General features: G+C 36.7%; 1 protein-coding gene and 2 pseudogenes across 4 annotated transcripts; 1 reads left to right on the forward strand and 2 right to left on the reverse strand.

The window, feature by feature from the left end:
- Nucleotides 1-15,893: 15,893 nt before the first annotated feature.
- TANK (TRAF family member associated NFKB activator) lies at nucleotides 15,894-106,537 on the reverse strand. 4 transcript variants are annotated; one of them, XM_036023397.1, is made up of 8 exons: nucleotides 106,348-106,537; nucleotides 63,583-63,730; nucleotides 49,472-49,583; nucleotides 48,387-48,505; nucleotides 26,117-26,193; nucleotides 24,801-24,916; nucleotides 20,104-20,684; nucleotides 15,894-16,716 (listed from the first exon to the last, which is right to left on the reverse strand). In XM_036023397.1, the coding sequence occupies exons 2-8, from the start codon at nucleotides 63,679-63,681 to the stop codon at nucleotides 16,540-16,542; spliced, it is 1,281 nt and encodes a 426-aa protein (XP_035879290.1). In that variant the 5' UTR covers nucleotides 63,682-63,730; nucleotides 106,348-106,537; the 3' UTR covers nucleotides 15,894-16,539. The 4 variants fall into 4 exon arrangements, with proteins under 4 accessions (XP_035879290.1, XP_028365077.1, XP_028365076.1 ...); XM_028509276.2 differs by lacking the exon at nucleotides 106,348-106,537 and adding an exon at nucleotides 85,237-85,396 and having other exon boundaries at nucleotides 49,472-49,580; XM_028509275.2 differs by lacking the exon at nucleotides 106,348-106,537 and adding an exon at nucleotides 85,237-85,396.
- On the forward strand, nucleotides 101,018-102,863 carry LOC114494847 (annotated as a pseudogene).
- A 14,146-nt stretch (nucleotides 106,538-120,683) lies between the features above and the next one.
- LOC114494848 lies at nucleotides 120,684-121,398 on the reverse strand (annotated as a pseudogene).
- Nucleotides 121,399-144,179: the final 22,781 nt, after the last annotated feature.

The raw sequence follows: 144,179 nt of genomic DNA on the forward strand, positions 1-144,179 counted from the left end.
TGTTGCATAGAAAATATGTTATGTAGATATACTCTAAAATGTTAATAGTAGATGTCTTTAATTGGTTATGGGTGATTTTTATTATATTCTTTCCATAATTTCCACAACAAACACATTAGTTTTATAATAAAAAATAATCTTAGAAAGAAATATTTTAAACAAATGTTTATAATGCAGACATTGACATTTATGGTTTTTTCTTCAAGTGTCTGGTTGCTTTGGGTTCCTTTGTGTTGTTTAGTCATAATTCCAGGTCAGCTTCTAGTCATTTCATTAAAGAAATCAAATAAATGATTAGAACAAAATTGATTTTGTTATAAATAGCAATCTTTTGCTAGAAAAAAATACAGAGCTAAAAATGTATTTTTATTTTTTAAAATGAAACAAATGACTACTATGATTTAAAAATTCAATTAGCGTTATATACATTTAAATAAAAATGAAATCCCTCCCCCACAAATTATATTGGGTAATACAGCTTCACTTTTTAATTCATGCAAACACCAAAAAGTATAATTTTGTAAAAGATTTTATTTATTTATTTTTAGAGAGAGAAGGGAGGGAGGAAGAGGGGGAGAAATATCATTGTGTAAGAGAAACATTGATCAGTTGCCTCTCACACACGTGCTTACCTGGAATTGAACCGGCAACCTTTAGGATTGCAGGTTGACAACCAACCCACTGAGCTACATCAGTCAGAGCCAAAAAATATAACTGTATAATTTAATACTCAGCAATAATTATTTTTAATAAAAACTTTCTAATTATTTTTTCATAAAGTCTCCCTAGGGAATAAGACATACCATAAAATATAGCAAACAATGTCTAGAAAAAAATCTTGATTTGTTCTTTCTAGAAAATATTAACTTGCTGATTTGGTGGCAAACATAGGTACATATACTTTATCGAAAATAAAGTTAGCCCTGGCTGGTGTGGCTCAGTGGCTGAGTGCCAGCCTGCAAATCAAAGGGTCACCAGTTGGATTCCCAGTCAGGACACATGCCTGGGTTGCCTGGGTACCCAGAGCGGGGCGTGGGAGAGGTAACCACACAGATATGTTTCTCTCCCTCTCTTTCCCTCTCTAAAAAATAAAGTAAATAAAATTTCTAAAAAAAAGAAAAAGAAAAGAAAGTTAATGTAAACTTAATGAAATATTGAAATTTTGAAGGGCAAAGAAGCTGGTTAAAAACTACCCTTCTTGTGCATTTTTCTTTCATTTGCTATTTATATTAGTAAAACAAACTTTGCATAATCCTCAAATGGTTAATTAATATAAAACTTTAAAAGACTCTCAAGTAACAAATATTGTACATGATCTTCTTGGAGGATTGATTTTAGGTATGTAACTAATTTGACTGGCAGTATGACAAGCAACAAGCTGCATGACATGTAAACAGAACAGGGTAAGCTCCAAGCACAGCCCGAATGAGACCAGCGACTAATTTTCCCTAACCAGTAGATGCCTGTTTAACACATCCACACATTCTCCATCCAAAGCCAGGTGCTGTTCCCAAAGGGTAAAACACTGCCCTCCAGTGGTCTTGTTTGGAGAAATGGAAACAGTTTCAGGTACCATGATTTCAGCATCTATATAAAACATCATGTGTCTGTCTAGTCTCATTTCTGGCTGTATTTCTTAAACTGGAACCCATGTCTACAACCAAGCATAAGGACAAAACTACCAAAGTAGATTCTCATGTATGGACAATTACCCCAGTTCAAGAGAAATATTAGCTAAGAGGAATGCTCATGGCTTTCTGAGCCCAAAAGCTGACCACTTATTTGACTGTCACAATTGGATTATGCTAGTTACCTATAGCTTCTCACTTCCCAGATAAGGAATAAGAAATTTCATCTCTATGTTTCCCTTGTTGGCCAATTTTTTAGCTAAAAGACATTTAAAATTGTACAGCAGGCAGAACCCCAGGGGACCAAACGGTGTTCCAACATCCTTACAGGCTTCCCATCACTTGAAAAACCAAATTCTTCCTCCTGTTTCTTAAACTAACCAAAGTAGGCAAAAGCAATTTTAAAAAGTCTTTGTGTCTAGCATTGGAACTTTCTCATATTTCACACCATTATATAAATGTCACTCTAACCTATATGTATCACAAATGCTACGCTAAATTAGGGCCAAATTTGCAACCTAGTTTAACTGGGTTTCCTCTCTTTGCGAATGCAGTTTTTGTGTCTTCATTTAGCAATGCATACAAAACTGTCCGGGTAAGCTAACTGCTTCGAATTGCTAAAATTGAGGATGGATGTGGAGATTGCCTGAGTCTTTATGCCTGTGCCAAAACAATCCTGTTTCCAGTCATACAAAGACGTCCTAATCAAAGGGACCTCAGTTACACTGCTCAAGACTTGGGCTACTTTATTGACTCCTTTTGCCTTAGTGAAGGAAAAATGGAGTTCTAAGACGGGAGGGATGGTTTTCTAACCTCCTCATGCCTCCATCCTTCAAACACCAGAATGGAAATGCCTCACTTGGTGAGAGTGAGGATGTTCATGTCCACAGCCATAGGGGCTCATCCATTACTAGCCATGTGACCCAAGCTTAGCCTCATTCACCTCTTCAGTAAAATAAAGATATAATGCTGGCCTCATAAGGTAGTTATCATGACTTAATGAAAGAATATGTGTGAGGTGTCTAGCACAGAGAAAGAACTTAACCAAGAAATATTATTATTCTATCACCATCACTTCTTAGACTGTTCATCTAATGGCCAAATGAATTTCCTAGAAGCATGATTTTCTAAAAATATTACCCTTTGTCATCTTAACTAAAGGCTCCCCACTCAGTTTACTATGTAGAAAAGGTCCTGAGTTCTCCATATAAATTCTTCAAAACAAATGCCCTGTGCTAAGATAAAATATTTTAACATCATATTGCTCAAATATAGCACCTTAAAATATGAATTAATTTTTTCTTCTTTTCACTCCCACAGAATGTCGTATCTATTATGTATTCATTTGGATTCACAAAGCACTTTAGAATAAAAAATGACAAATATAAAAATTATAATTTGAAAGTGGTAGAGGTATTAGACATATTTTCATATATTGTAGTGAATTTTAAAGCTTCTGGGCTTGAGGGTACAGAGTTCCACAACCACACCTGTTCTTAGAAAATGCATCTTCAGCAAGAAATATCATATTGATTCCTTTAGGAGATTTTGCACTCTCCTTTCAGATGAAGAAAAAACTGCAAATACATTTTAATGAGACATAGAGTTTCCCCTCTTCACTAGCTGTGGTAGTAAATTTTTCCTGGGCCATGATGGTCCCACATCTTCATTTCATGCCACTGTGCTCACCTGCAGCATTATAAAACAGGGCGTGTATCTGGAGAAGTTAATTCAGTGTTACCTTCACTATCTGTGACATCTCACCAGTCATCACATTATGACACTTCGTGTCTACAACATAGGATCTTTGATTAATCAAAAATAGTTCTTATAAAGCAAACTCTTTATGGTTTAAAACAGTAGGACACATTGAACTAGGATTACAACAATGATCTGATAAATATCCTATATTTATCACACTCTTAGAAAATTTTGAGATGAAGTTTCAGGTGAAGATGGAACAAAATTAGGTCCAGCTAGAGATTGCAATGGTGTTTATGTGTCACACTTAAGTTTGTGCATAACATTATCTATGCATCAATAAATGCAAGGAAAATGAACTTTGGTTATAACAGTTATAGCTAATCTAAATTAATCTCAGAATTGGACAATGAAACATGAGTTTGTGACAAACATTCTGAAATTTTTAAAATGCATATTTGTAACTACCAAGATAATCTAAAGTCAGAACACTTTTTCTGTGTATAATTATATTACTATAATTCTCTACCTTGACAGATGACAATTTTAGAAAACTCTAAATACAATTTCTAGTATATGCACTAAAATAAAATGTAACAGATAGAAACCCACCATAGTATAAGTAACACATTCAGATTTAGTTATTTGTTTTCCAGGTGGAAACCAGGCTTCTTGGAAGACTTCAAACTCTGCCAAATGGCATGATTTTACCATAGAGGTAGGCACTAAAGGACTAAATATACTTTTGTGTAATCTTTGTTAACTACATTTTACATGCAAATGTCTATAAACCATGTTAATGAAGTTATAGAGAAGGAAAGAAAGTTGGCATTCCCATTGTTCTGTTTTATTCAAAAGCAACTTTTCAATTGACTTGCTACATCATTTTAAACTACTCTTTATTTAGTCACAAGAAAAAAGAAAAATCTAACAATGTATTCAAATTCACTCACAAGTCAAGAAAAATAATACTTAAGGATAAAATTTAGGCTTGGCAATTTTTCTCCCATACTTTATAATCTTCAGAACATAAGATACTACTATTTAATCAGACAGAAAGAAGTTCTGTCAGTAATGAATATTTAGAAAAGTACAATCTACTGACCCAGAGTTAGCCATTTAGAGGAAGAGATTTTTGTCCTCCCATGCAGGAACTCAGAGTTTTCTGTACTACAAATAAGATTGGATGCTTAATTGGCAGTTATTCAAAATCTTTTTTCCCAAGAAATATAAATAAATGTATTTAAATTCCATGTGGGTGAAATTCCTATTGAAGATTTGGTATCCAAGCTTCAAAACCTATATTGGCAGTGAAAGTGTATGGTATCCTTTTGACTAGAGTGTTAATAATCCAAAACTTGTCTGGGATTATAAGTGTCCCTAGGGCATAAGAAAAGAATGTTTTTAAACTAAAGGCATGTTTGAATTTTAATAAACCTGAAAGTAATAATGCCAGAAGTATAGATGATAAAAAGTAAAAGGCAAAAAAAAGTGGTTTCAACTCAGCATTTATGGTACACTACAGACAGAATTGATACAATTTCACTCCCAGAACATCCAAAAATAAAGCAAAATAAACCTCTTTCACCCTTACATATTGAGGAGAATTAGAACCCTAACCCAAATCTCAAACCCCCAACACCTACATTTCTGAAACCTGCCCCATTCCAGAAAGAGGCAGATCTTCAACCATGCAGCTATGACTATTAAGAATTCACAGGTTCTCTGAAACATTTGTTAATCACCCCACCCCTGTGCTAGAGGGAGAGGAAGACTCAGAGCATTAGGGAGAGCCTGCTGTGAAAATGCCAGGCCCTTTTGGGGGTTTAGGTTGTCAATCTAACCCCAGACACAACCATTGTATGACTGTATCAGGGAAACAGTGTACTTGTGTGTGAGATTGGGATGGGATGGGGGGACTAAAATGTTAAGATATTTAACAAATTCATATGACTTTTGTCTTTAAAGATTTTGGGAGTGTTGTGTTTATCCATGCTGGGCAACAGAACCCATACATCTTGCTGGGTTTCTGCAAACTGCTGCGTGAAGCCACCAGCAGCATTCCTGGCCATGGGAGGACGAGACAGACAAATCAAGACAGAGACAGGCAGCTCCCCCAGGACGGGAAGCTGCGTCCTGCTGCATGCTGCAGTGCAAGGAGATGACGACGTCCAGAACAAAATGTCTTTCTCGTGAGGATGCTAAAGCTCTTGCTTTGTGATTTCTGTGTATGGAAAGGATGATCAATAGAAAGAACTGAATTTCCCTGTTTTTTGAAATAAAAATGTAGAAGCTTTTAATTATTTTAAAACTTCTTCCTGTAGTGTCCATTGTTGTGTTCCATGAAACAAACAAAACTCAGCAAGACAACAAAGACTTGATCTGCAGGGGAGAAGGTAATACAGAGCAAGTCCTCTGCAGAGGGTAATTAATCCTTAGTCATCCATCCTAGAAGTCCCAGTTACAGTTAAGGTTAATGTTCAGGTAGCTTCTTTCTATTTTCTTTAAAAAAATTTTAAGTGTTTTTTTCCAGAATGTTATACTATTAATTGCCAATTTGCATATGTGTGCAGCTGCTGTTTTGGCTCTGAACTCCATCCGATAAGCTTGCTGGAGGTATCGCAGAGCACTTGGCAGCTTTCCTATTTGAAAAGAAAGCCTCTCCCCACCACGGAACAGCTGATCGTCTATCAGCGATAGACCCTGATGGCGTGAATTACAATTACACTACTTTTCACACTAAATCTGGGTGATAGCTACTTGGAAAGAAGTTTCATCATTTTTTACCACAAACTGGAAAAAGAATTACATGGTCATGCTGTGCTTTTAAAGGCAGTTTGGTTCACTTTTGTCTATTTAACACCTAATTCCAAGAAGTCCATAGGCATCCAGAGATCTGAATGGCGGGTAATGAATTCACTGTTTAGGTTGAAGATTTTAAAAATCTACCTCAAATTACATTTATTTACAAGGCGACCAGGAAGTGTTAAAGTTGTTAGACACTTCATTTATTAAATAATTTGTGGGTATTTTCAGTTGTCATATCTAGAGTCATGGGGTTTGCTTATTTTTTTAATTAGCAATCCAAAACAATGCTACCACAATTTAACAATTCATCACATAATCTTGGGCTCTTCAGTTCAGCTGTGAATGTTAGATAATTCAGATTGTTATTCTGATGTGTTTATAAAATAATTTGGGTCGCATTGTGCTGTGAAAACTGCAGCCACAGAGGCAGAAGATGTTTCTCATCTTCCTTGCATTGCTCAGGAGAGCTTAGAGGACTTCCAAAAATACATTTCGGGAGTTTAGCATCTAACAAGAGCAGAGAAGTGATTGGGGCAGGGGACACTAATAAAACTTGATTTGTAATCATTACTTAGTCAACTTTCTTATTAATGTATTGTACATTTTCTGCCTGCTTGGAAAACTAAGGACCTCTTCGCCAAAGTGCATTTTATTAGAATCCTCCCTCACACTCTCATTTTCTGGGACGGTAGAAAGTACCTTCTTTCTTCTTCTTGCAAGAACTCATCAGTCACTAGAAAATGTAAGAGGCCACTAAACAGGCTTCCTTCTTCTCACTCTTCCCTCCCTTCTTGACATTTAAATTCATTTGTTAAAAAAGGGGAAAAAACAAAACAAGAGTTAAACCCACCTCAAGCAGAAGTGGAACACATTCACCCTGCCGTAGTTAACCTAAGAGGAAAAATAGGTTTTGTTTTCCTTTTTTAGTAGCTAGCTTTATTAGATTTCTCACTCTCACAGATTATCCGAAGACTACCCATTGATTGATCGCCCGAAGAGCTGCATTTGGTGTAAAGAAAAAAACTCACAGCTTTATTGGCTCCCAGGAGACAAAACAAACAGAACAAGATATTCATATTAATGCAAACAATGCAACAAATGAGGGGAAAATTGCCCGGTTGAATAGAGGTGATGCGAGATGCAGCGCAGCCGGGGTCGGGAAGGGCCTGGGCGCTTGCCCCGGAGCGGAGGTTTCTCGGCCTCACGACCCCGGGCGCCAGAAGCAATCGGTGCCCCGCGCTCCTTGCTGGACAGAGGAGCCCCAGCTCTCCCGCCTTCGGGGGCCCCAGCGGGAGAGCAGGACCTCAGACCGAACAGGAAGGCGCCGGCACCGGGAAGAGGCCTCCAGTCCAGGCCTCAAGCCCTCATCGCTCCGCAGGGCACGTCTGGAAAGGGCCTAAAAGGCCACCTTGCTTTCTTCCTTCCCCTTCCGTGCAGCTTCCGGGGGCCCAGTCCCTGAGTCTCAGTTTCCCTTTACATCCAGTACACAGGCGCAGTGAAGAATCCCCAGTTGTACCTCCTGACCCTCCAGAGGCAGCCTGGAAGGAGAGCAAGGAAGGCGCAGGGAACCCTGTGGAAGAGAGGAAGAGATGTGATAAGCATTCTCGCTTTGAAAAGCTCACGTTATTTTGGAGATTATATAAACACACATTTAAACACAACACAAAACACTGTATAATCAAAAGCGAGGGGGTAGTTTGTACAGCAAATGCTGAGAGATATTTAAGAGGACCTGAGACTCCCTGCAGAATGAGAAAAGAAGAAAGAAAATTCCAGGCACAAAAAAGGTTATTGGTTCCACACTTAATCCCACTCCCTGGCCCTCCTCAAACCCACAAAAAGATTAAAAAAAAAAAAAAAAGGCTCGCCAAATATTGCATAGGGTAAAAAGTTATTTGTTGTTTATTTGAAATTCAGATGTATCTGGGCATCCTGTATTTGTATTTGTTAAATTTGGCTATCACAACTTAAAAAAATACTTTATTGAAGAAAGCATAAAGAAATCATACAAGAAGACAGGCTCATTCTCTTGATGTGTATCAATCAGGATACGCAGGGCATTTTTATTGGGACTTGGCCTTGGAAAGGAAATGAATCACCCTGGGAGCATGCTTTTCCAAGCATGGTGGAGGAGGAAGAAATGACTGAAATGCTTGGAAATGTCCTTATTTTTTGGAGGAAGTGGCAGTGTCATTGTGGGCTGGAAAATGGACAGGTTCCTTCCTGAGGCTGGCCCCTCTCCAGGCCAGTAGAGGGACCACCACATGCCTAGAAGCAGAGTGGCAGTTATTACAGTACTCCCATGTCAGGATTATACATTTTTTCTAAACTTCTGCTACAGAACCACATTACTCATTGTTATTTATTGTAAAAAAACAAAACTGGGACTTGAAAATTTCAAAGGCAGAAAGGTAAAGCAAAATCTGCTTTGAAATTCATCAAGCACTTTAACCTACAAATCTCACCCAGGCCTTGTAGATGCTGAAAGAAAAGACTTTCACAATGCCAGTGATAAAACCTCTGGAAAGGTCAAACAAAACAATGCACTGTGGCATATTGGAGCACCACATTTGTGTGGGGGGGGGGAGGGGGGGGAGAGAGGAAGCTGCTTAAGAGAGGAAGTCTGCTGCTTGCGTTTCTTCCTCAGTCTGGGTTAGAGAAGGTGTTCCAAGGAAGTTTTATCACCCTTACTGATCCTTTGGATTCCCAGTGAGCTTGCCTTCCTTTTAAGCCAACTACTTGTAGTTGCATAATACCCCTTTCTCACTGGCGATTAGTGCTGTTTAACAACTTTAAAAAGGAGAAACTATCTAATGAGAGCTGTTTTCAGAGCTGATTCGCCAACCGTTGAAAAGATAATATAGTGCTAAGACCCCCTCATGGGCCTCAGGACTATCTCTAGACCAACTCTTGACCCAAATGAAATATTTGTTTGGTTTAGAAATTCTTTTAGTTCCGGTTTAGTAGCTTGGAAAATACAGAGGCTCACTCCCAGTTCATACTGGTTTACTTTTTTCTTTCTTTCCCATATAACCTTTGGTTTGGAATTTGGACTGTTAAGAAGTTAACATTGTGGTTTGGGTGTTACGGTGAGGCTTAACTCCAAGCTTTAGATGTACAAATCCTTACCTTCTCTCCTACCTTAGTCTGTATCTCAAGCTTGAAAAATACATTCCAACACTTGCTGTTCCCTCTGTGGGGCAGGCATGAGAAATGCTCTACACTCAGTGTGTTTCTTCCTCCCAGCAGAAATATTCTGGGCCTGTGGTAGGGCGGTGATAAATTGATAATCCCTAAAAATACACCCCACCCACTTGTCAGGTAGTGTCAGGCTTCCTAATGTCTCCGTGGTGAAGAAAAATGGGTAATGGTTAGTTTCTTTGTGTACAAAAGACTTCTGACACAGCAATTTAAGCTTCCTATGAAGCCAAGTACAAAGCCAGTGAAAAAGTGTATCTTTTTTGAGGTACATTTTTTTTTGAGATTATCATGAAAAAAATAGTGGACTGAATGGCTGGAGAGCATGAGTCAGGTTCTAGGTATTTGAATGGGATTTAAGGACTCATTCCTCCCCTGTAGACAGTTTTGTTTTGTCCCCATACACAAAAAGTTGTATTATATAGTCTTTAAGATTCTGTTATTTCTAGAGCAATTATTCCTTGAATTAATAAGCAATAACTCATATTTTTACATTGCTTCCAAAGAATATAAGCATGATATTTAAAAATGTATTCATGACATAGCCCTAAACAACAAAGGAAGCACAGGCTCACTTGGGTTCTCCAGGCATTCCAGATTCCAAGGAGATATTTAAATGAGGGAGACCAGTTCACCATCAAGGGGTTCAACAATCAGGTGCAAATAATCTGGGAAAGGGTGAGTGGCCTAAAGGCAAACAACCCTGTGCAGACAGGACAAGGGAATGACATGTTTGAGAACTTACACTTCTGTCCTATTTGGGGACTGGGACCTCAGAAGGAAGAGGGACTGCAATAAAGTGAAAGCTAAGGTTATGTAGTAAATATGAGTGCATCATCACTCTGAATAGTGTAGTGTTTTTTGCACATTAAATCTTCGAATTCATCCATGAAGAGCTCTGAGGCTGGAGAAAGTTAGTAATCTAGTTGAAAATGGTTCTAGAACTGACCTAAGAAAACTGCTTCCTTGTAGTCTATCAGTGTTGTAAGGTGATGTGTCTTTTAATTTGAGGTCCTCCTTGAACTGTAAGCTCCAACAAGCTTTCATTAAACAGACTTCATTCACATTCTGAATCTGGTTTTTGTCTCACACATATTAAATTTTACAAAACAGAAAGAAACAATAGAGCTTATTAGGAAAAACTTGTTTTGAATAGTAAATTAAGCTTAACGGAAATAGGCACATGTTGTATCACGGTTCCCCCCACCCCCCCCTTTTTTTTTTACCAATTGAACATTTACATCTTTTTCAATGTGCTGTGATTTTCCCCTTAAGTCTTAAGCTGGCACCACATACTTTCAATAAATGAAACTTACATGACTTGTATTACCGAGGAAAATCATTGTAATATTGTGGATTCCAAATGCATAGCTTTCTAAAAAGAGATTTAAGCAATCACCCCTAAATTGTATTAATCAAATCATTGTGGCAGTCTAAGAATCCTCAGAATCACCTAATTTCAAAGACAGTGTAAATCAACTGTCAGTTCTGACTGGTTTGAAATTATGCCCTGTTCTGGGAGATTGGAAACTTGTACATTCAGAGGTACACCTGACTAGATGGTTTGTTATTGAGAGATATGCCCCAGGTGGAGGCATCTTCAAAGCCAATATCTTTTCTTTATAGCTGATGTCAAATTGATGTATATATTAAAAAATCTTGGAAATGATCTCAAAAAGGAAGTAACAGCCCAATGAGCCATATGTTCAGGGAACCTAACAGGTTTCCATTGGGACCAAATTTCACTTCACCTTTTTGTCCTTATGTGCAAATAAAAACTTATCTGTAAATACACCATTAAAACAATCTTGCAAATTTGTGAAGTCTAAAGACTGAGAAGATAATTACACTATATCCATAATAATCAAATTGTTGGAAGGTAACAAACTTGATTAGCTATTAGAAATACATAACATGGAATTAAACTAAATTTATTTGAACTTCTATAGGCTCATTGCTTCAGAGAGATACTTTGCTTCTTAGCATTGGTTAATGAAGAAAAAGCTGATTAGAACAGTTAATAAATTGCTTAATTTTGATGCTGATGAGGCATCTGAGCCTCCAAGTTTACATTAATAAATATGTAAAATTAATTTCTTTCTTGTTAGATAGGTTGCTATTTTAACAGATTCAGATGCCAGGGAGTTTTCCAAATGCCAGATAATCTTCCAGCACTGAAAAGCTTGTGATGCACTAAGGGCAGAGAGGCCTGCTTAGTGGTTCTCCAAGGAGTGGAAACAAAAAGGAATTAACGTCTATTTACACACAATTCTTTGTTTCAGTCTTTTAAGAATTCTCAATTTAAAAACTGTTAAGCATTCTGTATTATTTCAGTTGACCCTAATATTTTACATTCAGCTATTGTATTGGGGTGCTGGGGAATGTTCTAAAAGAAAAATGATTGCTGTGAGCTTGTGTGTTTTTTTATGTGACTAGATCAATAATGATATAAAATACCCAAATGTACTCGATTTTTATTTTATTTTTGTTGTACTTTTATTGTGCAACATTACATATTGAAGGGGAGAGAGAATAATATCAATGACACCCCTATGTATGTATGACAGCTTTATCAGATCTTCACATTTTAAATTGATTTGGAAGAACAATTGTGTGTGTGTAAAGTTATGCAATGATAAAGGTCAGCAGGGAAAAAAATTACACAGCAGGGATTAATTTTCATCTGCTTTCCTGTTCCATCTATGGCTTGGGGGAAGGAAGTTTTATGTTAATTTCAACACCTGGTTAGCTAAATAACAGGGAACCCATTAGAAGGAATTGCATTCTCAGTCTATATCCTACCATTTCTTGTAGCCCTTCTCTTTGACCAACTTAAACCACAAGAACGTTAATGTGTCAATGTTTTTTAACATCTAAGGGTAGTTTATATAAATCTGTAATAGTAAAAATGTAGAAATAAAAGCAAAAGCTTTAAGCTCAACAATCAGCTTTTAAGCTCGAAAAGTAGGAGGAAATTGTATTCAAAACCTGAGGTCCTGGGCCAGCCTCAACAGGTATAGATCTTTTTCAGCAGAGACTCGGGTTCTGCTGGACTCTCTGTCCAGAGGAAGCCACGGCCCTGAAGTTTTGACCGTCTTTTAGGTCAGAGCTCTGAGCCAGCAACCCTGACCCCCTCAGGCCTCCAAGTCTCCGCCGAAGTAGAGGGTGGGTGGCCGGTTTCTTAAAGTCTTTATTTAGCTGACCCGGGACAGTTCAATGGTGTTTCTCTGAGGGGTCCAGAAGCCCTTTAGTTTAGTCTTGGGTCAGGAAGCTAAGCCTTGGAAACAAAGCTAATGCTAAGGCTCTTTATTTGTCTTCCTCCTGTGCTTACTAAATCGTGTAATAGTATAGTTCTCTCCTGGAGGGTGTGGGTAGGGGAAGGTGTTTGGGGTCTTCCGGGATCAAAGAGCGAGAGAGACAGTGCTGGCGTTAGCTTCCCCGCGCGCTGGAGGAGGCGGAAAGCCTTGGAGTGCCAACCGCTCTGGGGCCAGATCCCGGGATCCGCCGGCCGTGCAGGGGCCCTCTTTCCCGTTCTGGCCCTGACTCACTTCCCCTGGCTCCCCGTCGCCCTTCCTGAGTTCGCTTAGGTTCCCGCTGCCAGCTCAACGCGTGCAATCCATCAGCAGAATGCGCAAGAATACAGGTTCCCCGGCCTCTACTCCAAGACTTGGAACCGAGAACGCGAGTGTTCGGTCAGGCCGGGCTCCAGGCGCACCAGCACGGGTGGCGCTCCGCAGCGGAGCGCGCGCGCGCGGCCAGGGCCCGCCAACGGTGCCCGCGGGGGGTGCAAGGGGGCCCCGGTCCGCGAGGGACGCGGTGTCAGCGGCTGGGTTCCACTTGCCAGCCGCGGGAAGGACGCGCGGGAAAGCGAGGGAGCAGGACGCGGGTGGCGGCGGCGGCTGAGGGGCCCGCTGAAAAGGAGGGAGCGCCACAGGCGGGAGGAGGGAGCGCGGAGGAGGGAGGCCGGGAGGAAGGAGGGAGCGCGGCAGGCAGGCGGAGGGAGGGCTGATTAGCATGCAGCAGCGCTCGCGCGCCCGGCTCCATTGTTTTAACACCTCCCTTCTCCTCCGCGCCAATCTGTCACCGTTCAGCAGGCGAACGCTGCTGCCTCAAATGCTGCTCTTCTCAAATGAGACGGATAATTAGTTGCCCCGCACGAATGCCGCACTCTTCTCACCCCTGATTGCTATCACCTTCTTGCTCCTGGCAGTTTTGACACCTCGTAATCAGCCTGCTGCTTTTCTCTTTTCTTCCCGACTCTGTTTCCCTCCCCCCTTTCCTTCTCAGTGTATTTATTTATTAATTATTATTATTATTATTATTTTTAAATGCAATCCTGGTTCCTCTTTGGACGACGCCTCCACGGAGTTAACCTTACGCGTATACATATATGCGTCTATATGTAGATATAAAATAGGGTGTACGTGCGTGAATCCGGGGAGGGGGGCTTGCAGTTTTGCGGGAAACACTGCTTCCACGCGGAGAGAATTCTCTTCTCCTGAAGATATTTTTGGGAAAGGAGGAGTTGGGGAGAGGGACGGGAGGGGAGAGTTGGGGAGACCTCAATTAATGCTTTAAAGATCTCTTAGAAATTAACAAACTGGGGAGTCTCGGAATCTGCTGTCAGAAGCGTGTTTTCCCCACTCTCTTCTAACAAGCACTGACAGTCTAATTACTGTAGCTACGAGCAGCTGTCGAGGCAGCAGCCCGAGAGAGAAGCCTCCACAGGCCGGGCGCACCCGGCCAGCCCCGCGGCCCCGCGGCCTCGCCGCCAGAACCCGGCCCGACCCCTGGGAGGATGGAGAGAAAGGCAAGGCCCCGCAACCGAGAGCCCGGCGAGCAGAAGGCCGGCCTAGGAGCCGGCGGACACGCTCATCGTTCATATTTATAAAGTCTTTATCTTGAAGGTTAAAAGATGTGAAAGGAAAAGGAGGGGACGTGGAGGAGTGGGAAGAACATCTCCTGAGCTTCCATCCATCCCCTTTCTACCTCCTCGAGTTCTCCCTACCCCCGTGTTGGTAAAATAACCACGCAACCCGGGCTGAGGGGGCGGGGTGAGCCAGGCGGGAGTGTAAGAAAGCAGATGTCCCCGCTGGCAGCAGCCTCAGCCTCCGGGGAAAGCTGCACCGGGGGGCCCTCCTGAGGACATTCACCTCCCACTTCTCAGGCATCCCGCTCACAACTGCCTCGCCTCGGCGGGGGTGGTTTTTTCAGACTCAGCGTTTCGCGTGTGCAGCTTTTTTACCTGGGAGCTGTTCTTACCCGGCCACGCTTAGCAGATGCCAAGATGCAGCCTCTGCACGACTCAGTAATAAGAGACAGAGGGAGAGACCTGGCGGGTGCCCACTCCACCTTTCAAGCTGCAGCCGGTGCCACCTCTGCAGTGCGGAACAGGAGCCAGTTCTCCGGCTCCCTCCTCTGCGGTCCAAGAGGGCCTTTGTCCCTCGGATGTTGGTAGCACTAGAACCCAAAATAAAACAAGAATCTGCGCTCCCCCCCCCCCCCCCGCCCCCGCCTTTACTCCAGTGTTGGAGGTGGAAAACAGTTGACTGGAGAAGAGGGGTCAGTAATACACTTTTGAGTCACTTTCTGGGCTGTGATTTCCTTTGATTGTCAGTAGCCTACTAGATGTCAAGTGTGTAAGAGGGACTTTTCCAGAAAAAGAGAAAGAAAAAGAATCCCCTTGCACGATAGGTACAGTGGTATATTCTGGCTGGTAATGCAGGGCATTTTTTATTTTTAATTTTGTGCCTGTGTGTGGTAGGGGTGGCACGGAGTAGAAGGGAGGCTGGGTGGGTGGAAGGTAGTGGGGGAAGGGTAGAGGCTTGGATAATTGTCTAGGCATTTCCATTCAGCTGCCCTAGTGACAATGAAAGAAAGATGTACATGCCTTGGAACCCTTCACAGTGAATACCTAATAATCACCATGTCACCTTGGTGAGGAAGATGTCAATGTGATGTGCTTGGCACCCTGAGAAGTTGAGGCACCACTCTCATTCTTCCTCAAGTTAAGGCTCTTTGCTGTGGCACAGGGGCCTGCCCCAATTCCCTCATCCGAAACCCTCCAGCTTTTCAAAACACACGCTCCAAGAAAGGCTTAAATTTGTTTTGAGAGTTGTAAATCAATGTTTACTTCATGAAACGGAAGTCATGCCTCAAACATTTAAAAAAATTGGGGGAGGGGTAGGAGGGAAGAGTAACCTAAGAGACAAGAATCACAGGGAAGAAAGTAAAAGGGAAGTGTCATTCTAAACAAAATTCTGCAGCCTTCTGAATTTGGTATCCTCTCTTAAATGCCTTCCAGTGGCCATCAATCAGAATGCTAACAATGAGTAACAAATTTCTCAACAAGAATGTGAATATTACTAATATAAATTAATACATATGGATGTAGTCCTTACAGGTTTTTAGATTTGCTCCCATTAAATACAAATGTTTCTTTAGTAAGTTTAGTTTGAAAAATAATTTAAAAATTCAAAGTGATCTACTAGTTGTAATGAAATATCACGAGACCTGGTGTTGCCCTTGTGTCAATTACTGGAAAGAAAACATGCATACTGTAAACGTCCCCAAAATGTGATTTATTTCCTTTCTATTTTTTTTACTCAGGAACAAAGCACACATTAATGATCACAATATAAGTAACCCTTTTAATAGTTCATTCATCCTGTACCTACACAGTAGAAATTAAAACTATGTATATTATTTTTTAAAAATATAAAGTGTTTAGTTATCCCAGTTATTTTGTCACTGAGCATCAAATGTCTTAGGTTTTGTATTTACTTAAATGTTTATGTTGTCTGCTATTCTTTACTATAGGTTTATTAAAAAAATCACTTAGAGCATAATTTAAATTTTTTAATAAAAAAGACCCTATAAACATTTGACATCATCAAATTCAACAGATCTAGCTAGGAATCCAAGCAATAAGCTTAGACAGTTGAAGCAAACTTCCGTTATGGTCACACAAGTCCGTAAGTACACACATAACTTTGAATTATGGTAATAAGCACTGTAAACATGAATGCAATGAATTACAGTTTGATCTTTAATAAAAGACAATTACAATATAAGTTTAGAAAAAATTCAAACAGCTGTGATTTTTTAACAAATGATCCTGAAGTAAGTTTGCAAGCAAAGTATTTATAGTATTACAAACTCAAAATCATCACATAGAACTCGATATGTCTTTTTCAAATGTGTCTTAAGTCTCCCCATTAAAGTGTGAATTAAGATGCCGGAGGAAATCCACCCTGGATGTAATGGAGGGTGGGAAAACTGCTTGACAGAATTCACATACTCGAGGTATATGCAGTTCTGAGCCTGTGCCACTTTGTACCGATAAGTCACCGTCTTGACTAGGAAAAGGCTTCCAAATTGGCTGCAGGGAACAAACAAACAAAAACATCTCTTGTTATTTATATTTAAAATCAACTTGCACTGAATTTCAAATTCAAATTTTTTGAATGGGTTTTGTACATATATATATGTGAAATTCCCTAATATGAAAGTAAATTACCTTTCCAAAGAGTTAGTGTGAGACATGCCTTTATTCTTTTTCCTAAGAGGTGTTACAACAAAACTTTAGAATAACTTGAAACACATATCCATGCATTTTATCTTCACATATTTAAAAAATTTTCCAACTTTTAACACCAGCATATTTTAATACCCTTAACACAAAGGCAGTAGTTTTGGAACAACAATAATTGAGACTTTAAAAATTAAAGGTTTTACAATAGAAACCTTAAGTTGTAGGGCCTTTATTAATACACAGTACACTCACTAGACATGATATGTATGTACATACATTGTGATGAACAGCAATTCAAATTTCACCAGAAGCAAATACACGAATGTTGTTTTGATTTTTGAAAATAAGTGTTTTTCATTCCATTGATCAGTTTTTGAAATCTCAAATATGTATTTTAATATTAATAATTAATATTAATATATATTAAACATTCAACAAAATCTAACACGGGATTCATTCTTTGATTTCATGTTTTGCTCCTGTTAGTGTATGGATTGGCTTTCTTTATTCCTTTTTGTGGCTTAATAAAGTGAAACCTATTAATAGTTACTTAAAGAATTACAGAACACCATAATTCAATAAAACTATCTCCATTTATAAGCAGCACATAGATACCCTTAAGTAACTGAATTTATTCTTAAAAAAACAAACAAACTAGAAGGGCGAGGAAAAGCATTTAGTTCCACAGTAGGTGCTCAATAAATACTTGTTGATTGGAATATCTTATTTTCCTAAAGTGTTGCAAACCAAATTATTTTTAAAATTTGCTTTTTACCTTGCATAGATAAATTACCTTGACATAGCTAAATTCTGATAGTTGGAGGAAAATCACCTCAAAAAGTCAACTTAAAGAGACCCCTGTGTGCTCCTATTCCCAAAATGTTTTTAAAGTAACAAACTTTAGTCCAACACCTAATACAGTATTAGCTTTCATTTCCTCAACCAGTCTCTTTCATTCTAGTTAACTGATGATTTGAAAAAGCACACGTATTACTAATTGAAGTATCTGGATTTCATGACATCATTATCTTCTTATACACATTTCACTGGACAGCTGTGCACAATTGGTGTAAATACACAGAGTCTGTCTAAGCACTGAGATACATTCAAATATCAGTACAGAGAGTTTATAGTAACACTGACACAATTCCTTTTGTGAGAAGTGGTAATTTTATTACATAAAATAGTAACACTTGAAATATACACTTTGAAATTTGGAGTAAAAAAAATAATTTTTGGGAAAATCTTTCTTCCATGATAAAAGCAGTAATAATTTTGAGTAAGCAAATATCTAGTTAACTAGATTTAAATTTTACTGTTTGCAGTTTTTAAAAAAAGTACAACTGATTAATGTGTACCACTCTAATGGGAAATTGATAAGGATATAAATAAAAAGTTATGTTAAAGTAATTCTTATTAAGTTCTATAAAATAAAGAGAAGCAGACTTAGATGGAATTTAGCTTTTAAATTTTGTGAGCCTATCTTCTACTGCCAATTTAACTTCAAAGTCCATACTTATCCTTCTCTGTTAGAAACTATTAATTCAGATTTGATTTTTTCATATACTTCAGTTGGGGCCCCTATGACTGACTCAGCAAAAGCAGGAAAAAAAGAGTCACAAAGAGCAAAAATAAGCAGATATATTTTAGATTTTATAATGATAGCTGAATGTATTAAAACAGTGTTCAGTAATAATGATTGATAAAAAGTAAAAAATGATATATTTAACCATAACTTCACTGCTCTTTGTTATTTCAACTCAAAAATTTTATATTTATCATACTAGCTTCACTGATACAAATAAAATAGCAAAATATTTTTAAAAACCCATTTTAAGAAATATTCTTTCAATCTTAAAAATGTAACACAGCCTTCCAAACAAACTAATTTTGCCTTTTCTGCCAAAATATCAATTATCTAACCTTATGCCCCATGTCTTGTGACAGCTCAACACCAATTCTCCTGCATTTTTTAAGCTGAATACTTTTCTATCAAGTTGTAATCACATACCAGCTGTTTCCCTAGCTCTAGCACAGAAAGCAAATGCACAATGCAGGGTGCCATCTACTGAAACATGAATGCACAGACTAACTAGTAAAAGAACAAGCAAGAGATATATAATGGAGAAAAAAGTAACAGGCATTAGAACTGATGCACTTCACAGCTCCACAGGCATTCTACTTGCAATAAATGAAATTGTTTAATTTGCTTCATTTAGTAGTAACTATAAGACTATGATGTGAAATAAGGTAAAATGTAGAACGTAAGTGACTTTATAATTAAAGTTCATTGTCAGAAATGCCTCATTTTCCTCACTGCTAAAATATACCACAGCTTGGCTATTGCGTCCTTTGCATCCTAATTTAAAAGTCTATAGCCTATTAGAGTATTTATAAAGCCAAGGGGTATTCATCAAGTTGTTTAAGACAAGGAAAAATCAAACAAATGTTTGTAAGTTATATAGACATTTATACCAATCTGTATTTTCATGAGTTTTTATTTATTTTAACAATTATATATTTTCATTTGCCTTCAGGCATTAAATTAAAAAAAAACACAACAAACTAAACTAGAAGAATCATCCCATTGAGTACCCAAATGAAAAAGATGGTAGGAGTGGATTGTGGGGCTTTAAGTAGTCTGTGAGCTTTAGGAACATTAAAGTATTCGATTAAAATAATACAAATGAAGACACTATTAATAAATATATTAAGCTGCATGTTCAGTGGCAGATTAGGAACCAAAACTAAACCCTACAGATGTACGTACTGTATAACTGATATTAGTTGAAAGACGGATTACTTATTTTGATGAATAGGAATATGCAATACAATTATGAAAAATCATGAATCCTTATAAAGATGAATACATCTACACAAACTTCTTAATAGAAAAATACCATTTGTTTCACAGTATGAAATTTAACAAAGAATCCTGTTACAACAATGATGCTGAGTAAAAGAGGTTTGAAAAAAGGACTAAAAAAGTGACACACACTAGATATGGAGAAGGCTTACATGTATTTTAAAATGTGCCATAAATTTTAAGGTGCTTTATAATAGAACTTTACCATATAATTTCATGTAATTTATTATAGAGGTTGGATCTTTTATTGAGAGCTTACATTTGGCTAGTCATTAGTTTAAAAGTCCGATAACCTGAAAGAGATAGATACCTGTGCTTGTATGGCAGTGTGTTCATGCATAATATATTTGCTAATGCAAAACAGTTACCTGCTGTGGTCCTCGGACAGGTTTTCCTGGTGAATCAAGTGAAGGAAAAGGAGCATCAGACAGGTCCTGAAGAGGGAATGTTTTTACATATAATGCATTATGGTCTCCAGGCGGTAAACATGGAGCTCTATCCAGAGTTGTCCTGATACAAGTGTTTATAAGATTTGAGGATTTTATATTGTCAGTTGTTTTAAGGTTTTGTATAGCTGAGGCTATGGGGTCAATTCCCTGAATTTCAAATAAAGTTTCTTCTGTTTTAACAAAGTTTCCTGGGTTGTCTATGATTTCCATTTTGAATTTATCCTCACACACAGCCTCAGATGTGGCAGGACCAAGGACATTGGGTCTTTCTGGAGTACTATGTAAGAAAGTAGAGTCATTGTCCACAGGTGGAAACTTGATATTGAACTTAGAAAGAGATTCAAAAGAGGTGTCTTCCTCATCTCGGCCCAGTCCTCTTGGTGTGACAGATGTGATGCAGGGTGCACCTCTATTTATATCATCTTTAGTCTGATGCTTAAACAGGGCTTCTTGTTTATCTGTTTTATCGGTACACTGTACAGGCACCGAGCACTGTGTCTCTGCAGGGAAAAGAACATGAAAGCAAATGTCATATTCCAATCATTCTTAACAATCTGAATGTACAATTAGCTTTGGACAGATGAGTATTTTTTTTCTATTGGTATTTATAGCAACAGAAAACAACTGTGATTTTTTACATTTGCTACCATCTTACACAAAAATATTAGCAGTCTCCAGTGGGTGAACTGGAACATAGCTTATTAGCCATGGTTTAACTGCTTTGTCTTTTCCCAGGTCTTTAAGCTTTGCATCTTGTTCACAGTTCTACTGCTTTACAGTTAAAAAAAAAAACAACCTTGCTTATAGTGTATACATTTAAACATTTTGTCAGGGAAAGAAGCTAAAACTGTGAGCTTGCTTATTAGAAAAATAAATTATTAAAAAGGAAACTCCTTATTATATATATATATATATATATATATATATATTTTACAGGTTAAGAATCAGTATGAATTAGGTCATTTATTTCCCCTAATATCACTGTGTGACAAAGTATATAACCAATCAATTTAGCTACCGTCTACTGTCAGTAATCCATGTGAGGGAGTGATGTGTTGGTAGTGGTGGGGATGGGGGAAAGAAGACAGTGGAGGCAAAAGAATAAAATTTTGCAATGGATGATCAGCAAATTACAAGTGAATACATAATTTTCCCATGGATTAAAAAAAAGGCCCCTGAAGATAACAGGCAGATAGCAGGAAGATACCAGGGACTGTGTAGCTCCATTAGCTAGACGTCACTTATCCAACAAATTCAGCTCCCTAGGACATAGGCAAAGCTAACAAGTAAGTGAATTGAACTTCTCAAGAGTCAGAATGAGAGCCACATCTTCCACAGATATATGAATTTTGCTCTTATTCCCATTTTAGATTTATTCTAATAGGTTTGATGATGTTTCCCTAGCTCATAGCTGGTTAGAAGCAGCAAATTAAAAGGTTATGGATATGAGTTGCTGAATGCAGATATACATATCAACAAGAGCTCAAGGCAGAAGTGGAGACAAGAAAAACAAAAAAAGCAGACAGAACAATTCAGAAAACACCACAGTCTTGTTTACATCCAACAAAGGCTGCATTTCTCAATGAAAAACAACCCACCCAAATCAAAACAAAAAGCAAAAAACAATGATCAAAGCACTTTCCACGTTGATGATCCTGAGACATTAGAAAAAGCTCAGTTACACTCTACATGTTACTGCGTGAAGGCTGTGAGGTTGGAGGTTGGTAATGTGTGTATTTTCATTAAGTGGGCAAATGGTAAGAACTAACAACAATTATCACTTTAATAAGGTAATCATCAATGAAGTTGTATAATCACAAATTGAAAACTGACCAATGATGCCAGTTTAAGAACCTTGCACAGTGTCTGTCCTGCTTAGTTGCCACTTAACAAATGTCAATTCCTTTCCCTTCCTCTGGGTCTTGGCAGTTTCATGCCACATCACATTCCAAAACAGTGCTTTCTGTTTGGACATGACTGTAGTATACTGCAACCAACTTCTTTGGTTCCTTCTATTCTACACCTTCTCCCTTTCTTTAGTACACACATCTTCTCTGCTGGATTATTACAACAGACTTTGAACTGCTTCCTGCCTCTAAGTTTATCCCATATTCTTCATTTTCTACATTGCATCACCCCCTAGTTGTTTTGGTAAAGTACAAATTTGGTCTTGTTATCTTCCTGATGAAACTTTTTCATGGCTCTCCAACATCCTCAGCTGCAAGTCACCTCTCCATTCTCTCATCTTTCAACAATACCTGCCTTAGTCCTTACTCCAGCTATAACAGACTTAGGGAGAGTTCTTCATAATAGACATGCTCTCTTGTTTTTGGGTCTTTGCATGTGCTGTGCAGACTGCCTAGTGTCCCCTCCCACTACTGTTTGCCTAACCCTTATTTGTTCGTCATTCCTTGACTTAAACATTGATATATCTGGATGGTTCTTCTGGCTTCCCAAAACTGGTTTAGGCATGTCTCTTGGGTGCTCTGTGGACTAAACACTCAATGAGTGTCAATGAAAAGGAAAAGAAAGTAATACAGAAATGTACAATTCTACTAACAGCAATTTTCACAGATTATACCTATTTATTTAAAAGTAAAAATAAAATTTTAACAAAAGAAACACAGGGATAATATTAAATATACTTTTTCCAGATGTATTATGAAAATCACATTTGAAGTAGTTCCTTTATACTTTTTTCCTTATATCTTATTTATTTATGAGAGAAAGAGAGGGAGGGAGAAGCAGAGGGAGGGAGGGAAAAAGGGAGAGAGGGAGAGAAACATGGATCTGTTGTTCCACTTATTTATGAATTCATTGGTTGTTTCTTGCATGTGCCCTGACTAGGGAAGGAACTACTATCTTGGCCTGGGGACAATGCTCTACCAGCTGAGCTACCCAGCCAGGGCTCCTTTATACTTTTTTCAATGTAGTGTTTTATCCATACAAAAACCTAAAAAGGTATCTTTTTCCAAAATATCTCTTTTTTCTATCCCCTTTACTGCTGTCAGCAGCATAGTATTTGATATTTTGGTTTCTTTTCGGATCCAGAAAAACTTCACTGGAATCTGTAGCACAGTAGTTCTAAAACATTTCAAGAATAATATTATATTTATTGTTTGTGACAGTTAATATAAAGTATAAGAATAATGTTAGGAAGCAGGTTTAGTGGGGAAGAAATTGAAGTTAAACACTCAGTGTTCTAGTTGACAGATACATACTAGATTTAGATCTGTGCAATTTAAAAATGGTCAAGGTATTAAGCCACTGATAATGGGGTAAAGCCAATGAATATATCACTGTTGCAATGTTTTGATAAGATGTTGATGTTCAAAAAAGTATGTTTATGAATTCTAGGTACTACATCTCTATAGTTAGTATCTTTTAAGTAAAATAATTCTATCACTTCAGAAGTACTTAGTGTTTTTAGTTGGCACAGATTATCAATCTATGATGAAAATAACAAAAATTAAGATGGAAGAATTAAAGTTCTTTTTTGGAGAGGTAGGAAGAAGGGTGGGGAAGCAATAAATTGTATCTATCCATGAAGACTGTTTTGTTTTTCCAATACAACATGGTGTACCTTTTCTGAAAATAAAATGGCAGAAAAAGCAAAAAGTGAATTTACACTATAGAATGACTTCTAAATAGCCCAGATATAAAAGCTATAGAAAATGGAAAGTGATCTTTAATTAAAGGGGTGTTAGCACTGGTGCAACATCTTTCAGAGTGAAAACTCTAAATCACACCTCCTGGGAATTTTCGAATATTTCAAATCACAAGGGTAAAGGAGAATTTATCATAAGTGATCATTTTACTTTCTTACTTTCCTTTTGTTTACAGAAGTGCTTGGTAGCCAGGTTCAATCCCCAGTATGCTGCTATTCATATGAACTACTGATGCAAACACCAGGAAGCCAATCTGAGGTTTTAAGAAAGGGTAGAGCTTTTAAAAACACACTGAAATATATGTGTAAGACAGATGCTGTTTTTAAGTAATTTTTAACACTAAATTTGTATTTTGTGCCTCCAAAAGAACTGGCCTCATAAAACGTACAATGTTTGGTTCTCAACCAAATTACAAGAATGTATCTATAGTGTTAATTAACTTTCAGACGGTATTTAAAACAAGCCTGATGTTATAGTTTACCTCAGCTCATATACAGTTTAGCTCAGCTCATATATTTAAAAACAAGCCTGATGTTATAGTTTAACTCAGCTCATATATGGTGATACATTTCAAGGTTGCTTACTGACATAAGAATTAACGTTTTATAAGATCCCTAAAGAACAACTGAAAACTTTGGGATATACTTTATATTTATTTTATATTTTTTCCACAGTGAAACTTTTCATTATGATGATTAGTAATAGTGTCATTCCATTTAATCTAATATTTACCAAACACAAGAGAGAGGGAAAAAAAGCCAGTAAATTATATAATGTAATACATTACAAAACTTCAATAGCACTTACCCATTATAACTGGTGTGAGGCCTAAGTTAAAGATAATTTGGTACTTAAACATTTAGAACTATCTCCATAATCAACAAGAAATTCCAACCAATAAAATTAATATTATCAATAAGATTAATATTACATTACATTGAACCTTACCAGTTGCAGTGATTGGGACATTAAGTTTGCTTAAGTGGTCTTTTTGAGCTTTTGCTAGCATGCATATTCTATGAAATTCTTCTTTCAGATCCCAGAAAGTTTTCTCTATATAACTCCTAAAAATAAATCAATATTTAAAAATATAAGGCTATTTCTTCAAATATTCTTTAATCATAATTAAACTAACATAGCATGTTAGTATGTACCAAAAAATAATTATTGACAGGTTAAAGTTAAAAAAATGTTTTCAACTCCTAGAAATGTTCTCTAAAACAATTCTAATGTTTGGAGGGCCAGGTACAAAGTATCAAAAAATTAAGACTTCTAATACATAAACATAGGGCAGACTAGCATATCTGCTTATTCATATATCACACTTATGCTGGCTATCACATTCTCACATTAGAAATTTCAATGCTTTGACTTTTGTTCTCTGTAAGCCTGTTAAGCAAAGGAAAATTAAATATTCCTCACTCTGATAAGGTTCATATTAAGAGTCATCTGTATAAAACAGTGTGGCCATAATACTGGGTTGGATAAAGAGTCCATTTGGTTTTATCTATAAAATAAAAGACATATTTTTCATTTTTACCAATAACTTTACTGACTTGCATATTCTGAGTATATGGCTATCTCCCATGCGGTATAATGTTGATTGTTCTCAATGTCTTGATTTGATTGCTATCAACTTCAACTGGTCTACCCAACCATGGAGCATTGTCCAGTGTGAAATCTCCAGGATAAAACTTCGCAAACCACTTTTGACACATTTGATCAGTCACAGCACCTTCTCCATACACTACACAAATCTTTTTTTGTGTTCTTAGTTGCATTTTTCCCATTCTTGAAATATACTAATAAAGCATAATATGCTGAAAACATTATATATTTTCTTCCATCTTCCATATTAAAATGTCTACACAAAAATTCACCGATTTTGATGTTTTTTTTTAAAAAAATGCCTGCTGATATGACAGCTGTCATAACAATCTAACAAAATTATTTCAAATAAAGTTAGACAACTGAGCATTACTAGACTCATCTTATAGATAAAAACCAAATGAACTTTTTGGCCAACTCAATACTTGGTCTATTGAAATACTAGCACTTTAGAGAATTCAGTTTTTAGATTAACCTCTGGTATTAATTGTGTAACTCATTTAGGTCATTTTCACATGGAGGAGCCTTGGGTTGGTCTTGTCTAGCTCTAAGCTGCTGCTATTTTCTTCAATTGCTAAAATTTAAAAATATGTAAATAAGAATATATTTCAACATTTATCATTTTTAGAGTTGGCAGAAAAAGGATATAGACCTACCTTTCATGGAATAAAGGAATGCCAAGACTCCTTGGTGAAGTTTCTTTTCTAGGAGAAGAAACCTCTTGTCTTCTTTCCTTAAAGATACAAAATGATTACCACTATAAATTGCTTCTAAACTCAAGTGAGAATAGGTTAACAGAAAACAATGAAAAATTTATATTCTTCATTGTAAAATAAGTTTAAGTAGTCTACAGATATGTATACACACATATATGCATATATCTGTATATGGTATATGTATACACACATACACATATATGTATATGTACATATATAGACACACGATAGATTTTTTTCCTTTAAATGAGAATAAGGGAAAAAGGAAAACAAAGGGAGAAAAATAGGATGAAGATATAAAGTATTTCTGTCTGGTACTATTTTCAATACTGATAATTCAAGAAATTTCCTCAGATCCACCTAACTAATCAAAATTGCTACTCTGATCACCAGTAGCACCTGAAATGACCAAAAAGTTTAGGGAAAAAATATGCGTGTTTGTTTACTTCTTTTCTAGTATTGGTGTATACATTTAAATCAATGTCTTTGTATTTTGTTAGAGATTCTTTGCTGAGGAATGCGGCTGTATTGAGGAAGAAAACCAAGCAACGGCTCCTTAGCATTTAACAAACATTTTAAAGATAGTACAATTATGTATTTAAGCTACTTTAACACAAGTTCTTGCCTTTCACTCCCACCCTGTGGCTTACACTGGTATTACATTTACTCTGACATTTAAAAAGTCAATACTGAAAAACATGATATAATCTACAATATGGTTTGGATTTTTTAAAAAAAATTTAACCATACCTAGAAAACTCTGTGTACCTTATAAAGCTATAAAATGGAAAATTCAGAGATCTGAAGTCCTAATATTATACAATCATCAATTATACTTCAGCCAAAATAATTTTGGTCTTAAAAGTTCAAATTCAAATAAGTGGACATTTATATTTAGTGACTTTTACGATTTTATTCAATTAAGGTCATCGTATCTTTTATTAAAACGAGTGATTTAGTGTCCCAGGTTCGATTCCCAGCCAGGGTACATTCCTGGGTTGCAGGCCATAACCCCCAGCAACCGTACATTGATGTGTGTCTGTCTGTCTCTGTCTCTCTCTGTCTCTGTCTCTGTCTCTCTCCCTCCCTCCCTCCCCTCTCTAAAAATAAATAAATAAAGTCTTTAAAAAAAATTTTAAAAAATGAGTGATTTTGCCTCATTGTTTCTTATCATCTGAGTACATCTCCCTTTAATCTTGTTTTCTGAAATTTTCTTAGGAGTTTCTTTCAATTTCTTAGGAGTCTCATTTCTTCTTTAAGAAAAAGACTTGATTTTTCTTTGGTTTCCTTAACATCTTCTCCAGTTTATTTGAGTTTATAGCTCTGTTGCAGCTTCTTATAATATACCTTTTCCAGATCTTCTACTATATATTCTAATACAGTATTTCCTAAATATCAGTGTTTCCTTAACATTTCCAAAATAGAGTACCACTTTACTTTTGTAATTATGTAGTCAAAGTGAGGTAAAATAAAGATCATTTACTGCTGCGTATTTTTTGTCTGACCAACAATTAGGCCATGCTTTCCTCTGGATTAAAACTGCTTTGCTAAGCTTATAAAGCGGTCACATCAGCAAACATTTTCACAGTCACAGTTTGTTTTTAAAAGTGGTAGACAAAGTTTTTCTTTAGTGTTATGTGCAATTAGAACACACAATGGCTTTTAGTGTGGACTAGGAAGAATGGTGGCATTTGAAAGCTACCCAACCATTCAGGATGCTACATGTATGAAAATAAACTTTTAGAAGATATTATTAGCCCCTGGCTGGCATAGCTCAGTGGTTTGAGCGCAGGCTGCTAACCAAAGCATCGCAGGTTCGATTCCCAGTCGGGGCACATGCCTGGGTTGCAGGCCATGGCCCCCAGCAACCACACATTGATGTTTCTCTCTCTCTCTCTTTCTCCCTCCCTTCCCTCTCTGAAAATAAATAAAATCTTAAAAAAAAAGATTATATTCAATCTTTATCAACAAAATCAGAAGTGATATTTGAGAACAGAAACACCTGATATTATGTTAAATCAAAATAAGTAAAGTAAATGGAATTAATCTCTTTTTAAAATTTGCTACTAGAAATTGCCAATATAAAAAAAATGATTTTACTAGGAACTAGAAAGAACCAAAAAGAGGTACTCTGTAATTTTAGCCTGAAAATGAAGACAGTTACAGAAAGTGATAAAGACTATCCCAGTTGTCAAAGTACTGATGATTTTACCCTATACTAGGAATGACTGCTTCTAACGCTTAAGAATCTTTAAAAGATAAGGTGGTAAAGGTTGGGGAGGAGATGGAGGAAAAGGTAGGAAAAGAATCACACATCTTTGGCTTTACAAATAACTGTCAACTTCTGTGATGTTTAGATTTGATTACTGGTGTGGGTAAAATTTATGTGGGAGATTGTTTGGGTTTACTGGCAGGACGTAAAGGGAAGACTCACTCTTTGAGGTATTTCTTTTAAGTATTTAAGGTCTTCACCTTCTTTGGGGTTAGAAATACAGCTCTGCTTACTATTATTTTTATTATTATTAAAGAAAAGTATTACTGATTATTGATATATTTCAAATAAAAATCTTAAATCCTCAGCATCCCTAGGAAAAATTTCACAAAGGAAGCTTTTAACACATTACTTAGAAAAAGGACAAGTAGGATTTATCTTCAATGAATGTAGCATGTTAATGTTATATTCTTTAAAAAAACCCATTTATTTAGTTTTAGACAGAGGGGAAGGGAGGGAGGAAAAGAGTGAGAGAAACACCAATGTGTGGTTGCCTCTCATGCCGCAACACAGGAATGTGCCCTCACTGGGAATTGAACCTGTGATCCCTTGGTTTGCAGGCTGGTGCTCAATCCACTGAGCCACACTAGCCAGGGCATGTTATTTTCCACTGCAGCAATTTGACACAACTTTCTGAAAATGCTCATTATTTTTTCAAAGGATTTGGGATTAGTATAGTGCACTTCCAGAAACTCAGACTTTCTTTTCAATGCTAATTTATCTTAATAAATTTTTTCAGTTTGTTGAGCATCTCAGAGTGTACATAAACATTAGAAGAGATAATTTGTATTTTTCTTTCTACTCTCAAATATTATCCAGATGGACCCTGCACTACAGGAAGTTAAGTTATTGCAACTTCAAATAAGAAAGCAAGGGATCTTTGAACATTACGTTTTAGGAGATTTTAAACATTAAATCATTCAACAAATGAATTTATCTTGAGGTACTAAAACTTAAAATACTTAACATTATAAACTGTTCCAAGTACTAGTTTGGAAATGCTGAACTTGTGGAATGAATACTGAAATGAGAGTTTTACACATCGTACTTTTCACTTACACTTCCAGTATGGCGTTGGATAATCATTCAACTAAATCATTAAGACAAACCCATTTGAAACAGTTGGAAGATACTGTGAAATGATTCCTTAAATTCCTTGTTATGTGAATTGGGAGAATTTTGTTTTAGTATATATAAATCAGTTTCTTAGTATATGTAAATCAATTTACCCATCTCAGAGATGGATATTATATAAAAATATATGTTCAAGGGCTATTTGAATAAGCAGTAATATTTAAGAAGGTTAAAAAAAACCCTCAGATGGCCAGTATTTCATTAGGACAAAGCCAGGTTTATTGTTTATGCAAAGGTAATAAAAACTATTGTTGTTGGGAGTCCAGGTTTTGTTAGATATCAACATCTCAAAGATAGAAATGTGTATTTTTCCTAATGCCTAACTTTTAAAATATTTGGTAGCAAAAGTGAAAGTATTTTATTCCTTTTATAAACCAATTTGAATAACACAGAAATGATTCACAAAAGGCAAGGTATGGATTCAAACTAAGTGTCTACTGGTAGATGAGTGGATAAAGAAAATCTGATATATATATACATATATAGTAGGATATTATACCCATATATAGAGAATATTTTAAGGCTGAATATATCAACTTTAAAAAAGAAAAAAACCCTCATTTGAGACAACATAGATGAGCCTAAAGGATATTATGCTATGAGAAATAAGCCAGGAACAGAAAGACAAATACTGCATGATCTCACTTGTATGTGGAATTAAAAAAACTCAAGTTCATGGAAGTAGACTATAACAGAATGGTGGTTGCCAGGGTTGTGGACTGGGGAAATGGGGATATGTTGGTCAAAGAGGACAAAGTTTCACTTATATGGAATAAAAAAATTCTGAAGATCTAAGTATAACATGGTGACTACAGTTAATCAATACTATTATACTGCACACTTGAATTTACTGAGAGTATATCTTAAATGTTTTCACTACAATAAAAAAGAAAGATAACTATGTGAAGTGGTGAATATATTAATAAGAGTGTGATACTGCACAATGTGTGTATATATATAAATCAAAACATCATCTACAATGTAAAGGTATACAATTTTTATTTGTTAATTATACCTCCATAAAGGTGGAGGAAAAAAATGCAAAGAAAAATTTAAACTCAGAATCATGTTTTTTTTAAATACAACTAAAGTTAGCAAAATTAAATTGAGTTCTGAAATCTCTGAGGATAATCATAAACTTACAATGTAATGTCTATTCTTTCATATGGAAGGAATTGAAACTTTAAAAGCTAATATTGAATATAGGTGGTAAGTTTTCAATGATACATATTTGGACTATAGTGATGATTATCACTTTTATTCCAGTGTTCATATCAAAGATTGCCTCTGAACTTTAGTTGAGATTTCTGCATGCAAAAGGAATATTCATTTTTACATGGTCAGGCACCAAGTGTAGTCAGCATTTGATTTTTTTTCTGGAGGAGGCTTAATAGAGTTATGTTTAAAAAAATAAAATTATGCTTTTAAAACTATGCTCTTATTTGGAACAATGTACACTAAGAAATAAGCTGAAGTGAGATGGGATGGACTAGCAGAGGGAATATAAACTGGAATAAAGAGGAGCCTGATAAAATTTTCTACAGAGAAAGGAAAAATGAACAGTTGAAAAAGAAATAGAAAATAAGAATTCACTTATCACTCAGATTTTTGAAACTAAGAGTGAAATGATAAAGAAGAAACTGACGTAGAATACAGGGTGGGGCAAAATTAGGTTTACAGATGTTCATATGGAAAATAATACAATAATTAATAATACAAGAATAAACTCTGGTGCACTAACAACTGTAACCCTACTTTTACACCCTGTGGCTACTTACCAGTTTTAGATACACTGAGACAAGGATGCTGTGGTTAAAGTCAAGCACTAACTACTGCTGAACTAGTGAGAAAAGGGATGACAGCGAAAGGATTAAAGTAGAAAATAGGAACAGAAAAAATACAAAAACAAAAAAGAGATTCGATAAGAATAAATATAGAAGCATAATAAAAGGAAGTTTGACAAAAGGCAAATTTATAAAATACAAGGAAACTGTATTTATAATAAGGTTTTATGGCTATGTAAAACCTTCATTTCTCTTACCCTCATTAACATTACTGAAAATCTAGCAAGACACAAATCCTAGGAGCCTTGCCTGAGCTGCATGATGCAGTGTGCTAGGCAAACCCACTGCCAGTTTGGGAACAATTCCAGGGCAAAATGGGATCCATCCCAGAGTTCTGAAGGAAGTGGCAAGAAAATAAACAATATAAAAAATAAAATTAAATACCCCAATTACTTCCAAGTTCTTTACAAGGTTCTGTTTTAATATAAATCCCAAAAAAGCTCTACCAATTCAATGCTATAATAAAACATACTTTTAAAAAAAAAGTTAAAATCCTTTATCAGTATTGCCACAATTAGTATAATTTCAATCCTATGAAGTTAATTTGAAGCAGAGTGAGATTAATACTTTTCCACTGTGTATTAGGTTCTCCTTGTGGATGTCTTATTTTTCTCAATGGGAAGAAGTATCCAATTGCAAGAATGCCTTCTAATGCAAAATAGACAATAAATAATTTAAATGACCAATTTAAAAAAGTAAGGTTTTCCATGATCACCCTAACCTCTTTTCCAAACACTAGATTTTAAAATGAACTGATTTAGGAAAATCCTTTCCATTAACCACAAATTTTATGATATACTATTATCATGAAGAACAGAAAATATGTTCATGAAAATGGATATTTAAACAACTTGCATGTATTTTTTAACTTAATGTACATAATCTTGTGAATTAAGTACTTTATTTTGATTTTCAAGTTTACTGTAGTAAATAAGGCTTTGGAGAGCTCAAATAATTTGTCTACAGTTCCAGTAAGTGAAGTAGCTGCAATTGGAGCCTAGGCTCTTAACTTCTGGCACAGGGCTTGGCTATTAGAGAAGTGAAGTTATCTAGCATGGGGAGGTAGATATAGAATGGGAACAGGTACACGTTGCACTGATACAAAATAATTTTAAGCTTCTAAAACCTGTCATGAAACAAATATATTTCTCACTCGAGAGTGGTTCTAAGCCAAAACTGTTTAAATATTGCCTGCGGGGCAGGAGGTTTTGGTATGGCCTTTGAGTGTCTGTGTGTGTGTGTGTGCATGTACTCAAGAATGTCAAGTAGAAATTTACAACCCAAGATAACCTAGATAAGTATCTCAGGTTTTGCCAAACCAGTTCATTTGTTGACAGGGATAATTTGGCAATAATTTCTTAACCAAAATTTCATTGTCTAATTATTTCTCAAACTTACTATTATAAGTTAACTGTTTGACAACATGACAATGGAGTACCTTACAGTTAAATCTATCCTCTCAAAACCTTAACAACCTTCCTTGTCTTCCCCATCTCCTAATAGAAGATTGCGCTTATTTATAGTAGCTGATTTGAAATCCTTGTCTGATAATTTCAATATCTGGATCATTTTGTGGTTGGTATCTGTTCCCTTGAAAATGAGTCACATTATCTTTACTCTCCATATGTTGAATAATTTTGGGCTGTACCCTGAACATTGTGAATACTATGTTGTAGAGACACTGTGTTACGATACCAGAGGGTGCGGATGTTTCTGTTTCTCCAGGCAATTAAGTTGGTTAGGCTCAGACTCCAAACTGCCACTCCTTTGAAGAGCAGCAGCTCATATCTCAGTTCAGTACTTTAAGTCTGAGCTGCAGACTAGTTTCAGGATGCCCCCACAAATACATGGGTTCAAGGAGTAGCCAGTGACTTGGGCTGAGTTTAAACACTGAACTTAGAGTTCTCTGCTGGCTCTCTCCTCTCTGGGGGTTCTTCCCTCACTCTATGGTGACCATGTTTTTTTCTGGGCTCATTCTGCCTCCTGGTTCTGCTAGCCACAATAATGGTGGGCTTTTTATTGGAATTTCAGCCACTAAAACTTTGGCTACCCTTAGGATAAAAGCACAGGAAACTGGGAATTGATGCTGAGCCATTACTTGCTCCACATTTTGACTCCCTATCAGAATGTGCAGAGTTCAGTCTCTGAAGTCTTCAGGTAGTTGATTTTTCGTATGTTGTCCAGAGTTATTACTCTTGATTTGTAGAGGATTGGTTTGTTTGGTACTCACTTTTTCATAACAGAAATTGAACTCCCAAACTTAGTTTTTGTTTATTCAAATCCCTCCATTCTTCTGAAATTTCATCAAAATTTTCCAGAGATGATTTAATCACCAATCCAATAGCTTTTCCCAAAGCTCTTACTTTGTTTAATGCTCATTTGATAGTAGTTCACACTACTAAGCAGCTCCTCCTTGAAGCTTATTTTGTTTATTTGGTTACCAGTGGACTATTTATGTTTTCATCTAAGGTTTTAGTATTTTCATTGGTCCTTTCTAGAACATAAATGTGGGTATTCTCTAAGGTTCAGACATGAGTATACTGTTCTCCCCTCATCATATACCCTTCTTATCATTCATTCTCACATCAAGGCTATTGAGTACTCATCCCTAAAGTCTGTGTGTTCAAGCTCACCCTCTCTCTTGACAGCCATTCTCAATTCCCTTTTGATCTAATACATGCTCACTTAGAGTTCAGTAGACCACCATGTGCACAGTAGACCACCACACATTAAAACACAATATACTCATAATCACCTTTTCCTCAAATCCTGTTCAAACTTCAAATCTTCATTTCCCTTTTTTTAGCATCAAAGAATCTTAAGGAAAGATAAAACTTTAAAGATACTGAGATAAGGCCCTTCTAGAATAGTAAAATCCAAAACAAGGCTATGGGTGTGACAAAGGGCTACCAACTTTTAATTTTGCCAAGAAAGAAGTTAGTAAAAACAACAAACTATCAATATCTATCTTCTTATCAAAAAGGAATAGACATTTATCAGAAAGACAGGAGGAAATTTTAGATTCAGCTTTATAAAAATTCTCATCAGAAGGTGAGAGGCAAGAGCTAGGGACAGGAATGGGGATTCAGAGGCTACAGCATGGGAAAGAGGAAGAGACAATGTTCCATTGGCAGTGGCAAGAAGGAAAGGAAGATTTACTGTGACCATCTGGCCATCCAGCAGGAATACGTTCCAGATGATACTTTAAGGGAATATGAAGAAGTCAGTGACCCCTTGTCCCATTAGTACAGGGAAACATGCTGCCCTTAATGTTAATAGTGGAGAGCAATTAGAAGTAAAAATAAGAGTGTGTAAACCCTTCAATATGGAATTACTTAGATGAAAACTGAGTTGGAATATAAAAAATCATACCACTATTCGTAAACACAATGGGAGAAAGAAAACAAAGGATATCCATCTTGAAATTATTTAGCTTTCCAAAAGGGACTTATCAGGGAAAAAAAAAATCACAGGTTAATGACACACAGAATGCCTGGGATATACTTTATAATAGCTAATTTTATTAGAATTGTAGGATATATTTATATTTATACCTTAGAGCAAAACATCAAGTGTATGGAAAGATGTCCATCAACAACAACAACAAAAAACCTTTCAGGGAAAAAGTTGGCTTTCATAACAGCAAGACTACTTAAGCAAGCAACTAAGAGCATTAATATCAGGTGTAAATGAAAATTTAGATGAGACTTCCCTTCCACTCCCCTGCCAAATTCTAGCAATAGCTTAGAGGGGACTATAAATCTAAAACAAACTGTTAAATAAATACTGGGAAAAGTGCTAGCTAGGGATTCTTTGGTTAAAGGAAGCTAAGTGGTTTTCTTACTGTGATTTTAGATCCTATAATACACTCTTGTGCCATTAAAATGACCACAGAGTACATAGTATGCAGCATTTCACAAGTGTAGGGTTTTGTGGAACACCTCTGGAAATGCATCAGGTCCTACAATATCTTTTAACAGAATAGAGTCAAAATTCAGAGTTGCTCTAGATTTAATGTAGTAGGTATAGCTAAGTAAACAGGATTAATTACAGGTATCATGATTTAAAGTATAGAGACATAAAGTACTTATTTATCCAACGAATGTGAAAAGAACGGATGAGCAAGCAATATGACCTCCATGCATAAAGAGTTCCTGAAGAGATGCTAGAGTATTCTTGGAGCATGACAATTTTTTTTTCTGTAGGATGAAGAGCAAACAACTTAGTGAGAAAAAAAGACAACATGGTTTTTATAACAGGAAATTATAATCTTATAAAATTATACCACATTTTGAGAATAGTGGTTCTCAAAATACGGTCTAGGATCCCTCGGGAGGATCCCAGGGAATCCTAAGATCCTTTTAAGAGATCCAGTGTTGGCAAGAGAGAATCTGCATGGGCCCTGGGTGCCCCTGCATATTTTTGCTTGCATATCAAGAATACAAGGCCTGGGACATTTCTCAGAGTTGCATTCGTAGAGGGAAAACTTGCTTTACTGCTTGCTATAAAATGCTGTGATTGTCAAACTCAATGTCCCTGTCCTTTAACATCCCATCACCCATCCAAGTCAACCACATCACCCCCAGGTGGTACCAATGCAAATATAATGCTCTTGCAGGTTGCTGTGCTATGAATAATAAAGATGTTTTCCTCTGAACAAGGAGTCTTGTATCTTCTTCCATCATTCATGAAGCAATAACTGTCTAACTTATTAGCTTGTAAGTAGGGTAAAATCTAATCCAAACTCTGAAATCCCTGGGGTCAACTACTGTCACAATACTATTAGATGTTATTTGCCTTTTTTTTTTTTTTTACTGTGTTGGCATTTACACTGATGATGCAAAAGTGATGGGTGAGTAAAACTGCTGGTGCATGAGTATGACTAAGACCATGGTACCAAATTGTAGTCACTATATTCTTCAATGCCACATTGCCAGTTTAAAAAGAAGAGTCAGTTTTAACCAAGAATGTCCTTGGTGAGGCTGTAAAGATTTATTGAATTTATTCCCAAGTTAAGATCTAACATTCTGTATGACAAAATGGGAAATATACATAAAGGGTCTCTGTTTCATACTGAAGTATAAGGTTGTCTTGGGGAAAAGCACCTAGTGTAACATTTTGAGTTACAAGATGAACTAATCACTTTTTAAAAATGGAATGCTATTTTTACTTGATAGAATGACTGATGAGCAGGCATTTTCTCAAAAGCAAATGAAGTTAACTTCTGACTTTAAAAAAACCCAACTGACAAGGTTTGTTTTCCATGAAAAAAATTTAAGTTTTCAAGTGAAAATTAAAATTTTGGAAAACTTGTACCCATTACAGTAAGCTTGACAGCTATCTAATACTGAAAAAACTTTTCTCATAAGATCAGTGATCCTATTACTTATGATTTTTAAATATATCATAAAATAAGTCAGAATTTGGAAGATCTGCATAGTTTAATGAACCAATGACTAAATTCATGATGCTACGTAGTCATGCATATGGAGGAAATACATTAAAAATATAAGACAGGCCAATGGCTTTTAATGTAGTAGAAAAGTCCATTAGTTTCAGCTTTTATACTGCAACTAACACTTGCGAAACTACTATTTATCGAGTTTTGGGTTAGTATCAGAGAACATCCATAATTTCTAAAAAGGTTACTAAAATACTCTTCCCTTTCCCAACTACATATCTGTGAGGATAGATTTTCTTCATGAAATCTAACCAAAAAATGAAACAAAACCAAAAACCCCACAAAATATTATAACAGATTAATGCAGAAACATTTCATAACAATGAAAAAGAAACATCTTCAAAACAAATTTTGAGAATTCATAGGATAACAGATTATGACATGTTAATAAGAGCAACTACATTGTTTGGGGAGGGGCTAGTCCTAATCTACTAAGGTTGAAAGAACAGCCTTTCATGCCTTTGTCAAGAGAAATGAGGGCTGAATAAAATATACAAGCTGTTTTGTGGGCTCTGGAACACAGAGAAAAAATAAAAATGGGAAATGTTAGAAAGGGGATAATTGGGGAAAATAAGAGGAGAAAAGACACACTAGAGACACTCAAATTTGCTTAAAAACCAGAGAAGAGATTTTAAAAAGGGATATACCACTTCTCATTTTCTTATCTCCTCAAAAACCCTAAAATGATGTATTGAATTGAAAAACAGGAAAGGGTTAGGATGAATTAATAATCAATCTCTGAAAACAATTTTTGCCAAAGAAACTTCAATGTAGATATTAAAATACCTTGGTATTTTTTCTTCTTGTGATATATTTATTGTGACAAATTGGAACAAACTTTGAACTTTAGTGAATGAACTGATTAAAGCTAATTATTTTTCTAATTGTTATTCTACCAGAGAGTCAATAAACAAAGACAAGTCTCCAAAGAGGAATAATTTAGAAGTGTTATATGTATATAAAAAAAGAAGGTATATTCGTCCCAGTCTCTAGAAACAAAACAGGGACAATGGGACATCTGCTCTGACAGAGAAGGTGAAGTACTACACATGGGTGCACATGTGCGTTTTTCCAGCTTTCTGTAAGCCTAGGCTAGGTTAACATGTGCCACTGTATAGTGGGCACAATCACTGTTTCTACTGAGTAAAAGATGATGAAAAGAAAGAATCAAACATAAAGCACTATAAGGCATTTTGTTTTACAGAGTTGTGTAATAAACATAAGTAGTCAAATTTATTCCAAGTTCCTCTCTTAAGAAATGTACCACATGTTCAGATGACATAATTAGACTTGCCTTTTCCACAGAAATCACTTGGTAATTACATATTTGACAAATGGTCTAATTTCTAACTTTTGTTTAAATGACAAAAAACATTATTTATCATATACCTGTATATAGCACTCTATTTTAAAACTTTTACAATATATATAAAACCAGGTACTTGGAAAATATACAACAATTTTACAAACCAATAAACATAGTCTAAGAGACATGCAATAGAGAAAGTATCTAGAGTGTTGAGCAACGTTATGGGGGACTAAAGTTCAGATGTAACTCACTAATTGGGAGCTGCACTTGAAATCCACTGTATATGATATGAACAGTTCAAGGGTGGGAATCCCATCCAAGACCTAGACCAGTGAGGCTAGTATTTTATAAGCTACAGAGGCCAGAAAGCAGAAGAGTTCCTACACTGCCTGCTGAAACTGTCATATATAACAGCTGGAGTAACATAGCACAAGTAAAAGCCTCTCACTGAAGAGCTGTCTATAATAAAAAGGTAGGGAGCACTCTACTCTGAGCCATTAAATGGCTCGAACTAGCAACCCCTTGGTTCACAGGCAGGTGCTCAATCCACTGAGCCACACCAGCCAGGGCTAGAATTATTTTTTCATTTAAATCTTGGAGACAATTTAAGTTTATGTACCTATCCACACATTACCAAGATATAAGCAACAAGGGAGAAACAGCTAGTAACATACAAGGGAACTACTAATAAAAAGCAAAGGCCTGTCCTGGCTGGTGTGGCTCAGTGGACTGAGTGCCAGCCTGCGAACCAAAGGGTTGCTGGTTTGATTCCTAGTCAGGGCACATGCCTGGGTTGTAGGCCAGGTTCCCAGTGGGGAGCGTGTGAGAGGCAACCACCAATTGATGTTTCCCTCTTTCTCCTTCCCTTCCCCTCTTTCTAAAAAATAAATAAAATCTAAAAAAGAAAAGCAAAGACTACTCTACCCAGCAAGGCTCTCAATTAAAATGGAAGGCAAAATACAGTGTTTCCCAGACAAAAGAAGGCTAAAAGAATACACCTCCATCAAACCAGTATAGCAAGAGATGCTAAAGGGACTGCTTTAAGAAGATGAAAAGAGAGAGAGAAACACAAGAACAAAGGGGGTTAAATGGCAATGAATAAGAACCTATCAATAACCTTAAATATAAATGGATTAAATGCTCCAATCAAACATAGTATAGCTGAATGGAAAAGATAACAGGACTCACATATATGCTGTCTACAAGAGACCCACCTCAGAACAACAGACCTACACAGAATGAAAGTGAAGGGATGGAAAAAAATATTCCAAGGACATGAAAAAAAAGCTGGGGTAGCAATACTTATATCAGACAAAATTGATTTCAAAACAATGGCAATAAAGAGAGATTAAATCTCTTAAGGGAATATACTCATAACATGTAAGGGAATAATCCATCAAGAAGATATAACCTTTGTAAACATAGAGGCACCCAACATAGGAGCACCCAAGTATGTAAGGGGAATCTTGGAGGTTTTCTAGAAAGATATCAACAGGAACACACTCTTAGTAGGAGATTTTAACACCACTGTCAACAATGGATAGATCTTTCAAAGAATCAGCAAGGAAATTGAGACACCGAACTACACTCTAGATCAAATGGACTTAATTGACACACACAGAACCTTTTACCTTAAAAAACCAAAATATACTTTATTTTCAAACACACATGGAATATTTTCAAAGACAGACCACATGATAGGACACAAAACAAGCCTCAACAAATTCAAGAAAACTGAAATCATATCAAGCAACTTCTCGGATCACAATGGCTTGAAACTGGAAACCAACCTCAAGGAAAAAACTCAAACACATTCAAATACATGGAGACTGAATAACAGGCTATTGAATAATTAATGGGTTAACAATGAGATCAAGGAAGAAATCAAAAAGTATCTGGAAACAAATGAAACACACAACCCAAAACCATAGCAAATGAAGGCAATCCTGAGAGGGAAGTTCATAGCATTGCAGGCCCACCTGAAGAAGATAGAAAAATCTCAAATAAACAACCTAACCCTACATCTACAAAAACTTGAGGAACAACAACAAAGCCCAGAGCGAGTAGAAGGAAAGAAAAAAAATCAAGATCAGAGCATAATTAAGTGACACAGAAACTACAAAATAATTCAAAAGATCAATGAATTCAGGAGCTGGTTCTTTGAAAAGATAAACAAAACAGACAAACCTTTAACCAGATTCATCAAGAAAAAAAGGGTACCCAAATAAATAAAAACAGAAAAGTCAGGGCACATGCCTGGGTTGCAGGCCACGGCCCCCACCAACTGCACATTGATGTTTTTCTCTCTCTCTCTCCCTCCCTTCCCTCTCTAAAAATAAATAAATAAATAAAATCTTAAAAAAAAAAACCCAGAAATGAGAGAAGTTACAACTGATACCACAGAAACACAAAGGATTATAAGAAATTACCATGAACATTTGTATGCTAAGAAATTGGGACAATCTGGGCAAAATGGACAAATTTCTACAAACATACAATCTTTCAAAACTGAATCGAGAAGCAGAAAGCCTGAACAGACCAAAACAACTCACTAGTTGAAGCAGTAATCAAAAAACTTCTGGCACACAAAAGCCCTGGACTGGATGGCTTCACAGGTGAATTTTACCAAACATTTAAAGGATTTGCTATCCTCAAATTATTCCAAAAAATTCAAGAAGAGGGAAGACTCCTAAAATCTTTTTATGAGGTCAGTATTATCCTAATTCCAAAACTACATAAGGACACAATAAACAAAGAAAACTACAGGGCAATATCACTGATGAACACAGATGCTAAAATCCTCAATAAATTACTGGCCATACATTAAAAAGAGCATACACCATGATCAAATGGGATCATCCCAGGGATGCAAGGATGGTACAATATTCACAAATCAATACACATAATACATCACATAAACAAAGAAAAGAAAACAATGAAAGAAAAATCACATGATCATATCAATTGATGCTGAAAAAATATTTGATAAAATCCAGCACCCATTTATGATAAAAACACTCAACAAAGTGGGAATAGAGGCAGCACAACTCAACATAATAAAGGTCATATTTGAGAAACCTATAGCAAACATCATACTCAATGGTAAAAAACAAAAAGCATACCCCTCAATATCAGGAACAAGACAAGAATACTGGCTTTCACTACTCTTATTCAACATAGTACTGGAAGTTCTAGCCACAAAAATCAGACAAGAAGAAGAAATAACAGGCATCCAAATTGGAAAAAAGGAAGGAAACTGTCATTATTTGGGGACAACATGATAGTGTACATAGAAAACCCTACTGTCTCCACCAAAAAACTATTCAACCTAATAAGTGAATTTGGCAAAACAGTGGGATATAAAGTCAATATTCAGAAATCGAGGGCATTTCTGTACACCAGCAATGAACTATCAGAAACAGAAACTAGAGGAAAAAAAACCCATTTACTATAGCAACAAGAAAAATAATGTACCTAGCAATAAACTTAACCAAGGAGGTAGAAGAACTGTACTTGGAAAATTACAGAACACTAAAGAAAGAAATTAAGGAAGATACAAATAAATGGAAGCATATACCATGTTCATGTATTAGAAAAATTAATATCATTAAAAGGTCCATACCACCCAAAGCAATCTACAGATTCAATGTAATGCCTATTAAAATACCAATGGCATATTTCACAGATCTAGAACAAAGACTCTAAAAATTTATATGGAACCAAAAAAGACCCTGTAGAGACTCAGCAATCTTAAGAAGAACAAAGTAGAAGGATCAAAATACCTGATATCAAACTATACCACAAGACCACTGTAATCAGAACAGTCTGGTAGTGGCATAAGAATAGACACATATATCAGTGGAAAAGAACAGAGAACCCAGAAATAAACCCATGTCTCTATGGTCATTTAATATTTCACAAAGCGGGCAGGAGCATACAATGGAGTAAAAATATCCTCTTCAACAAATGGTGTTGGGAAAACTGGACTGGTACATGCCAAAAAAAAAAAAAAAAAAAGAAAAAAGAAAAAGAAAAAGAAACTAGATAACCAACTTACGCCATACACCAGAATAAACTGAAAATGGATAAAAGACTTATTATTATAAGTGGTGACACCATAAAAGTCCTGGAGTAAAATATAGGCAGAACAATTTCAGATATCCCACATGGCAATATTTTTACTGACGTATCTCCTAGGGCAAGGGAAATAAAGGAAAAATAAATAAATGGGACTACATCAAATTAAAAAGCTTCTGCAGAGCTAAAAAAATCATCAAAATGAAAAGGGAACCAACTATATGGGAGAACATATTTGCCAATGATACATCAGACAACGGTTTGATCTCCAAAATATATTAAGAACTTATATGACTCAACACCAGGAAGTCAAACAATCGAATTAAAAATGGGCAAAGGATCTGAATAGACACATACAGAGGGCCCATAGACATGTGAAAGGATGCTCAACATCACGAGCCATCAGAGAGATGCAAATTACAACCACAATGAGATACCACTTCACCTCAGTTAGAATGGCCATCATTAATAAATCAACAAATAACAAGTGCTGGCAAAGATGCAGAGAAAAGGGAACCCTAGTGCACTATTGGTGGGCTGCAGATGGATGCAGCCACTGTGGAAAACAGAATGGAATTTCCTTAAAAGACTAAAAGAAAAAAAGTGGGACAGTCTTTTGGCCCACCCATTCCACTGCTGGGATTATACCCTAAGAATTCTAAAACACCAATTTAAAAGAATTTATGCACCCCAATGTTCATAGAAGTGCTATTCACAATACCCAAATACTGGAAACAGCCTAAGTATCCATCAGTAGATGAGTGGATCAAAAAACTATGGTACATTTACACAATGGAATACTACACAGCAGAAAGAAAGAACTCCTGCCTTTCACGACAGTATGGATGGAACTGGAGAGTATTATGCTAAGTGAAATAAGCCAGGTGGTGAAAGACAAATACCATATGATCTCAGCTATAAAAGGAACCTAATGAACAAAATAAACTAATGAGGAATATAGAACTAGAGGTATGGAAACAAGGAACAGAAAGTGACCCGAGGGAAGTGGAGAGGGGGATAAAGGTGGAGAAAAGGGGAAGGAATAGTCAAGGACATGTATGAATGACCCATGAACATGAACGACAGTGTGGGGCATGACTGTGGGAGTGGGGGGTGGGCTGGGCAAAGGAGAGCAAAGGGGGAAAATTGGGACAACCCTAATAAAATAACAATAAAATATTTAATAAAAAAAGATACAGGCAAGTAAGAATTTGTTTTATTTTCTCTACTTGAACTAAATGTTGAGCCCCTGCTCAAGTCTACCTTCAGGTCAATGAGAATGTTTATTTTTAAAATAAGGGCCTATATGTTTTATTTGTACCAAAAAATAATTAGGATTTTATTTTGTCATATAATTAGGACTTCACATTGTCTTATAATGCTTGGGTCTCCAAATCTTTGTTTCTCCAACCAGACTGTAGCTCCTTAAAGGGGACAGATCTTTTCTCTCTCTCTTTTTGTTTTTTTGTATTCCTGACATTGACTAGCAAGAATGGGCAATACATACTGCTTGTGTAAGTGACTGACAGGTGAATTTTTAGACATTAGCTTTCTTCAAACATCAGTGTCTATATGACTTGCAATTGCCAGCACATTTCCTTAATGTTTAGTTAGTAAAGATGGCAGCTCCACAACTACCTTCACTGTTTTAAATTCTAAACCTACAAAATCTTCCCTGCTCCTCAAAGCTACCATACCCCTGCTGATGTAGTCGTAAGGACGGCCACATCAGAATATTGCCACTAACTGGTGACTTAAAGACACAACTTCATTCTTCATATTTTTAAAATTTTCCTTAAAGCATATCATTCAGATGAAAAATGACATATATAAAGAATATATTAGCAGGATGGTGTGGTGGGGTGAATATGGAGACAACTGTACTTGAACAACAATAAAAAAAGAATATATTACAAATATATATAGAAAATCAGAAATTAAACATAAAATCAGCTCTTTGGACACAGGAACACATAATCTCAACAGTTAAAAGTTCAAATAAATTCATACTACATTTACTTTATGTCTTGGATCGTAGGATCTGAAATAACATTACGACATTCAATAATCTCTACCTTAGTTCTTAAATTAAATTTCAAGCCAGAGGGCAGGGACAATATCTCTGTTTTCTATTAGTGGCTGACAGTGTCAGGTATGTAGCAGTTCAGAGTTATTGAATAAATGAGTAAAGAAAATGTACAAATATTGCTAAATTCCTTTATGTATTCTATATTATTGTTCTTGACTTATCTTCTTGCATTAAAACACTCTATGCTTTTGTGTAACTGCCACAACAAAAAGTGGGATAGAAAGATGAGGGCAAACAGTTTTATCTATACTTAGACACCCAGTACAGCATTTAGTTTGGCAAATGAAGTGATTCCCAGAAGCAGTATTATAAAAATATCTTATTTCTAACACCATACAAATGACTCAGTATGTTAAAATTCTAGTTTTAAAAAATTTATATTTACATTAAAATACAAAATGTATTATTTCAATAACTGCTATCATATGTAACTAACTCTGACAATAGTATCCTATAAACAAGAGATAATAACCTTTGTCAAGAATAAGTGTGTGCATTTTAGTGTTATTTGATTACCTATATACAAATATTTTTCATTTTAATTTTTAAATTTTTTTGTACTTTTACATATACTTTTATTTTATATTTGTTAAATTATACTTTATTGATTATGCTATTACAGTTATTCTGATTTTTAACTTTTAAAATTGATTATATGAAAGAATTAGTAATAACATGCACCAGTAAAGCACCGCTCAGCTATTATCCTCTGGAAAGTTTATATTCATATTAGAATTTTTGAACTTGTTAAGATGATAAATTATGATATTTCTTTCTTGAGCTAATAATGATAGGATTAGGAAGTTAACTCATTATTAAATTCCGCTTTCTTTACCTTTCATAAGTATTTATCATATGGTGAATTAAATACTAGATCCCCCCAACGCACCCTTGATATTTGGTACCTTCTTCTGTATCACAATCTACAATTCTTGTGATGCTTTTAAAATGTCTACTCTTCCTTTTAAAAGGAGGAACTTATTTCTTGCCTCTGGAGCACTTAGTGACTTACTTCTAATGAACAGAATGAAGTGGAAGGGAAGGTATGTGATTTTTAGAAATTAGATAATAGAAAACAATGTGGCTTACTCCTTGTTCTCTCTCTTAGATCTCTTACTTTTTTACTTTGAAGAAGTTGGCTGCCAGGTTGTGAAGAGAGATCCACATGGTGAGGTCTCCTACCAACAATCTGATAAGTGAGCCCTCCTGGAAGTAGATCCTTCAACTACAGTAAAGCCTTCAGAACTAAACCCTTTTGTCTACATCCCGACTTCAATCACATGAGATCTTGAATCAGAACCACTCAAGTAAGTCACTCCCCAATTTCTGATCCATAGAAACAGATAATAAATATTTGTTGTTTTTCCTTGAGTGGTGTGGCTCAGCAGGTTGAGTGTCTTTCTGCACACCAAGGTTGCTGGTTCAATTCTGGTCAGGGCACATGCCTGAGTTGCAAGCCACTTCCCCAGCTGGGGACATGGGGGGGGGGAGCAATCGATGTATCTCTGGCACATCAATGTTTCTCAACCTCTCTTTCTCCCTCCCTTACTCTCTTTTTAAATAAAATCTTTAAAAAATATTTGTTGTGAGCCCTGGCTGGTGTAGCTCAGTGGATTGAGCATGGGCTGCAAACCAAAGGGTCGCCAGTTCAATTCCCAGTCAGGGCACATGCCTGGGTTGCAGGCCTCTCAGTGGGGGCCACATGAGGGGCAACCACACATTGATGTTTCTCTCCTTCTCTTTCTCCTTCCCTTCCCATCTCTCTAAAAATAAACAAAAAGATTTAAAAAAATAAATTAAAAAAAATAAAAAATATTTGTTGTTTTAACTTGTTGAGTTTTGAGGTAAGTTTAGGATACTTTCTATACATATGACATGATACCTAATAAAACATCCCCTTTGCCAAGTTGTATTTCATCAAGAAAGACTGCAAACTACATGGTGTGCAAGAGGTGAAAGGTTTTCCATTAAATTGAGTACTTCTCTAATGTCTCTAAACTACAGGCAGAGTACTAAGTCATCCAATGATACAGCTCTGTTGTCTTGACTTTATATCCTTTCAGGAGCCAAAAGATTCTTGAATTCTGTTTGTATAGGATTAGCATGAACAGAAAGTGAACTATAAAGTTTGTGTTTTCAAATAAAATTTTCTATAAGGGTCTCTTTTCCTTCAACATACCCCTCATTTCTCTTCTCTGTCTCATTTTCCAAGGCGGCAATAGTTTCCACTTGCCATAATATCCACAGGTCTTAGCTCCTCTCAAATATTCTAACCAAATCCTAAACAAAATATTCTAAAGAAAAGAAATCCTCAGTCTACCCACCAAACAGGAGGAGGAAAGGACTGTGGGTGGTTAGTAGTAGCTTCCTTCTGTTATTGGTTCAAAGCATTTCTATTAATTAATTCATTACAAAGGTTAGGCCAACTGATTGATTGGGAATGTGATTTCTAGAAATTAATTCATTTCTGAGAGGACTAATATACAAATGTATATTAAAAATAGATAAAATAGATAAAATAAATTTCACCATTATCTTAGCCATTTCTGTATACTGCTTTCTAGTTCTTGTTTTGTATAAAGATACATAATTTTATAAAATTGAGACCAAACAATACGGACTTTTTTTCATTTTGGAAGAACCCTAATATATTTAGTTCAATCAAAGATCTTTAGAAAAGGATTTCATTTTTATTAACTAAAAGTGATTTTAATTATGATTCCGTAAGTATAGCTATAACAAGCCAATGGAAAAGATTTTAATTTCATTTGCTTGATTTGGCCTATATTTTCTAAATTAGATGTAATTTTTATTTACTTCAGATGTTTTCTTTAAAAAAAGAAAAGTTACAGATACAATTGAAACCCCTTTACTGACTTCTGAGAGTCACACTCTCTTCTTTCACCAACTAACTGTAGAGGGTAATCATTTTTCTAAAGAAAATGTGTACACTTCCTGTCCGTGTTTTTATATTTTTACTACATCTGTGTTTTTATAAACAATGTCATTACATTTTATATGTTTAAAAATTTATATAAATTAATCCCTTTTATCATTTGGTCATTTCTTTTTTAAAAAAATAGACTATTTATTAAGATTTTATTTATTTAATTTTAGACAGAGGGGAAGGGAGGGACAAAGAGAGAAAGAGAAACATCAATATATGGTTGCCTCTCTCACACCCCAACTGGGGTCCTGACCTGGCCCGTGACCCAGGCATATGCCCTGACTAGGAATCGAACCAGCGACCCTTTGGTTTGCAGGCTGGTGCTCAATCCACTGAGCCACACTGGCCAGGTGTTATTTGGTCATTTTCATTTTTACTCAACATTTCTTTTGTAATCTAGGCATATTAATATATGAATTGGTTTAATTTTTCTAAAGTGTTTTATTGTAAAGATATACCATTCTGCTACTGATGGATGTTTAGGTTGTCCAATCAACATAGCATGAACATACGTGTATCTATCTCCTTGCAGGTATGAAATATTTCTTTTTATATTGCTTCAATGAAGACTTTTGCTTAAGCTGGTTAGGTAGATTCTTTTTTCCTTCTAAATTTAAGCACAGGCAATTGATGAAGAAATTAGAATGCTATTTTCTAATCCAGACTCATCTCTGTCTTACTACCCACCTTAGGTTAATTTCTTATTTTTTCATAAATTTTTTTGTTAAATGCCTAAAAAGAGAATACTAGAAAATATGAAACCTAATGCTTTATTTTACTTGGACATAGTACTTCTATTTAAGACCATTTAATTCATTTATTTGAATATACAGAATTTCTGTTTAGAATTCTACTGGTGAATCTAACTCAGGAAGATAAAAGGAGGTAATTATGAATTAGCATTTGAATGTTGCTTTTTGCAGAAGCAAAGTTAGGGTAGAAAAGAATCTTCTTGTCCACTTTCTCTCCCATTCCTGCCCACCCAAATTATGATACAATACTGACTAAATAATTCAGGCTATGGAACCTGATTTCTTATTTATTTCCTTTAGGGAATAAGCCAGCAGCACAATCTACCTTTGATTCTTTTTCTCTTGGTATTCCTGATTTTACTTTATCATGTGGCTGATCAAGGGTCAAATTATTCTTCCTTGCTTCACTGTCTTCAAGCAGGGGAACACAGCCATAACTGTTATCTGTAAAACAAAACCCTCTTGGACTTAAGTAGGAAACCCTTGTTTTTGGTACTACTGGAAATGTAAATAGAATACAAACCCAAATTCCTAATTTTAAAGAGTAGAGATTGTAAACTATGAATTTTAAAATTTCTGTAAAAAATAGTTCCTTTGACAATTTAGACTTTCTCATTTAGATTTTAGCATATTTGCTTCATATTTGTTTTCATTCCTACTAAACACACAAAACTCTGACTCTATCAAAATTAGTGGTGTACAAAATATATAGAATTTAGAAAACTAGTATTATGCTCTTTACAGTTTAACCATGAACAACTGGAATTAAAGTTTTACATAAGTTGTATTTTCAGGTATGTATTACTTGTTTAACATACTCATTTGCATAACTACTTCATGCTTATTATAGGAAAATTAGAAAATGTAGACATTTTCTAAAAAAAATAAAAAAATAAAAGCTAGCTATAAGCTATAATTTTATTTTCTATTATTTCCGTTAATATTTTATTTTATATTACCAGTTTTTCATATATATATCACATAAGAATCTTTTTGCATAAAATAAAATTTATTTTTGTATCCCATTTTGCTCATTTTGCTATGTATCATGAGTATATGTCATGTTAATAAGCTAATCTATTATCATCACTTTTCTTGGCTATAATAATTTATTATTATAAATTATACCATGGTGAGCATCCCAGAATACATATCTTTGAGTACTTGAACAAATATATTCTTAGAATTTAAATTTGTGTTTTAAAAGGCAAATTTTAATAAGCTTTTGCTATTTATTAGCAAATTGTCTTCTAGAAAGTTTTATCAACTTAAGAGCATGTGAATGTCCACTTTTATATTTCCTAAATATGTACATCAGAGAAATAATGGGGAAATAAATTAGAAAAACTTGACTTCCACCTTTTTCTAGAAGTGGTTGAAGAAATATGTAAGAAATTAGCATGAACATACCTCGACTGGAATTCACAAGAAGTAACTGTGATTTTAGCTTGTCAATAATAGTTTGTTGAAGTGACAGCTGTTCCTGTTGCTCACGTATTCTCTGCTCATAGTTTTCAGTCTGCTGACATAAAAACCAGTTAGCCTGATATTTACTGACAGATATGTACATATATTTTTTGTCTATTAATAATTACATAGATATGAATTGCCCATATTGCTATTTCCCAGATATTGAGCATTTATTTATGAGCTAAACACTGGCTCCAGCAATGTATTTATAATCATTACAAACATCTGGGATTTAAAACACTTGAAACACTGTAAAATTTAAAAAATCATCTTAAAGAAAGAAAATTTCACTTAAAGAGTTCAATATATAGGATTTCTTGGTCCTTCGGTTAGGATAAAAGTTGTAACTTAGAATTTAATCCTTAATGATAACAAAAAAGGCATAAATAATAAAATAATGTTACATTAAAGTTTTCTATAAAAATACCCACTAACTCAAAAGAGCAAAGATTTCATGTCTTTTAAATAATCACAGTTTTGAATTTATTTTTAGAGGGCAAAATAAAAAAGGAAATGGGTATAACTACCACATGAAAACCAAAGGGAGGGGTACAAATTATAAAATTCTGTTGATCACAAACTTCATTTCTAAACATTTTAAGACTTCAAAAAATGGTTAATTTTTAGTGGATATCTTAAATGCCACAATTTCTCTTATATTTGAAATCCATTTATTTTGCCATTTTATCACAATAGCTATGAGAATTAAGCAGTGAAATAAGACAAAGTTTGCATTAGAAAATACAAATACTGTAAACCTCCAAGAATTTGAAAATGTTGCATCAACAAATTAGTACAAAGTTTTAAAAACTTATTACCAAAATAATAGAGAATTCTTTACCAATTTGTATTACCAGGTAAGAAACAAATGACTAAATTATAAATTCCTTGAAATGTGAGATGGATGGGGTGTCTTAATAATCTCATAAAGTCCTTTAGTAGATACTAAATATTTGATTTGAATTGACTCTTGATCAAAGTTCAAAGTTGCAGAAAACAATAAGACTAAAGTTCATTATAAATTATACATATGTTCCTACATTCCCAAAATAAATTAGCTTAAGAAACTAAAGCAAAACCCCACATTTTCCCAAATAAAAGGTGAAATGTTATAATATATTTCAAACATGATAACTGACAGAGCTGATAAATAACCCAAGTGATGTACATGCCACCTGAAAGTAGTCTTATACAATGTAACTTGATATTCCCATAGAGCTCTGCAAGGTAACTTATACATAGAAAGTATTCATTCAGTACATGCTTGTTGAAAAAAAAAGGAAATAAAGAATCCAAGTTAAAAAAATCCAAGTACATTTTATTAATAGAAGAATAAATCCTGCAAGTCCATGTGCACTCTATGTCCTGTGACTATGTGTATAACTGAACCCTAGATACCAAATCCAGTCTAGGGCCAGGCTTCCTAGGACATGACATCTTATTCCTATATAAATTTTCATTCAAGGACCTAGAAAGAGTGGGTAGGTTGACTGAAAGAAGGATTCAAATGTCTATAGCAAATTCTGTAACACCTTAAATTTACCTAAATTACACACAGCCTCCAGGGCTGAGGTTTCAGCAAACTGATGTAAGTCTTCTCTATCTATTTCTGTATACTTAGAACTTTCTCCAAAGAACTCAAAGCTCATCACAATGACCAATAATTACCCATTCTTTCACTATTTTGATATATATGTACATTCTACTTATCCAAACATTAAGTAACCAGTACAAAAAACTTAGTCAGAGATAGGCCCAGAATAAATGTGTAGGTTGTTTAAGCCTCAGCCCATTCTCCATCCACTATATATTTTCTTCATCTCAGTGAAAAATGAACTGACCTGTATTTTCCTTTGGAACCAACTCAGAAAGCCTCTGTCAGGTAATTTTCCCTCCCTCCCTCCCTCCCTTCCTTCCTTCCTTCCAGATTTTACTTATTTTTTAAAAGCTCCCAGCTGGGGACCTGGACTGCAACCCAGGCATGTGCCCCTACTGGGTATCAAACCAGCAACCTTTTGGTTCACAGGTATTCAACCCACTGAGCCACAGCAGCCAGGGCTCTGGCATGTAATTTTCATCTTCTAGATTCTGGTTTAAAAACATACTTTAGCACATCTGCACATATAATAATAAATGAATCATGTTAAAAATGTATTCATATTAGCTTGGAAAAATCAACAGATCAACAATTATTTCAAATTGAAGTTTTGAATTATTTCTTAAACCACTTAACAAAATACTTCATAAACTCAAGCAAATTTTGTAATAGTTTAAAAACTAATACCTTGGAAGTACACCAAGGGAAACAGAAAAGCAGTGGTTCATGTTCTCTCACTGTTCTTTCTATATACTTATATTATAGATATTAAATTTCCCTTTAAACTATGGCCTCATCAAGGGCAAACACTATTTTGTCCTGTAATCTCCAGAGTACAGCAGAGTGTCTAGCACATATTGAGATGCTCAGTAAATATTACTTGAACAAATACACTGTTTATTTAAATAGTATATTTAAATAGTGATAGTTTAAAAAGTATCAGAGCAATAGATATGCCTTCACAAGTGACCTGAAAGAATAGAGAAAAGGCTTTGCTTTCTTCTGAAAGGGAAACAGGAAAAATGGAGACAAGGTCAGTAGGTAAATAAGACAAAAGGAAGTTAAGTTTAAGAATATGGATGCAAATGATAGGTAATGTCTGAAGATTATTATTACTTTTTTTAAAGGGAAGCGTTTACTTTCAGGAAAAAAGGTAAGAATTTAAGAGGAGAAAAATATATATTCAGAAAATAGTAAACAATAAAATTTGGCTATAAGACCATGAGGGAAGTCCAGAGAATATTATATCAAATTGGAAATTAAACAGTAGAATTCAGTTTGTTTGCTATGTTTGGAAACTAAGAGAAACGAAAAGGTTTTTTTAAAAATTAAATACTTATGCTCACTGAACAGATATGAATAAACTTATAGCCTGAAAAGTCCTTTTAAAAGGTCAGATAATTATTGCACTGTCACAGTATTAAAAAAAATTTACAAAGCCAAGTGCACCCCAGCACTATCAAAGACCCCATAAAACAGAAAAAATTAACAACCACATTGAAAATGTACAACAGCAATGTCTTGTCAACACTTCTGTACAGAGCACAGACATGACAGCTAAAACAGACAGAAGAGAAGATGCTTTTGACAGCCAGTGTGTGTGAATGATTCTTTGAGTCAGATGGCAGCAACAAGTTACCAACTAAGAGATCTGCATGACAACTAACCATCCATCTGTATCAAACACCATCTGGCCAAGATGACTCTGGCTTCTGTGTATTTGACACTCCTTCCAATTCTAAAGACTAGCAAAACAAGTGGTCTACGCAGCATCTAAAGAGGAAAAGCAGGTACTTAGGTACTTGTGCTATAATGCACTTTGTATCTTTCTTAGTGTACAAAAGCAAAACTTAAAACAATGGTGATCAAATATAGGACACATCTTAAATTTATTAAAAAGGTTGTCCACACATATTTTAATCAAAAGCTCATCTTAAGAAATGTCCTTTTATCCAGGCAAAATCTGAATCTATCTTCAAAACTGGCAGCATATTCTCTATAATTTTTGGACATACAGCTACCCAAATTTTCATGAGTTTCATTAACATAAAATAGAGCTCTAAAAACTGAATTATTTTCCTATTGCTGACACTGAAAATTCTAATTTTTCATATTTTCCAAAGCACTTATTTCCTAGATGAAGAAAAAGAAATGTCTAGTGCTCTTAAGTCATCTACAATAACCTAAATAGATCAAATGTTATTTCTTTTTGAACATTATGTCTTCTCATCCTAAAGAACTAATCTCAATATTCTGAAAAATACCATTGTTTTCCTTCAAGTATAAAAATCGGAATAAATGTTGAATGAATTAAAAAAAGTCTTTATTTAAAAACCTTTCAAACCATTCTAAAATTAACAAAGAGAACAAAAAACTTTACTGAAGGATTTGCTTGGCTACCACAAAAGCTCTTAATAGGGAGCTCCACAGTTCATAAAGTAAGATAATTAGATATTAATTATCCCAATACATAGCACTTTAGACACAAACTAATAGTTTTGTCTTGATACTTTGGTAAACTAACCATCAATTTTAAGTAAAAAAAAATGATATTGTATAGGATTAGCAACTCAGAGACCCTGCTTTCTTCATCCATTCTCTACTATATTCTCTTATAACCAGGTAGAAGTCCTGCCCTCTCTCTCCCTCCCAATACCAAGATTTACCTAGGCTAGAGCTACAGTCTGACAGATCAGATTATCAATCTAATTATCTACTATTAGGTGACAGTGCTGCCAGCAATTTCACAGCATGTCAAACGGTATACTAAGACAAACTATTTTTATTTTACAATCTTGTGTTTTGGCCCTGATTAATTTACTTAGTCTCTTTGAGTCTTGATTTTTTTCTCTTTGAAATGAAGATAATATTTACCTGCAGGATTGAAGGAGACTGCATGTATAAAATAGCTGGTACATAATAAGCTCCTTGTAAACATTAATTCCTTTCTTTTAATAATGTGCAAGCTATCTACATAACAGCTATTACCATAGTATGTAGTGCATATATTCATTAACTAAAGCTCTGATTACCTGAATACAGGCAGTTTGTGAGCAGACTTACCACATAACCACCCCATGCTCTAAGCCAGTTTTCTCAGTCTTTCTTCTAGTTCACTGTAACCTAGGACTCAGAAGTTTGTGGTATCGCCATTGAATCAAAAATATTCTGTCAAGCAAAAACAAGAAACTCTGATTGTTCAAAGTTTACAAAGAAAGTTTATAAAGCCTATAAAAAGCAGGCTCAAAAATGATTAAGGAATAATTAATGGCTGTTAAAAATTATCAAAGTAGCATGTTTGTTGAAAAAAATGCAAACATCAAAATGTCTACCATCGCCACCACCACAAAAACCCAGATAGGTACAAAGTAAAAAGTGGCAGTGTCTTTCTTCCCTTACTTTGTCTTCCATTCCTCCTCAGAGGTAACTACTACTGACACTTTGATATGAGCCCTTTCAGAACTCCTGTGTATATGTATATGTATCTTTCTTTTTAAAAAAATATGAATTGTTCTATAACCAAATTTTTCAATAATGCATTATCATCATGTGATCATTTCTGATTACTATGCACCAAAATCAGCAAGCTTTATATTCTTTATTTCATCTATTCCTTACACTAACGTTCTGAGGAGGTTAAAGATGAGAAAAACTGAGGCACAAAGAGGTACACAAAATAACATGCCCAAAGTTTCTAAGTAGGTAGTAGAGCTGGGATTAAATCCGAGTTTGCGTGACCTCAACACCCAAGCCCTGAATAACCACTATGGCATATCATAACAGTATACCTAGCTCTACGAAGGTCCTCTGTTTGCTATATACTTTCCCCTTAGGCAGTCTCATCCTCAGTGGCTCATTATGAGCATGACTCTCAAATTTCTCCTTCTAGTTCAGACCTTTACTCTGAGCTCTAGATCTATGAGGCCAAGTGCTACTGGAAAATTACTTCAAATTTTACTTATTCAAAACTAATGATTCTCCTCCCTCCAACTACCTAACTCTTCTTAAATCTATCAGCCAATCCCTTCTCTACACACTAGCTATTGTGTTCTTTGCAAAATGAAAATCTAACCACAACTATCATTCTCCCCCCACCCCCCAATTCTGAAATGGCTTCCTATTGCTCTTAGACTGAAGAAACAAAAATTCTCAATATGACCTCTAAAACTCTACAGTCTTGCCCCTACCTCTTCTCACACTGCAGTATTTCCCATATACTTTCAGCTGATTTAGGTCAATGGGTCTTTATAACAAAGGTCCTTATACCTGGAAAGTACACCCCCCGCCCCACCCCCCAGCGCTTTCAAAAATCACTTCATAAAGATTGTCTTCTCTGACCTCCTAGATTAGGTCAAGCCCCTAATAATTCTAATGGCAGATGACCTCTCTTCCTGATACTTACCAGACTTTGAAACTTTATATTTACGAGATTGTCTGACTAGTCTATGCTTTTCTGAACTGTGCCACTGTTCCACAAAACAGGGAGTATGTCTGCTTATCATTGCAACCCAGTACTTAGAGCAGTTCCTGTTATAACATATTGAGTAAGGTGCTCAGAACAGTTCTAAATAAATATCAGAATTTAAATTTCCCTAATTATTAATGGATCTTCTTGAACTTAGCATACCTGTCTGAAAGTTCTGACAGGACATATTTCTATAAATAAAAACCTAGAACAGCCCTGGCTGGCGTAGCTCAGTGGATTGAGTGCGGGCTGCGAACCAAAGTGTCGCAGGTTCGATTCCCAGTCAGGGTACATGCCTGGGTTGCAGGCCATGACCCCCAGCAACCACACATTGATGTTTCCCTCTCTCTCTATCTCCCTTTCCTCTCTAAAAATAAATAAATAAAATCTGTTGGGGAAAAAAACCTAGAACAAAGGATACATATATTTTAAATTCTGAAAATAAGTCAATGGCAAAATACTAATGAATACAATAGAAAAAATAAGGCTTTGATTAGAAATAGAAGCATCTTTATTTTAATGCCAGTAGCTTCAGTAGGAAAAACCCCAGAGTGAACTGCTCTATTCTCATCAATACTTTACACAGACAAATATGATTCTGGGGAACAAAAGAAGGAACCAAAAGATAGTAAACAATGAGTCATATACATTTTAAGTGTTTTAATAGTACCTACAATAAAGACATTTTATGCCTTCATGTAATTCTTTAAACCATGTTTTTTATAAGCTTTCAGAGGTAACATAGGCCTTCAGGCTGAGAGTTACAATTTCAGATGGGTCAAGACCAGCTCTAGAAAAAAGTAATCTGACAAAATAGTCTTTACAACTTTATATTTATTGTCAGAACAATGTTGGATCTATAATTTATGATAAAAAGACAGAGCAGAGTCAATTAGTTTTATTGATGGAGGCCTTTACCTTAGACTCACTGGTTAATATTCTTCACCCTTTTTAATAGTACAAAAAAAAAAAAGCAATTTATACCACAGCAACTGAACTATCTTAGAATTAAGATTTCTTTCTTTGTATAAGACATTGTTGATTTTTCTCTTTTAATCAAGAACTGGACAGGAAGAGACAAATTCCCTTTTTTTTTTAAATACTCTGTGTTTCTCTTCAATAGAAATACTCTGTATTTCTCTTCAACAAGGAGATTTATATTTCTGACTACAAAATACAAAGGATCCTGGAACAAGCAGATCAGCTATAGGAAGTTTTTGATAACTTAATCATATATGAATATGGTAATCTGATTTTTAAATGGCAATAAGTTTTAAAATTTTCAGATTTTTAATTATTTTATTATTGATTCTTCTCTGAGAAAGATGGTCAAAGAAGCAGTAGAGGGTACTTAACTCTTTATTAAAAATACTAGTTTCCTCCCAAAAAAACAGCGGAAGGAATGAATGGATAACAAACAGCTTGGTAATGTAATAAAACTGATTACATATTTAACTTCAATTTATGGAATCTTGTGATATTTGAAAATCTCCAGGCAATTTTAGCTTAGCCATAAGATGTGGCAAAGACTGTTAATTATTCCCCTATATACAATCTCATTTCTTTTTTTTTTAAGATTTTATTTATTTATAAAAGAGAGGAGAAGGGAGGGAGAAAGAGAGAGAGAAACATTAATGTGTGGTTGCCTCTCATGTGGCCTGCACTGGGGACCTGGCCTGCAACCCACGCATGTGCCCTGACTGCAGTCTCATTTCTCTAAGTAATATGAACTATTAGCTGGGCATATGGACATCCAAGTAGGGAATATAGTTTTTAGTCATCCCCACTTGTAGATGTGAGCATGCAACTACGTTCTGGCTAACAAGATGTGAACAGAAGTGACCTGTACAAATTTTGGACCACATAATTAAAAGGAAGCTGTCTGCTCTTCCCTGCTACTTTTCTTTCTTTTTCTCTCTTCTCCCCTCTCTCTTCCTCTCTTCTCACTGGCAGGGAAATGGTAAGAAATAGAGTAGCCACTGTGACTCCAGAGACCGAAACCATATTTTAAGGATTCTCAAGCTACCTTACCACCTGGCTACTCAACTCTGAACTGTTATATGGGCGAGAAATAAACAACTCTCTTATTTAGCCACAATATTTCTTGGTCTCTGTAACAACAGCTCATCCTATACAATAACTAATTCAGAGGCCAAGCCAACTCTATAAGGGCTATTGTGATGTAAACACTTCTCTATTTGGTAAGTCAGAAAATCTCTCAGTGTGGATACATATGAATGTTTATACAAAGCAAGAAGCAGAATAAGCAATGTTAGACTATGAATCCTTTAACTGCATGCTCTATGTCTTATTTTCTTTGAATACCAGGCATTTATTATGTGCCTAGCATATACTAAATCATTTGTAGGATGAATAAAAAACTATTAATAGCAAGCTTTATATTCTACCCTTTATTGGTAAGAGAGGTATAGCTCACAAAATAAGAATTCATCCAAGAAAAAAAGAGACTATATTAGATTCATAGCAATGGGAATAAAACACTTTGAAAACCTGAAATGGGGTACAGTTTAGCTTATTACAGGTTATTATAATGAATATTGAGTTTAGAGTCAGATGAACCTAGTTTCAGCACAGATTCTGCCACTTGGGTTGAAAACGAACTTTACTAAGTCTTGGTTTCTTCATCTGAAAACAGGGCTAACAATTTTGACTTTATAGGGCTAAGAGGAAGCATGTAACAGTTTATTAGACACTTAGGTTGGAGGTTCTAAAACAATTCAAAGGCATGCTAGCAGGACTGCCTAAGCATAACAATGAAAAATTTGGTATAAAAAAGGAGAAATACACTACATAGGGGCCAGGGAATGTAAATATACTTAATGATCAATAGTGTGATACTAGTAGTATTCAACAGTATGTGGATCATCCTTTGACACTTAAGTGAGATAATTTAGGATAAATAAAAGGCAGCTTATAAAACTCAGCACTCCTTTGAAATGGTACAGGTGAGAAAAACAATGCCTATATAAGTTCAGGTCTGACATGCAATTTAATGTGCCTTCTGAGTGGAAATGGGATATATGGGTCTAGAGCTCAGAGGCAGGTCTGGAGTAAGGACATAAATTTAGGAGTCACTCTTACAGGTACCTGAAGCCATAGGAAAAGGTGAGATGGCTAATACAAGAATATAAAGTACGAAGCAAAGAAGGCCTTGAAAAACTAACATTAAGGCCTGGTAGTAGAGAACCTAACAAAGGAGACAGAGGAAGTGGGGTCCAAAAGGGTATGAGAAAAATCAAACATGGTGTCTGGAATGTTAAAGAAAATAGTGTTTAAAGGAAGAGGTAGTACAAGAGATACAGTCAGCTAAGAAATGGAATGAGGTAGCTCAGTATGTCTGAACTTGAAAGACTACTGATTTTAGGCAAAGAAGTTATACACATGAAATCTGTGGTCAAGCAGATTTTTCCAAATCCCAGTTCTAACTAGCTTTACTATGATACATATTTGTTACGTGGTTGTGGGCAAGTTATTTTATCTCTCTGTACTTCATTTTCATCATCTGAAAAATGAAAATATTTCCTTATAAGATTTGTACAATGATTAAATTAGATGATTGTAAAGCACTTTGACCAACATAGGCCTCAATAAATCTTAAGAGATGATGATAAGATAAAAACATTTAAAAATAATTTAAAACTGTTTTCAGATTAGCATGATTCCATTTTTGATAAAATGTAATTCATATATTCTGGAAGGGCATCTATCAAATTACTAACAATGGTTACCCCTGGGGAGTGAGGAAGAGGACCATCACTTTATATTCTGTATACCTTGAATAATTTGCATTTTTTTCAATAAGCATGTGCTGCTTTTGTAATTTTGCCCAATGATATTTTAAAAATCACTTACCTGCCTTATTGGTCTTTGCCTCCCTTATTAATTTAAATTACTCAAATGCATCTGCTTGACAGAATGTTCTTAAATAAATGTAGCATATTGACTTCTCAAAGAGGAATTTTAGACTCTTAAATTGCAGTGAACTAGAAGAAACACTGTGACAAGAACTGGCTTGGACTTTGAACAACTAAGCAGTAAAAGACTAGTGAGTTTGTTCAATCTGATGACAGCAATAAAACAGCTCATACGAAAATCTAGCTACATCAATTCTGTTTTTTTGCAACAGATTTTTCTAAGTTGTGGTAAAATATATTTAACATAAAATTTGCCATTTTAACTATTTTTAATTCTGTGGCATTAAGTACACTTACACTGTGGTGCAACCCTCACCATCATCCATCTCTAGAACTTTTTCATCTTCCCAAAATGAAACTCTGGATCTGTAAAACACTAACTCTCCATTCTCCTCCCCCAGCCTCTAAAAAAGCCATCCTACTTTGTCTCTATGAAACTGACTACTCTAAGTATCTCATGAAAGTAGAATCATCTTTTGTGACAGTCTTATTTTACTTAACATAATATCTTCGAGGCTCATCTATATTGAACCATGTGTCAGATTTCCTTCCTTTTAAAGGCTGAATAATATCTCACTGTATGCATATACAGCATTTTGTTTATTTAAACATTCTGTTAAAGTGGTTTTACATGGACTGATTTTGTATGTTAACCATTCTTGCATTGCAGGAATAAATTTGATTTGGTTAAGGTGTGCACTGCTTGTAATATGCTGCTGAATTAAGTTTGCTAGTATTTTGTTGAGGATTTTTATATTAATACCTGTATGGAACATTGGTCTATAATTTTCTTTCTTTTTTCTGGTATTTCTGTCTTTGGGATTAAGGTAACACTGGCCTCCTAGAATGAGTTATGAAGCGCTCTATTCTAATCAATTTTGGTGGAATAATGTGAAAAGGATTGGTGTTATTTCTTATTTGCATGTTTGGCAGAATTCATCAGTGAAGCCTCTGGGTCCTGGGCTATCATTGTTGAGAATTTTTTTATTACTGTCTCAATCTCTTTACGAGGTATAGATCTATTAGATTTCTTATTTTTCATAATTTAGTCTCGGTAGGTTGAGTGTTTCTAGGAATTTGTCCATTTTATCAAGGTTATTCAATTTGTTGGTACACAACTTCTCTAAGGTTGTCCCATTGCTTCTCTCCTTCTCTTGCTCTACTCTCTTTCTCCTCAGTACCTTCTCTAACACTTCAAATATCAACTCTACAAAGACAACTTCCAAATCTGTATTTCCATCTGGTACCTTATTCCAGAGATCCACACTTCAAGTTGCTTGCTGGTCATCTTCCCCTAGCTAATTGTCTAACACTTGAACTCAAAATATCCAAATCAAGTAAAATAATAATTTCCTTTACCAAAATCAGCATCCTCTGTTTCTGTGGCTGCATCATCAATCTTCCAATTATCCAGGCTGAAAATCTTCAAAGTGCTAAATATGGTATTTAAAAATTTAGGTCTGACTTAAAAACATTTAATCTTCATACTAGAAGCATGAGAACCTATATATATCATCTTATTACAAAGATTATAAGTGAGTAATAACTAGCTTGCTTTACTTCAAAATTCAATGTCATTTCTAGGAGTAGATACATGAGTGGAAATTAGTGATTTACATTTAGTACTTTTGATTCTGTAAGTTCAAAAACAATGTTTCATAAAATAAAATCCCAAGAAGTAAAAAGTATAAATGTCTTCTCACAAATATGTTTTCTAAAAGGTTAAAAAAATAAATAATAAAATATAAAACTCAATGTCAGAACTCTTATTTCATTATACTACTGGCATGCCATGTTTTATTGCATTTTGTTTTATTGTGCTTCATCGATATTGCCTTTTCATCAACATTGAGCCAAGACCTTCTACCAATAAAAAGGTAGAAGGTCTTGGCTCAAGACCAGGTACCAATCTACCAAGTAAATTCATCTCACTGAAGGCTCAGATGAATTTACTGAATTAATCTATCTGATGTATAACATTAAGTTTATGGTGTAAAGCATGTTATTTTCATATTTACATATTGTAATATTATTAACATTGTAGCATTATCACATTACACAATTATAGTACAATTATTATTGTCTATATTCTGTCTCATTTACTACTTGTTTGTACCATTATTTACTACACACCTATAACCTTAAACACTACCAATCTTATCCACCACTCCCACCCCCATGCTATCCCCTGGTTAGCACCATTTAACTGTTTTTTATATATTTGACTTTTTTAGATTTTATGTATAAGTGATACATGATAAACCCTTCTAACTTCTTGCCACCACCACCTCCTTTTGCAAACTTATCTTCATTTGTGACTATTTTTTCCTTTCATTCCCTTCAGTTCTCAGAAGAATAAATATTTCCTTTCTTATTCATAGTAAATTTTTCACCCTACTCCTGACCAATGGGTTGGCCTAATTTTCCTCCTACCCTTTTGTCCTTTAACGATTTCTTCATCCTATACACTCTAACTCAGAAATGTTATCCACATTCAAGGTTAAAATAAAACCTGTTACTCTAGAATGTATATCTATAATCTCCAATTCAGAATGTCACACAGGTTTTGAGATCCATATCTGTAACCATCCACTGGACATTTTCATCTTCATGCCCCATAAGTAACTAAATCTAATAACTGAAAATTACAGATCTTATTTATCTATCCCCAAATTTTCACCTTCTTCCCCATCCTTGATTTCAGTTGTCAGCACACCAATTGATCCAGTCTTCTATTCCAGATACTCAGGTATCATTCTAGAATCCATGCCATCACCTTCAGAAATGGCTCGCAGCTGTCACCTGCTTTCTATTCTATCTCCTAAATAAATCTTGGGATCTCTTCTCCAATTCATTCTTAATACTAATTTAACTCCTTATTTTGGTTGCTTGAAATGAAGGCAACTTTTTTTAAATGGAAGTACAACATATATACACACATATTAAAATATGCATATTAATAGATATTTATGTATCTATATTTAAGTCTATATTAAAGTACAGCCCTGGCCAGGGTGGCTCAATTGACTGGAGTATTGTCCCTTTCCCACAGACTGAAGGGTCAATGTCTGGGTTTGATTTTTGGTCAGGGCACATACCCAGGTTGCAGGTTCAATCCCTGGTTGGGATGCACATGAGAAGACAATCACTCGACATTTCTCTTGCATTGATGTTTCTCTCTTTCTCTCAAAGCAATGAAAAAATGTCCTCAGGTGAGGATAAAAAACAAATAAATAAAGTACATAAACCTCAACTTGATGATTGCCACGTACTTTTAAATTCCTGGCTCTTACAACACTGGTTAGCACTGATATGTTTGTTCAGCTGAATTCCACATTGTTCTCTATCCTATCTATCTTCTATTCCATAATCTTTTGTGTAATTATATATTAAGACTTTTCTAAAGCATATATGTATTAACCTTCAGTAAAATTTAAAAAAGATTTTATTTATTTTTAGAGAGAGGGGAAAGGAGGGAGAGAGGGAAACACCAATGTGTGATTGCCTCTCTCACGCCCTCTACTGGGGAACTGGCCCACAACCCAGGCATGTGCCCTGACTGGGAATTGAACTGGCAAACCCCTGGTTCTCAGGCTGGCACTCAGTCCACTGAGCCACACCAGCCAGGACTCCTTCAGTAAACGCTGACTGAAGAAAAAATACTATCCAAATAACCATGTAAAAACAAAAAACTGGCTAAGATAATACTTCTTTCAGTTTGTAATTTTATGTAAGAATTATTTATACCTGAAACTAATATAAAATACTGAAAGTCAACTGTAATTAAAAATAAAATGAAAAAATAAAAAATAATTTATGAAAGAACATTTCTCATCTAGTATACATAATGCCTTAAAAATGAAGTCTTCCCATAGGTCACAATGTTTTTTAAAAAGTAAACATAAAATTCTCAGATTTTATTCATTAATATATCCCCATGTTTCAGTAATCATAGTTCTTCAAAGCAGTGTCTAACAATATAATATTTTTCAGTAATAAGACTCTCACATTCCATTTACCAGGATACAAAACTTTCAAAACCAAAACCATCTACCTTTTGCTGTAGTTCTTTTACTGCAGAATCTCTATCCATGCATGCCTGTCGGAAAGCTTCGTAAGCTTTATTGAGTTGCTCACCAATGTTTTTATCCATTTCTTTCTGTCCTGTAGCATCACTATCAAAGATGGAGTAAATAACACGTCTGGAAAATAATTAGAACAACTTATAGCTATTCAGTTATATAAATCTCATTTTTAAAATGCATCTTAAATACAATTCTAAATGGTTTGTCATAATCATTATAGCACCAAGTACTATAAAGGTTTATAAAGGCACAAAAGTCTCATCTAAAATACTAATAATAAATACCATGAACCCTTAATTTCTATAATTTTTAAATATTCTTTACTAGTGCTTAAGGAGCAAGTGGGAATCCAGTTCATAAAGATGCTACTTTGAAAACAGTAATCTGTAAGTGCAAATTAAAAATGGAGAAATATAAAAGTATTGTTAATACATTACAGCAATGCACAACAGGATTAACAACGTGGGAAGAGATTTCTTTTTACTAAACGAACAGTTACTCCCTTACAAGGTGAATTCTCACTACACTGAAATTAGAGCAAAATTAAATACATAATAAATGTTTGTGGATGGAGTTCGCACTGTTGTTATCACAGAGCAATTAAGATGTGTGAAAATACTCTTATTTTAGCACAAAATCTAAGGAGAGCTGCTGTTAGACTATATATTTAAAAAGAAAAACCACATCCCTCACTCCCTATTAGTTTTCTAACCTCCCTGCTGTTTCTGAACTACAGGTGATTTACTCAGTGGAGATAATTTGGTTTTATCACCTCAATTTGCATAATATCTCTAACCACATTCCTGGGCTCTGAGCAGAGGACCATCATGACTGATTCCTCCTGTCCAGCTGTAAACACCACACCACCACCACAGGACCTTTCTCTTAACCCTCTGAAAGCCACAAAAGAGACAGAGTTCCCTATAAGTTATAGGAGGTTTCTGGAGTACCAAATTATTTAGCTTCTTTATAATTGGAAACCTTCATCAACTCAGTTTCCAAACTTTCATAACATCTTTCATTTTATCTTTGGGTACACATTGCTTTAAAATTTTTTTTAGTATTTTACATAAAGATATAGTTCATATAACATAAAATTCACCATTTCAAAGTATAAATTTTGGCTTTTTTTTTTAGTACATTCACTATGTTGTGCAACCATCACCATTATATAACTCCAGAACATTTTTCATCAGCATATAAAGAAACCCTGTGCCTATTAGCAGTTAGGCCTAATTCCCTTTTCTCCTCATTCCCTTGCAACCACCAATCGGATTTCTAATGCTATGGATTAGCATTAGAAATATTCTTTTGAATATTTCATATAAACAGAATCATACACTTCATGGTCTTTGTACCTGGCTTTTTTTCACATAGCATAAAATTTCCAAGGTTTATCCATGTTGTAGCATGTAATAATTCTTCATTGCTTTTTATGTCTGAATAATATTCCACTGCAGACATACACTTTATTTATCCATTCATCAAATAATGGAGATTTGGAATCTTTCTACTTTTTGGTTGTTTTAAATAAAGCCACTATTTGTGTAACACATATTTGTGTGAACCTATTTTTGATTCTCTTGGCTATATACCAAGGTGCAAAACTGCTGGGTCAGATGGTAATCCTCTTTAACTTCTTAAAGGAGTGTTAAAACTGTTTCCAAAAAGGCTGTATCATTTTATATTTCTACTAGCAATTAATCTAATTATCTAATTAGATAATTAGATTAATTGCTAGTAGCATTTAATCTAATTGATAAGTGTTTCAATATCTTCACATCTTCACCAACATTAATTGTCTATTTTAAAATTATATGCATCCTAGTGGGTGTGAAGTGGTACCCTCAACACAGTTTTAATTTGCATTTCCCTAAAGATGTTAACCATCTTTCCACTGTTTATTGTTTATTTGTATATCTTCTTTGGAGAAATGTCTACTGAAGTCCTTTGCCCACTTTTTAATTGGGTTGTCTAATAGAGACTTAGTAGATATATGTTAATAAATACATGCACATGCATACATATGTATATATGTATGTATATAATTGGCAAATATTTTCTCCCATTCTTTAGATTGTCTTTTCATTTCCTGATAGTGTCCTTTGACAAAGTTTAAATTTAAAAAAATCTTTTTTTCTCAACAAGTAAACTGGCGTTTTAATTTTAAAAAAATTTTATTGATTGATTTGAAAGAGAGAGACATTGATTTGTTGTTTCACTCATTTATGCATTCTTGTATGTGCTCTGACCAGGGATTGAACCCACAAAGTTTTATATTTTTTCTTTTGTTGCTTGTACTTTTCGTGTCATATCTAAGAAAATATTGCTTGACTTCAGGCCAAGATGGAGGTATAGGTAGATACACTGTGCCTCCTTGCACAACCAAAAGGTCAATAACAAATTTAAAAATGAAAAACAGAAGAACTGCCAGATAATCAAACTGTATGAAGTTCAATAACCAAGGAGATAAAGAAAAACATTCATCCAGACTGGTAGGAGGGGCAGAGATGGGCAGCTGCGGTGGAGAGGACTTGAGGCAAGGCAGCGGCTGGAGGACCAGGGCAGGCGTGGTTGCTGGCAGACGGGGCAGTCCTGCATTTGTGTGTGGATAAACCAGGAGGAACAACTGGGGAGCGAGACAGGCCCCACAACCCAGGGTTCCAGCCCAGGAAATAAAGCCTCAATACCTCTGACTGAGAAAACCTGTGGGTGTTGAGGCAGCAGGAGAAACTCCGAGCTTCACAGAGTTCACTGGAGGGGCCCACAGGGTCCTGGAATGTATACAAAAAAACCCACCAAGGAATCAGCACCAGAAGAACCCAAATTGCTTGTGGGTAGTGGGGGAAGTGACTGAAAGCCTGTGCAGAGTTGAGCAAGCAGCACTGTTCCTGCTTGGACCTCTCCCTCACATATAGAGCCACGACACAGCAATGTGAGTAGCCCCACCATGGTGAACACCTGAGGCTACACCCCTCCACTAGAAACAAGCGTGCCAAGACAAAAAAAGTAGCCTAAATGAAGAACAAATCAAAGCTCCAGAAAAAATACAACGAAGCGATGAAGGGATAGCCAACCTATTAGATGCAGAGTTCAAAACACTGGTAATCAGGATGCTCACAGAATTGGTGAGTATGGTTGCAAACTAGAGGAAAAAGTGAAGGCTTTGAAAAATGAAATAAAGCAAAATGTACAGGGAGTCAACAGTGAAGGAAAGCAAATGAGGACTCAAATCAATGGTTTGGAGTAGAAGGAAGAAATAAACATGCAACCAGAACAAAATGAAGAAACAAGAATTCAAAAAGATGAGGAGAGGCTTAGAAACCTCTGGGGCAACTTTAAATATTCCAACATCCAAATCATAGGGGTGCCAGAAGGAGAAAAGGAAGAGCAAGAAATTGGAAACTTATTTGAAAAAATAATGAAGGGGAACTTTCCTAATCTAGTAAAGGAAATAGACTTCCAGGAAGTCCAGGAAGCTAAGAGAGTCCCAAAGAAGTGGGGCCCAAGGAAGCACATACCGAGGCACATCATAATTGTATTACCCAAGATTAAAGATAATAAGAGAATCTTAAAAGCAGCAAGAGAAAAGGACACAGTTACCTACAAAGAAGTTCCCATTAGGCTATCAGCTGATTTCTCAAAAGCAACCTTATGGGCAAGAAAGGGCTGGAAAGAAGTATTCCAAGTCATGAAAGGCAAGGACCTACATCCAAGATTACTCTGTCCCACAAAGCTATCATTTAGAATGGAGGGGCAGATCAAGTGCTCCCCAGATAAGGTCAAGTTAAAGGAGTTCATCATCACGAAGCCCTCATTATATGAAATGTTAAAGGCGCTTACCCAAGAAAAAGAAGATAAAAAAATATGAACAGTAAAATGACAACAAACTCACAACTATCAACAATATAACCTAAAAAAAACAAAAACAAAAACAAACTAAGCAAACAACTAGAACAGGAACAGAATCACAGAAATGGAGGTTACATGGAGGTTATCAGTGGGGAGGGGGAGGAGGGAGAATGTGGGAAAAGTCAGGGAATAAGAAGCATAAATGGTAGGCACAAAATAGGCAGGGAGGGGTGGTTTAAGAATAGTGTAGGAAATGTAGAAGCCAAAGAACTTACATGTATGATCCATGGACATGAACTACGGGGGTGGAGGGGAATGCTGGTGAGAGTGTGCAGGGCAAAGGGGAGTAAAGAGGGGAAAATGGGACAACTGTAATAGCATAATCAATAAAATATATTAAAAAAGAAAATATTGCCCAATCCAAGGTCACACAGATTATCACCTATGTTTCCTTTTAAGAATTTTATTATTTTAGTCCCTGGCTGGCGTAGCTCAGTGGATTGAGCGTGGGCTGGGAATCAAAGTGTCCCAGGTTCGATTCCCAGCCAGGGTACATTCCTGGGTTGCAAGCCATGACCCCCAGCAACCGCACATTGATGTTTCTCTCTCTCTCTATCTCCCTCCCTTCCCTCTCTAAAAATAAATAAATGAAATCTTAAAAAAAAAAAAGAATTTTATTATTTTAGCTTTTACATTTAGATATTTGATCCATATTGAGTTGATTTGTAAATGGTGTGATGTATGGGTCCAGATTCCTTCTTTTGCATGTGGCTATTCAGCTGTCCTGGTACCATTTGTTAAAAAGCTATTCTCTTACACTCAATAGCCTTGTCACCCATGTCAAAAACAGGTGAGCATAAATCACAATGCTCTTTTAAATACCTAGGTAACATTTCAATCCTATCAGCCAATCTTTCATTTTAGGATAATAAATACTCCTAAGTATTTGATATAAAATTGACTCCTAAGTCAATTTTCAGGCTTAATAAAACGAATTTCAAGGTTTTTATTATGGGGATCATAATGTCATTAATGTCTGAAGAAATAAAAGAATGGCAATCTTTTTAAATAGTCTACTCAAGAAGTTGTTTCTACTGCAATATCTGATAGTAGATGAAGTAGATAGTGGAAAAGATGAAATACTGTTAGGAAAATCAACATTGCCAGGATTTCTTTCTTTCTTATTTATAGAGAGAGGAAGGGAGGGAGAAAGAGAGGGAGAGAAACAATGAAAACATCAATTGGTTGCCTCTTGCATGCCTCCAACCAGGAACCTGGCTGGCGACCCAGACACGTGCCCTGACCAGGAACTGAAACAGTGGCCTTTTGGTGTGCATGATGATGCCCAACCCACCGAGCTACACCAGTCAGGGCCATTGCCAGGATTTCTGACACGCCAAGAACACCATGGGAACATATTAACATTAATATAAAACATCACTTTGAATACTTTATTTATTTATTTGTTTGTTTGTTTGTTTATACACTAAATCAACCAGAGAAGGATTTAAGGCAGTTTATACAGAGATTAAAAATAAGTATATAAGCAGGGAAAGAAAAATAAGGGTAGGTAGCTACAGGGACTATAATATACTATAACATGCTAATGTAGAAGTTAAAGGTTTTAAGTAACTAAATGACTAAGTTATCTATCACTGTTTTAAAAAGCTACATATGTCATTACAAATTGTCAATGTAAATCTCACCCATATTTTTCAATCTGGGCCACTAAATCTCTTCGGACCCCAGTTTTTTTTCTCTACAATATAAAAATTATATTTGGAATAGATTTCTAAGAAACTTCTTTGTTCTACAGTTCTTGAGTCTGTGAGTCTAAAAATGCATGTCTGTTCCATCAAGAAGGTACATTCTTGTTTTTAAAAATATAAATACAGAATTAAAAATAGCTACATCATATGTAAGTAAGTTATGTGGAATATTCACTTCAGGTCCTTGAATTAGATCATACAAATGTCTCTGAATTACTAAGTAAATTCCACAGGAATGCATTCTATTTCCTGAAATAAGAATGTACACTGGAGAGATATGATTCAGGTCAATACAACTAAATAAATGATATGTTTAATTCTTATCTCACAGCCAAGAAGAGAATTGGGTGTTAATCAGTGACACTGACCAGAGAAAAAGGAAAAGTCTCTGGACCCAGCTAATTAAATTGAACAGATTTCAAATATTAACACCCTGAACTTTAAAGCCACTCATTCCTCTGTTTTTTAAAGCATTCATTAAGTGTAAGATTAATTTCACAATTTAAGAGGCAGTCACATTTCAATTACATCTTGGCATGTCTTCTGTAAAATTTGCCAGGCTCCAGGGAATTCACTTTATTTATAGTAAATATGCTCAAACCCAAATCTTATGGTCATTGTCACTCCCCAAGCCCAGAATGTCCAAGCTAGAGCAACCTCTGTCTTAGAAACACTCTTTCAGTTATGGTTTCACTCTTTTTAAATATATTTTAAGTAAAGCCTTCCACAGTAATTTTTCTGTTTCTCCGTCTGGTTTGCCAGTTTCTTCCTATCACATAAGAAGACAAGATTAAGTCACTTATGCCACAGAAAGCAGCTGGATGGATAGAATGCAAAGTGGCCCCCCAACCTCAATCCTCCAGAAGCCAGGGTAGCTCCCACCCACTCACCTCCACAAACAGTTAGTTCCATTTTGCCCCTGAGTGGTTCCTGATAGAAGGGACATGGAAGGCAGTTGGTTCTTGTTCTGCTTCCCTGGTTCAGCATGTGCCACCCAGGAGGAAGCACCAAGAAATTCCCTGGGCATCAGGTTGCTTCCTCCTTCACCAATACCTTGGTTCAATAATGAAACTGCTGCAGGCTAGGAGAGGCAGCCTGCACAAGGGAGATAATTTTGTCTTCCCTTGGTAAAGTTTCTCAACTCCAACAAAAATCTATCAACTGCTGGGACAATTTTTTATTTTAATCAATAATCTCATTACTATTGAATTCAATTACAAAAAACTAAAATATTTTATTGCTTTCTACATGTAAAACACTGCATTGGGTGCAGCAAGGGCTTTAGAGATGGTGCTACCTTAGGGTTGTGTTCCTTTCACAGTTTTTTAGCCAAGTCATCATTTCCTATTATTCCCATTCCCATTTGACAGATAATGCTCAGAGGAATCAAAAGACTTGCCCACTAGCTACAAATTCTTAGTTTAAAGATTGTTCATTAAAGTCTGCTGCAAAGTATTCTCCCAGGGTACCATGGTGAGTATGTTCATTCATTACAATATTTACTGAGTGCCAACTACAAGCAAAGCCTGTGCTGGGTACCACTGATGCAGTGAGAACCCTTAGGCAATTCTTAATTATAACAATGGTTACTCACAGAAATGATTGATTAAGTTAATGCTTTTCCAATTATCCTTGAAAACAAGTAGGAATGGAAATAAAATAAAGAGCAAATTCTATTTTTTTGGACCTCAATTTTCCTTGCTTTTAAAAATATGGGGTTAAATGATATAATCTCTTTGAACTTTATTATTATATAGCATTTCCAAAGAAGAACAGAATAGAAGCTTCTGCTTGGCAAATATGGTGATTTATTTTTCCTTGTAAATGATACCAAAGATTTAAAAGGAGTAGCCATTTTGTTTCAAATTGTATTATAAACTAGGCCTTGATTACAAACCAGTTGATATGACTTTCATTTCAAGATGGTGAGAAGCATGAAATAAAGTTATATAGGGTATCCTGGAAGTAGAGAGATCATACGATACTTTGACAATATGTGATTTCACAATACTGTGAAAATTAATGACCTTACTTATTTAATAACATTTATATATTTCCTCTTTAATATTTTACTAGGCAGAATAATAAAAAGTACAGGCTTTGGATTCAGATCCCAGATCTGAAATTGTCTAGCCTGTAAAGGAGAAACTGTTCCATGATGCGACTGGACTTGTGTCACAGGTTGGACTTGTGTCAGAACGGAGGTTGCTTTCTGAAAAAACAAAAAAACCCCCCCAAAAACAAACAAAACACCTCTTAGAGACTATCTAATCCTAACTGATGTTTATTCTGACATAAATCAGCACCTTCTCTTGCCTCCTGCTATGTGCTGGTTCCTGTGAGAGGTTGTTATCCTGACCTGGTAGCATCCATCTACTGATATTGCTGATTATTCCTCCTCCATCTTTCCCCTACCCCGTCCCCTACTGTATAATTCTTTGGTGCCTACCAAGTGGCATGGGGATCTATTTCATCTTGCAACCTCCCAAAATAAGCCTCAGATGTAAATTTCCCTTAATAAACTCTATTATTTACCAAGCTGGAGTTGCCAGCCTTGCTTTGGTCTTTCCTTGCTCTCCACTTATGGAGGTAGATTTTCAGTCTCCAGGTTTTCCCCTAGTTTGCATGTACTAACATAGCTGTTTACTTAACTTCTCTGATTATTAGTTTTCTTACCATGCATAGCTCGTAGGGTTATTAAGAAGATTAAATGAGACCGTATATGAAGAATGTACGTTATTTGTTCCTCATATCTGCTCTTCTAGTATTCCCACTTTTTTGCTTCTCCTGTTGGATAAAATGTGGTATAGTCACCTATGGTGAAGGCAGCACTTATGGGATGGCTGAAGCAAAGGAATGGTGGAACAACAAATACGAACATGCTTATGTTCTTGACATCGTGGAGCTGCAAGATCAGCTCTGGATATCTTATACTTTGAATTGTAACACATGAATGAAATAAAATTTCTGTTGTAAGCCACTGTCTTTGGAGGTCTCTTAAGACGGGAGCTGAGCTGAATCCTAACTGGTACAATATTCAGGACTAGTTCAGTGCTGAACACATAGTAGGTAATCCTTGCCTTTTGTTTTTCAAATTAGAGCTTATAATTTCATAAGGTAGACACACATGAAAATGATTAACCGTACTAGCAAGTCATTTATAAGCATGTAAAAAGGTATGAGCATATATAGGCAGGGTCTGGGAAGCAGAGGTAGAAAGAAATATTTGCAGGAACTCACTCGATATCTCACTCAAGATTTGTGCATTTAATTGTATGTAAGTTTTACCACAAAAGAGAAAAAGAGAGAGAGAGAGAACTGCTGGGCTTCACAGAAGATATAACAATTAAACTGGGGCCTAAAGTATGAGGGTTTCAATAAGTAGAGAATGAAAGGGGAAGGAACATTCACCCTGAAAAAGCAGAGGTACTCAGCAATCACTACTGTAGTGCATTCAGGGACTGGAGATACTTCATTTATGAAAGTCTAGTGTATGTGCAGGATAAGAAGATGCTCAGACAGGATCATCAGAGCCACCATCTAGGTATGACTGTGCTGCACTGCAAAAACCCTAGGAGCAACATTCACATAAACTATAAGTGGAATCACATCCCCTAGAGACACAGAGGGCACTAACTGTATAAACTACATGCAGCAGACTCAGTTATGACCAGCATTGGTAGTAGACCTTGAAATTTACACTTTAACCTGATGACATTAAGGAGTAATGAAGAATTTTCAAGCAGGAGGCAGACATGTTTTAGAAAGGTAAACTGGACACAAGCATGGAATACAAACTGAGGGAGACAAAATGGGGATATCCATAGGAAACTGCTGCTCTATTCTGGGTGAAAGATGAGGGCTTGAACTAGAGCAAGGGAAATGAAAGATGGATGATTCAAGAGATATTTCAAAGGCAAAATCAACAGGGTTAGTTGACCAACTGGATCTGCACAATAGACAAAAAGGCAGCATTCAGGTCCCTGCAATTCCAAATCAGTTGGCCTGGGGTGGGCCCGTGGAATATGCATTTTGATAAGCAAAGTAACCCAGGTGATTCTGTTGAAGATGGTTCAGCAGCCATAATTTTCAAAATACTAGGCAGACAATGATGATAGGCAGACATAGAGAACAGGAAGAAAATTAAGGAAAAGGTATTCAATTTTGGAAAAAAATACTTGAAGAGACATAATTAACAAAAGGCAAGAAAAGTGTAGCTAAAAGTGATAACAAAATCTGAAGGAAGAAATGAAGACCAGTGCCTTCCCTCCTAATTATATTCTTTTTTAAAAAAAGATTTTATTTATTTACTTTTAGAGAGAGGAGAAGGGAGGGAGGGACAGAAAGAGAAACATGGATGGTTGCCTTTTGCACGCCCCAACTAGACACTCAGCCCACAACCCTGGCATTGTGCCCTGACTGGGAATTGAACTGGCGACTCTTTGGTTCACAGGCTGGCACTCAATCCACTGAACCATACCAGCCAGGGCCTAATTATATTCTTGAAGACCTGTTTTGAATGTCCAGTGTTCTTTGATGCTGATAAATCTATGGACGATCAACCAGACCCAAATCTTTTTCTTCATTGCAAGAAAAAACTACATTTTTGAAAAGAAAATAGCGAAGAGAGAAACAATATTCATTATTGTACCATTTTATGTCCCAAGATGTACACCTTTTTCCTCCCAAATATAAACCAAAAAAAGAGAATAGGACCACTTGTTATCTGTATGCTGTCAGAAGGAAAACTAGGTAATGCATAAAAGCAGAAAGGCATTTTAGTAGATGTCTGTTGTCTTATGTAAAGAGACTACTAGCCAAATGGATATTATAGGACGGTTATCTAATGTTCTGTTCTGTTAACCCTTCCATACGATTAAACAACAGGAAAAAACTCTCACAGCATGTTTGAATATGTGATTTTTAAGTCTTTATTTTCCACTCTATACCAAATTTATAAAAATAAAATAGTGTCACTAATGATCTTTCACAAGAATAGGACAATATATGTATCTCTGGCCTTAACCAGGAATGTTTGGGGAAAAAAAACCTTCAAGTAATCTGAAAAAATTCCCCCAAATAGAAGACAATAATGTAAGAAATGTCACAGGCTGCACCAGATTCATAAAGGAAAAAGTTGTTCTTGAAAAAGTAGTTAAAATTTTGAGTTAACAGATTAGGGGTCTCTCCAGAATCTCATGTCATTTACTGTATAAGAAAAAAAAAACATTATAAAAGGAGAATTTGCCCTGGCCAGGTAGCTCAGTTGGTTATAGTTATCATCCTGTATACCAAAAGGTTGTGGGTTCAATTCCAGGTCACAGCACATACCTAGGTTGTAGGATCAATCCCCAGTTGGCTGCGTGTGGGAGGCAATCAATCAATGTTTCTCTCCTGTTGATGTCTTTCCCCCTCCCTTCTTCTCTAAAAAGCAATAAACATACCCTTGGGTGAGGATTTTAAAAGAGAACTCTTCTATAAAAATAGTTGAACTTCAGGATACAGATAAAGGACCTTTTTTAAAAAAGGTCTCTTTTCTCTTAAATACCAGTTTAAATTGCTGAGCAGTCATTTAGCCTTGAGAATATTACCAATGATAAATGGGAACAGGCAAGAGCCTACATAATTATAAAGCTGTACTCTGTGCTCTTAACCAATGGCACAGGACTCTATAGTTCTTCATACCCCTGCTTTTAATTTCCCTGAGGACACTTACAGGCTGTTAGGCAAATGACTGCAAGTTACAACTTGCTTCATCAGAAGTAACTGTGAGAACTCCAATAAGAAAATAAATAAGGTTTCAGAGATTTCCAGATCTCCGTTTCCAGTCATTCCCAAGATGTTTAGGGTGTGACTGTAAATGTACTATGATAAGTTTAAAACCAGATACACTATTTTTACACCATGCAACACACTATATCCCTCCAAATGTTGAATACTCCCAAGACAGGACCCAAAAATCCCTGGTTGGCCTGACAAACCAATGTTTCAAACCTGTATTTGTGCCCAAATTACCCAAATTTCCACTCTTTTCAGGGCCACACCATTTTTTTCTCAAATATACATGTTCAGACCTAGTAAATCCTAACACTTGCTGTAGAGAACTAAAAGTTTATTAAAATTTTTGATTTGTTATATCATTTCCTTTCATATCTGGAAAAAATAAAAAAGGTACTATAAAATAAAGATTCCAAACTTAATTTTTAAACGAGACCACATGTTGTGTGAAATGTATTAATTTCTCTATTAAGATAATTTGTAGGTTAGAACCAAAATTAAAAAGCCCAGTCAACCAAAGATAAAGTCAGAGTTAGCGTATAGAATGCATATTGAGTCCAGCATGCTTGTTGATGAGAGTGAGCAAGTCATTTAACCTTTCTGTGAACCTCAGTTAGCTCATCTGCCCCAGTTTAGTATGTGGGGGTAGATTATGCTGTAGGTTATGGGTTTCCAGTCTGTCAGTACATTAGAATCATGAAAGGTAGTTTTAAAAAATAGATCAGCAAACCCTGTCCAAGACTTCCTGAATCATACAATATTTGGTATGTGCGTATGGGAGCGGAGTTTAGGGAAGAAGAAGGAGCAGATATAAACCAGATTTAGAATCACTGTTATAGGGAGTCTAGTTATAACTGGGAAAGCAACACTCTGTAAAATACTACACAGCTGTGCATCAAGGCAGGGAAACAGGCTTTCATAGTATCCTTTTGCTCCACAATCATCTGCTTTTTGAATTGTTCCAGAAGCATATAGAATTTGAAAACAAAAATAAGTTGCTAAAGTAGGAGATGTTCTGTAACAGTGGGAAATTGTAACCCACCCCATCATTCTTTTGACAGTTTCTATAAGAGCTGATGCTGACTAAACAACATGTTTCTATAAGAAGCCTAGGGACTAACTTCAAAAGATACAGACGCCGACCTTCAGGCATCCAGCCCTGGGACATCTGCTGACCTTCAACCACGGAGCCAGGATGACATGAGGCTGGGATGACTTGAATCCATGATGACTAAACCAGGACGATGCAACACCAAACCATCACTTGCCTTATTGGAATGGACTGAGCTAGTCTTCAGGTAGAGAACTTTGCAAACCCCTCCCCTCATCTCTTGTTCTGTTCCCCTCCGTCTCCTTATAAACACCTGTGCCTCCACTGAGAGGTGGAGATGGGCTTTGAGACGTGAGTCCCCCATCTTCCAGATTGCCAGCATCTGCAAACAAACCACTATTCTTTACATCAGCAACTGCCTCTTTCATAGTACTTGCTTTCATAGCAAAAGACAGCTGGGCCTGCTTTTGCTTACAGTTCATTAATTTTTGTTTTAAACGTACTTTGATACTTTGGCAGATGACCCAGAGAACAGCACTTTGATCTTTGTTCCATAAAATTTCCACAACTCATCAGTCTATATAAGTGTTTTATTTATGAATAGAAGACTCCATTAATGTCATTTGCACTGCAGTTCATGTTGAGAAATCTGTGACCACAGCTCTTCTCCCACCAGTCTGCAGTGCTCCTTTTAACATGATGCTTCCCCTACCAATACTCTCAATTCTATTTAAATTCTCAAACTACCTACAGATAATTGAGAAAAGACATAAATCCCAATAACATGCCTTCAATCCCAAAGAGGCACACAGCCGTAGAACAGAAGGACAATCTTACTGTTGTGCTTAAATGGCAAACATCCTAACAATGACGGAGGTGGCTCCCCATTTTCTCATGGGAAGCATTAGGGAATAGAGGTAAGGATCGACACCTACTAAGGTAACATTACTTGCCTGATATTTTACATAAACTACCTTTTTAATATCCCTCTACAGGAGTATATACTATTTTCCCTTTCTAGATAAGGAAACAGAGCTTCGAAAATTTAAATACAATGACTAATGTTACAGAATTAGAAAATGGAAGACTCAGATAAATTCAGGTCTCCTTGATCTAAAAAATCCAATCTGTAACTCTTTTCATCCTAACTTAGCTTTTATTTTTAAAATCAAAGATATATATACATATCCTTGTGTATATATAGTTTAATTAGTCAAATAGCTTCACAAGGCCTAAGAAAAACAGTCCCTTGCTCATCTCTCCCCATTTCCTGCTTCACTGTGGCAACAATTTTCAGTTCTTTTGGTTGCTTCTTTCTGGTATTTCTTTCTGTACTCTAAATAATATGTTAATATCACCACTATTAATTTGCACTTTTACTGACCTTCCCACCATGCAAAATAAGGATTAAGCTCCCTTTAACAGCCCCCCTTCTCCACTTTATATCCTTCCCGCTCTCCTATTTTTGATTAGAGTAAATGTTCAGCTTTTACTTTCTTATGACTATGTAATGCTACACTGCTGAGCCTTATTACACAGAGGTAAGCAAAAGTATTCTATTATTTATTTTTATTATAACTATAAACTTACTTTTGTCCACCCTGTATATGATGGCTCTTTTCCCTTTTCTGAAAAATTTTTCCCAAAAAAACTTCTCGTTTGCTTTATTACCACTAACACAACTCCTTAATCCTTTCAGATATTTCAGTTATTCTATCGATTTCATCTTGGAAGAATCTCTTCTTGGGCTTTCTGATTTGCTCCAGTCTAGACTCAATCTCTATGCCTAAAGGAGAGCCTTTATCTTGAAACCTTCTTTTACCTTGAATTTGAGGATTCCCTTTGTTCATCTCTCTCTCTCTAGATGAATCCCTCATATTCAGTATCCCAAATCTTCACCTTTTTTGTTTACTTGTCCATTTGATGGAGTGAGCCTTCCAGTAGCTTTCTGAGAAAGTGTTTGTGAAATAAATTTTTTGAGACCTTGTATAACTGAAAATATCTTTATTCTACCCTCAGACTTAATTGGTAGTTTGCCAGGTTAAGAGTTTTAGGTTTATTCCTCAGAATTTGGAAAGCTTTGCTATGCTCTCTTCCAGCTTCCATTTGTTTTTGTTGAAATCGCGTCCTTTTGATTCCTGATTTTGCAGCTGACTCATCTGGAAGTTTGTCCTTCAGTTCTTGGAAATTTTCTTGAATTGTTTTCTGGGAAATTTCATTCCTTCTGTGTCCCTTTCTGGGACTCCTCTTATATGGATGTTGAATCTGCTGAAGCGGTACTCTAATTCCTCCCAGTCTCCTTCCCCTTTTTAAATGAACTTCTTTTCCTACCTTATACATAAAATATTTTAGGCCTGTTGTCTTTGGCAATCAGTATTATGCTGTCAAATAATATGTAACCAATCCTGAATAAAGAAAGTAATAATCAAGGTAAGTAGTGGTGATTGTGGAGCTCCACTGAGGCTGAGACTGTGTGAGTCAAACAATGTTTCACCACCAAATGTACAGTTCAACCAGAACAGAGCAGTTCAACTTTAATTATTTACACAGAGACACACACACAAACACACACTTCAAGACTGAAAAGAATCACAGGCTTAAAGGTAAATATTTACCACCTTTAACCTAGAATAATTTATAATTCTAAGAAGGTTACTTTTTGTGCGGTTGTAGACAAGTGTGTGTGATCTGGAAGGTAGAAAGGGGCCCTCTGCTGGGATCCGCCTACTGCTAAGACTTTTCTAAGTGTTCTGCCAGTGTTCACACTTGTGTTGAGAGGCCAGTTTAAATCTAAAGTAGTTTCAGGATGGAGGAAAGAAATTATCTTAAGTAAGTGCTACCTCTTTCACTCTGCCCTAAAAAAGAAAGTCACCCATTTTTCCCAACACTTTGGGATGTGAATCATAAAGAGTTCATATTCTATTTAAGAAAAGCTGTCACCTTAGCAAACAAAGAGGTGAATAAGTGAGTGACACACAAATCCTACCTTTTCTGTATCTTAATTCAATGTGGCCTCCTCACTCACCAAAAATGTCAGAAGCAAAAAGGAGAAAATAAGTCAACAATGCAGTACATACACATCAATAAAAGGACATCCTCTGTGTCAGATAGTTAAGGTAATCTTTTGAAGACACTTGAAAGTGTGTTTTCCTTATTTGAAGAAAGGAAATGGATGAAAATTGTCACTGGTAACATTTACTTATGATCATTTCCCCTTTTAAGAGAGCAGATAATTCCCCAAAATGACATGAGCTTGCAAAATAATGAGCTTGCATCTCTAGTCTCACTTTCCAGGTTGTAGACTTCAGTTATGTAAATTTGTGCTTTAGTTATAGATACACTCAAAGCACACTGCACTATACTAGTACTGTGTCCCAATCAAACAGCTGAAATAATAAATAAATATCATAGATCCAGCATTGTCAGAATTTGGATTTTGTATTTTTTTCATAAGCTGGTTGGCTAAATGCATCAGAATATACAAAGAAAGACAACATCATTGATCAAACTGAAAGCTCACCAGACCAGGTTCCCATTTTGCTGGATGTTAGAACTTAGTGAAACGTTTTGTGCTATCTTCTGAGAATTAAAAGAAGACTTTACAGTCAGAGACCACACCCATGAGTCTCAGCTCTGCCTCACTTCCTTTTTTCTCTAGCTGTACTTTCCTTCAGATTGTTTATCAAATTCTGTGGGTTGACGTACACAACTAAACAATATAATATCTTAGGGGAAACTGGGCATGTGATGTTCAGCTCCTCAGAGGTAAAGACAGACATGGCACTGCTCAGTTAGCTTGCTCAGCTATACAACAAGTATCCTCTCCTCTGAGTGGGTGCCATGTTAAAATCTGGAGACACTGTGGGTTATGCAGTTAAAAAATGGCTATTGAATATTAAAAATCTGCTTTCATAAATCATATCAAGTAGGGCTCTGTAGAATATATTTGAATGGGGGACCTATAAGAGAAAGTTTATACTGTGTATAAAGAAGAGTAAGAGGGCTGTGGGAAGCAGGGGCACATATTACAATCTAATATTTGTGAAATTTCAATGTCTATCAAAAAAGGAAACATGGATTCAAAAAGGTTGAGAAATATCAATATCAAAGGAAAAACATTTCTAGTTTATGGATAGCAAAAATATGAAGTCATGAAATGCCACATAATAAATAGCTCTGAATAGTAAAACCATTTCAATATCCCTTCACAGTTGATTTTCTTCAAGTAATTTTAAATGATATATTATTGTAAAAGGACTTGAGTCTCTGATTTCTATCTTTTTAGCAAGTCTCTCTCCATAGCAAAATTACCTGATTGTTCTGGTGCCCAAGGGAACGATTCTCCATATTTCATTCTACACAAAAATTTCAAGGATTCCTATAAATAACTTCAACTTACTAAGTAACCATCAAAACAGAATTCATATTTTTTTCTTAGTTCATTCAATTTCCAGTATTTCCTTACTGTAATTACTTGAAAGACAGACTTTTCACTATTAATAACCTATATTCAATAGACCCTTTTTGCAAAGGAAAAGTATTGGTGGTAAGTGAAAGGTACTGCAGATCATCGATGCTCAAAATGTTTACTCTCACAATTTAGGACTGATAATTACCATCATAGAGAGTATATTTCCAATGGTAAAAAAGAGAAAACTCAGGTTACTGTATAGGACATTTCCCCAGTGAGACAATTCTCATTATTTCTTAGTTCCCAAATTCTTTTTGTAAAAAAATAAGTCCTTTAAGAAATGTTTTTCTTAGTTGCACAACAATGGAAATACATTCAACACTATGAGCTGTACACTTAAAAATAGTAAAGATGGCACATTTCACATTATGTATATTTTATCATAATTAATAAAAAATGCTTTTAAAGGCTATGTATTGAAAAACTATGATACATGTATTATGTAGGTCTCAAAGGCTTATCTTCAGTTTTGCAGAGAACTGGTACCACTGCCTGTTCCAAAACCTCTTGACTTTTTGAACAGCTGTCAAATATCGCACCTAGTTTAAAAGACTTTGTACACTAATTAGCCACCCACCCACAATGCAGTTTATTTCATATTTTCTATTATCTTTTTTTGTTGTTGTTGTTAATCCTCATCTGAGGATGTGTTTATCGATTTTAGAGAGAGAGGATGAGAGAGAGAAACACTGATATGAGAGAGAAACATTGATCAGTTGGTTCCTCTAGTATGCCCCTGACTGGGGATGGAGCCATGACCTCGTAATGTGCCCTGACCAGGCATCAAACCAGCAACTTTTTTAATGCATGGGGCGGTGGGGCATCTAACCAACTCAGTCACCTGGCCAGGGCTGTCATCCTTTTTTGAGGATGACTCAGAATCTTGGTCTTGAACTATAAAGAGATTTTTGTTACCTGCTCTAGGTAATTACCTTCTCTTTCCCAATGATTGAAAACCATAATACAATCATAGGAGATAACAGGAGAGAAATGGCAGCCACAGCATAAATCCTACAGGAAGTAAAAACTAAAACTTGGACTGATGTAATTCAACACAAAGGAGTTGAAATAAAACAGTAATATTTATAAAGTGTTAGAAACAGAATGGATAAATAGGAGTAACGGCAAATCAGCTAATGCCTCACATCAGAATAGTTAGAATAGTGGCATTTTATGTCAGTAGATGATTATTTTCTTCTACCATTTACTTTTGGATAGTGGGTATGATTTTTAAAAAAACATGCAGTCTTTGTTATAAAGCACACCCTCAAATCATCTCAGTAATTATTTTTTCTAGATTAACAGATAATCACTTAAAATCTCACATATCCAACCATTTACATAATGCCTACATCACTCTGTAAATATCCTTATGAATGTCTTTAAGTATTCTCCACAAATCACAGACGTGCATTGCTAAATTACATTACCTGCTTAAAGTCATATCCTTGAAAGTAATCAAAAAGTGTTTAGAAATAATCATTTATAAAAATTAATGACTCTACTAAAGATTACATAATATGCTATTATCCACATATTAACAGTAAACTATTAGTCAAGTAAAATGGTAGGTGTTGGTTAGATGGTTTGTATGCCTTAGAAGCCAGTCCTGGACTGTGAGAATGATTTCCACCTTCATATTCAAATAAGTACAAGCATGTTGAGCTTGTGTATTTTCTCACCCCCTCATTCTGAAACCACCCTATGGGATTTGCCTACAGTAGAATGTCAGCTTGGTTATCACTTCTAAAGGAAGAAATTTCCCAGCAAAAATGGGAAGCTAATGAGAAAAAACTGAAACTGATGCTCTTCCAACTGAGTTTTAGTCTTGGTTTCCCCTTTGGGGGAAGAACTTACCCATGTAGAAGCAACACTCATTTTTTCTTTCTTTCTTCTTCTTTTTTTTTTAACTATTGATGCAATAGAAGAGAGAAAGAGAAGTACCATAATATATTTTATTATCAGCCTCAGTCTCCAACAACATTTTCACTGACCATAAAAAAAGGAGGTGGGAAGTGGTTAAGAATAAAAACAACTGGGATCAGTATAGCAGTTACCTGTTGTCAACATTAGTGGTGTTTTAGATCCTTTTATTTATTTTAAGTTTTTGTTTTATTTTTAAAGTTCTGGACCTTTTTGTGAAATACGGTTGCTGTTTTAAGAACAATGTATTTTCAGGCCAAGATAGTTTCATGAGTGAATTCTTTCAGACCTTTAAAGGGCATAGAGGTCCTATTGCATCTACATTATTTCAGAGCAGAGAAGAAGGAACTCTTCACAGTACTTTTTAGGAAAGCAGCATAACTTTCATACCAAAGGTTGGCAAAGATAACACAGAAAAAGACTACTGATAAAACTCAATGATTGATTTTAAATAAAAATGTTACTAAAAGGAACCTATATGCTTAAATATTACACCATGACCAGGTGTAAGCTTGGTTCACAAACTAAAAACCTACTAAAATAACTCACCATCCTAATAAGTCTAAGAAGAAAAACACATGAAAAGTCCTGACAGATGCCAAAAAGCCATATGATAAAATTCAACTTCCAATTCTGATAGAAATGCTTAGTTAAGTAACAATGAAAAGCTATCATCTTAACAACAAGAAATGTATAGACCAAATGAACAATCAACATATATTATTTAAAATTGCTCTCAAAGTGCAAGCCAATGTAAACATACTCCCCTCCATTCCCCCCAAAAAGACTTTGGACATAATCCAAAATACATTATCTGTAAAAATCCTAGTAAGCTACAAACAGGAAAGAAACTTCCTTGATAAACAGAATGTACTGGAAATTAAATAATAGCTAAAGCTCTAATAGGATTATTTTAATGAAACATGAACACTTTATTTTAAATTTTATGGAAAGAGGGTGCAATATTCTAGAAAACTTTAAAAGGCAAACGATGAGGGACTTGCTTTATGAATTACTAAAAAAGAGGTCATTATCAAAGAGATGAGTATTTGTATAGAAAGAGACAAATAGAACAAAGCAATAGAAGAATAAGAAAAATGAAAAGGCCCATGTACACACTTTTACTATTTTAAGGTAGTATTATTTCTAGTCAGTTGGGGGAAGAAATTGATTTCAACAAATGGATTCAGGAAAAATGGCTAAACATCTATCTTGATGTACAAAAATAACTTTCAGATGTTTTAATGAGTAAAGTGTAAAACACTATAAAAGGAACTAACGGACAATATAGGAATATATTTTAATAATTTTAACTGGGGACCACCTTAAGCAATACAAAACCTGGATATTTTAAACCAAAAGACTGATAGTTCTTGAAAATACTTTCCACATATTTCACAAAGGATTAATATATCTGTATTCTAATAAAATATAATTTTGAAGAATAAAGGGCAAAATATATGGACAGGCCATTTTAAGAGATGGTTAAGTAGGTTACAGTACACCCAGACAAAGTAATTCCACGCTGACATTAAGACAAAATAGTGCTACATGGCATGACTTCTACCATGTATTTTTTAATCTAAGAAAGCAGATAATAGAATGGTATGCATATATAATCTCATTTTCATAAGAAGATGAAATAACATGTTTATGTACCTATAAAAGAAATGTTAAAGGCTTTGGAGTACCTGTGGTTGGAAACAGAGCTGTGAAGGAGTTTCATTTTCTGCTTTATACAACCTTGTATCATTTTAGGCTTTTCCTCCCGTCCCAAAAGATGAGGACGGAATAATTTTTCAACAGAATAAATACAGTGCTTGCTTGTCTGCTACGTATTGTTTGAGATGTACATTTCAACCGTGGTAGGGAGAAAGATCATTTTATTTTCTTTCACTTTCACGTCACTTCACTTCCTTTACTACCATTTTTCCCTTATGATAACTTTGTCAAAATCATCTGAGATAAATGACACTTTACATAGCAAGGACGCTCTGTTTTTTGTATGTGACGGCATAGCAATAAGAGAGACACAACTTCTCTTTGGCTTCAGTATCTTCTCCCTTCTTTCTTCACTTTTTGACATAGGAACAGCTTTTTACAGCTGTAAATCGTTGCTAGTCAGTTTACACCAGGGTGGGAACTTGACCTAACGCCTGGGTTCCCAGCTCTGGCAGGGTTTGCTCTTTTCGCCTCTGCCACCCATTCTCTCCGTGAGAGAATGGTTACCCAACTATTCTCACTGACAAGGTTATGATGACACCCCACAGGAAAGCAGATAGCAGAATTGTGCAACAACCTTGGGAAAAACAACAGAAAAGAATCTACGAAGTTAAGAAGTTTTTGAAAGCGTGACCATGATAGTATTAGCTTATGGAAGGCAGCTCCTGTGCCGAAGGAAGTCTACCCGCCTGATGGAGTCCACTGCTCACCCTGACACCCCAAGCCCGGCCTCCCCAGCTTCCAAGTGAAGAAGTCAAAGTCCGACAGAATGCCTCCCCTGCAACTCGTTGTGGCTGGGGACGTGGTTGCTGCGCTGACGTAGTGGGCTGGAAAGCCCCTCCCGGTCAGCAAACGTAGACCTCGGAGGTTTCACTTGCACAAAGTCCCTCCCCATTCGGAGAACTGGTTGTCTCCGCAACTCCTCCACTCCTCTCCCTGCGGTGCACCTACTGCCAGCGTATCACACACACGCGCACACACACATACACACGAGTTCTCTGTAACCGCTCTCGAAAGATCTGGATACAACTACTCGCTCACGAAGTTTTTTACTCACAATTCAGGGATTCCGAATCGGTCGCTCACGTTTCGCCTCGGGAGCACTGCGCCGACCAGAGTGACTGAAACCGGAAGTTGTTTTCTGTTCCAGTTCAGAGGGCAGAGCCTCCTCAAACAGCAGACAACTCACCCCCTTCCTTCCTCCACCCAGCCTGGCCAGGCAGAGCCCCTCCGGGTCGCCCCACCCACACAAGACCCACCCACATGGCCCCTCCTGCCTCGGCCCCGCCCAGCACGGCCCCGCCCAGCGTGCCCGCTCCACCTTTAAGGGTAAAATAGTTGCAGGGGGAAAGGCGTCTGATGTCAACTTTAGAGGTCACCTGCGGGTCTTGGCTAAATTTTTGCTGAACTATAACAATTTGCTAAAATCACCCTGTGTGTCAGCGTACACAGAATCAGCTGAGAGGCTTATTAACGGTGTAGATTCTAACAACTCACCCATAGACATCTTACAATTCAGAGCAACTGGGTAAAGACAGGAACCTGTATTTCTGGCAGATCCTCAAGTGAATGTGATTAATGCCCACACTCATTTGGTTTTTCCCCAATGAGTAACACCTTACGTTAAATATACTTGCTATTATTTGAATGGTTGGTAAGTGCATGTAGACTTAATAGAACATTTCCCACTAATTTAGATGTCCTGATTTTGCCATTTCCTAGCCATGCTTGAATATTTTCCAAGATAAAAATTTTAGACATACAACCAAAGAAAAGCATTTGTACTTATAGTTTTAGCTGTGATACCTACTGGCTAAGGCAAGTTGTTTAACCTAATGAACTTAAGGTTTGTTTTCTTGCTTTTTGTTTTTCATTTGACAAATAAAGACTATACTATACTATTTTACTGGATGGATGGTTGGGAGGATCAATTCAATAATGTAAGCAAAAGCTCATGGTAGAGCTTAGAATGCTCTGCAAATGAAAGGTGTTGTTCAGAGTCACTCACATCATGATGGCTCCTTCCCATTACCAAAGTTTTCCCTGGGATTCCTTTCAGGAACAGACAGCAGTCAAACCCACAGCACATGTGGCAGCTTCCTGAGAGCACTACAGGCTGGGTCTCTCCATGTTGACTGGAGCATGATTGTATCTGGCTGAATGCAGGTGGCACTCTCAGAAGCCGCCATAGTGTTGACCTATATATTTAATTAAAAATATTTTTTTTTGGAGATCAAACTCTTGTCTGAGGTATCATTGCCAAATATGTTTTCCTATAGAGTTGTTTCCCTTTTTATTTTGCTGATGTTGTCTTTAGCAGTGAAGAAGCTTCAGGAAGATAAATAGTCCAATTAAAAAATGGGCAAAGGATGTGAACAGATACTTCTCCAAGGAGGACAAGCAGAGGGCCCATAGGCATGTGAGAGGATGCTCAACATCGATAGCCATCAGAGAGATGCAAATTAAAATCACAATGAGATATCACTTCACACTGGTCAGAATGGCCATCATTAATAAATCAAAAAATAACAACTGCTGGCAAGGTTGTGGAGAAAAGAGAACTCTAGAGCACTGTTGGTGGGAATGCAGACTGGTGCAGCCACTGTGGAAAAGATTATGGAATTTCCTCAAAGAACTAAAAATGGAATTGTTTTTACACCCAGCAATTCCACTGCTGAGATTATACCCTAAGAATTCTGAAACAGCAATTCTAAAGAATTTATGCACCCCTATGTTGATAACAGCATTATTTACTATAGCCAAGTGCTGGAAACAGCCTAAGTGCGTATCAGTAAATGAGTGATTCAAAAAAACTCTGATGCATTTATACAATGGAATACTACACAGCAGAAAGAAAGAAGGAATTCCTACCCTTTGTAACAGCATGGATGGAACTGGAGAATATTATGCAAAGTGAGATGAATCAGGCAGTAGAAAAAAAACACCATATGATCTCACCTATAAGAGGAACTTAATGAACAAAACAAACAAATGGGCAAAGAAGAATGAGAGGCATGGAAATAAAGGATAAACTGACAGTGACCAGAAGGGAGGAGAGTGGGGTATAATGGGGAAAAGAACTAGAAGGATCAAGCCAAGGAACGTGTACCAAGGATCCATGGACAAGTATAATGGGGTTGGGAATGTCTTTGGGAGCAGGGTTTGAATGGGACAGAAGAGAGCAATGGGGTGGGAGGGGGGAATGGGGACAAGTATAACTAAAAAACAAACAAAAAAAGTCTTTTAAAACTTTCACTGCTTTTGCACATATGACATGGGTTGATGGTGTTTGAAAAAGACCTCACCACCAAATATAAGCGTATTAAGAACTATAAAAGCAGCAATTTGATAGCCAAGAAGAAATGACCATAAATACTATGTATTTTTGTCAGGCAGAGCCTGCTCCAGAGCATAATTTTATAGCCATAGACTTGACAAAATTTTCCAAATCGCAGATTCTCCAGTCCTAGTGATCCTGGCCAAGCCTTGCTTGAACAGGTCTTAAGTCCATGATTTTTTTCTTCATCCTGAAAGTTTCAAGCTTATATCTGGAGTTCTTGAGCACTCTTTTTTTTTTTTTTCTGGTCATATGGTCCATATAACTTAGAAGCTGCTATCTCCTCAAGGAGTCCAGCATCTTGCTCTTCCTGTGACAGATTCTTTTCTTTGTTAGAGCAGGAGCTAGCTGCTTCAACTTCTGTCTACACTCCTGAACGATGGATGTTTGTATTTCTTTTCTGAAGCTGATAAGCCCAAGGGTTTAAAAACTTACCAGTTGCACTTTAAAGTGTTGAGCTTGCTTTTAAAAGTCAAAGCCAAAACATAGTTTTAAAAACTTATTTTTTAAACACACAGAAACTTCCTGTATTGTGACCAGCTGAACAGCCTTCTTATAATAAGTAATTGAGTTAAACATGACAATACAAAACTTTTTAAAAAGAATTTTTTAGAGGTTTACAGCAAAATTGAGGGTAAGGTACAGAGATTTTCCATATACTCCCTATACCTACATGTGCCTAAGCACATAACTTCTTCCATTATCAATGTCTCTCGCCAGGCTACTAATACATTTGTCACAATTGATGAACCTACTTTGACATCATTATCATTCAAAGCCCATAGTTCACACTGATGTTCACTCTCAGTGTTGTACATACATTCTATGGGTTTAGACAGATGTACAGTGACATATACCCATTATAGTGTCAGACAATACTATACTAGAGGACTTCTGGCCAAGACGGAGGCATAGGTAGACACACTGTGTCTCCTCCCACAACCAAAAGAAGGACAGCAACAAATTTAAAAACAACACAAAACAAAACAAAACAAAAACAATTAGAACTGACAGAAAATTGAATTGTAAGAATTCCAACAACCAAAGAGTTAAAGAAAAAATATTCATCCAGACCAGTAGGAGGAGTGGAGATGGGCAGCTGGGTAGAGAGGACTTACTGCAAGGCAAGGGCTAGTGGACTGGGCAAGGCGGCAGGTGGTGGACTAGATGGTCTCACATTTGTGTGCAAATAAACCAGGAGGAACAACTAGGGAGTACGGCAGACTGTGCAACCCAGGGCCCCAGTGCAGGGAAATAAAGCCTCAAAGTCTCTGACTGAAAACACCTGTGGGGGTTGAGCCTGTAAGAGAGACTCCTAGCCTTACAGGAAAGTTTTTTGGAGAGACCCACAGGGTCCTAGACCATACACAAACCCACCCACCCAGGAATCAGCATGAGAAGGGCCCAATTTGTCTGTGGGTAGCAGAGGAAGTGACTGAAAACTGTCAGGAGCAAAGCATGCAGCATTGTTCCTGCTTGGACCCCTCCCCCACATACAGCATCACAATGCTGCAATGTGGGTAGCCCTGCCCTGGTGAGCAGCCAAGGCTTTTCCCCTTACTACCTAAGGAGCCTAATAAGACAAAAAAATTGGCCTAAATGAAAGAACAGATCAAATTTCCAGAAAAACTACAACTAAGTGATGGAGATGAGATAGCCAACTGATCAGATGCACAGTTCAAAACACTGGTAATCAGGATGCTCACAGAATTGGTTGAGTATGGTTGCAAATTAGAGGAAAAAATGAAGGCTATGAAAAGTGAAGTAAAGGAAAATGAACAGGGAACCAAAGGGGATGGGAAGGAAACTGGGACTCAAATCAACGGTTTCAAGCAGAAGGAAGAAAGAAAAATGCAACCAGAACAAAATAAAGAAACAAGAATTCAAAAAAATGAGCAGAGGCTTAGGAACCTCTAGGACAACTTTAAATGTTCCAACATCTGAATCATAGGGGTACCAAAAGGAGAAGAGGAAGAGTAAGAAATTGAAAACTTATTTGAAAAAATAATAATGAAGAACTTCCCTAATCTGGTGAAGGAAATAGACTTCCAGGAAGTCCAGGAAGCTAAGAGAGTCCCAAAGAAGTTGGACTCATGGAGGAACACACCAAGGCACATCATAATTGCATCACCCAAGATTAAAGATAAGGAGAGAATCTTAAAAGCAGCAAGAGAAAAGGACACAGTTACCTACAAAAAAGTTCCCATTAGGCTATCAGCTGATTTCTCAAAAGCAACCTTATGGGCAAGAAAGGGCTGGAAAGAAGTATTCCAAGTCATGAAAGGCAAGGACCTACATCCAAGATTACTCTATCCCGCAAAGCTATCATTTAGAATGGAAGGGCAGATCAAGTGCTCCCCAGATAAGGTCAAGTTAAAGGAGTTCATCATCACAAAGCCCTCATTATATGAAATGTTAAAGGCGCTTACCCAAGAAAAAGAAGATAAAAAAACATGAACAGTAAAATGACAACAAACTCACAACTATCAACAATGTAACCTAAAGAAAAACAAAAACAAAAACAAACTAAACAAACAACTAGAACAGGAACAGAATCACAGAAATGGAGGTTACATGGGGGCTTGTCTTCGGGGGTGTGGGAGGAGGAGAGAGGGGGAAAAGATACATAGAATAAGTAGCATAAATTGTAGGTAGAAAATAGAGGAAGGTTAAGAATAGTATAGGAAATAGAGAAGCCAAAGAACTTACATGTACAACCCATGCACATGAACTAAAGCGGGGGAATGCGTATGGGAGGGGGTGTGCAGGGCAGAGGGGAATAAAGGGGAGGAAATTGGACAACTGTAATAGCACAATCAATAACATATATTTTTAAAATACTATACTAGAATAGTTTCACTGCCCTAAAAATCCTCTGTGCACCACCTATTCATCCCTTCTCCCCTCAGTCCTTGGCAATCACTGTTTTTTTTTTTTTTTTTTTTTTTTTTTTTTTTTTTTTTTTTTTACTGTCTTCATAGTTTTGCCTTTTCCAGAATGTCACATAGTTGGATCATACTATATATAGCCTTTCAGATTGGTTTCTTTCATTGAGTAATATGCATTTGAGTTTCTTCTACGTTTTTTTCATGGGTAGGTAGCTCATTTCTTTTTAGCACTAAATACTATTTTACTGTATGGTGGACCACAGTTTGTTTATCCATAATGGAAGTGCTAAAAACTTTGAATAAGGAAGAAAAGTTAAGCATACACATTTCTAAAATATATATTTTTCTCTTTACATCCCTATGATGTAATTATGAAGAGAAGTGGCTGCATACTTCTCCGACATGTGGAACATGAATGTTGGAATAGATGGATGAGTTCTGTCCTAAAACAGTGTAAAATATCTTTCTTTTTCTATGATGATGATGATTTTTTTATAATTAACAAAGTATATTTTATTAATGTTAGCAATTGAATTGAGACATTTATTTGAGATATAGTCTTCTGAACAAATGACATAATTTTACTCCAATTTTTCTTTACTCATATTATTACAGACCTTAGGTTAGCAAATGGTACTGTGGGGGAGGGTAGGATAAAAATGAGAACTGCAGGCTCATTAAAAATATTTTTGGAGCTATTTTTAAAACTGCTTAATATTTTATTGAGGATTCTGAATATAAATCTAGGGACAAGGAAAACTGCCAGTATGAATATTACAACTTGGAATGTCAGGTAAGCATCAATGATCTCACTCAAATCTTTGATGTGAAATATCACTATTAATAGAATCTGGTTGACTTCTGATTTAAGATGACATCTGGACTAGCTATTTATGTCTCAGACTCTCTAAACTAAATGAAAAATTAGGAAGACACGAGAACTCATAATAGCATCAAAATGCAGGATTGATGACCAGGTCCAGTGTGTATGGCTGAGCAGTCTGTGCCCTGTTCAGGGTGCCTGGCTGACAGATGTGCTCACTTGCCCCCTTGGGCTTGAACCATCTTTAGATGTGTGCCTTTTCCTAAGTAACAACAGGCATCAAAAGAGTAGCTGTAACCCTGCTGACAAGCATCTTAGTGATAAGATTTGACAGGGTTTTTCACCATTTGCAAGAACTGTGAGGCTGAAATGCATATGAACTTTGTTGCTTAAAGGTGACCAAATCTGCTGGACTGGTACATTAAGAAACCTATCTGTCTCATGGCACCTATGAATGAATTGACAGTAATCCCACTACTATGTGTTACCTACTAGTAGTGTTTTATACCTCCTTTCCCCAATATACCCATTAATACTTCTCTCTATTATCCATTTTAAAGCTATGGTTTATATTATGCTAACACAATTCCAGAGGGAGTGGAGAGAAATGATGCTCTGTTTTTAAGAATGTGTGAAGCCAATAATGAAAGGGGCTGGGCAGATAGAGCTGTGTGTTCGACTCTCACTGGGAGTTTAATTTTTCATCTATGGTTCCTACCAAGGAAAAGAGCAAAGATTGTTTGTGATCAACCAGGAATTTATCTCTTCATAGTAAAATAACTAAGCAATAAAGATGAGGGATCTACTGTAAGCCAATATCCACGGTGACAAATTGATGAATGTCAGCTTCAGGCCAAAAATTTAGCTGTGCACTGTGCATGTATACTTGTCTCTGAGCTCAAGATCTGTGCTGAGGAACTGATAGAAATCAGGTGGATACGAGAAGAATCAAGGAAAATTCATACATCGGGTTAGTAAAGGATACCTGAGGCTTAGAATGAGTAAATTCAAGATGAAATATCCCTTTTTAAAAGACTATGCTCATAAGTGAAAAATGACAGAATCTTTAAAATGCAGAGAAAATGAACACTTTGGAAAAATGGTGTATTAAGAATGTAAGTAAATGGTGTATCAGAAACATAAGTAAATGGAAAGAATCTGCTTTGCATTTTCTATGGAACAGGAGATGAAATAGAATATATTAGACTAATATAAGATGTTAAACCAAGAAAAAGAGAGACCGAGTCAAAGTTAGGCTGTAAGGACATAAAATACACAAATGTACAATTAAAATATCATTTAGATACTATCAAGGATGGAATCAATACAGCAGATTATTGAATTAATGATTAAAGTAAAAACTTGAAAAACTCTCTTAAAATGTGAGAGAAAAGGACAAATAGATGAAAACCATTACATGAAATAGTAAAAAGAGAGTGCTCCAATTTTTTCAGGAGAGATCAGAGTAAATGAAATAGTGACCAAAGATATATCAAAAGGTAACTGAAGTAATATTTTGATCCAAAGCATATATGAAAAGGATTCAATGATATTTGAAATATATTACAGAAAAGAGTCTAAACACTTTTAACCTATCCTGCTAAAAAATTTGATATTAATGATTTATCAATTTATTCATGTACTCAGCATATATTTGTGAGTACTTGATATGTGCTAAAAGTTAGGGATACAAAGAAGATCAGAACACATTCCTATCTTAAATAACTTGATGTCTCTTGTGGTTGACCTACGTATAAGAAGCAGGCAATTACTTCACAATGGGGTATTATGATATTACAATAGGGGTAAGTGTAAGATACTCTGAAAACACTTTGGAAAGGCCTTTTTCCAGGATTAAGAGCTTGAGGAAAGACTGTATCTAAAGTATGGAAAAATATTCAACAAGAATTTAAGCAGAAAAGAAAGAAATTACTTGCAAAGGAAGAAAAGTACAGAAAAATCATCTTATCTTCATCATTAAACTTCAGAAGTTGAATAGAATGACATTTACAGTTGCTTGGGAAAGGTTTCATTACAAAGCCTATACACACCCAAGTTATCATTCATTTAGGAAAGAAACACAAAGACATTCTTAGATGCCTCAAGGTTAGAAATACACCACTCATTTCCTGAAATATTGGACCCCAAACTTCCATTGGTCAAGAAGGGAATCAAAATTTAAAACTAAAGGTGAAATGATGATATAAAAGAAATATTTTTAAATATTTGAGATAATTTAAATACTGGATTAGGTTAAAACTTGTTGCAAATATGAGAATATTAAAAGGAATTTTAAGATATAAGATATAAATGTAAATAAACAATGTAATAATAATATGTACTAAACTTCCTGATTATAGCAAAAAGACTCAAGTGGTGAAAGAGAGATGGCAGGAAATAACAATTTCTAATTTACTCATTTCTTTTCTTTTGTATATGGAAATAAAGAAATAATAAATAAGATCTCATTCTCACTATGATAATTTAACATACATTATTTTAGCTTTTTTATATGCAAATGTACATAAGTACAAATAGAATGAAATATTATTTGTTCATGTAAATAGAAGAAAGAAAACATTTTTCATATAAGAAAGACATAAAACTCTTACCTCCCACCATTAAGTCAATCACTCAGTAAGGTAACTCAGTTGAGTACTCCTCTGAAACATTTCTTGCGTGTGTACACTCTTTGTGTCCCTATTGTCACACTCTGACCTCATTGCCACTGTGTCTATTGCCACCCTTGTTTAAGCTGCCATCAATTTGTATTTACTGTAACCGCCTTCTCAATGTTCTCCTCATTTTTATTCTTGTCAAATTCTAAATGTTATTATGTTCCTGTATCACCTAAAATTGCTCATTGGTTTCTTATTACCATTAGGATAAAATCCAAACTCTAAACATGGTGTGAGGCTTGTTACTTCTCTAGATTAATATCATCCCTCTTCCTCTTGGTGATTTTGGGCTTCTTTCAATACTTCAAATGCTCCCTGTTCTGTCTTTTTTAGGTGTTTTCTAATGTGGTTTTCTTATTCTAGAACATGTTTTCCTCATGTTTTACTTGGTCTGTTGAGGCCTCAGCTAAATGGACTGATTCTAATCAGGACCTCACTTGACTCCCCTTCCAGGGGAGAACTGTGGGATTATCTATGGATTCCTATTTCACTCTTTCTTTCTACTTTATGACTTGCACCACACTTAAGATTCCAAGAGATATATTTGGATGTTTTTGAGGTTGGGACAGCTATTATAACTGATATTAAGGAAATTGCAAACGACAGTCTAATGCCTAGGTCATTGCGCCCCCCCCCAAAAAAAAACAATGAGAAGCCCCTTTAAACTAAGGGAGGCTAATTCATGCTAGTAATAAGTGAGAATTCTGAGTTAAAATGGCCTCATTTGTATGTTGATATGGTCATATCAACATGTAGACACTAACATATGACTTTATTAGCCTTGTGCCTCAATTTGTTCATCTGTCAACTGCAGATTATAATAGTCCTTACCTCAAAGTTTGTGTGTGCATGTACAATGAGATGATATATAAGCAAGGACTGACCTATATAAGGAACTCAATAATATGAACTAATATAGATAATTTCTGTAATTTAAGTAAGTAGTTCTACATTCAGTTAATTTTTAATTTAAATAAGCAATCATAATTATCATTTAAAATGTCTTTAAAAGCTCTCCCTGAGAAAACCTAGACATTGGATTTACTAGGAAAATACTTTAAATCAATTGTCTTAAATATGCCCAAAGACCTGAAAGAAACCATGGCCAAAGAACCAAAGGAAATCAGGAAAATGATAAGGAGAAAAAGTTAGGATAAAAAAGAGAGAGAAATTTTAGAAAGTAACAAAATCAAAATTTGAGAGCTGAAAAATACTGTAAGTGAAACAAAACATTTACTGGAGGGGTTGACAGCAGATTTGAGTAGGCAGAAGAGTCAGTGCATATGATGATGGGACAATGGAAATTTTCTAGTTGGAGGAACACAAAGAAAAAAGAATAAAGAAAAGTACAAAGATCCTAGAAGACCTGTGAGACAACATCCAGGGAACCAACATATGTGTTATGGAGGTTCTGAAGGAAAAGTGAGAGAAATGGAACAGAAAAAAATGTTTGAAAATATAATAGCCCCAAATTGATGAAAGACTGAATCTGTACATTCAAGAAGCACAATAAACTACAGTAGGATATGCACAAAGAGATTCTTACTGAGGTACATTATAATCAAAGTGTTGAGAACCAAAGATGAAAGTATTCTGAAAACAGCAAGAGAAAAATGACTCAGTGTGTACAAGGGATCCTCAGTAAGAATATAACCAATTTTATTTTAAAATCATAGAAGAAAGAAGGCAATGGCATGACATGTAAAGTGCTGGAAAAAATAGGTCTCAACCAAGAATTCTATGTCTGGCAAAACTATTCTTCAAAAATGAAAGAGAAATTGAGATATCCTAAGATAAACTAAAGGTGAGGGAGTTTGTTGTTAGTAGATTCACTGTATGAGAAATGATAAAGAGAGTCCTTCAGGCTCAAATAAAACGCCACTAGACAATAATACAAAGCTATAGCAAAAAACTGACTCTGGTAAAGATAACTAAATAGGCAAATGTAAAATCTAGCATGACTGTATTTGTGGCTTGAATTCCTATTTTAAGGAAATTCCTATTTCCTATTTTCTGTATGACTTAAGACATACAGAAATCAAATAGCAAAATGTCAGAAGTAAGTCTTCCTTATCAATAATAACTTTAAATATAAGTGTATTAACCTCTCCAATCAAAAGGCAGAGCTTGGCAGCATGAATAATACAACATAATCAAACTATATGTTCTTTACAAGAGAATTACTTTAGACTAAAAAAATGCAAATAATTTAAAAGTAAAGGGAGGGAAAAATTCTCCATGCAAAGAGTTATGAGAAAAGAGAAAGGGTAGCTATACTAATATCAGGCAAAATCACTTTTATTAATTTTTTAATTTTTTAATTTTTAATGTTTCTATTACAGTTGCCCAATTTCCCCCCACCCCTTGCTCTCCCCTGCCCTACCCACTGCCTCCTCCCACACCTCCCACAGTCAGTCCTCACCCTATTGTCCATGTCTGTGTCCATGGGTCATTTATACTTGTTCTTTAACTAGACACTTCCCTTCGTTCCTCCCTTATTCCCCTTCCTCCTCCCCCCTGGTCACTGTCAGTTTGTTTCTTGTCTCCATACCTCTGGTTCTACTTTGCTCATTTGTAAGACAGGCATGGTCACATGGAAGCCCCAGGGAAGGACTTGGGGGGCTATGGCAAAAGGGGGTGATTGACCCTAGCTCCTAGGCTTTGACAAAGCCTGAGTCCTCATTCTGCTTGAGAGAAGTCTCAAATCTCTTGGCTGCCTGGTCTCCTCTGCCGGATTCAGACCTGTAACAATGATAAGAGGCAATGCAACCCTGTGCTGGGAACTGTGGACCTCCGGGGGTGATTAGGCCTGAGAAAGGATATGTAAAATCCTATGAAGCCTGCTTTGCTGAGGATGCTCTTAATTATATTATAAAGGCCCAGGCAGGAAATGAGTTTAGTCCCTTAAGTTTCATAACTTTTTAGGTGATAGACCCTGACTCAGTGTGAGCCCTTTTAGTTCTGTGAACATTATCTATTCGTTTGATCCTTACTGCCTGACAATAATTAATGAACTTGACCTATATTCCTGTGCAATTTAAAAGCCAATAAAAATCCTGTGAAGGAAAGGATCAGGGCCTCTCCTTTGAGAGAGTGGCCAGGCCACTCCGAGACACTCTCTCCTTGAGAGGGTAGCCGTGCCATCCCTTTTCCTCCACAGGACTCAGTAGTCCATGTGAATTTATCTCATGTCTTATCCATGATGCTGCAGGCACTGCAGGCTGGAGTCTGCGTCATATGCCCTAACTGGGAATTGAACCAGTGACTCTTTGGTTTGCAGACCAGCACTGAATCCACTGAGCCACACCAGCCAGGGCCCCTTTTTAAGTTTTTTTTTTAATCAAATTCCATACTGTTTTCCACAGTGGCTGCACCCGTTTGCATTCCCTAGTGCACTCAGTTTCCCTTTTCTCCACATTCTTGTCAGCACTTATTTGTTGATTTGTGAATGATGGCTATTCTGACTGGTGTGAGGTGGAATCTCACTGTGGTTTTAATTTTCATCTCTCTGATGTCTAGTGATGTTGCACATCTTTTCATATGCGTATGGGCCCTCTATATGTCTTCCTTAGAGAAGTGTCTGTTCAGATCCTTTGGCCATTTTTTAATTGGATTGTTTTCTTCCTGGTGTTGAATCTTATGTGTTCTTTATGTCTTTTGGAGATCAAACCCTTGTCTGAGGTATTGTTGGCAAATATGTTTTCCCATATGGTTGCTGCCATTTTCACTTTGCTGATATTTTCTTTAGCTGTGCAGAAACTTTTTAATTTAATGTACTCCCATTTGTTTACTATTACTTTTATTTCCTTGCCCTATAGGATTTATCAGTGAAAATACTGCTGCGTGGGGTATTTGAAATTTTACTGCCTGTTTTGCCTGACTTTTATGGTGTCATGTGTTATGTTTAAGTCTTTTATCCATTTTGAATTTATTCTGGTGCAAGGTATAAGTTGGTAGTCTAGTTTCATTTTTTTGCACGTGTCATTTGAGGTCTCCCATCAACATTTGTTGAAGAGGCTATTTTTACTTCTTTTTATGCTTCTGCCCCCTTTGTCAAATATTAATTGACCATAGAGACATAGGTTTATTTCTGGACTGTCTATTCTGTTTCATTGATCTATGTGTCTGTTCTTATGCCAGTACCAGACTGTTTTGAATATAGTGATCTTGTAGTATAGTTTGATATCAGATAAGTTTGATATCAGATATTGTGACCCCTCATACTTTGTTCTTCTTTCTCAAAATTGCTGTGGTTATTTGGGGTTGTTTATGGTTCCATATAAATTTTTGAAATGTTTGTTCTAAATCTGTGAAATATGCCTTTGTCATTGGTATTTTAATAGGATTTGCATTGGGTCTATAAATTGCTTTGGGTAGTATGGACATTTTAATGATATTAATTCTTCTAGTCCATGAACATAGTATATGCTTCCATTTGTTTGTATCTTTCTTAATTTATTTCTTCAGTGCTCTTTTGAAGACAAAATAGCTTTTAAGTCTAAAACTGTTATAAAAACAAAGAAAAGCATTATATAAGCCTATCCAGAAAGTATCCAGCCATGTATTATGAAAAACAGAGACATTTATTGAAGAAGATACAAGATATAAGAAACATTGTATGTAAGACAATGATGCCTTAGTTCCCTTCAAAGTAGGCACCTTGGGACCTCATATAGTTGTCCCAATCACCATTAGCTGCCTTGTCATATTTTTTCTGAATCTCATTGACAGTCTGAAATCTCTTCCCTTTCTAAGGTAATTTTAGTTTTGGGAGAAGCCACAAGTTGCAGGGCAACCAAGTCTGGGCTATAGGGGGCAGAGTCAATTGGGTAATTTGATGTTTCACCAAAACCTCTGTACAAGATGTGATGCATTAGTGGGCACATTGTCATGATGAAGCTGCCAATTACCAGTTGCCCACAGCTGTGGCCTTCTGAATCATCTGAATAGTTTCTGTGGAAGAACATTCTAACTTAATGCAAAATTTGATACAGATTTGTTGCTCTACTTGCTCAGTCATTTTGAATGTGACAGCCACTCAGTACACATGCTGACTCAACTGTGCCTACTTCCTCCACTGCTTGTGCAGTGAAGTCCTCATTGTTCACGCATGCACATTCCACTCCACTCTCCTTGGCTGTTAGGTTACATCAATATCACACAAACTATTCTCATTATATTAACAATGGTTGGACTTTTTCTGGACAGACCTCGTATAGTGACAAAAGAGACATTTATCACAAAGATATAACAATAATACACATATACACATCAAACAAAAATTCCCAAAGTGCATGAAGAAAATATTGATAGAATGGAAGAGAGAAGTAGGCAGTGCTACAATAACAGTTGGAGATGTTACTACACCACTTTTAATAATAAAAAAATAGAAGATCAAAAGGAAATAGAGGACTTGAAGAATACTATAAACAGCTAGATTTCACAGATACAAGGGGAGAGGCCAAAAAAAACCAGGAATTATCTTCTGGAGGGTAGTTCCTTTATAGTACAGGCTTCTCCCTCTGGGTTTTGGGAACCCATCTGTATCACTGTACCAGCTGGCATTGTTGTGAGAGGCTGTGTTGGGCTTCAGTGAATTCTTTTGGAAGACTCTTTCAATGCATTTGCTCATTGCATGATGGATGATTTACAAGTACCCTGCCCACACTATGGTGAGTGTTCAGCAGTTTTTGATCAAAAAAAGTCATGAACTCTGTGCCTCACCCTCACTTCTCTCCCAATCTTGCCCCAAGCAACTTTTTTTTTTATTTCCCTGGATAAAAAAAGTCCTCAAAGGGAAACATATCAATGGAAGAGGTGAAATAAAAAATAGCAGAAGCACTGAAAAGCATCAAAACTAACGAGTTCAGAAACTGTTCTGAGCAGTGGAAAAAACGTTTTGATAAGTGTATTGTGTCAAATGGAGAGTATTTTTGAAAGTGGCTGAAATTGAAATATGTAAGAATAAATACACAATTTTTTACACATAAATTCTGTTATTTGGGGTTCCCTCTTTGTATATATAGAACATGTTACCCAATAACAGTAGAATACACATTTTTCTTAAGTGTATATAAAATCTTCTCCAGGATACATTAAATATTAAGCCACAAAAAGTCTCAATATATTAATATTTTAAAATATTGACATCATACAAAGTATCTTCTCCAACCAAAATGAAATGAAGTTAGAAATCAATAAAAGAAGGAAACTGGAAAATTCCCAAATATGTGCAAATTAAGCAATACATTCTTGAAGAATTAATAGGTCAAAAGGAAATCACAAAGGAAATTAGATTTACTTAGAGATAAATCATGCCATCTCAGAACTTATGGGATGCAATGAAAACAATGCTCAATGGGAAATTAATAGCAGCAAACATCGAAATTAAAAAAAATTTGAAATCAATAACCTAACTTGACATATCAAGGAAGTAGAAAAAGAACAAACTAAACACACAAGTCTAGCAGAAGAAAGGAAATAATAAGATTAAAGCAGAGATAAATGAAATAAGTAATGGAAAAACAATAGAATCAATGAAGTAAAAATCAGTTTTTGAAAAGACTGACAAAACTGACAAATCTTTAGCTAGACTTATAAGAAAATGTGAGAGAACAACAAATAACTAAAATCAGTGATGAAAGTGTGAACATTACCACCAACCAAACAGAAATAACAAAGATTATAACAGTATACATGAATAACTACATACCTACAGATTACACTTGATTTTAGACAAAAGGTGGAGAAACGACTACCAACAAATTAGATAACCTAAATGTAATGTACAAATTCATAGAAACACACAAATTACCCACACTGAATCTAGAAGAAATAAAAGATATGAACAGATCAATGGCAGACAAAGAGATTGAATTAGTAATCAAAAACCTCCCAACACCTGGCTGGCGTAGCTCAGTGGATTGAGCACGGGCTGGGAACCAAAGTGTCCCAGGTTCGATTCCCAGCCAGGGTACATTCCTGGGTTGCAGGCCATAACCCCCAGCAACCGCACATTGATGTTTCTCTCTCTCTCTCTCTCCCTTCCTTTCCTACCTACAAATAAATAAATAAAATCTTTAAAAAAAAATTAAAAAAAAAAAAAAAACCTCCCAACAAAGAGAAGTCCCAGATCAGTTGGCTTCATTATGTGAACTCCTTCTTAACTAATTCTGTGAATCCAGGATTATTGCGATACTAAGGCCAGAGAAGACACGGCAAGTAAAGAAAACTAAAAACCGGTATTCCTCTTCTTCCACACTTCCTCGGGCTTTGGGGCTGTAAGGCTTAAGGGGCCTAGCGAAGAGCTGGCTGGTAGGTCCTAGCTGCTGCTGTGAGGCTAAAGCCAGAGTGGACTATTCTTTTGAAGCTGCCTGTCTGTCACTTCTCATGTATTACTGAGAGCTCATCAAGGCTAAACTGTTAATAATGGAAGTTAATGTATCTGCTGACATGTTTTTAAAAGTCCTAGAGAATCAGTTGCTTCAGACTGATTTAGACTACACTAGCGGAAGAACATTTGGATACTGAAATTCAGAAACGGGATCAGATGGACCAGGATGAATTGGAACACCTGGAAGAAAAGAGGCCTGAGGCACAAAGGACAGCTCAATAGCAGAAACAAGAATGGCTTTCAAAACGACATGGAGAATACAGAGAAATCTCTAGCAAGACTTTCTCAAGAAGTCAAAGAGAGTAAAAAAGTGGTCTGCCCTTTCTACAGACTCCACATTCAGGTGTAAAATACCAGACAGACATTTGGTGATATTGTCCAAGAAATGTCTGGAGATCAAATTTTTGTGGGTGAATGTGGAAAAAAACACTTTTTCTTTTTGAGAGACTGAGAATTAAAGTCATTCCTATACTAACACTGGTAAAAGATGGAAAAACCAAAGATTACATCATTGGATTTATTGACCTAGGAAATACAGATGACTTCACCACAGAAATTTTAGAAAAGAGGCTTGGTTTTTCTGATATTCTTAATTACAGTGAAAATTTAATGGAGCCACCATTTCAGAGCCAAAAGAAATTTGAAACAAACTTCACAAAGCTGGAAAAGAAAATTACCTGGGGAAAGAAATATCACTTAAACTCTGATAATGTTTAGAAAGCAGTTTATAATTCTTTGTAAACTGCCTTTTTGTTTCTACTTATTTTATAATTAGGTATGTTTTCTAAATTTTGTTTATTTTGATATATTGGTCATCTAATAGGCATACTCTAGTTTTATACAGTTGTATCACATTGAAAGACATCTTTAATGTTTTCTGTGTGGAACTCATGTAATTTGAGAAAAACTGCTGAGTTCTTAAATTAATTGGGTAGGATCTAAATTCTCTATTTTTGTGACTGATTTTATCATAATAAAATTTTTACATCTTTATATCATTCATAGTTGTATTTTTAATCCACCAGATTGGAAATAGAAATTCAGCGCACTATTTCAGGACTAATTCTCACACATTATTTACTTTATACAACAGGTCAAGTCACATTTACTGGTGTAACAGACTGTACCTGTAAGTGAATTATAGATACTCTTCACTTCTGTAATATAGTTACATAACTATTTAAGAACTGCTGAAAACAACATTATGGCTAAAGAAGCAAAAATTCTCTGCCAAATACCAGTAAACTAAATTCAACAGCATATTAAGTGGATTTTACTTCATAACCAAGTATGATTTATTACTGGAATGCAAGGGTGGTTAAACATAAGAAAATCATTCAGTGCAATACACCACATTATAGATTAAAGAAAAAAACTATCTGATCATCTTCATTGATGCAGAAAAGACATTTGGCAAAATCCAACAGCATTTAGTGATTAAAGAAAGATAACAGACAACTAGAAATAAAAAGGAACTGCCTTATATGATAAAGAGAATTTATGATAAATTCACAGTTAACATCTTACGTAATGGCAAAAGACTGAAAGGTTTCCCCGAAGACCAAGACAAGGACAATTCTTTCAGCACTGCAGTTCAACATTGCCCTGAAGTTCTAGTCAGAACAATTAAGCAAGAACTATTATAAAAGGCTTCCAAATTAGAAAGGAAGAAGTGAAAATATCTCTGTTTACAGACATTATCTTGTATATAGAAAATCCCAAAGAATACACAAGAATGCTACTAGAGCTAAAAAATGAATTTACCAAAGTTGCAGGATACAGGATCGACACTCAAAGGCCAGCTGCATTTCTATGCATCATCAATGAACATTCCAAAAATGAAATTAAGGAAACAATTCAATTTACAATAGCATTCAAAAGAATTTTATGTTAAGTGAATTTTACCTCAAAATTTTAAAAAGGAAAAAAATAAGGAAGTCTGAATAAACTATGGGCTGAATTAATAAAACAAGTTGTTAATAGTAGGGGAAACTGTGTGTGGTCAGGTATATGGGAACTCTGCAATGTTTGCTCAGTATTTCTCTAAATCTAAAACTATTCTTAAAAAGTAGTCTATTAACTAAAAATCCTTCAATCTCTTAAATAACTATTGTATCAAAGAGGAAATAAATTTGTAATAAAAAACTATAAAATAATGACCACATGGAAGTGACATATTAAAGTTGTGTGATATAGTTAAAATGGTACTCAGAGACACTCCTAGCCTTAAATACTTTCATTACAAAATAAGAAAGAATAAAAATAAATGAACTAATCATTCAACTCAAAAACAAAAAGGGAAAAATAAAATATCCTAAAATAAGCCATTAAGAAAATATTCATTAAAAGCAAAAACTATTTGGAAGAGAGCTAACCATTTAACCATTAAAATGATACATCCAAGAGATGAACTCTTTGACATATCCAACCAGGAAAAAGAGAGAGAGAAAGAAAACATAAATGAATAAAATAAGAAATGAAAAAGAGTTATCCACGTAATTATAGAGATGATTTAAAAAGTGCAAGAGAATATCATATATGGTTATACATTTAAAATATTTGATAAAAAGGATCATTTATGAACAAAACAACCGAAAGCAGGTGCCAAGGATAAACAGTGTTAAGGTTTGCTCGTTAAACATCTCAAGGAGCAAAAAGTGCCCATTAAATGTTTTTAGAACATGGAAAATTTTGGTATTTTTATCAGAAAATAAAAATACAGATTAATTTCACTTATGAATATGAATGCAAAAATTCTCAGTAAATTACAGACATTTCTTTTTCAGCATACATTTTCTTAATATAAACTGGTGTAAAATTATTCAATTGGGTCATCCATTTTGCATACCACTGTAAGTTGTAACTGAATTGTGGTCTGCAACCAGCACTGTCATAACAGGGAGAAAGATTTTGCACAAAGCATAGGAAGAACTGCTTCGTTTGAGTATCTGGTTGCTCTGCCTGAATAGAGCTCCTTGGCTATGTCATATTGTTCTCATTCCTTTCTGTTAATTTGAGTTTTGAACTAAATTGTCAAGACAAAATAATAGAGGAGAGGCGTCCAAACATGTGGATTGAAGAGAAAATTAGGAAATGTGTAGGTTTGGCTTGGCTGGTTTTGATCAACCAATTCATTACTTTAATCAGAGGAAAAACAAAATATACTTTATAACTATAAACCTAACATTATTACTGGGGCATGATCTTTGATAATGTGGAATTAAAAAAAATGAAATTACTATGTTGTGTAACAGCAAAATGCTATATAAAGTAGAAAAACTATATAGTTTTCTCTATTGATACCAAAAAAATTGAATATAGTTTTATATGAAATCTTGATATACCTTTAGTAAACTAGAGTTAGAAGTATATTTGGTAGTTATTTGGTTTTCATAATAAGTTTATTTACCTCAAACCAACAGCCAACATCATTCTTAATGTTAACCACTAGGGAAATTCCCACTGAGATCAGAACAAGACAAGGTCGGCTGCTATCTCTTCTGTTATTAAACTCTGTTCTAGAAGTTCTGGACAATGTGGTGAGAGAAAAAAAAAAGAGGATATAAAATTATATTTTTCCTACCTAGGCATCACATGTAAACTACCTAAAATAATTCAGAATAAATAAAAAATCAATACATGGTTGGATGCTAGATAAAATTATGGAATCAAGAACTTTCTGAAATCCCTACCCCACAGAAATGTAATAAAACAAAATTTATTGGAATACAGTTTACAACAAACAAAAACCTATATATTTCCTGAATCCTTTAGTATATGGAAAGAAAGAATATTTGCAGGCAGGAAGGTTCACCTACTGTAAAGATGATCATTTTCCTCAAATTAGTGCACAGTTTTATGAAATCCAACCAGAACTTTTTGGAGGAATTTAACAGATTTGTCTTAAATCTTTCAGTTGGCCATCTCTTGGTTATCACAAGTGTTTAAAAGAAATAATTGACTTGAACAATGATTAAAATAAAACTTAAAAAAATAAATAATTGGGCATTCCTTTAGGGCCCTAGTCAGTTGCTAGCAGGAACCTTATACACAGCCCATAGCCCCTTTGCATGGAGGCAGACTCTGGTGTGCACCTCTGCACAGGTACAAGTGCACCCTGGGGATAGTGAGGGGATGGTGTGGGTGAGTGAGGAGAAGGGAGAACTAGAAATGACTTCTAAGTTTTTATGACTGACTTGGCTGCTCTGTGACCTTGGCCAAGTAATTTTCCGTCCCCCTTCCCATCATTTTGCAGTTTGGATAAAACATCCCAAAATTCTGTTTCAATGTTGTAAGAAAGCAGGGCAGTGGTAACAGAGAGCCATGGAAAAAGAAGTGATACGAATTCATGTTTAAGCATGGGCTCTGTCTTGAACTGGAAGATCTTGTGATTGTTTTTCTCCAGCAGACACTCGATAAATGGTAGCTATTAACATAATAATAGTGATGATGATTTCTGGTGTTTAATCACTTCCTAAGATTATTATTAAGAAAATACTATATAGTCTTTAGTATTCACTTTTTATTATGAACATAAAAGTCAACCGGTAATAGAATAAGACTAGATTACTCTAATTATTTAAGTTTAACTATTTCAGGTTAAGAAATGGAAAATTTTCTATGAGGTTGATACTTTACAGTAAAGCTATATTCTTTAACATGTATCTCTTAGAAAATGGAAAAATATAAACGAGTTAATGTTTGAATGAACACACTGAATTATGCTGGAATTGATCTTTAAAATTCTAACCAAAAAGAAATATGAATATATATAGTATTAGTGTACTTTTCAACCTAGTAAGCTGTATATAACTTATGCCAAATACATACATTTTGTCTTACATTATGTTATAATGTAGAGAAGACTTATGTTTTAAAGAAATCATTTCCAATAGAGACATATATTCTATTTTAAAAGTTGAGAAGAACGCAACAAAAATCACAGTATTTAAAATTTTTCTTAGCTAGGGACCCCATTTTTAAAGGTCAAATTCCTAACTATAATAATGAATACAATGGCATTATTGAATCATGTCATAAACTACTCACTTAGCAGAAGCAAGAGAAGAACAAATCAGCAACACTTCAGTTTAAGCCATCCAAGCACCTTTCTAGGCTGCGAATCAGTAGGAACCACTCAAGTTTTGCTTACCTCTTCTTTAGGTTACAAGTCTTCTTTCACAGACCACTGCTCTTTAAAGTGTAGGCAGTACAGAGTCTAGAATGCTGACCAAACCTCCCTGAGCTCTCCCTTGTGTTGAACTGGGAACTTCCACCGAGAAATCCCCTGACTTGAAAACTTCCTTATTTGTAACTATTGACAGCCAATCATGGCAACATACTGAACTGAAGCAAAGACTACCAGAAATTGTTCTGTAAACCACCGTGACTACAGTTCTGACTTCCTTTTGAAGCAGACACTTGACTTGAATAGTTACAGCATTTTAACAAAAATTCAGAAATTATAAACACAAAAATATTTTTGGATGAAGCACATTTTCATGTAAAAAATGTAAAAGTAAGTGTATTTGATAAATAACCTTTTAATCTTTTTAGCATTAAATAAGTCACCCTTGCCCATAAGTATACATTTATAAACAGAAGGTAAAGACTAGATTTGGGTATAGTTGTCTTTGCTTCATGGTCTACAGGGGTCACTTGGATGAAGCCTGGTAATAATAATGTTTGTGCTGGATTCCAGAGCCAGACCTCAGGTTCTTAGAAGAGAAGTGTAGCAAAGAGGCACTTAAGACAGCTTTTCTCCTTGGGAACAAAGGTTTATTGTTCAGGTGGATTGAGTGTGTGTTCCATCCAGTACACTGGGGATGCTTTACAAATGCATGTATTCTTCTCAGGCTGCTTGGAAGAAAACATCAAGTTTTATGTGCAAATGGAAGGTAGCATATGCAGCATAGCCATTTTCCTTTGTTATAAAATTTTAGAGCTGGAAATGTCCTTAGACACCATCTGTTCTATTTCCTTTTTATTCAGATGAGGAAACAGGAGAGAGGGCAAATGCTCAAAGTCACAAAGAAAGTTAGAGGCAAAACTCAGATTAAAATCTGAATCTCTTGAATCTGAATGTATTTCTTTTTTTTTACTGTACTATACTCTCAGCATATCAAGTTATTAAACAGGAAAAAGATTGTAACCAAAAAAGATTGACAGTCTCCTGCTTCAATTCCTGTATTTTGCAGATGAGGAGTCTGAGACTTCACCCCAAGTTCCACAATTAGTGAAAGGATTAGAATTTAAAACTTCTGATCCTCAGTCTAGTGTCCTTTCCATTCTAAAACACTGCCCTCTCTTATATTAGATGTTAAATAAGCCTGAGACATTTCTAATCATGATGAAATTATTCTGTACAAAGGAAATAATTTTGAAAGTATCTAAAATGATGAATACACTTATGATTCAAAATGTTCCATTTACTCATCTGACATATAATGAAGAATTAATTTTCTTCAGCACTTTGTGTTTTATAACTACCTTACTGATACCAAACACTAAACTTTCTTGTGTGCAATGGAAAAATAAAACCTAAGAACTCTGTAAATGTAAAAAAATTGAGATAACCACTGGTGGAAGGAAAACATGCTTCTCAAGAATTTACATTTTTTAATGAGCAGGGACTTAAAAACAAATATCTTAAAGAATAACAAAGGAGTGCTGATGTCTTAACTGGGAAATGCCCCTTTGGTCTCTCTGTCTGTGCCCCTTTTCTCTTCTATTTGCTTTGGCACATGAGCTTGGCTGATGCCCAAGATCCAGGGAAAATGGCCAGTCCTGGGTTCTTGGCTTCAACCTGGAGGGGCAATGCTTACAAGAGGGTCCTGAGAAGCCAAGACAAAGAAGCTATAGTTAAAGATCTTTTTGAGGAAATTCTGTCTGAGTGAATGGAATTTAAAACCTATGCTACCGAGCAGTTCTGGCTCTTGGCAAAACATGTGAGGCAGATGGAAACTTTTATCTTTGCTGTTTCTAATGGTTCCTTTTCCTATTCCCTCCCCCTCCTTTTTCTCTCTCAGGGTCATAGAAGATCAGGGCAGATAAATATATAGATTCCTATAAGGAAAAAAGGAGCAAACTGGCACTGAGCCAGGATTTGCAAGGGGTAGGGTACCATGACTAGGGTTAGAGAGGCCTTGAGGGAGCTCTGAGCCAAAATTAGAGGATGGAAAGCAAAAGTCGGATTTCGGTTCAAGTCAAGGTGAATGGCTGAGGGGTTGCCAATCAAAGAATGAAGACCACCACCATAGACAGCAGAGTTCTCAGGGAAGGTCTGGGTGAGAGGTCTCCCTAAGAACTCCTGGAAAGCAGTCTTTCCTGGGGACAGTGGAGGGCAAGAAAGCCAGGACTCTTAATTACTGACTGGGATTCAGGGATGGGCTTCCTCCTTCAGGAGGGAACACAGGTACCTAGAACTTTGGCCAAGAAGCTAATTAGGCATCTGGGTTGTATGGAGTAGGCGTTTGATTGAGAAATAGCTCAGATGATTACATGGGCACCTACAGAATGAATCCCTGTTCTAGACATGTTATCTATGGGAGCAATAGGATTATCTAACCTCTATTTGCTGATGGGCTGATGCTCCAAGATTTTATTGGCCCATGGCCACAATAGGGTTGGGACCTGTGGGGATGATGTATAGTATTTTTAAAAGATTCTATTTATTTATTTTTAGAGAGGGGAAGGGAGGGAGAAAGAGAGAGAGAGAAACATCAATGTGTGGTTGCCTCTCATATGGGCCTCACTGGGGACCTGGCCCACAGCCCAGGCATGTGCCCTGACTGGGAATGAACCTGAGATGCTTTGGTTCTCAGCCCATGCTCAATCCACTGAGCTATGCCAGCCAGGGCGATGTATACTATTTTTCTAATGCCACCCCAATCTCTATAAACTGCACTGGAGGAAGGAGCTGGTGTCACTAATTTGCAATATAACATAAATTTATACCGAAGTATTACTTCTCCATCAGGGATACTTGCATTTTATGTCCTAGAGACTTGTAGAATTATTTAGTGGAACTTCTGGCCACAGGGAGGAGGTAGGGAAAGGGAACTGTCCTTACTTCTGAAAATTCTTCTACTTAAAGTATAACCTAAGTTAATGACTGGCCTCATATCAGTAGGGACATGTGGTTAGAAAGCTTGTTAATTTATTTATTCAACAAACATTTATTATCTATTATGTATTAGGTTCTGTGCTGGGTGAAGGGATTATTAAAATGCTCTTGCTTACCACTGAGGATCTCATGATATTAAGGAAGGAACAGAGAGGCAAATGATACCCTCTTCCTCCCATTGCCACAGGTAAGAGCAGAGATGTGTGTAAGGTGCTTGAGGGGAGAGGGGCAGTTCTCAGCTGGAGTGACTCATGAAGAGAAACGCAGACATCTAAATGAACAAGCAAAAATGATCAAGGGTTACACATTTATTTGATACCTTTCCCATGTTCTCAGTACATTCACTTGATTTCCTTTAGGCTAAACTTTGGGCTTTTTGCTTGTTTCTGTGACACTGTGAGTAAAATCTTTCTAAAAATCTTAGTTTGCTTTCAACACTGTAGAGGTTTCAGCAAATCTGTGAGGCAGGCAGATATCCTGGGCAGTTAAGAAGTACCTTAGGCCTATTATTTTTGAGGCTCAGAATAAAAGCAGGACTCTGGTTTTCTCAATACTCTGTAAACTTCATTGTATGAGAGCTACATAATTTTGGCTATCAAAGGAAAAGGGCACTTAATGATAAGTAATGAAAAGATGGTTAATAGAACTAAAATCCCAAAATATCTTGACAAATTCAAGTTATACATTGATGCTAGCGTGAAATTTAAAAAGAGTAGTGATAAAGTTGTCTAGCTGCTACTCTCATCCTATATCCTGCACCATCCTACAACTATCCCACAACCATCCACCATCTTATAAACAAGCAAAAAAAAAAAACCCAGGAAAAAGTTACATAAATCCAGAGAGGCGATAATGAGATGCAATATAGTAACAGTCATACAAAAAAGACGTAATTTTAGTTAAGGTGAGGTTACGGGGATGTTAAAAAATTCCAAAATGAATAGGAGCTTAGAAATCTCTCTAGAATGAAGGAAACACTGCTTTCAGATCCTCTTTCTGGGTACCACTCTTTAAGAAGAACATAGACAAGCTAGTTATTAAGTACTCATCTATACTATATGTGCATTATTATAGGAATATATTAGAAAAATATCAATTCAAATATCAGTTATATTCTTCTATATCACTCCAAGGTGGACCTCAGACCCGTAAGTAAGAACTAAGAGGAAAATAAATTTTGTTTCACTATAGAGAGATCAACATTCCTATAGCAAAAATAATAGTAAGTCTCCCCGGGAAATAATGTCTCTGTTCCTAGGGAAAATCAAACATAAGATAAATGGTCACTTCTTGGGAATGGTGAAAGGGTATTAATATCTCACATGAGATAATAATGACTAACATAACATTTACTCTGGTCCTGGAACAATTCTAAGTACTTCACATGTACTTAGTACTTCCTTTAATCCTTAGACGTTCCCAGTGAGGAAGGTAGTCTTTTGCTGATACAAAACTGAGGCATAAAAAAGTTAACTAACTTAACCTGGTAAATGCAGTTAGTAAGTAGGAACTCAGGCATCTGGTACTCAACAATTTTACTACAGTACAACTGGGATGTTCATTAGAGCGTGCTTTATTAAATACAGATTCCCTTACTGACAGCATAGAATATTATTTTATTTTACTTTTAAGGTTTTATTTATTTATTTTTAGAAAGAAGAGAAGGAATGGAGAAAGGGAGAGAAACATCGATCAGTTGCTACCCCTATGCACCCTGACCAGGGACCAAACCTTCAGCCTGGGCATCTGCCCTGACTGGGAATCAAACTGGCAGCACTTTGCTTTGTGGGGTGATGTCCAACCAACTGAGCCACACTGGTTGGGGCTATTTTAATTTTAATTATTTTTTAATCCTCATCTGAGGCTATATTTACTGATTTGAGAGAGAGAGAGAGAAAATGTCAACGAGAGAGAGAAACTTGGATCAATTGCCTCCTATACACACCCTGACAAGGAATGGAACTTGCAACCTAGATATGTGCCCTGATCGGGGATTGAACCCAAAACATTTTGGTGCACAGGATGGTGCTCCAACCAACTGAGTCATCTGGGACCTGGCCAGGGCTAGCATGGAATTTTAGAGGAGGTAAAAAGAAATTCAGATGTTTACCCTATCACATTTTATTCCTTTTTATGCTCAATTTTGAAAGCATCCAACTTTTGACAAGCAGTTAATGAACTGAGAGTATGCCATCTTCAATCCCTGTTCAATAACTACCAGTTTGGTTTTGGGATGGGCATGTAAGAATGATATAACTGGAAACAGCAGGAGGATGGGAAAGCAAAGGAGGGTGGTGCAGAAGTGGACCTTTGTTGAGAAGTGGAGGAGGGAGCTAGACTTGCTGCTATTTCTCAAATGCCAGTTTAGGACAACAAGGCAGCCTTGGAGCAGACTCAATGCCATTAGTTAAGGATGATGACAGTGCACAATTTGCTTCTGCAGATTACTTATCCTTCAATTCTTTCCTTTTTCAATCTGTTATGTATAGCTTAGTATGCCTCATAAAAAAAATCCATGATGCTTTCTTCAGGGTACAAGGTGAACTATCTAAGCCTCCATAAAAAATTTCTATAAGATGACAGAATTTTATCAGGGAATGAAACACCTTACCATAGAAAGGTCTGCTCGGGTATTACACATTCTACTTTCTCTTTTAGTGGCCAAGGTAACAATACATTTAGTTTATTGCCAAATAGACCTTTTATTTTGATCTATGTACCGAGATTCCTCCTGTTAAGGTTAATGAGAACCATCAACCAAAAGAATGAGCCTCACAGCATTTTCTTTCTAAACTGAGATACCCGGAAAAGTGGTTTGGATATTAGAATACAGAAAATCGAAATTACTTGCCTCCCTCACAGAGGCCCAGAATTTATAAATGGTAGAAAACAAATTTGCATTACCTAAAACATACTTCTTTTGGATTCATAAATTCATGAAATTGCAATTTCAGTGAGATGTTTAAGGTCATAATAATTTTTATGCAAGTACACACAGTATAGTAGTTTCTAATGTTAATAGGATTAATAGTTCACACCTGTAATTCTCCATAAATGGGGGGATAAAAAACATGCAAGCCCATCCATAGCAGTGACAGCAAGAGAGAAATTGAAGAGGAGAAGGAAAAAGAGGGAGAGACAGGAAGGATAGTCTGTAAACTGAGTTTCTCTGTGACTTTAATAAAATAAAGCAGACTTTCAAAGAGACCTGACCTTTGAAAACTGTTTAGCTTGACTCCAGGGGCAGGTTGGGAGGACTGACCAGCTGAAGCTTGCAGAGAGATTTTAAGATTCTTTCTGTTATTTATTTTTTGGCTTACTAGTTAGGTTTCCTTTTAATATGATCATATCTGGAAGGATGCCAGAGATATGATGAAAGATTCAATAACAAGCCATTGTTTGAGGGAGAAAAATTGAGGTAGTGCTAAAAGTGTAGGAATAATTGTGTGTGTGTGTGCATGCATGCTACTTTTTAGATAATGTGGTTGAACCCTTTCACTTCAGAGAGGGAGAAACTGAGACTCAAAGAGAGGGATTTTCTCAGTATCGAATAGCTGGTAATGGTGTTGACAGATTTCCACTGGCATTAGAGGTCTTGGCTCTAAAATACTTGATCATCTCTGACTATAATTTGAGAATGCTGTTAAAGTGTGGACCAGAGTGGGGCATGATTGGAGAACTTCCTCTGATTACTCTGTTGGCACATCTCTTCCCTTTTCATTGTGTTTCAGATTTTAAAATAATGTTTGAGTAATAAAAAAACCCTTCTAGGAATCTCTTATGTCATTCATTTATTATCAATTGCTGTATGTTGGTCACCTCTGGGGAGAGGCACATAGAATCAACCTCCCTGGTGCTTTTTGTAGCACATCAGAGGAATTAAAAATTACCTCTTTGTTGAGAGGCAGTCTAGCAGAGGGTTAGGCACACAGGTGCTGGAGCCATACGGCTTAGGTTCTGAATACTGACTCCATTCTTTAGTAGCTCCTTGCCTAAATCTTGTGGTAGTTTGAGGATAGAATGAGTTAGTATATGTAAAACATGTATAGCACATGGTAAGGCTATATAAGTTTTAGTTATTATTATTTATTCCTTGGTAAATTTTTATTCATTGTCTCTGTAAAACCATGATGTGAATAAATACAAGTATTACAGGAAAACTATAGAGAAAAATTAAAGTACTTAAAGAAAGATCTTTTTGTTCATCTGTGCAACATCTGTATTGTCTTTTTGTCTTCCCCCTTATGGAGCATGTGCCGTGTAGAAAGCTAACTACACCCCTAATTCATGAGTAAGTTAAGATTGGCTTAAACCAGTCAACGCAACACATTTCCCTGGACTTTGCTGTTGTTTTAGGGGTGGTGAGCATGTGATGCAAGCCAGTCTAATCCGGGTGAATCCCAGGACTATGGTTTGGAATACAGAGCTTACTCTTCCACTGAGAGTGAACAGTGAAGCCCTCGTTACAGCTGGCAGCCAGCCTAAATCTACAAAGGGCTTCAACCTTAGGATAAGTCCCCACCATGCGATACCCCAAAAGACAGAGGGGTCTCTAGTGATATTGCTGAACCAACCTAGAAGCTCCCTTTACCTTCTGACTTTCCTGTAATGTTATCAACCAATTCCTTTTTTATTGTTTAAGTTCATTTGAGTTGGATTTTCTCTTACTAACAACTGAAATCTTCCTGATATAAAACTCAACATAATAAATCAAGATTCATGAATTAGATCAAGAACCACAAAAAAACAGCCTTTTACAGAAATTGCTACATGGCAAGCACTGTCTTAGGTACTGATCTTTGCAATAGCCCCATGGACAGGCATTGAAGTTCTCACTTTCCACTGCTCAGACTGTGTGACTCAGAATGCCACGCTCAGTGTCATGACTGAGCATCTTATACTTTTCCAGCTTGGCTTGTTTCTGCCCTATTTTGTGCCAATATTTTTTCAGGAAGCAAATGCAAAAGCCTAATTAGTCAGGCTCCCTCATCCCTCATCTCCCAGGTAAATTTTAAAACTAAATACAGAAGATACTTATTTGAGTACAGCAATATTGAAACTTGACAGTTGATTAAGGAGCTGGTATACTTAGCTTTGAATTTTTTAGTTTGTTTATTTTGCTTTATTTTATTTTTAGTTGCAGGTTCAATATGAGAATCTATTTTTTCTAGGATTTGAGTGCTCACTGCCTTTTTTCTATCTTATTTATTAAAACCAAGATATTAGGCTAATTTGCAATGGATTACTCTGGCAGAAATTCAAACTATCTCTCTGGTTGTTTGCATACTTTGGGTTTTTTAACAAATGCTTTGAAGGTTTATTCCTCAGGAATGAAGATCATTTCTTCCCCTTCTTACACCAGTCAGGGGCCAGTCAAAGGATAGACACCATATAGTATTATAATTTGAATAGGGAAAATTTAATATAAAGACTAATAGAATATAACAGATGATGATCTATAAAGGGGTGAACAGAACTCAAAAGAATGCAATAGAGCTCATTAAGGGTACCCAAGGAAGGAAGAAATGTGGAAAAGAGGCCTCCTCCCCAAGGCTGGGATTCAGGCCAGAGTGGAGAAGGTGTGCCTATAGACCATTGGATTGCAGATAATTTTTCTGGGGTACCAGTGTTAGAACTAGACCACAGATACTGGGCATGCAGGAAACATCCTTCCAAAATGCAGGTAGGCCAAGGCTGGGAAACTGACTTCCAGGATACATGTGTGACTTACTGGGAAGCTGTCAATAGGGATGGCATTGCAACCTGACAAGAAGCTGTTCTTCTATTTCCACTGACCCTTGAGGGGGTGAGTGCCAGTGGATGAACCTCACACATGAAGCTGGAAGCCATGAGATAGGAACAAGAAGCAAATGGGAAACACTGAAACCAGGAACCTGGTTCCTCTTGTAGGATTTCTCCCGTTTCCTATACTGGCAAAGCTTTACATTGTGTTTACAGCAAAGGAGAAAATTTCAAGCTCCATTTTTTTTTTCTGGGAAGACAGTCAAAGGGAGCTTTGGAATTGGGAGGTGATATTTTTAGCTGACAAACTTTTGAATGTAAGGGATTAGTTTTCATTGGGTTAGATTTTAACCCCAATTAAAATGTGACTACCTTGTGAAGAAGAACAATCAATCATATTGGTATGGGCCATTCAGCCTTAAGGTGACTGAAGACTCTAATGATAACTGATAACAAGGGAAATGAGAAAATTTAAAGTAACTAAGATGGGGGAGGTCACTGAAGAGGAACATGGGCTAAGAATGAAGAGGCTAGGAGTACAAAAGTCAGTTTCCTCCATTTCCTAATTTTGTCTGAAGTGATCACATGGAGAAAAGGCAGGGGATAAGATTCTTAAGGATAAGAGAAACTGACCAGAAATACAGTTACTGGGAACTTTGCATATAATAGGGTGGCTTAGATGTTTTCAAGTGAAATAATGAATGACTGAATGTAACAGTCTTTGACTGCAAACATTGAATGAAGTAATGAAGGGTAACTCTACGATGTTTAAGATGCCGTTGAGATCTAACTTACCAATAGTTTGTGATTCTTTTCCTTGGCATGATTGAACTTCTGACACAGAACTTGATTGTGATGGGAGAGGATATAGGAGAAAACTGAGAAGAAAGGAAAGTGGAGTTTGGTGAAGGTGGGAGAAGAAAGGCTGTGTACGAGGATGGCTCATGCAGGTGGTCTGCACAGAGGTGGGTTCTTGCCCGCTGTGGAATGCTGAGGTGGGTTTTCCTTGAGAAGAACAATAAAGTTAACCAACTGGGAACAAGTATAATGCATTTAGCATTTGATGGCACATTCATTGACATTCTGTTCTTGCATTAGATACCTTTCTTTTGTTCCAAGGTGAACCTTTCCCCTACCATCAGTCAGAAGACTTTCCTATTTCTTTTGAACTTTTCTAGCACTGAGACTCTGAAAGGCAGTTTAGTTATATCTTGCACACACTGTTGTTATAGAATTGCTATAGAATTACTCCGGCATTGTGAGATCAGAAGCCATGACTGGCACATAACTTGTAGCTTCATAGCACCTAGACGTGCTATGCCTGTGCCAGGTGCTTAATGGTTAATGACATATCTAGAACACAAAGAAATACAGAATTGAGTTTGAGACATGACGTTCTCTACCACTTCTGAATAGATAGCCACACAGGATGACTTTATATTATGGAAAGAAGAATTTATTATTTGGCATTGTATGTAAAGAAAACTTCCTATAGTAACAAGACTCTTATTCAAAGAAACAGGAGGCTAAAGAACTTGGGCACTTACACTTCTCTTCAATTGAGGTGCACCCAGAAACTTGAGGAAAATATCCAATTGAATCTTTGACTCTACAGTAATTATGGTCCAAGGTATTAAACAAAGAAACTTTATGACGATATTCAATATAAGCTAAAGTCATTACTGGCAGGACTCCAGGCCTTTTTCCAAGATTCTCAAGGTACTTATGGCATAAGGTGAGAAAGTGAAAAACAAATATTTATAAAGAAGATAAAGAGGCCTATATTTATGTAGTAACTTCATTGTGCCAAGCACCATACTAGCTGTTATATACAAATACATTATCTTACTGAATCATCTCAAACATACCAGGAAGTAGATTTAATTCTCATTCTATAGGTGAGAGAGCAGAGGAGGAGGGTCATACAGCTACTAATGTAGAACCAGGATTTGAGTTGAGGCCTGCCTAACGCTGGAGCCCATGCTCTTCTTACCACATGACACAGTCTCTCTTAAGAAAGAAATGTATAAAAATCAGAATGAGTAAAAACTCAGTTTATTTAGGCCTATAGGGACCTGGGTCTTCTCTAAAAGCAGGGAAAATTTTTGTAGGGCTTGAGTTTGTAGCTCTGAATGAAATTAAATGGAGTGCAGCGAGGCTGGTTCGAGAAGCTGCCTAGACAAGAAACAGTGCCAGTCTAGCTGGTGGCCCCGCAGGGAGAGAGTGTGCTGGTGAAGGTTTGCCCCAGTTGGTGCTCCTGGCCAAAGGCAGCTGCGTGTTCTGGAAATAGGAGGTACCGAAACTGGGAGAGCTATAGAGCCTTATACATATTTGAAGATAAAAGTACCTTAGATATTGATTACTCGGGGTTTCCTGTTACATTTTTATTTTTGATTTCTGTCGACTAAAGGAGACACCTTTTGAATATACACACCTTTCTGGGGTTTCAGAGGAATGGTTATTTAAGAGCTGAAAGCTCTAATTCAGCAGAAAAAAATGACTTTCTACTACTATGTGGGATACAGAGAGGAACAAAATATTACAAACTAATCTAATGAAGAGGACAGAGATTAGAGGCAGGGAGATCAGTTAGGAATAATTATTTGACTATAAAATTGGGAGAATATAGGGACTGATAAAAATGGGGGAACCAAGGAAAGGAAGTTGTTGAAGGTGCTACTGGGTTCTAACTATGGGACTGGAAAGTTGGCCGTGCAGGTGACTGTGAGAGTAACGGTGGTGCCGGGCACCATTCTAGCTGCTGCAAACAAGGATGTTATTTCTTCAGTCTTTTTCAACCACATTAGAACCTAGAAAAAATGATGTAGAGAGAACAGGACCATGTTAATCGAGATGTTCAGTCTTATTGAAGCTGATGTTCAGGAGCTGATAGAGCATTTATGTGGAGATATTTAGCAAATAGTTGGACATGAGGTCTACTAGGTTTTCAGTTCACCCATCAAGTGGTAGGATAGCAAATCCGACCAAGGGTCTGAGGAGAAGACTTTCACTGAAGTGCTGTATCTTAATCACCAGTCCCTTTTGAAACTTTTAAATAAATGGTATCAAACTGAACTCTCAAAATATTCCCTTCTTTTCTAGCTATAGAAACATGATTAAGCTTTGAAGGTAGTACTCCTATGTAAACACATTTATGTTAATGAGAAATGTTTACTTATTTTATGTAGGGGAAATTGTTTACTTTTCTGACATGATGATACAGTATGAGGCTATAATATTTCAGACATGTGTTAGAAGATTTGAAGATAGAGAAGTTCATTTCCTCTGTGAGATGGTAAAATTTCTACATAGATACTGAATTGAATTCTAATTTTACTTTTTAGGTTAATTTTAAGTCTGATAGTGGTATGGGTCAGAAGCTTTCTGCAGCTCTAAGACATACAGTATTTAAGTTAACAAGTAGAAAAATTTTCCCTCCATTCACTGGTTTACTGATGCATTAGTTTGCTAGGGCTACCATAACAAAATACCACAGGCTAGGTGGCTTAAAGAACAGACATTTATTTTCTCATAGTTCTGCAAAGGACATGGAAGACCGAGATCGAGTTCTGGCAGAGATGGTTTCCTCTGAGAACCATGAAGGAGGAATCTGCTCCAGATCCTCCTCCTTTGCTCACAGATGGCTGCCCTCCTGCTGTCTCTCTGTGCAGACATGTCTCCCTCCCCACCTGGTGTCTCTTTGTGTGTCCACATTTTTTCTTTTTATGAGAATTCCAGTTATGTTGGATTAAGGCTTACCTTAATAACTTCATCTTAACTTAATCACCTCTTTAAAGGTCCTATCTGCAAATACAGTCACATTTTCAGGAACTGAGGGTTATAGCTTTAATGTACAATTTTGGTGGGACACAACTGAGCCCATGACATGACGTGAACTTAACTTGGCATGGTACAAACAAAAATCAACTTAATTCATTTCATCATCACTTTTAAAAGTCTTTTTACATTTAAAGAAGTACTAATTGTTTTTCCCAGCTTGGTCCTGGCTTGGGCTCAGAAACTGCAGTGAGGCAAGGGGCACACAGGGGGCATGGTAGTCCTCTTCACTTCTTTCCTGACTTACATTCCCACTCCCCAGTCCTCATCTCATTGTGTTACCATCTATGTCTTTGCTACTTAAGTATGGTTGGCAGATCAGCAGCAACAGAACCATTAGATTATTAGAAATGCAGAATTGTAAGGCCATGCTTCTGCATTTCTCAACCTGAATCTGATAAATTTGCATTTTAATGAGATCCTTAGGTGCTCTCACTCTGTCCAGGAAACCAGGGCCTTCAGGACTGGCAGACAGAAACTCTGCATCTTTCAGACATGTGTACAGGGTTGTGAGAATGGAGCAGAGGTATGGAACAGAAGGTGTATTGCTGGAGTATTAATCTGACTTGGAAGGCCTCTGTGTAGGGTACATGCCCCATTATTCATGAGACACTGGACTTGTCCCTGGCATGAACAGTGCTCTCTCTGATTTCTTGCTATTGCCCCTGAGACCCTGAATCAACAGTATATCCTATACAGGGTCTTTGTTTTGGAATCTTGACTTAGACCTGGTTCTCTCCCATGGTGTTCACCAGAAAACCTGTGACATTGCTCTACTGAACTGTGGAAGTGTGGGCTACTTCTGCGACAACCCTCTCTCCTGACTCGGTCTTCAAAGTCAGAACCAGGCCAGCCTCTTGACTTTAAACTCTTCCAGGGAAGAGTCTCTATACTCAACCTACTCTAGTGGACACTGCCAGGCTAACTCCCCCCTCACCTGGCAGGATGCCTTGTGTGCTTGTGATTACTCTCCCAAATTCTACAGCAAGATGGCTAGAGAAAATGCCTTCTCTCTGATTACTCTCTGAACATCTCCACTACTATAATCTTTTTAAGATTCATCACCTTGCCCCTTTTTATTTTTTGATTCGAGTTTCTAGATCACCTTTTTTGGGGGTGATCCCTGAACAAACGTATGAATAATGGGAGCTTTTTAACACTGTTCTTTGCTCTGGGGTTTCAGATAAAAATCAGAGGCGACAGGAACAAGTCTACTTACAGTGCTCCATACATTGATAATTTCACTATTGAGACATTAAGCACAACTAGATTCAGGATATATCTACAAACAGAACTAGATGACTTAATATACGGACTCGTTTTCTCAAGGTATTGTTTCAGTCAATATGGTTGGACCAGTTCGGTGTGTGGAATTAGTCTCAGAGACTTTCATCATTCTTTCAGGGTTGTTCCTACAGACAGGCAAATGGATAGACAGAGCAAATGGAAGTTATTCTGTAGACTGGAGATGACAGAGGAAAAGATTTCCAAGAGGTAGACTTAAGGTTTCTTTAGTCTTCTTTCGCAGAAAGTGTGAATCATGGCACCTCTTAGCAATCATTTATCTCTGGGCTTTTGTGCGCCTGCTCCTCAAATAGTGACCTAGATCTGATCTACTAAATTCCTGGTTTGGGTGTAATCACCAGACTCCAAAAGCCTGTGTTTCTGTGCTATTTCTGCTTTACTCTTGATTTCTTTTATTTATTTTCATCCCACAGGAAGCTGTAACTCTATTAATGATAGAAGCAGTACAAATTTCAGAGCAAGCTGCAGTTACTCTTTTGAAACACCAAAAAAAAGTCCTTGTTTTTATATGGTTATATTTACGATTATTGTTGTTCTTCAAGGCTTGGACTGCCTTTGCTTTTGACATGTTTGTAACATGACCGATTCTATGTCCTAAACTTCCACACCTGTTTCATCAACCTCATCCTCTCCACTCTCCTCTTGTACATTGGAGTCTATGTGTTTTCTTGAGTGGCTGCAACAGCTTCACCTTGAACTTTGAATTTCTCAGCAGTTGCTTGCTGTGCCTGTTGAGATAAATCCTTTAACTTGGCTTCCTCCAAAACTATGCAGGCATTGGAACCTGAGCTTTTATAGACATCTGCTTTTGTGATGATAAGGAGGATATTCTCACATTTCTGGATAGGTACTCTAGTAACCCCTGCAACCTGTTGAAGACTTAGTTTGGTCATATCTTCTCCTGCCTTCTTTTCACTTTGGCTCTGCTTGCTTTACTGACTAGTTCTTCATGCCAGCTGGGCTTGTTGTGTGGCTGCCTGTGTGGAGTTTTGTTCCTCGAGCTCTGGTACTGACTCATCACTGTCGGATTCTGTTCCAGATTATGTCTCAGCCTGGGGCACTGGTAACTCCTGCTCTGGAGCAGGGATGATTTATCTGGTTTCCCAGGGCTCTTTGTGCAGGAACACTGGGCCAAGATGGTGGCAGCAAAAGAGTGAGTGAGGGCATGGCCCATGCTTGTTGTGGAGGGAAACTTGGAGGCTTTTTACTCTTGATTTCAATGATCATATTTCCAATCCTGAATTTACTTCACTCTTGCCTGAGCTCTGGTGTCTGAGGCCTTGAATTTGCTTCCCTATGATTCATCCATTGTTATGACTCAGGAGAAGGGATTCTGCCATTGCTTCCACAGCCTGATGACTAATAAAGATTTCAAAAGTTAATATATCTCTAACTCCAAAAGTCTTCTCTCTGATTTCATCTTTACTGTTATTGAAATCACTTTTAAAACATGGGAGAAACAAAGTTTTGCTATCTTTTCAAAGCTATCACAACTTCTTGAAAATGGTGGCAGAAATGGGTCCTGACCAAGACTCAGAAATTTGTTCTTTTTCTAGGTAACTACACTGTGTGGGCTGCTCATAAATGGGTTCATAAATGCAGCCTGTGCAGTGGAAAGCGGTATGTGGCAACTTGATGGAAATCAGACATTTCAGTTATTTCTGGAATAACTGCAAAAAGAAATTTTATTTTTGTCCATAGACTGGCATTTCCTCAATAGACAAAAGAGAGAATTAACACTGGTTGACCTTGGTGGGTCAATGTGGATCAGCAGGTAGAAGAAGGAACCCGAGGTAGAACAAATGGAAGTAGAAGCTGTCCCTCCAGGAACAGCTGGGTGTCTACTGCACAGAGCACAAAAAGCAGACCATCTGCAGGGATGATTTAGCAGATACTGGTTTTCAACCTCATTAAAAAAAAGCCAATTCATTTCCTGAGCAGAGCCCCTAGTCCTTGTTGTTGATGAGGAAAACATAACTTGCTGTCAAAAGTTTCAGTTTTGTAAGCCTGTGGTACCCAAAGGAAAGTGTATAGACTGTTGTCTATGATAGAGTTTTAATCAGAACATGTGAAATGAGAAGGCTAATGCACTGATAATATCTTCTAAAACTAAATTGATTCACTTTAAAGAACTGTTTTTTTAATTCAGAGGTTAGTTTTCTCCTACTTTTTTTGTTTTAATATGTGGTTTTTAAAAATAAAACAACAGTGTTAGTGGATGGTTGTTATTTGATTTTATATCTTTGCTAAACAAATGAAAGATTAACAACCTTATACTGGTCCCCCAAATGTTTATTGAAAATATTACTAGTTCATAAAATTCAAACATTTTCGAAGTTCTGATTTAAGCCACTCACTTATACAGTGATATACCAACTGACAAAGAAACAGACAACTTAGTCAGGAAGGGACCGTGTTCTTTAGATAGTGGCAAACAGATTGTGGAGCAAGAGTGGCAGCAAATTCCAGACCCTGTTCTCAAAGTCAGCAGCAGGAGCTGAGCCCATCATAAATGTCACAAATGGATTTTCTACTAATGCAATGTCGGAGTACCATTTGAAATTGTTGTTGTTTTGTTATTATTAATAGTATACCAGGAAGATGAGAATCAAGGGTTTCATGAGAAGTATTAATAAAACACACATTACAATTACATAGCTGCAGAGAAGATGGATATTTAATGACATGAACACTTAAACACTTATTATTACTAGCAGGTTGGTGTCACAAAGAAAGAGATGCTATTAAATTGTCTGGCCAGGCTGAATCAAAATCAATTCCCTTAGGGAAGTGCTCCTACTTGGAGTTGATGGTTTCTTCCTCTGAGCTCTCATTATGTCCATATCACAGATGTTAAAGTTGGACATCAGGTAGGTCTCTGTGTCGGGAAAGATTCTAAGGCTACCTGTGAACTCAAAGAGAAAGAATGTTATGAATGGTCAACGATATCTGCCAAAAGCTCCAGAGGGAAGACAGTGGGACATATTTGTGGTTCTCGTGCATTTGCCATTTCAGGTCAATACCTTCATTTGATACTCAGCATATGCTGCTCCAGATGTAGTTATCAGTTTATTTATACAGGAAATTCGCCTTTTTCACCTTGGTGCTTCCTGTGAGCTGAATGTAAAAGTGGGTTTTCATAGAATGGATTGTGCTTTTCCAGAGAAGTAATGGTTTAACTGTGGGATTCATTTCCACCCAAAGACTCAACACCAAAAGACTAGAACTGACGAAGAATGTCTCACAGCCCTGGCTGGTGTGGCTCAGTGGATTGAACCTATGAACCAAAGGGTCTCGGTTTTAATTCCCAGTTGGGGCACATGCCTGGATTGCTGGCCAGGTCTTCAGTGGTGGGGTGGGGGCGGCATGTGAAAAGCAATCACACATTGATATTTTCTCCTTTTCTTTCTCCTTCCCTTCCCCTCTCTCTAAAAATAAATAAAATCAGTATTCAAAAAAAAGAATGTCTCACAGAAGAACAAAGGACTTGAAACAACAGAATTGAATTCTGCCCTAGATTTTAGAGATGAAAAAGACCATCTATGTCTTTGCTACCTAAGTGTGGTTGACAGATCAGTAGCATCAGCACCATTAGATTATTAAATATGCAGAATGTCAGGGCCTTGCCTTTGCATTTCCCAACCTGAATCTGGTGAATCTGCATTTTAACAAGATCCCCAGGTGATTCTAACTCTGTTCAGAAAACCAGACCTGGAGGACTAGCAGAGAGACCAAAGTCTATTACAAGCATGAGATGGGGCATTTTTATCACAAGACTAGGAGAGGAGCTCAGTGCAGTAGGACTCAGGGCCAGGCCAAGTCATCTGGAGTGTTGAAACGAACAGCTGCATCATAGGAAATGCTTCCAGGCTGGGGCTGGAAAGTCAGTGCAAACTCACAAGGCTCCTTCCTGGCAAGAGATAATGTGGCTCTTCTAAAATCCCAAGCGGTGTCTTGGCTAGAGTGAGCTCTCAGAGATTAATCAGTGGGGAACACGGCTCTGAAGTGCAATAAACAAAGGAGGAGAGAAGTGTCATGTCTCCTCCACTCCACTTCCCTCAGACTACTCATTAAAATCATCTGGGGAGACTTAGAACCCTCCAGTGTCTGGGTATCACTGCAGAGACTCTGATTTAATTGGTCTGAGGTTTGTTCCAAGCCTCGCTATTCAAAAATTTCCCTAGTTTATTGTTATATGCAAACAACATTGCAAAGTCTGTAATATGTTATTTCTTTAAAGACCTATAAATACCTGTAGAAGAAAAAAACAAGTACTTACACTCCATAAAAAAGCAGCTGTACTATAGCATAATATCTGCTATATAAATTGAGAGTAAATACTTCATTAGAAATATATTTTTACTGTGTTGGAACCTAGAAGGATGATGGGGAACATGGATTTGAAGATCTGTATGTATATGTCTAAACTACAAATAAAGTATTGTGTTTTCATTTTACTCAAATTGTCATAGACAGATACTCAGAAGTATAAATTGGGATTCAGAATTGGGAGGCTGGATCTGCTCTGTGACCTCCTGCTACCTATTAACTGTTCTTGAAACTGATGAACATGTGGGTGAAGGTGAAGAATGGGTGTTAATTAGACTGTCTTGAAGTGAAGCAGATCCACAAAAGGCTAATCTTGGAAACAAGGAGATTCTTTTTATTACCTTAACACCTAGTTTGCCAATTCTTATGAAGATAAGAAGCAAGAAGCTATCTTTTACTAGGTGACTATTTTGTACTGAGCAAGGCTTTCTCATTTCATTTTGACAACTACCTTGTGCATTAGATATTTTTTGGAGGACAAAGCAGTCTCAGAGGGACTAAGTAATTTGGACATAGATGGTAAATGGCAGATCAGGATTTGAACTCAGATATCTTTGTTTCCAGGGCCTAGGGTCTTTGTATGGCACACATGCTGTGCTGCCCAGAGGCAGAAGGACTTGTTAGATCATGTTTCTTTATATCCATAAAGATGTTTTCTGCACATGGTAGATGGCTGACAATAATTTCTTTAAGAATCAACAACTGTGTTGCAAGTGAAACATTAGGCACACGTGTACAGCTGTGTGCCACACCCTGTGAGTGGGCTGTGATCTGGCTCCCCTTACTTTTTCATCACTTCCCTTCATTCTATTTCTGGTGAATCTTTGACAACTTCCATTCTATGACATGCTCTTTCTCTCCCTGTGAAAGAGCCTAATGCCAGTCTAACTTCCAGAATCTCTATAAATTCTGTAACTTCTGACTGTGGCCTGAAAGTATGCAAGTCTAGGTGGAGGATCAGATTGGCCCAAGCCTGGAGACACCCGAGAGAATTCCATGAGCTGCATGGTGTTTGAGCCTTGATTGGAGATAGAGCCAGGTAGAACTGGGAAAGACTGGCAGCCTCAAAAACTTCAATTCAGACTTTCCTTCAGGCTTAACACTCAATGGTTAGTATTATGGGTTTCTGAGATGCTGTGAATTTCTGAATTATTGATGGATTGAATAAAACTGACTGTTTTCAAAGGTTAATCCTAGGGCTGTCTCTTCTCTATGATTTGATGTATTCAAGATTGCTTGAATCACCAAGGCTGAGCTCATGGAAAAATTTTTCTGATAACAACTCCACAAATGGACACTAAATATTGAATAATATAAATGAAAGTTGTAGTTTTATTGAATTTAAGTGTTGGATTACAAGAATTCAAAAAAATGAGGAAAGGCTTAAAAAATCTCTGGGACAACATTAAATGTATCAACATCCAAAATCATAGGGTGGTGGCTCTGCCCACAAACCCCGCCCCCCCCCCGCCCCCCTGGCTGCCATAGATGAGAATAAGTCTACCAAGACATGACCTGCCTTGGGAGAAAAGGTGGCTGATCTCTTAAAGGAGAAGGACCAGGAGCCTGTTCCTCAATGGGCTTTTATTGGGTTCATTTGCACAGGAATACAGATAAAGCTCATTAATCATTGTCAGGCAGTAAGGATCAAATAATAGATAACAAAGAATTCTGAGGGCCTATTCTGAGTCAGGGTCTGATAGCAAAAGAACTGTACAACTTTGAGGAACAAACTTCCTTCTTGCTTGGATCCTTATCATTTAATTGAGAGCATTCTAAACAAAGCAGGTTTCACAGGATTTTACATATTCTTTCTTAGGCCTGACTGCCCAGGGGATCCACCCTTTCCAGCACAGGGCTGCACCACCCTCTGTCATTGCAGGCTTAGGTGGAGCAAGGGAAGTAAGGCAGCCAAGAGATTTGGAGACTTCTCACAGACAGAATGAGGCCTCAGGCTTTGTCCATCACCCCCTTTTGCTGTACCCCCCAAAGTCCTTTCTTGCTGGACTCCCATGTGATCATGCCTTTCTTAGGTCATTCCCCCCTTGGGGAATCTTACCCGTCATTGGCTAACCAACCAAGCATTGGGGGCCAGTTATGGATGAAGTAAAAGGAGCAGAAGTGGTGCTCCTGCTGGGGAGGTAAGCTTTTGTCTCCTTAGTGGCTTATGGTCCAAGGTCGCTCCCTCAGCCTTAGCCTTGGTGGGGGTTACAGCTTCTGAAAGCAGGCAGGGCGGTTCCCAACAATAGGGGTGCCAAAGGAGAAGAAGAAGAGCAAGAAATTGAAAATTTATTTGAAAAAAGATAATTTCCCAATTTAGCAAAAGAAATAGACTTCTAGGAAGTCCAGGAAGCTCAGAGTCCCAAACAAGTTGGACCCAAAGAGGGCCACACCAACACACATCATAATTAAAATGCCAAAGGTTAAACATAAAGAGAGAATGTTAAAAGCAGCAAGAGAAAAGAAGAGAGTTACCTACAAAGGAGTGCCCCTAAGACAGGGGTGTCAAACTCATTTTCACTGGAGGCCACATCAGCCTATAGGTTGCCTTCAAAGGGCTGAATGTAATTTTAGAACTGCATAAATGTAACTACTCCTTAACTAGGTGCAAGGAGCTCCACACTGTCGCCAGATAGAAACAAGGTGCCAGGCCAGATAAAACAAGGTGGAGGGCCAGATTCAGCCTGTGGGCTTTGTGTTTGCCAACTGTGCCATAAGACTATCAGCTGATTTCTCAATATAAATCATTCAGGCAAGCATGGACTGGCAGGAAGTATTGAAAATGATGAAAAGCAAGGACCTACATCCAATATCCAGCAAAGCTATTATTTAGAATGGAAGGGTAGATAAAGTGTTTCCAGACAAGGTAAAGCTAAAAGAGTTCATCATCACCAAACCCTTATTTTATGAAATGTTAAAGGGACTTACTAAGAAAAAGAAGATCAAACGTGTGAACAGTAAAATGACAACAAACTCACAGCTATCAATGACTGAACCTAAAAAAAACCCAATGAAACAGACTAAGCAAACAACTAGAAAGGAACAGAATCATAGAAATAGAGAGCACATGGAGGATTATTAGAGGGGAGCAGGTGGAGAGAGAATGCAGGGAAAGGTACAGGGAATAAGAAACATAAATGGTAGGTACAAAATAGACAGGGGGAGGTTCAGAATAGTATAGGAAATGGAGAAGCCAAAAAACTTACTTGTATGACTCAAGGACATGAAATAAGGGGTGGGGACTGCTGGAAAGAATGGGGGCACCAGGTGGAGGGGGTCAAAGGGGATAAAATGAGACAAACATAAATAGCATAATTAACAAAATACACTTAATTTTAAAAAAAGCATTTCCACATAAAAAGAAACTGGAAAAAATTGTTGGATTAGAAAGTGCTGAAAAAGAGCAGCTCTGTAAAAAATACCAGTGACTAAAAATGAGTAGCAGTTGTAAGATGAGCTTGGTGATAGAAACAGTCTCTTGTGGTGATTTAGGACAGCTGTACAGGCACATGACTGTCATATGTTATGGTTTCAAAACTACACATGATATGAACTTTCATTAATTTGGGTAAGAGTTAGCTAAGTGGAAAATACAGTTTTATAATTACTCTGAAACTTACTCATTGTATTACTTTGGGATCTCCCCACCTCCAATTTAATGTTTGACTGATTTCCTCTTCACTCAGATTTTAGATGAGAAACAATAATAGTAATAATAATATGATGATTCATTAGGTAAACAACTGTACTAGGTATTGTGTTAGGCACTTGTATACAGTAGCTGTGAAGTTAAAAGTTCATAAATAGAGAGGGTTTATGGTAGGTACATAGTGCCATCTTATATCTACTCCACATCATTAAGGGGTTATGCCATTTTTAGGGCCACCAGCATCATTATTATTGAACTCCCCTGAAATTGTGCTTGGATGGGACAGATGCTAGATTGAGGATTTTGCCCTTATGTCAGGGAAATATGTATAAGTCAGACTGTGTTCAGGGATCTGTGTGCCCTGAAGAAATTGAGCTCTAGGAGTAGTCTTGGCAGCATCTGATTTAGCTCATTAGTATCCTAATATAGTTAGAAGAACAAGAAAAATATGAACACTAACACAGGGAACTATTCTGTATTGTGTATTCTGTATGCACAGGTTTTCTGTTATATTGAAGTTTTTCCTGGGCAGGCATTTTTGATGGGGTAAACATCATGGAATCAAGGAGCTTTAAAAATAAACAAACATACAGCAGATTTCTTCTCCCAGCAGAGAAATGTACCCTCCCCTCCTCCAGGTGTTACATCAACAAAGCACAGATCCAGTGAGCAGAATTCCCGCTAGATGTTGGCTGCCACTCACACGCTTGCCTGAACCCTTGTGCAGTATACCTCCTGAAAGACCTTGCATGGCACCCCTGACACAGATTTTATTTATATTATTTTACTGCTTATAAAATAAGGAGATGGTTTAAGAAGAGTATTTACTCTTGAGATTCTCAATATCATTTTCAACTTGTAAGTAGAGGGAAGGAATTCTTTCTAAGAAAACTTCAACAACAACAAAAAAACCCCCTCCCAAATATGTCTAATTTTGACAGGTCAGTCAGTGGCTTTTGTACTGCAATGCAACATTTATTGTGAATTCTAAGTTAGGCCAGATGACCCGTGGATTTCTAGACAGGGGAAATGTAGGTACTTTCTGGAGGGTGGATCTTTGTATTACCTCTTAAGATAGTGAAAAATGCAGGCAGTTGAGTCCATTTTTGAGAGGGAGGAAAAGAGTATTTGCAATTTTAGTCTGAGTTAAGAGTCTTAATGACAAGCAGGTGGATACTAGTGGGAAGATGATGGGAAATAAAGGGATCTTTTTGTGTTAGAGTGAAAAAATTTCACCCATTTTTTTGTTTCATAATACTTCCCAAATTAGTGTAAACCTACTTGGTAGATTTGTCAGAAGCTGTATTTAGAGTCCCATCTCTATTGCAATCTAAATTTTATTTTAAATTTTAGGGAAATACAACATGAAATGTATTTTTGAAAAAAAAATGGAGGGAATGGACTCAACCATAATCTGACCTTTTCTCTATATCATTGTTCAGTTTCTTATAGATATTTTTATATTGCTTAATAATTTTCATAATGATCATTTATAACAACTGCAGAATATTCCATTGAGTAGATGTACTATATTTTATTTATAGAAAATAGTTAACTATTTTCTTATTGTTGGCTATTTAATCCTTTCAGATTCCTTGCCTTTTAATAAAGGAAATCAGGCTATTTCTGTATATAATTAAGTCTGCTCTTTAGAAATCATCTGGTCTTTAGAAATCATTCTATTTTGTTATTGATTTTTAGGGAGAGAGAGAAAAACACCAATTTGTTGTTCCACTGATTTATGCATTCATTGGTTGATAGAAATCATTCTACTGAATTAAAAAATATTTTTTGTTTCTTGCCTTTTCTGCCTTTCAAGGAGTGGCCTTTGCTTCTGTCTTGTATTCTAACTCTTAGAAGATAAACATCATTATTGAAGTTCTATTGGTAATTACATTAAAGGAGTGGTTCTCAACCTTTAGTGGCTATGAGAGTCACCTGTAGCACTTGCTAAAGTGTGTGTTTCTGGACTCTGTCCCTGACGGTCTGATTAACCAGATGTGGTGTGTATGCCTAGGCATTCTCTTGTAAGGGTCATAAAGCACATGAGATACATTTATATTGTCTTCAGGAAAATTGAGGACATCTTTTAAATCAATTGCTATAAATTAACCACAGAATGCTGAAGATTCTACATTTGAATTTAGGTAAACTTTTAAATATAGCCTGCGTTGTCTGATGCTTCTTGTATCTGTAACTATAAAGTCTAGTTTTGACTTTATGTCAAAACTCGCTAGGCAGCAGAGAGGGAGTTAAGACTGGGAGAATGGAGAGATCAGCTGCCCCTTAGTAGGAAACAGATAGAGAGGCAGTTCTGCCAAGTCTGTGTGAGATGATGAGGGGAGTGGGGAGGACACACTGTAAGGAGGACCCAGGGATCGCACGCAGGTATTCTTTTCCAGCTGGAAAGTGATGGGGTGAAGAGACTGCAGACCTGTCTGATTTCTTAAGGAATCTAAACAGTGATTTCAATAAGAACAGAGTATTTAAACATATCTAGTCAGCTTTATAAATTGATGAAACTAATGCCTTAAACTTATATTTACCATGAAAAAAATCAGCATCTCCACTTTATCAGACTAAATATCTGTATGTTTATCACATTTCCTCCAAAGATATCAGAGAATAAAGGTGTGATTAGAACTCAGTATGTTTTTATATGATATCTTCTATTTTAGAGTGTCCATCACAGAACTCAAAGCATTTGTCAGACTGTTCTTTTTTTCCTTTATTACTCAAAATAAGCCATGAGTGGGAAGATTCGTTCCTGTTTTATAATCACAGCAAGAGAAGCACTGAAATGTGGATTTCTCTGCTTATAGCCCCCACTCCTGCTGATTGATCTTTCAGTGGATTTTCTGAGGGATGAGGTCATGTTTCTTTGGTCTTTGTAAGTGCTACAGAAAGCTTCACACTGCTGGGAGATAATTTTCCATGTGTTCCTCACATTTCTGTATGTCTTGGGAGCAGAGACATAAACTGTCCTTTGCCCTGGAATGTCTTTTTAAGGGGGTTAATATTGCAAGCAGTTTTTGAAAATAGAGATAGTGTTTCCCTCCAGGGCAGAAGACAGGCATGCTTGCTGTCCAGTATTAAAGATTCAAGTTCCCTCAGTTCAAGTTTCCTTTTCTGAAATGCGAGCCACTGCATGTGTAGGCATCCATATGGGCCCATCTGTGTTGCCGCTGTAGGGGTTGAAGACGAGGAAGAACAGACTGAAATATGCTGCACATGCTGCTTGCTGTGCCGTGAGTAACACAGTCCTTCATCTGTAACCCGAGAGTCACCAGCCAGCATCCACAGAACTGTGGCTGGCTAACTTGTCATTTAATCAGTAAGGTAAAACTAAGTTCTTGACAATCACAAACTGGCATTCAATTTACAACTGTGGAATAAAATCGCGACCCAAATAACTGACTCTAATATACAGCTCTGGGAGAAGTCAGCACTCCTCTGCAAAGTGGGGCCAGAGAAGAAGTAACAGCAGGCACATGTTCCCTGGGAGAAAAAGACACCTAGGAGCATGAACTACTAACAAATGTGGTTGCTCTACTTTGTATTTGAAACTGTTGAATTTGGAGTCATAAATTTGTGTGATCAAGAATTGTTATACTACTTTATTTTGTGTAAGTTAACAAAGTGGTAGGAAATCCAAACTTTGTCACTATTCTGCTCCCTTTCCTTCCTCCCAGAGAGTTAAATTTTGTCCAGAACATGGAGAAGAGCCAAGTATGATCCAGTGTGGTCGCCACTAATAGGCTCTCTGAGCAAGTGCGGTCGCCTTGAAGCGGCAGGCCCTGCTCCTTCTGTGACGACCTGACCGCGGACATCTCTACTGAAGCTCCACTTCAGAGAGTGGAGGAAGGTGCAGGTCGCACGCTCCACACTCTCTTCTCAGGGAAGGTGAAACCTTCTCCCTCTATCAGGCCAACTTCTTTCTCATCATCCTCATAAGATAATACCTTCAAGGAGCTCATGATATTTGGAAGACTAAGTCAGGAAGAATATATTTGGACTCCTAGAACAAAGGAGTCTGAAAGGCATGGCCGTTTTTCTGGAAAGGGCTGAAGAAGGAAAAGTGATTTAAGAACAAAGTGTGATTTAGTATCTTAATTATCCTGCCATGCTGTGTTTTATATCTTTTCTTTCTTGTATTCTCCTTAGATTCTTTCCCCTACTCAAAGTGGAGGGCCATTTTTAGAGTGTTGCATGAATCATTTTAAGGGTGTAAGTTCTAGGACAGTACCCTGGGGATAAGCGTGGGTTTACAGGAGAGAGGTGCCACATCCAGAGAGCCACAAAATAAATAGGAAATCTGGAGGTTGGTGCCTTAGGCTCCTGACCCCTTTGTTCTCTTCATCTAGTAATTTTCCTCCCTCTGTCAGGCTCTCAAGGTAAAACCAACCAGCAAAAGCCTGCTTAGCCAGCACTTTTACATTTGAAGACTATGTAAATGACAATAAAACACTGGCAGTATGTGCAGATTCTCTTGCATACTAGATTCAGAAAGGAAAATATGGTCTGTCTCGACTCTCACTTCTGTCAAGTGTTTAAATTGTCCTTCCAGCATATATTTAAAACACATTGTCATTGCAATGTTACCAAACAGTGAGCAAGTCAATGTATCTGAGACCACACAATGATTGACACTTTGTAAGTCAAACAGAGACATGGAACCTCATGCTGTGACTGCTGTTTCCAGCTATGAGGACTGCGGATACAGTTTCTGTGTGGAGAGATGTGTAATGCTGGTTCACAACCATGAGCTGTAGAGTCAGAAGGTTGCCTCAACTTCTTGGTCACTTGGCACGTGTTGCTTCCTTGAGTGGGGAGAGCAGAGGCAAAGGGCAGTGGTGTGGCTAATGCATTTTCAAGCAGTGCCTTTCTGTGTGAAATGTGAGGGTGTTGTTTGTCTTATTGTTTTTGGTCTTTTACTTTATTTGGGTTTGGAAAAGAGGATCACATCTGGGTTACATGTTCATGTAGGATCACAGAGCAAGTCTAGGAGGAGAGGTGGTCCTTCTGAGTTGCGTGGTTGTATATGGCTGAGTGAGGCCCTTGCCCTCAGTTTAGATCATTTGCTAAGTTCTTCACAAATCATCTGAAGAATTCAACTAAAAAATGGAATTTGCACCTGACATGAAAGGTCAGACTAACATTCTTAATTAGAATAAAGTTCTATCTAAGTAGCTGCCCCCCGCAACCACCCCAATTGAATTAGAGTGAAATGCTTTTTCAAGCCCTGTATTGTGAACCATTGTAGAAAGCAGAAAACACATTTTTCATCTTTGTATCCTAAAAGTGCAGCTCAGTGCATGGCACAAAATGCATGTAAATGAGTGAAGAAATGAATGAATGAATGCCAACAATTAAATAACAATGCAAATAAATAAGAGGTTTTCTGAGTTTTGTTTCATGAGGTCACTCTTCCCATGCCATTTTTGTCAGCTCTACTGCCTACATCTCATTTTATTACATATTTTACTTTTTTCTAATTAAGCTTATGATGGTTCACAAACCCTGTGAAAACAGCAAGGTTATCCACTAAAGAGCGTTTCTTGCCTCACATTCCCTTAATAAGCATCCCTGGCCATGTTTTGACTTCCCAAAAGAGTTGTTGCACAGACTTCATATTATTTAGATGGAGAAAGAAGAGAACAACATGATCAATGAAATTAAGGCTTTTGCATAATTAGGGGAAAAACACCCTTTGCCTGGCACAGCTTCAATCCTCTTTTTCACCAGCTGCTAAGTCATTTTCATCTCCCTAGCCACTTCCTCCAAGTGCAAACACACCTGTTTTCCCAGCTCAGTCCCTGTTTTATGCTGGCTCCTTGTGAGCAGGAGATGTGTTTTGACTTGCATCAGAGGCTGGATAATCATCTTCTTATTCTCGGATGACAATAGTCCTCTTTGGCAGACTGAGTGGTGGTCATCCTCAGAAATTTCCTCCCGAGATTGTGAGCAGGACGTATCACTTAGTAAACCATTTTTATGTATAACTTCAGCTTGGATTTCTTTTTCTGGGTAACTTCTTGCTCTGTCAATCTGTGAAAACCCCTCTGGCCTGGTTGTACCTGATGCAATGACCAGGGCTTAGTGTCTGGTGGCCAGTCCAGAAACAAGCAACCTTGTACTTCCATGTCTGCTGCAGATGAAATCACCAACAGATTGGGGCACTGGCAGGCCAGTGTGGCACTCCTTCTTGGCACTCAAGGAAGGAGCTGAAACTGCACAGCTTATGTGTAAATGGGAATAAAGCAAAAGCAAGTGTCAGAGATGAGATTAAGAAAAGTCAAAGATAAAGCTGATTTTTGGCTAAAGTAAAGGCTATTTCCACCTCTGTTTTTTCTACTCTACTTCCATCAGGCATGCACAATTTACATGGAATTCAGGGGTTTTAGCTCTCAGCATCTTTAACACTTTTTACTACAGACTGTTTGGGAGGGACTGACTCATTTTTTATTGGGAATTGCTTATAAGTCCCCAACCCCATCTGATATATAAAAGTTTCCAAAATAATGGTGTCATTCTGAGGATTTCTTTCCACTGTCCCACTCTGTGTTCCTCCCATCTGAGTAGTACACCACTCATCTTAATTAGTAAAATGCCATCCTGTCTGGTTCTCCCTTGCCAGCAAGTCATTCAGTTCCCAAATCAGTTCTTTACCTCCATCATATAGTTTAGTATATTGCAATAGGAGAACTGTAACATAGCACATTCTTCTCCTAATAGGGAAAAGTGAAATTTGCTTTGGCAATGCTAATTAAGCAGAGTTTAACATTAGCTTTAATTTAAAGCAGCCCTCCTGAGACTTCCTAACATATACCCAGGGTGTCATAAAATCTGAAGCCACACTCCCTCTCAATTAGCATCCATTTATTTGGGAACAACACTGAGCAGCAATAAACAGGCACAACCTGTTCCTTTTTGTCTGTCTTATTCTGTCCAGCAGCAGCCTGCTCATTGGAGAGGTGCTTCAGCAGCCACAGTGGCAGCCTCCTTCAGGCAACTGGGTTAAACCACATTGGGCTCAAATAAAGTGTCTCACCAGGCATCTCCTCCCCAAATCTTAGATGTGTTTTTCAGTCTGAAGTTGCATCACTGCAGTGAGTTAATTGTTGAAGTAACTTGTATTTAAAGGAAAACTAAAACGAACACTAAAAATAGATTGGTTTGGCCAGAGGTGATTTTCAATAGAAAGCAAGCTGGCGGTGGAGGCTCCTGGGCATGAGACAGTGATGATGTTAAGTCTATGAATCAGGCTGTTTTTGAAACCTTTTTTATTCCTATTGTCACATCTCCACCTGCCAGATCTGACTCACCACTCCCTCTTCTCCTGTCTCTGGGTTGCCAGTGCCCCTATTATTGAGTCTTTCTGATTACCCTCCTTTGTGGAATTGTAAATGACTGGTGTGTCTTTGGTCACTATTGAATGCTACTCTGTTAGTTTATACTCTTCAAAAGCGTTTGTGTTAGATCTCCTAGATGAGCATTTTTAATATAGGTAGGAGCTTAACATTTTTTCCATTAGTTTTTGTTTCCCAAATGTCAAACACCAAAAAAGAGTGTTTTAAAAGAAAGAAAAAGAATTCACAATCCATCCACTCACCTACATTGAATCCTAGCACATTTGTAACTGCTTAATCCAACTGTGTCAGTTGCCCCTGCACTAAGGCCACATTGCACTTAAAAACGCACGGGAGCGATGCATTTTAAACTGTCTGGGTCAGGTGATCTTCACAAACTCAGCCCAAATGCAGAGACTTCTGTGTTTTTTCTTCTGTGCTATGTAGATCAGAGCTAGAATTTTAATAAATAATAAATAGAAATGGAAAAATACTTGAAGGGAAATATCAATAACATCAAACATCTTCTAGGCCCCATCTGCTGCACAGCCCATTAGCTGAGAAACTGCAGAGAGCCCTAATAATAGTACTTGTGATTTAAACAGTACCTTTCACATAAAGAGCTTTTTGCCTTCACCAGTCTCCTCTGTCTTTACAACATCCTTATAGGGTGAGTTTCTGGGACAGGTATTATTAAGTATGTTTTACAAATACAAACAACAGGGCACAGGGTTTACTGATTTAAGCAAGGTCACGCCGGTAGCGGGGCAGATGCAGGCCTGTTCCACGGGCTCTCATTATGGCACAGCTTCGCCACAGCTGCCCCGTTCTGGCGGATGCACACCTAGGCCTAAATGTAGTGTAATGACCTGAACATCACTGTCTATACATGAGCTAACTGCAAGCAAGTTTAGGGCCTTTGATCAAGGGAATGCTGATTGCATACACATGATATGTGTATTTGTACTATCACAAATGTCCTCTGTCTGGGCAAAAACACTTAAAGGCCTTTCTCTGGCACAAATTTGTTCTTTTGTTAGAAATATATGTTTACTACAGCCTGAGTTCTGTTCCCTGTGTTTGTGGGCATGTGTGTTTAGGTATGGAACTTTTTGATATGCTGGTCCAATCTGAGCTACTGTTATTAGAATAAAATTAGACAAAAAGCAGCAGTAAATCTGGTCAGAGATAAATATGTAACAAAGTTTTGTGAAAGTTAGATGCGTACCAGCAGGTTTCCCTCGGGTATGCATGTGGGTGTCATCTTCCATCAACAGAAAACATTCCTAGTTGGAGGGCCAAGTAGACTTTGTTGACAAGACCCTGCTTCACAAGAAAAATTGTAAGAACAGCAGCTCCTTTAATATTTAAGAAACATTTACTATTTTAGAAAAGAAAGGCAAGAATCACATTTTAAAAAATGTTCTCTAGATTTCTCAGTTCTTTTCATTTTATAGCCTTGGAAGCAAGTATTTAATAGATGTAGTCAGTTTGTTCAGCCAATAAACAAATATTAATTAAATTCCTACTATGTGTCAGACTTTATGTAGCTGCAGGGGACAGAGGATTGAATAAGACATCCAAGGTCTGCCAAGAAAATGATACTCCAGGGGAGAGGCATGTCACAAACAAGAAAAGAGTGGGGACTACAGGAAATAAACACTCAGAAGAGCAAACAAAGAAATGAGGTCATTAGAGATTTTTATAAAGTGTTCTGAAGGAAATAGGACAAGGATGGGCTCACACACACAGAAGAAGAGAGCGAAAGAGATAGGAGAGACTATCCTACTAGGAGAGACCCCTTCTTTAAGAGAGTGACATTGAAGCTGAGGCCTAAAGACACTGTTAATATAATATATATTTTATTTATGTGTTCCTTAATCTCTATGGGTTCCCTTAGGCTATAAAAGTAGAACAATATTTCATTCTTGATTTCTTTGGAATAAAGTTTACTATACAACACACACCTTAGTTCTCACAGAGCAGTAGATTTCAGGATCCCTTTACACTCTTAACAATTGTTGAGAATCCCAAAGAGGTTTGGTTTATGTGGATTATATTAATATTTGCTATATTAGTAATGAGAAAAATTTGAACATATTTATTATTTAAAAAATAAATTTATTAATTTATTTTAAACATGATGAGTTTATTCTTGTTAATATAAGTAACATAATTTATATTACATGTTATACATTCATATATAAATTTAAATTTTTAAAACAAAAAATTTTAGAACAGAGTGGCATTGTTTCACATTTTTACAAATCTCCATCTTTTCTGGGCTGAATAGAAGACAGCTGGATTTGCATGTTTGCTCCTGCATTCAATCTGTTGTGAAATGTTGTTTTGGTTGAAGTGTATATTTTTAAAAATCTAGCCATACACAGTTTTGTAGTTGGAAAAGGGAGGACCTCATATACCCTCTGAGAACCTTTTGTCATAGAGTAGCTGTTATCTCAGTATGTCTATACTACAATGCTGGGGAAAGTGAAAGATATTCATGGTAAGTAGATATCTCATGATTTTGTAATGGGGTGTTAGCTAGAGGTGCCCCCAAAATGGAGAAAACCCCCATAGCTATTGCTTGGGGGATGAGGGAAGTGGAGCAGGGCCACTGAGAGTTATTTTGCATATCTGAAGAACTTGGCCAATGTTTTAGTAATGTTATGTGGCTCCTTGGAGCCAGGGAGATGGGCATGACTCTAACCTCTGATGTAATCCTATCATGGAATCCTGTGATGCAATGTAGGTGGAGGGACTTCCTGCACCTGTGTGAGAGCAGGAAGGCTGTTAGCTCTACATCAGGGGGCCACACTTGCCTGGACAAACAATGGCCACTGTAAAAGACAGAAGAAACCAGACCACTGGGAGATGTAACCCAGCATGGGAGGAGTTGGAAATGGGGTAACGGAGAAAGTCCATACCAGGATTTAAACCCAGGTGTGGCAGCCATGTGAAGGCTTAACTTTGTGGTTTGGGAGCAGAGGGAGCTCTTTCTTGCTCTTAGCCACACCCTCTCTCTCAGCCATGCTTGAGCTCTGGACCATGGATGCAGGAGAGTAGGAGAGCCATGAGAGGCTCCCTCTCTCTTGCTCTCTTTGACCATGCAGCTGGGGAAGGAGAAACCTTTTAGCCCTGCAGCAGCAGTGCAGGGTCTTCACCATGCTGTTTGAAAGGATGCAGAAGGATTCCCTGGCCCACCATGAGGATGCAGTTTTGGATTAAAAGCAGGAGCCTAGCTAGCCGAGCATGGGTGACTAGAAGAAGCTGGAATACAGACAGGAATCTGCCCAGCTAAACTACAGACTTCTATATTTCTTTTCCTGAGAGGTGGTACCTCTGACTGGCCTGGTTTGGCAAGCGGTTGGCAGCGGGGGTGGCGGGGGTGGGTAGTGGCAGGACTGTGTGTTTGTGGGTGTTTTTTTTGTTTCTAAAGGAAGTGAGATTTAATGGCAGAATTCTGCCATTGTTCTAAACCTGTATAACTTTTGAATAAATAGTTCCTTTCCTTTTCATAAGACTCTGGCATTGGGAGTCACAGTTCTTATCGGCAGCGGGCAGTAGAACACAGAGCAATAGAACCCAGGGGTTTTCTTATAACCTTATCATACTCACATTTATTAATTTCAAGGGGATTATATCCCTCCTTGTTATCAGTGTGCATGGGGTTAAACTCCAATGGCAATAAATCTCAAATCTGACTTCCAGCAGCTTATCCTTTTTTGAATATTTTACAAAGTGACTTTTGAACTTCTGAACATAGAAAATGTGGCGGGTGGTAGAAATTTGCATGTCAAGACTTATATTTTCACTGTATTCTACAGACCCTATTCCCAGCTGGTGGCAAAGCACACTGGCCATGCCAGTGGCACATACCTTCATTTCTGCTGTTTCAAAAAAGTCTGCTTTTGGCAATTACTCAGATTTTCAGGGTCTCATCCCAGAGTTGAATTGAGGGAAGCTAATGCTTTAGGCCCCCTTACTTGCCTGGGACCCTTACAAGATCCTGGAAGGAGCCCTAGCAATTTTCTATTTATAATTTTGTGTTCTTTTTCTTGCAGATTAGTCCTTAAATTGTACAAGCTCTAGGCACTACAAAATCTGGATTTGCCCCTCTCTTTGCCTTCTCAAGTGTCTTCCCTTTCCTTTCTTCTCAAGATGGTATCTGGTGAGAGGCAATGCTCGTTATTCTCTTGTCAGTGGGGGAGAAATGTCTGCCTTTGTGCTGCACTCTGGATTCTTGCTTAAGGAGCTGCTGCAGTGCCCTTGGCTCCAGTAACTATGGTGCAATGCCTTTCTTGGCTGATTGGCCCCCACCTTAGTTACAGTGAGAAAAACCTTCTGAGGTCTGGCTGCATTCCCTGGCTTAGCTGCGGCTCTGCTACAGTTTCCTCGCCCATGATCTTGGTGAACTTCTAATGAGCTTGACAGCCTGAACAATCTCTGTGACCACCCAGACACACGGCTCCTGGGGAACAAGGTATTCCCCTAGGCCCATCTGGTCAGGCACGTTGTCTAGTTACTTCTCCTCTGCTGCTCAGGTGCCATGTTGGTTGAGCAAAGCCCTGTGAGATCATGGGGCTTCTCTGAGAGGCTTACAGCCTGTCTAGGAGAAATTTTCTGCTCTGGGAAACTGCTCTCCTCAGCCAACCTCAGTATTTCTACTACACAGCCCACGTAAAGCTTAACCCTGAGGAGGTAAGGGGGAAGTGAGCACATTTGTTCTGATCTCTTGTTCTCTTCTTCTCCCCCTCTTACCCTCCTCCTTCTTATTTTTTTAAGTATCTTAACTGTTTTTGAAGTATAAAGTTCAGTAGTGTTAACAGATCTCTAGAATTTTTTCATCTTGCAAATCTGAAACTCTGTACACAGAAACCACAACTCCCCTTCCCTGTCCCCCAACCCGCCTAGCAACCGCCATTCTACTCTCTGCCTCTATGAATTTGACTACTCCAGTTACCTCAGAGGAATGCAAGTATCTTTCTGTGACTGGCTTATTTTACTTAGCATAATGTTCTCAAGGCTCATCTATGTTATACTACATGACAGGATTTCCTTCCTTTTTAAGGCTGAATAATCTGCTACTCTGTGATAGACCACATTTTCTTTATCCATTCATCTGTGTTGGACTTTTGGGTTGATTCCACGTCTCAGCTGCTGTGGATAGTATGGCTGTGAACGTGAATGTACAAATGTCTCTTTGAAATTGCTTTAAATTCTTTTGGATTTATACCCCGAAGTAGGGTTGCTGGATCATATAATAGTTCTATTTTTAATTTTCTGAGGAGCTCCTGTACTGTTTTCTATAGCAGTTTGTACCACTTTACAATCCCACCAATTGTGCACAAAAGTTCTAATTTCTCCGTATTCTTGCCAACACTTGTGATTTTCTTTCTTTCTCTCTTTTTTTATAGCTGCATTCTTAATGGGTGTGAGATGATCTCACTCTGGGCTTAATTTGCATTTCTCTGATGATTAGTGATGTGCATCTTTTCATATCCATGTTGGTCATTTGCATATCTTTGGAGAAATATCTAACTTAGTCCTGCACCCATTTTCCTTTTCTTCTTTTTGCTGACATCTCCTTGCACCCTATGGAAGTTTCCCTTTCCTGAGTAGGGAAATTCCCATTGTTAATGATCTTATCTCCCCTACACTCTGTTTCTTGGAAAAAATATTCAGTAGGGTACCTTATGGCATTCATTTTCTGCTCTCCAGCTACCCCCACGTAACTTTCATCTTCCCTGTTATATTCTGGTACATGTTTATGTGAACTCTTGCACAGTATTCTCTTTGGTTATCTCATCTTTTGCTTGATCCTTTCAAGCTATCCTGTATCCTGTTTTTGTAGTACTGCTATTTACAAAACATAATTCTGAAAACTATTCACTGTTTAAAACTTTTCAATGGCTCTCCTTGCCTACAATAAAAATTCTATATTCCTTAGTGCAGAATATAAGGCTGCTTACCAATCAGAGTTTTGATTACTGGTTTGTGTCTCTACCATACCCTGAATACCATTTTTTCCCCTCTTAGCATTGAATGCTTCTCTTATAGTAAATTCCTTGAGAGTAGGGATCTGTATTACTCATCTTTGCATCTTTATATCTCACATAATGTCTGACACAAGATAAGTACCTAATAAATGTATATTGAATTAATGAAAGCAAATAATTCTTCTTAACTCTCATTATTTTGAATTTTTCTCAAAAATTGAGAAAATTGGCTTTTTCTCAAGTTGGAATATATACATACACATTATATATGCACAATTATATTGACTTTTTGTAAAACAAATATACATCCCATTTAAAAATTAGTATAGGGATAGATAACATTTTGAGTTCGTTCCTCCATCCTAAAAATCAACACTGAAAATAAGATTTGGAAGACAAAAAGAAATGAAACCATACCCATAAGAAAATTTCAATCTGCTAACAATTTCATAGCAGAGTTCTAATAAATCATCCTAAATAGCAAGAAATTATTCCACATTTAAGTTCATCCCTATATAGTGGAATAGAGAGGGCCCTGCTATTTTCACTGTCAACTTCTTATCTCAGACTAATGATCCAGAGGTTTAATCATTTAGCCTGAAGGGGTATCCAAACTTTTGGCATCTCTGTGCCACACTGGAAGAAGAAGAGTTGTCTTGAGCCACACATTAAAAACACTGTGCAAGTAATCACAAAAAAAATCTCATAATGTTTCAAGCAAAGTTATGATCTTGTGCTGGGCTTCATTCATTCACAGCCATCCTGGGCTGCATGTGGCCCAGAGGCCACAGGTTGGACACCTCTTATTTAGGGCTTTGAGATCTTGATATTTAAGAGGCATTCTTCCTCATTTCACCATGACTTAACTTTGCACACGGAACCAAATATGAAAAATCAAATAACATATTTGTCGTATATTTTCAAAGGTTTTTGGTTGCTCTCTTGGATGTCAGTTCCACTCCTTATCAAGGTTGACCATCAGAAAACATTGTCATGGCTGCAGTTCAACAAGTTCAGCAGCACTTCACATGTTCCTCCTCCCCAAATTCCTGTGCCCCAATATTCCACAGTCAGCATTTGCCTGGCAGGGAAATGGGTCTCATCTCTTCTGCATAACTGTACAAAGTTTTGCACAACCATAATGTGATGGCATCTTCTGTTCTCTGCTCTGTACACGTGCCTTTGACAGCTGGTTCCTAATGTGCCTGGGAATCAGTTGCAGATGTTTATGTCACCAGAAGTACCTTAGGGCTCAGTTTGAAAACTGACTTATCCTCTTGGCAGCCAGAGGTAGATGTTTCTCATTTTTCTTTTTACTGCATTTATTTCTGTTCAGTTATGTGCTTCCTGGAATTACGGTTAGGTTTATGTTTGATATCTATTTAGCTATCTATCTAATTTATTTTTAAGCTTCCTCTTGTAATGTAAAAAGCTGAAGGTCCTCAGAAATTGAACATTATCTTAGATTTGGGGAAGCTGGGATCTGTGCAGGCTCGGATCCTAACTGAGGAAATCTGGGTGAGTCCTCTGACAAGTCTCTGTTTCTGCATCTATTACATGGGTTCATTATCTCCTGACAAAAGGGTTTCTTTAAATTTCAAAGAGATTATTTGTGAGCAAGTACTTTGAAAGGTATAAAGTGCTGTATAGTTTTTGACTTGGTGTTATAATGATGTATTTTTTGACCTATAACTATTGAATTTCTGTTGGCACTTATGTGATGGCTCTTTGTTATACTGAATATAACAAAATAACCAGTCATTTTACCTAATTCAGCCAAACATCTGGTCAAATACATTGAAACGTTATTTTGACTGAATTGATTAATAGGCCTGTATAGAGAAAGTCTAAAATAGCCTGGAAATTTAGCTTTGCTATTTAACAAAGAAACTTCCTGTTTGTCTTGTAAATGACACCTGTATGACTCACTTTTGAGCCAGATGTTGTACTTCATCATTTCATAATGTGTCATTTCTGTGCACTGACTTTTTTCATAGTTCCTGAAGCAAAATCTATTTCATCCATCACCGGGATGTGGTTGGTGACAGCTGTAACACCTGAATAGGTATCTTTAGCTTCCACATGGACATAGAGATGGAAAAATTTCTCAGGATGGAGCCAGCAGGGAATGAAACATATGGCAGGAAGTGGAAGAAGCAGAGACTGGTTTCTGTAACAAACCTCTGTGAGTTTTGACAAGCCTCTCTGATATACTGTCAAACCGCCCCAGGGCTGAGAGGTAGGTAACTCTTCCCTGTCTCTAGTCTGAACACTAAGACTTGCCTGAGGAAAGAACTCTCTTACATTCTTATTAACCCCCCCCCACCCTCCCCGGCCCAAAAGAAAAAAACTGTTGGGAAGCAGTGAATTCTTCTCACTGGATGCAGTAAAGAGATAGTTTGTAACCCTAGCTGCTCATCAGATTTGCCTGCATAGATTCTAAGGATGGCCCGCCCCAGCTCCACTTCCACTCTTGGGTATTTTAATTCAGTAGGTCAGAGGTGTGGCTCAGGAATCTATATTTATAAGAGCTTTTTCTGGTGTTT

This window comes from Phyllostomus discolor, chromosome 4, assembly GCF_004126475.2.
Source record: "Phyllostomus discolor isolate MPI-MPIP mPhyDis1 chromosome 4, mPhyDis1.pri.v3, whole genome shotgun sequence".
Taxonomy (NCBI): Eukaryota; Metazoa; Chordata; class Mammalia; order Chiroptera; family Phyllostomidae; genus Phyllostomus; species Phyllostomus discolor.

Excerpts from the sequence above, each read along its gene's own strand:
- TANK (XM_036023397.1), bottom strand. The coding sequence starts at position 63,681 with ATGGATAAAAACATTGGTGAGCAACTCAATAAAGCTTACGAAGCTTTC. Across the intron at positions 26,194-48,386 it reads CAAGAGAAAAAGAATCAAAG|GAAAGAAGACAAGAGGTTTC; the intron begins GTAGATTGTGCT and ends TGTATCTTTAAG. Across the intron at positions 24,917-26,116 it reads ATTCCTTTATTCCATGAAAG|GAGTTATATAGAGAAAACTT; the intron begins GTAGGTCTATAT and ends ATTTATTTTTAG.